Source organism: Pinus tabuliformis, chromosome 6 (genome assembly GCF_031772625.1).
Source record: "Pinus tabuliformis cultivar Carrire ecotype Pingquan chromosome 6, CPIR1, whole genome shotgun sequence".
Classification (NCBI taxonomy): domain Eukaryota; kingdom Viridiplantae; phylum Streptophyta; class Pinopsida; order Pinales; family Pinaceae; genus Pinus; species Pinus tabuliformis.
Window position 1 is genome coordinate 495837815 of NC_142292.1, and position 144179 is coordinate 495981993.

Below are 144179 nucleotides of genomic sequence, written 5' to 3' on the forward strand. Positions count from 1 at the left end.
CTGAGCTTCTGCTTCACTCCTGTTCTCCTGCTTCTCCTACCTCTCCTGCCTCTGCCTGAACTTTGGCTTCCTCTCGCTCTGATTATCCACACACCTTTCCTTGTTTTTTCCTGTTTTATGTATTCCTGATGCCTCTGACTGTTCGTTTCCGCTTTCCATTGGCTCTTCAGCTTCTTCAACGCTCGCTTCAGCTTCCTCTGCACTGGCTTGTCCTTTGGCTTCCCTCTTCTTCATTGCTTTGGCTTTTCGGTTTCCTCTGCGCTGGCTTACCCTTCAACTTCCTGGCTTTTCGGTCGCTGTAGCTTCCTCTGTCTCTTCATGCTCACCAACACTCCTAGGACACGTTGATTCAACGGCGAGGACCAAATACATAGAGAAAAATTGTTACATGTTAAAACTGTAATAGAGCCCCTTTTTTTTCAATGATAATAGGCATACACAGGACTTTATTGTTTAACGGAGAGATTGTACCAATCAGGACGGACCCACATGCCACATCCCAATCACAATCACAATCGGCTTTCGTTCAGGCCTCCTGAACTATCGGGAGCGTTTCTTATGCATTTTGGCCTTCAAACCCCGCGCAATACAAATATTCAAATACACAGGAATATATGAAAAACAACTGGCCGAAACGTTAAAGGGCGGACTTCAAATTTATTACACCCACATCTATACCTGCATCGGGTCTGCAGTGTAATCACAATCGACAGTCGCAGCTTATCGCACCATCCCTTTATAACTTGCAATGGATCACTTCCGACATGGCAGACGCGATATAGCATTAAGTCAATTGTAATGTTGCATCGGGTCCGCAACATATATCGCAATCAGCGCTTTCAGGGTGGCAAGGCCTTAAGCACTTGCGATATGTCGGATGTGACATAACAATAGACCAAACTACAATGTTGCATCGGGTCCGCAACATTCATCGCAATCGGCACTTGCAGGAGTGACAGCCCTTTGTGCATTGCGATATGCGAGTACTGATAGGGCGGATGCGATATAACATTAAGTCATATTGCAGTGTCTCAGCGGGTCCGCATGCTTTATTGCAATTATATAATATATATGTATATATGTTGCAAATTCGCAAGTTTTAATGCGCCAAGGCTTAGAGCCCGAAAATCTGAAATACACTAAAAAGCATGCTTCAGAACACTTTTGGCGGACTTCACCTGTTTATACACCCGAACACATATGTTTCGTCGGGTCCGCACATATATATCGTTGTCGGGGGTTTTGGGGTGATGGCACATAACCGAACCTGCCAATTACAATATCATCGATCTATACATATTTCTCTACTCCGATAGTGTATTCCTCTATATGTACATGTTTTTGCCTTCGATAGTGTATATAGCCTATATATATGTGTGTGTGTGTGTGTGTGTGTGTGTGTGTGTGTGTGTGTGTGTGTGTGTGTGTGTGTGTGTGTTTTTGCCTCCTATAGTGTATATAGCCTATATACATGATTTCTGCCTCTTTTAACTCTTCCACCTCCTATAGTGTATTTGCATGCATATAACTCTTTTGTGGCATATATTGCCCCCAATAGTGCATTCTTTGACATACTCTGCTCTGATAGCTCCCGATAGTGTATTCTTTGGCATCCATTGCTCTGATGGCTCTATTTGCTTTCTTCGATGGCTCTGTTTTGCTCCCTCGATGGCTCTGTTTGCTTCCTCTGGCTCCTCGAATATTGCCATATTGACATCAATGACAATCTATGTCATTGATGTCAATATGGACTCAGGCTGAGTCTTGTCTGATATGACTCAGGCTGCATGGAGTTATATATTATTCATGATTGTACACATGTTTCTATTATACAGATGGTTGTGACCATACCGTGGGACTTTACATTTATGATGATCCTTCTATATCAGATGGCTACGACCATACCTTGGATCTTAGATTCACAGATGATCCTTCTCATTTGGATGGTTGTGCCCATACCATGGATCCTTTCATATAGTCCTTATCATCTGGATGGTTGTGTCCATACCGTGGATTCATGTTTTGATATCATATATGTATATGTATATGCATCCTTGATTTGCAGGTCTCCTGACAGTGTTTGTCCTCGTCCTTGCAAAAGCTCATAAAGCATCTCAACCATCACTCCTCGTTCTACCTTCATGCTTTAGGGGGAATCTGTTAGACAATTATTTTTCACACCTCCTGCACTTCCACGTGACATACTACGAAGTGCCCGAAACATGACCATCATGCAATGTACTCATTCAAATATGCAGTTCATATCCTTCCTAAGACTTTGATTGGAAAATTCCTTGAGCTTCCCCTAAAGCAAATAGCTATAAAACCCTAATTTGAGAATCGTCGCCCTTATGAGACTAAAAACAACGATGATTGTTTGTTGCATTGTACTTGACCCGTGATTTCATCACTCTTCTCACTTGTATACCCACGATGATCCCAGAAAGGCAATTTTCCCAAAGAGGATGAGAAGCTTTGTGATCTAGAAGCTTCCAGAGCGGCGAGTTGGAGGTTGTTCGGCATAGATGAGGTCGAATTCTCCCAACTTGGTCTCTTGGTCTTATCCCTATGAGCTACCTCTTTGAGATAAGGGTCTACTCCTATCTTTGGAGAGATCCTAACTCCCTTTCCCAACCTATATATTCATCCTCTCCCATTCCCAAATGGTTGGTCTATGTTTATTAGCACCCTTATGCTCAGATTATGCCTATATGCTACTCATTTGGCTTGGAGAAGGAGTGCTTGGAGAGCTTAGCTTAGACTTGGACATTCATTCAAGGAGAGCCTATCAACATCAAGGCTTGGTTGTATGCTTCCCCTTCTTTTCTATTAATATACAATTGCTAGTTCATTTTCCATTGATGTGTATGCTTATGTATCATCTATCTTAACATTCCTTGATCAGTTAAGTAGGTTGGTTTTGGATATGCTATTGGTATTTGCATGCCTTGTTGTATCTTGATCTCTTATGCAGGTGCACAAACACTACAAGCAGTAGGAACGAGCCCGTGATGCAAGTGATTCAAGATCTTCAACAAAGGACGACTTTATAGCATCATAATGAGGTAAGCCATCTTCTTCGTCTCTCTTTTCAGTTGTAACTTAGGAAAGTGTCTAATAGATTGTCGTGTAGGTTGCTAGTCCCACTCATTGGGCTAAAGGGATTGTCTCTGTCCGCGGAGAGGATTTACCTAGACAACATGCTCCACTACATGTTGCTAAAGATTGTCTCTAGTCGGCTTGCTAGTAATGACACTAAAAGATAATTCCTTAGCTTTAGTAGCTCATCTAGTTATTTGTTTACTTTTTCATTTGTCTTGGCTTTTCCATGGGATTTTGAGCTTGTTTGATGTTATCTTTTAGAGAGCATGAAAGGATGTCAACCCAGTTATAGATTTTTCCCTCAATTATCGTAGTGTATATTAATGGAACCCATGCTTCAAGGAAAGTCTCAACATTAGACCAACCATACAACCTGCACAACATGGAAACTACAAGCTAAAGGGAGCTTTTAGCATATTTACATGATATTCCTTATTTGTCTACGAATTGAATGTTACTTTATTGGTCCACCATGTCTTCAATAACTCTCTAGGAAGAATTATGGAATAAGTTAGCTAGTCTTCATCTACGATCACCTCTTCCTTAATAAACTTATAATACAGTTCAATCTCTGAGGCACTAATCGAAGCAATGGGCTTCCTTTGGCTATCCTTGATCATGTCTTCCTCATCATCAACGTGCTTCACCAGCCACAAAACTACCTCTGGACATGGAAAGATAGGGGGATGAGTTGACACTTTGTGTAATCGAGACCTTCTAACAACCTTGTAAATTTAAGTAATCTAGAGGCAGATTTTCTCTTTGAAACCATCGATACACTTTTGACTATGTATATGTTGTGTATTTGTTAATGAAGCAGAGAGAATCCCAAAACTTAGGACCAAGTGAATTGTTAGGTTCCTATTCATATGAGGTGTCGAACATTGGGGCTTTCCAAACCCTTTTCTTTGACACGTACATGACCCTCCTACATTTCTAGTAAAAACAACATGAACACATTATGCATATTAGCCCAATATGTTAGACGTAGAGAGCTAAGTATTTTTTTTAAGGCTAGTTGTGCATGTCTACTAGTTCATTTCATAGATTTTAAAATCAACAAAAATGTAACATGTTCTTATGGTGAAGAGAAAGTGAGGCTGTCAAGTTTAACCTGGGGCAACACTCTAAATGTCAATACAACTAAAAAGCTCACAAGCTTGACCAAGATAGCTTAGTATTACTCCATAGAGATGTGTTACTAAGATACAAAGACTAAGCCTAGGGTCTTTGGGCAAGAAATACATGTATTCATGCACCCAACGCTGGAAAATAAAAAATGGTAAACGTTTAACCGAAAAAGTTGAACTAGGTGCAAGGATGTTGCCTTAGACATGAAACCCTAGGTGACTTTGTGAGTTCAACCCTAGAAAGTGAAGAGAAAAATATCAAGGTATTACCAGGTGAGAGAAGGTGAAATCCAAGGGTTTAACTATCATGGTGAGTCAAACCAGGGGCCAAAATGCTAACTCATGACTGCTAGGGTGAAATTATGAGGTTAAATCAAGGTAAAACATCACAATACTAGCCAATGGGTCAAGAATGATTTTCCCTTATGTTGAGGGTGTTATCTAAGGCTAAAGTGCATTAAGTTCTTAATGAATGTCATTTCACTTCAATTTCGCCAATAGATGAGCCAACAATACACTAAAAAAAGCTAAGATTTAATGTGTCATGTGAGAGAGAGGCCCATAAAATATGCCATATTACTATCTTGACCATCAAGGACGTGATATAATACTAGTTGGATGCTCATAGGGAGTGTTATGTCACTAGATTGAGCAACAATGCTCATTTTTGTCATTGTCCTAAGCAATAATTCGCGTTTGTGTCGCTAGCTTGAGCAACAATGCTCCTTTGTGTTGCTGGAATGAGAAACATTGCTCCTTTATGTCACTAGCATGAGCAATATTGCTCCTCGGTATCGCCGAATTGAGCAACAATGCTCCTTTGTGTCATTGGCTTGAGCAACATTGCTCCTCTATGTCACTAGGTTGAGGAACAATGCTGCATCATGCTTAAAATCTCTATTAAGTGGCCTTAGGGGCCGAAAAAAGTTGATCTTATCTTGAGAAAGGTAAATCAAGTTTTGTAGGGTGGATTAGGAGCATTTTGGTTAGGTGGGACACTCATATTCCTCTAGGTTACAAGAGACTAGGAGGAATTGAGGGAGGGTTGTTATAGTCACTACAATATGTCCCTTTATTAAAATCCATGATATGATTTATGTAGGTGGATGTGACTCATGTAGTGATCAATATATCTACAACACAATTAATAGATATTCTTGAAGCAAATTGTCTTGACAAGAATAAGATGAATAAAATACCGAGGAATGTAGTCTAAATTTGTCTATATGGAATAGAAGAGAGGTTGTTTTCACTATGAAGTGAGGATTTGTTGTTTTCTAGGTAGTCTGCCAAAATAAGTACTTAAACCAATGTTTTTATCTATCTCCAAATAACTAAATCATTGAGTTAAGATATTGTTGGGCTTGAGTATTAAGTTGTCAAATTTATGAGTTTGAGAGGTGAGTAATTTTTTTCTTGCATGTGAATTTTTTCTTGCCCAATGAATTGATGTTAAGTTACGAAGATAAAATCATGCAAGAAAAAACAATAAATTATAGCATGGCGGTGAAAGATACTCCCAATATATATATATATATATATATATATATATATATATATATATATATTGCTTTTGTTATTCTAAGACAGAATTCTCCCTTACTTCTTAAAAATGCATAGGAAATTCTTTCTTTTATCAATAAACAAACTATATGCATGATGCCACAAACAAAATTAAGACACACTAAGAACAAAAGAAGGTTATTAGATTTACCTTTGTTTGAAAAATAATGTCACTGTTACAATCCATTCAAAAACTCTAAGAGGCAATGTTGTAATCAAGCTATCAAGGATTAAACAAAAATATTTTGACAAAGGCTTCTTACTTAAGAGGCACTCTAGAGCCATCAACTTATCACATCATAAAGTGCTCAAGGGTACATATTTTAAGATATATGTTTGAGAATTCAATCCAAAGCCAAAATTGGAGCCATTAGGTCATAAACAATTGATTGAAATTCAAGCCTTCAATGCTTAAGTAGTGTATTGGGGTACCATGAGTTCTTTACTAACCAAGGCTTACCCATTCATTGGTCACCTTTGTATATTTGTGAGAGAGTTTATACAGAAAATATCTATGTGCATAGAGCAAAACTAAGGAGAAACATAAAGCATGACTATACTCTTATGACATAATTCTTCAACACTCAATCACAAACAATCAATAAACTAGGATGAGGAGTGAACCAATCATTGATTATTCAACCAATATAAGCAACTTCATGAAAGAGTTAAGATCAAACAAGTGAACAAGTGTTAGTCATCTCAACATGTCTAAGGAAGCAAACCAATACTATTAAAACCACACACAAATTGCTTAGCAACCAAAGAAATCTCAAATTGGAGACATGCTAATCATGGAATTCAATGAAATAGTGAGACCAAAGAAGGGGTACCACCATCATGAACTACCCAATCAAGTTAAGATATTTAGAGAAGTTAAAAAAACCCTATTTTTTTTTTTAAATTTTATTTTTGTCTTATCTCCTTATGGGTTCACTCAAAGTCAAGTGTAGGCACCCCTCATCATGAACTACTTATGCAAATCAATATATATAGAAAAGTTAACAATAAATTGCTTTTTCTTTCATGTGTGGCTTTACTCAAAAGTCTACAAAGTGGGTACATGTTGGATGTGTAATTAAATTTTGCTTCCAACTAGTACCTACACTTGACATTTAAGTAAACCTATAAGAAGATAAGCCAAAAATACAATTTAAACAAAAATAATTCTCTTCTTTTGCCTCCAAAAATATTTACCCCTGGGGAATGACTTCATAATCTTGAATATTATTGGTTCTTTTAAAGTTGCTTTTGTTAGTAGATTTTTTTGTTTTGAGTCTCATTTTTCACCTCAAGTTCCCCTATTGAAGCAAATAACTAGTTAGAGTCATTTATGAGATGACATTAAAACCATATTCAACGATTTATTAGTCATAACTAAAGCAACCCAACATTCATCTAGACTTATTGTAATACAGTCAATCAACTAGACCTACAAAGAACCCGGAATCATACTTGAGCATTAATCACATCACAAGCATAAATTATGATAGGTAACAAAGTATGGTTTGTGAGGTTTGATTTGATTTATTACTATATATATTTTTAAATAATTATGGGGGGCTAGGCCCTATAGCTTGGATATAGTTGAGGGTCTCAACAAATGGTGACATACTAGATACAACTGGCTAAATTTGATAGGTATCACTAAGTTATGAACTCGAAACCAAGATAGATTCATCAAATTTTCATGGAAATTTTAGAATTGACACATAAGTGGGATTGTTGAAGGCCTTCGTTGACATGGAATTAAGGATCACTCTCATGAATCAACTTGAAAAATTAACATTTATATTGAAAAAGAGAATTCATGATACTCATTAACCTTAACATTAATAGATGATTTGGGCTACAATCATGTTCACAAGACTTATTTAGATTTGGGTTGAATTTTTTTCCACATGCACATATAAGAATATTATTATGGACTTATTTTCCCTTTTCCTTCTGCGAGTTGTGTCTCTATATTGATTTAAGGGGGTATCGCTATCATTATGGTCCATCCAGACTTCAACACTTGAAATGGGGAAAAATGTAGTGTATGTATTTTGTTCTTTGTAATAACAATACATGTATCCCCTCAAATCTCTTTGTGCATAGTTTACATAATGTATTAACTATATCAGTCCCACCTTGGGATGACATGAAGGCCCATCATCTCTTTCTCACTAGAAATGACATATGTTGAAGTTCTCCTTTTAGTGTCCCTTCTAGAGATTAAGTGTGTTAGTTTGGCCTTTCATTTGATGGTTGGTACCACGGAAGGATCCCCAAACCTAAAACTTGGTCTTTTCACCCCTTGGTTAAATATTTAGGCCTAGTTGGCACTTTGGTTCTCATGTTTTCCCTCTTTTTTTTATTAAGTTGTTCATGAGTTTTGTGCAATGAACATAGTTCAAGTTAGGGAGAATGCCATTTGGGTACCCATATGTTTCAAATCCATTAGGGAATGTATATTTAGGTGTTTACTTATATACACTCCCCTTTTTCTTGGGTGTTTTAGGCAAACACTCTTAGTCATGGATTTTCTTATCTATATCACACTTATGGATTACAATTTACTCATTCTTGCAAAATAAGTGATGTTATTCTTTATTAATGCCAATGATTTAGCCCATATTTATAGAATCCATCAATCAACACTTGTTCTTTGACCATTACAATGATAATGTCACTTCCATAATGAGTATAACAACTAGCTATGCCAATAAGTTTTTATGAAAAATCACACTTTTGTTTTATGTTTAGGGACTTTAACCTTGTTTTTATGCTTTGAAACTTCGAAGGTTTGAAAGCTCTCTTGTGATTCCACCTTCAGCACTTCTAAGATTTCTTGGATTTCCACATCCATTAACCTTTATATCGTTAAAGGTTGTTATAGCTGATGTCTCCTCCTTGCTTATTTAGATCTTCCCCCCTTAGATTGGTTGATTGCATCTTGTGGTGCCTTAGCTTTATTCCTATTTGATCATCCTTCATCCCTACCTCAAAGGGACCTTTGACATAAGCCTATGAAAGAGGAGGTAACATTCTTCACTCAGTGTATTGTAGGTCACATAGTTGCACTTTATAGTTAAATCTTTTGTGTATGTGGTTTGTTTCTTTTGATTTAATTGCTTTGGAGATAAATTATCCCTCCTCGTTTCTAAAAGGAGGAGAAAAATGTCACTTTTAGTATATAGAATAGATTCCAATCTCCTTCTCCATCACACATTGCTTGTTCTCTTCTCCAAGCTAAAGTAAATGCCTTGTGTTATTAGTTTAGAATAGGCTAGTTTACAATTCAAATCTAGCAAAGGTTTTTAGCTCACATAAGAGGAAACCAAATTAGTACTCTTCACAACTTGTGTGACCATTAAAGTAATTTCGTGGTAAACTCAATGTTTGATGTGAGTTGCTTACATTTGGTTTAAAGGAGAGTTAGAAACATTGCACATACTCTCATTTTCCTTCAATTTAAATATGAACTTTATTTTTGTACATTAAGTGATTACACAAGGAAAATAGGTGAAACACCATAGTTTACTCACACATTTATTTTAATTTATTTTGTATAATTATTTGATATATCATTGCTACTATAATCGACCCAATCTGCCACACATATTGGTGCAATAGCAACTTGGTATGTCGTTAATAGCATTAATCCCTTAATTAAATTAATGACCTATCCTCCCGCTCTCCTACCTTCCCTAATGCCTCCCAAAGACACAGTGACAATTCCAATCCATTGATTCTACCCTTCTTAGCTTGACAAGCCATAGTTTGGTAAGATGTTGCCTCCCCCCTGGGTTTAGGTCCCATCCTCCTTTTCTTAGGATCATTGATCTATCAATTGAAACATGATCATCTCAACTCTTCTTTTTGATATTAATGTCTGGGACACTCTCACACCTTACAATATTGATAAACATTTTCCTTTAAGAAAAAATGAAATGTAGTAATGAGAAGTAGTTAATTAACTTTTGGACCATCAAAACTTCTACGGAATGGGAATTTTGCATGGTAAAAAGCTATATGAAGGTTTTTAGAATCATCATTAAACCAAGTATTACAATGATTAATTTGTTAGAGGAATTTGATAGAGAATAATGAACATGATAAAGATAGGTGTTTAACATGGTTATCCATTACATAAACATTGAAGAAAATTATAACAACCTTTGCAATAGAAAAGGACAATATAAGAGAGTGACCAATGGTCAAATAGGGCATATACATAAAGTGTGTAACAAAGTCTTAATTTAAAGGTGAAAGTGATGTGATAATATGAAGAAGAGAGAGGTGTTATTGATATTAAATAGTAATTTAAAAATAAAATTGCATATCAATTAAAAAAAAACTATTTAATATTTTTTTAAACAAAAAAGAGTAATATTAGGTAAAATCTGCGATCGTTCGTAGCAAAAGTACTTGGGGATTACATCTTCTGAATTCACATCTGACTGAGTGTCATAAGCATCAAAGGCCCACTACTCATAAAGACAGACTAACCCAACAAGACAGACTAAGATCACACTCTGATCATAATTACAAGGTTACATATAGAGAACCAAACACTTGCATATAACTAATTGTTATACGAACACAATATACACAGACGCAATATACATATGACCATATCAGTTCATTGATTGAAGCACTATAGATATTTACATCACAAAACACAAAACATAAAATACCCAACAAAGATTGTTGAAGGAGTTAATTGATGACTGGGGTCGGCTTGTTCAAATCAATGTCGTGACCTTCCATAGTATCCTCATGTTTTTTTGGTACCACTAATGCATCTTTGATCAATTTGAGTTCCATTACAATACCTCTGATGGCATCCACTTCACCCAACAGATGAGAGAACTGGAATTCGAGGGACATAAGCTTGTCAGAGAGATCGATTTTAGAATGAGACATCTGGCAAAATTTAACCTGCATATCATAATCAGCTTTGTGAAGAGCATCATGAGTGGGAAGACAATGGAAGCAAGGGTTGTCTAACGCCGAAAAGTATGAATCCGAGTCAAAGTTCATTTTTTTGTTATGAACATGAGTAAGGCTCAAATCGGGGACAGAGGGAGATGACCTTAGACAATTATCAAAGCAGTCCCAAGGGATGATATAGGGTTGCAAGTAGATGAAATTGTTAGAAAATTATATATTACGGAGCAATGGAACACATAAAATATTGCAGAAATATAAACACAGAAAACGCACAAAACAAGAGAGACACAGATATACGTGGTTCACCCAGTTTGGGCTATGTCCACCCCGAACAGCTAGTCCTTCCTTTCTATTATCCAGCAAAATGAAGAGACACAACCTACAGCAAATCCGCTGTAATATCCTCTGTTTTCTCTCACAGTCTCACCTCTCTGTTTCTCGCTCACAGAATACACATCTATATCTCAGCCTCAAATACAATGCCCTCATACAAAGAGAGGGGTTTCCTTCTAGGGCAAAAAACCCTAAACTAAACATAAGTTCTACCGTCAGATCATCTGCCTAATGAACGGCCCAGATTGACTAGAAATTACTATACTTTTACAAGGCAATTTTACATTTGTTTTTAGCTTCGGGGGCGCTGCCCCCGAGCCCTCGCCGGGGGACCACTGGCCCCCAGACCCCCCAGCCGGGGGGATCGGCCCCCCTGGACCCCCGCGGGGGGGACAAGTCCCCCCCGCACCCCCCCGCGTGGAGGGGTGTACAAACTTCCTGGGGTATACATCCGACTGAAACAAAGACCTCTGAACAATCATGCTCCACACACAACAGAAATTTTGAAGCAGAATAGCATGCACCCTTAAAATCAACCGATTTCCAAATAGAATTGCAAGGGTTACCCAATGTCTAAAGTGTTGCTTAATTCCCTTTCCATTTACGACTCTGCAATTCAAAGGAGGGCCTATCTTTGGGGAATTTCCCACCAAACACTAATAATCAGAGCAAGATAATTGGAAATTTATTGTACCTCCCAAATAAGTCAAATTGACTAGCTCTGAGAAATAGCGCCCTAGAATCCTTGAGTTTAATTTTGAGCCAACAAGCCCCGAGCACCAGGTAGTCCATGTACAAGGATGTTTAAGCCACCCTGCTTCCTACCATAAATTTGAAGAATCCTAGCTTGGGGCTCTTTGTAGTGCTTCCAAGGAGGGATCTGCCTAATCATTAGAGTTGAGATAGAGAACTAAACCAGAGGCGAAATTAAAGCCAATTGAGAAGAGATCACTTTTAAGGAAAGGATTATTGAGCGGAATGAATCTAAAAGGGCGTACCTCATCAATTTAACTCTCCCCCTCCTACCATTCCACATGAATTCTACCTCCCAAACATTAATCCATATTTATTTTTTGTGAAACCTAATTCAAATGCTTAGGCGGATGAGCGATGATAGCTCAAGCATGTGAAATTGGGCATAAGGACTTTGCATGACGTTGGATGAAATTAATCGACCGTTACTTGTAGAGAGAATGCAAGTAGAAAATCACAAAGCGATCGACCTTAGCTCCATTTCATCATTACTTAGAGTTGCATAAAATTTGTGAGGGATAATCATAGGACAGGGGACTTCATAATATAACTTGGTCCATCAAGGAATTAAGCACATGGACTTATGCCCATTTATTTCGAGTTTAGACTATGCCATAGAGAAAGCCTGGTTTGCCTTCACATCAACCTCGATATTGTTACTTTTGGGAATGTGAAAAGAATCCTAGAATGAAACGTAATTAAAATAATTATAATTATCTGGAGTAACCTACCGAAAGTGTTGTCTTTTGGATTCCTTCCATTATTGAGATACTTAATCAAGAGTAGGGAGTCACCTAGGATAATAATATCCACCGCATCTTTATTTTTGAAAATGAGTAAACCCTGAAATAGCTCATACATTTCGACTTGATTGTTTGATCTGCTTCCTAAACCCCAAGCAAATTTGATTTCAATGATTCCATTGGGATTAATTATAATCCCTCCCCCTCCTGCCACTCCTAGGTTTCTTTTGGAAGCCCCATCAAAATGAAGAATCCATTTTTTCTACTGCAACTTCCAGCTGGGACACAAAGGATTTAAGGGAGGAAACTCGGCAAAAGAGGATTCAAAGGAAAGGGAACAAACCCATTTGCATTTGAGGGGATAAAAGGAAGCTTCTCTACTAAGAGGATTACCCTCCAAGTAGAAGGATACAGACTTCAAAGCAACAAACTTAGGTAACCAAAATGAATCTTTGAACATTCAAGAGTTTCTTGCTAGCTAGATTTTCCAACATAGATACTTGGAAAAAGAAATCCAGAAGGATTTAAAAGAGGGTTTAGATCGAAGAGAACCTGAATATTGTTTGTTCCACGCAAAAAAGAATTCATGAACCCCACTTGGCCACCTAACTTTTGAAAAGAGAGGGGTAAGGGGAAAAGACTAGACTTATTGAGAAAAGGTGCAATCGATGGAGAGGTGAAGAATAGATTCTTCTTGGACACTACACAAAAGACATCTTGATGGGACCTAAATTCCCATTTTTCTTAAATTCTCCGAAGTAAGGATCTTGTTATGAAACAACAACCAACAAAAGATATTAACTTTAGGTAAAGAATTAGGTAAAGATTGTAAGAGAAGTTCAGAATATCCTTCTTTGACAGTGTAAGTTGAGGATTTACACCTTATATTGTCCTGAAGATGATGACTGATCAAAGCTATTCCTGACAATTTATTTTCCAGAATTTCTCCAAGAGCCTTGATATGCTCAAGATGTTCTCCCATATTCCAACTGTTCCATAATCCTTCCTCGTTCCACTCGGAAATTTGAGAAAGGGTTGTTTTATCATCTTCTTGAGTGTATTCTCTTAACATCCTCAATTTCTTGCATTGATCTAATGTATCTTACTAAAGATTTGAGTCCTCCTAGAGTATGATAAAATCTCCATTTCCTGGGATACAATTGAGGTGTGAACTGATCAGGAAAGACGCCAAAGAAAAAAACTTCGAGATGGGGGAGATTTGTCTGATCATACCAATATATGTTGGTCGATGATGTTTTGCTTTGAGAATTTGGGCCCACCATGCATCATGATGAACTCGAAGATTTCAGTTCAGTTTTGTGCCAAAGGCTAGGTTCGTCAAAGAAGGATCCCTTATGCCCAGGCCTCCATGTTGTTTGGGAGATCTAACCGTGGCCCATTTGATGAGGTGGAACATTTTTGTGGAGGATTTCCCTCCTTCCCATAAATATTTCTTAATGAGGCTTCTAAGTTTCTAAAGAACCCTCATGGGAGCTAGAATAGCATAACATTGAAATAAGGGAACTATTGTTAACAAAACATTTGAGAGAACCACTCGACCTCTGAGAATTAGCCATCGTGCACCCCAATTCTCCATTTTGCCTTTGATTTTGTCCAGAATAGTATTCCAAGTTTGAGAGGAGGATTTGTTCAAGGTTATTGGCATCCCCAAATACTTGAAGTCAGTGCAGTTAGTAAGAACTTTAAATCCCATAGCCTCTTTAGTTTTATTTTGGGGGAGAAGACTTATATTCTGGGAAAATATTTGGGTTTTGATCTCATTTATTGACATACCAAAGGCATCTAGAAATTTGTCCAGAATCCTTCCATAACTTTTTGAAATTAGAATTGAAGCTCCTCCTAATAGAATCATGTCGTCAAAGAATTGATCGTGGTTAATGCTCTTGATTCCCTCTTGAAAGCGAATTCCTGGGAGGCGATCATTGGTTCTCCCAGCTTCCAGTCTTCTATTTAAAGAATCAACCATAATGATATATAGGAATGGAGAAAGGGGGAAACCTTGCCTGAGCCCCCTTGAGGCTTTAAAAAAATAATATCCCTTACCAATAATTAAGGGCTCAATCCAGGGGGATCCAATGCACAAGGCCATGCATTGAATGAAAGTTCCATGAAAACCCATCTTCTGCATGACTTTGTAAATAAAAGAGTGTTTAACCCTGTCAAAGGCATTTTCCATGTCAAGCTTGACCACCATACTCTGATCTCCCTTTCTCGAACCATAGTTTATGACCTCTTCTATCATTATGATGTTGTCAACAATTTGTCGACCAGGAAAAAAACAACCTTGGTTTTTTGATATGATGCAGGGAAGATTTTTCCTAATCCTTAGTGCTAATATCTTAGAAATGATTTTATATGAAACATTACATAAGGAAATAGGCCTAAATATGGTAAAGAAAATGGATTCCTTTCTTTAGGGATCAATGCCAAAACTGGTCTGAACTCATGCAGGAACACAAAAAAATATAGATATAAATATAAACACAAAGATGCAGCAAAAATAAAACTTCATTTCATTAATATTAAAGAATTGAAATATGCTTACATACAGAATGGAAATAAACTAGCTCAGGCAATGGTCGCTTATCTCTGAGAAGAGATGTGGCGGATACATGCCTCTAAACTATGATACAATGGTAGTGAATTAGGCAAGCCCCCCTTCCTTGCCCTCCTATTCTTCTCTGATCTTCTTTGTTTCATGTAATCCCAGCTAAAGTGATTGGGCCAGCTAAAGTGATTTGATCGATATAGATCAATACGTTACGCCTTGATAGATCGAGATAGATCTAGCCTATCACTTCTATCTTGTCCGCTACGAAGTTGGCTTGAAGGCCTATTTATTATTGAGAAACAATGGAAAACCCTAAACATCCAAAAACCTAACCCTAGGAGATGAAGCACCAAAACTATGGCCCTCATTTGGGTAAATTGGTACATCAACTTCCCAGGGTCGTAACTTTGGCATACAATCTTTGTTTGACACGCACAATACCTCGTTAGAAAGATCTATCCGGGGAATACAACTTTCAAAAGAAAACATCAATTAAAGTCTCATGTTTACCTTTTTTCCCCCAAAAAAATGTCATTTAGGGCCTCAAAACAGATCTGGAAGTTCAGGACCTGAAAAACTACAAAATATAGTAAATTGTGCTACAATTAAGGAAACTGAAAAACTGAAAGAGACAGTGGTGGAGGTCCAAGTGGAATAGGCGAGTGGTGACCAATATCCACCTGGATTAGTCCTCCCCCCTTAGGAATCAATGGTCCCCATTGTGTTGAGTGCCTTCATGAGATGCGGAAACTTCCGCTGAACTTGGTCCCTTGTGAATCACTTGCCTTGGTGAAGGAGTTGGCCAACTTTGACAACCTGATATATTTGGATCTTTTGTTGGTGAGTGTTCTTGATCTCTGTGTCCATGATCCGATCAGTTGTGGCCTGTTCCATGCAGTCTTAGTTTAAATTTTTTGGTGTGAGTTGTTCTGCAATGTCTGATGTGTCCAGTAGTGGTGGAAATTACGGTCGAAGGCAGTCCACATAAAACATTGGGTGCAGGCCAAAGAATGGGGGAATGCTAAGCTCAAAAGCATTGTCTCCCATAGTCTTGGTAATGATGTAAGGCCCATATCAGAGTGGTCTGAGCTTCCGATGGGCTCTGGTAAGCCTTTCTTTTTGTAAATGCAACCAAACTTTGTCGCCCACCTGAAACTTGTGTGGCACTTGATGTTGATCATGTCGCTACTTGTACTTGGCATTCGACTTCTCCAAGAAGTCATGAACCTATTGGCAGATGTGTTGGATGCGTTCAATACATCTAATTTCTTTATCAACCTCAAACAATACATGTGTGGCTTATGTCTATGTAGTCGCATGAGGCATGGCAACATCAATCAGACACAATGGTTGAAATCCTAGACCCACTTGAAAAGGACTACGACCAGTCAAGCTATGGAGAGCTATGTTATAATTGTGTTGCACATAGGGAAGACTCTCATCCCAGGTTCGTGGATGCTTGGAGTTGTACATGCGGAGTATGTGCACTATCATCCTATTGACGACCTCTATTTGGCCATCAGTCTGGGGATGGAATGTAGATGACTTGGTGAGCTTGGTGTCCAATAGTGTATAGAGGCTTGACGAGAATGTGCTAAGGAACCTACTATCCCAATATGATATAATCGTCTGCGAGATCCAAAAATGTACCCACACTTGTTCAAAGAAGAGTTTGGCAGTGTCCTCTGCTATAATACTCTTCTTGTAGGCCATCAATATAGCCATCTTAGAAAAAAATTCCATAAACACACAATCATTACCATGCTTGGTAGAAGGGAATCCAAACATATAGTCCAGGGAGATGGATTCCCAGGATCGTCTAGGAGTAGATAGAGGAGTGTACATTCCTATCTTCTTAAAGGTTGGCTTGGTGATGGTGCAGGCAGCACAGGATCTGATATATTTCCCAACATCCAACCGAAATTTTGGCTAATAAAATTAATTTTGTAGTACAACCACAGTTTTATCCACACCAAAGTGTCCTGCAACCTTATTGTAGTGCGCCTCCCAAATCAGCTTGGTACATTCGCTTGAAGGAACACAAAGGTGGTTCAGTTAGCATAATAATGCATCCTGGAAGTGGAAATCAGGAACTTGCTTGCCATCTACTAGAATCTGGTATGTGGAGTCGAAATCTGGATCATTTTTGTATAGTTGCAGCCATCCATAGGTCTCGTGGCCACAAGAGTTGAGAAAAGTAGTCAGTGCTGCAGCTAGGTGTCGACTGAGGCAGTCTGCAACATGATTGGTGCTGCCCTTTTTCTATTTAATGTTCAAGTGGATTTGTTGTAGATATGGCGACCACTTCTGATGGCGATTGTTCTGCAACTTCCCTTGTGGATGTATAAACTAAAGATGTCACAATGGAATACATCTCTATATCATAAGTGGGGTACTTCTGAATTGTATCAGAAAGTGTCTCAATATGATAAGCCACTGTATGCCCGTGTTGGGTGAGGACTGCACCAATAGCATAGATGGAGGCATCTATCTCAATTTCAAATGGTTGGTGCAGGTCTAGAAATGTGAGTATCGGTGCAAAGCAGAGGTGACACTTCAACTCAATGAATGCCCTTTTGTTGGGACTCAGACCAGGAAAACTTTGCTTTTGCTCCACCCTTGGTAATCTGACTCAACGACCAAGTGATATGGGAGAATCCCAACACGAACCTCCAATAAAAAGTTGGAAGGCCCAAAAAGCTACGAAGCTCTATTAGAGTGGTCAGGTTGGCCAATCCCGAATGACTTGGATCTTAGTCGGATCCACATGCACGCCATGCTCATCTATGATATAACCCAGATATTGGACCTGGATCATTCCAAAGGTGCATTTCTCCAAGTTGGCGCATATTTTTTGTTGCCGAAGGGTTTGAAGGACCTCCAAAATGTGTTGCAAGTGTTCTTCCCAACTCTTGTTGAAGATGAGGATGTCGTCCAGATAAACAACCATGAATGAGTTGGTGAAGGATCACAAGATGTCATCCATTAGCCTCATAAAAGTAGTAGGGGCATTTGTTAACCCGAAGGGCATAACCAACAATTAAAAAAGGCCTTCCTTGGATTTGAAGGTGGTCTTCCATACATCTATGGGCTTTATTAGAACCTAGTGATAGCTAGACTTTAGATCGATCTTGCTGAAATACTTTGCCCCTTTGAGTTGTTCTAGAAGGTCATCAATCCATGGGATTAGATACCTATTCCTGACAGTGATTTTGTTTAGTGCCCGATAATCAATGTAGAGCCTCCAGGTCCCATCCTTCTTCTTTACAAGTACAGTTGGGCTCCCACAAGGCGAGGAACATGTTCAAGTGTGCCCTTTTTGCAGCAACTCCTGGATTTTCCACTTGATCCCTTCATTTTCCAGAATGGAGCGACAATATATTGGCTCGTTGGTAGAGGTGCTCCGAGAGTCAGATCGATCGAATGCTTGACTTGACAGTGCAAGGGTTACCCTGTGGGTGAGGAGAAGATGTCCATGTATTCTTCCATGATCGTATTCACCTGCTTTTGCTGCGTGGAGGAACCCTTCCCCGGGGCCCTGGATGTGGCTACGATCTTCCCCTTACTTTGAGAGAAAATAAGAAAGAAAACAAATTTCCCAGTCTGGGAGATGATCTTACTCTGTTGCTTAGCAAAGATCAAAGAGATGGCGATAGGTGAGGCTACCTCCGATATCTTGTATAACTTATTACCCAAATAAATAATAACAATGTGAGGCCTCGACTCACATACAACATGACGCTTCCACAAGTATGGTTGGCCTAATAATACATCACAAACTTCACGAGGAGCAACATCACACAATACCTCATCTGTGAAGGGATTGATGTTGTATGGAACTACTGGCTAATGCAAAGATCTCGTCCTTGGTGAAGCCACCTGATGATGTATGGTTGTAAGTGTGGTGTGGTCGGTAGGCCCAACCACTTCATGACCTCTGCTGAAATGAGGTTCTTTTGGCTCCTGTCGTCAACAATGAATTGCAACGGCGAACCCTTCACCCACATTTGTGAGTGGAAGAGATGCTCTCCCTCCTTTGGATATTCGGGCTCAATCTTCTGGATCTTGGTGGTGGCAACAGTGGCGCTGGGCTTCCCATCAATAATCTGCTTCCCTTTGTCATTCCCCTTGTCGAGTTCTGACTCAGAGTTAGAACATGCATCTAATTCTGAAACCTTCAGCTCGACCACTAGTGACTGCTTGGCTCAACACTCACTTGTGTTGTGAGTGGGGCTCTTATGGAACTCACATCACTTCCCTGTGTCCTTCTTCATCTTCATGGTGTTTTTCTTTGCTTGTGTCTTCGACAGGTTGTCCTGGGTCACCCCGCCTTGGCTTTCTCCTTTGTTCTGCAGTTTGGGGGCACCTTTCCCTTGCTTCAGATTCGTAGATCCAAAGTCTCGCTTCTTCTGTTTTAACTTTTGCTCGATCTTAGCAGCGTATCGGTAGGCACCTCCAAGCGAGGAGATGTTTAGGAACTCCATCTCGTCTTCGATGTATTTGTGCAGACAACCATGGTACGTGAGTATCAGATGCTGCTCAGAATCCTTGATACCCAACTTCCTACGAAGGGTATGAAAAATATTTGTGAACTCCGGCATGTCTTGTTCCCTTCCTTGTCGTAGTGTGGTCCACTTTATGTACTTATCTTCATAGCTCCCAACAGGGCAATACTACTCCTTGATGGCGTCTCAAAAAGAGTTCCAATTGGGTGCGTTGAAAACAATGAGGATTCCCTCTCGTGCTTTTGCTCACAATAGGTTTCCCACCAGTCCTTGCCATGGGGGCCAACTTCAAGGAGTGCAAAAGTAATCTTTTCCCTACTGGAAAAATCATGAACCGAAAAATACCATTCCAATAGATTTAACCATCTATCTACGATGTCTACATCTATATTGCCTTCAAATATGGGAATATCAAAGTTGATTTGTACCTTGAATAAAGTGGTGCCTCTAGAGTGGCTTTTGGATGAAGATGTTTCGCATGTGGGCATATGCCGAAGGATCTGGGCAAAGTTGTCCATCATCGTGTTCCTCTGTCGCTCAAGGGCTTCTTCGAACAATATTTTGAAGGGATCTCATGCTCCCTCATCTTTCTTTTCTTCCGCCATGGGAGGTCGTCGAGGTTTACGAGGCTGGTCTTACAAAGGTTCAACCAGTTCGAGCCTTAACTCCTTATACCTTGACCTCGTTGGGGACATGCAAAGAAAAAAAGAGAAAGAGCAGAACGCTTTGATACCACTGATCCAAACTTATGCAGAAATGAAATAGAATACAAATATAAACATAAACACAAAGATGCAGCATAAATAAAACTTCATTTCATTAATATCAAAGAACTGAAATATGCTTACATACATAATGGAAATAAACTAGCTCGGACGATGGTAGCTTATCTCTGAGAAGAGATGTGGCGGCTACATGCCTCTTAACTGTGTTAAATTGAGGCTTAAAGGCATATTTATTATTGAGAAACAATGGAAAACCCTAAACTTCCAAAAACCTAACCCTAGGAGATGAAGCGCCAAAACTATGGGCCCCGTTTGGGTAAATTGGTACATCAACTTCATGGGGTTGTAACTTTGGTATACGATCTCCGTTTAACGCGCATATTACCTAGTTAGAAAGATCTATCCAACGAATACAACTTTTGAGTGCAATCATCAATCAAACACTCATGTTTGCCCATTTTTCACCAAAAACATCATTTAGGGCCTTAAAACGACTATGGAAGTTCAAGACCCAAAAAAACTGCCAAAAATAGTAAAGTGTGCTACAATTAAGGAATTTGAAAAACTGAAAGAGACAATGGTGGGTGTCCAAGTGGAATTATCCAATCATTCTCACCAAATCTTTACGAATTAACTCCCATAACTATTGATAAAAGAGAGCTGGAAAGCCATCAGGACCCAAAGCCTTGTCGGGATGGAAGGAGAACACAACTTGTTGAATTTCTTCCGCAGATGGATGAATAATAAGTTGAACATTCATTTTTTTTGTCACCATAACCGAAAGATTTTCTAACATAAATTTTTTGGCTTCTTCACTTTTTTGCACCGAGTCAGTATATAGATTGTGATATTGATCAAAAGAAACTTCTTGGATTAATTGGAAGTTATCAATTTTTTTCCCCTAAACTTGAATCTCTAAGATGGTATTTTTTCACTCTCTATTCTTGGCTTGCTCATGGAATAACTTTGTCTTTCTATCTCCCGACTTCAAACAAACACTTCTTGATTTTAATCTCCATAATTCTTCTTCCTGTTTTAATTTGGTGTGGTAAGATTGGAATGTTTGTAACTTTTGGAGAGGAAGATCTTCTATCACGACCTCAAACTTCATTTGAGATTAGATCTGCTCTACTTGCTTTTCAAGGGAGATAAGGGAAGTTTAATTATTCGATTTTCCTTTCTTTATCCACTATTTAATGTCTTGTTAATTCTTTTGATTTTATATTCCCATATGGAAATGGGACTGCCTTCCACCCATTGATTCCAAGAGGAAGTCACAATTTCAACAAACCCAAGGAATTGAAGCCACGGGGATAAGAACCTGAACGAGCTAAGAGTGTAATTCTAAGATGGAGTCATTGATAATTTAATCGGTCGATGGTCGAATCCGCTCCATGGGAGGTGATGAGCCCTGATATTGCAACTCCTAGGGTTACCAACTTAAATTATTAACCTGGGGTTCGTACAAACTTAAAAGGTGTTGACACTATATGTGCAGCATGAAATATGTCCTTCTTTGATTGATTTGATGCAATGGAGTGAATATAATGAATTACGGAAATGGAAATGCTTGAAATTTAAACCTTAACCTCTAAAAGACAAGGAAATCAAACAATATTCTAATTGCATAAAATAAAGAGCAGGAACCAACTCTAAAGACTAACTAACTACAATTGCATGAAGGTAAAAGACTGTACTAATTGCATTGATGAAATATGTTAGCTTACTTGCAGATGCAAATCAAGATTCTACTTGCGGAATGTAAATCATTACTCTACTTGCAAAATGGGAAAAATGAAACTTGATCTAAAGCGTATGACTGGAAAATCTAAGAGCATAACTTCAAAAACTAGGTCTAATATATTTGCATTAAAGAGTTTCCCTTCTCATAATCGAGTTCAAGATAATTTAGCTTTAGTAACAGAGTCCTTACACATTGCATAAGAGAACAATCTTTGTGATGCAAATGTAGAAATCTGTCTACTAATTTAATTGTTGTTTTGTACTTGCAGTGAAAGAAGGATGAGTCTAAAGTGGTCCTTGGTCCTCCCCAACCATAGATTCAAAGTCTGGAGATCATTATTCAATCCCAAGGTACAAAAATCAAGTTCTTAAAGCAAATCTGGCATATTTGGACTAAGGACCACTTTAGACCCATCCTTTCACTGCAATTACAAAACAACAATTAAATTAGTAGACGGATTGCCGCATTTGCATCACAAAGATTGTTCTCTTATGCAATGTGTAAGGACTCTAATACTAAAGCTAAATTATCTTGAACTTGGTTATGAGAAGGGAAACTCTTTAATGCAAATAGATTAGACCTAATTTTTGAAGTTATGTTCTTAGATTTTCCAGTCATACGCTTTAGATCAAGTTTCCTTTTTCAAGCATCTTTCACATTATGCAAGTAGAGTAACGATTTACATTCCACAAGTAGAATCTTGATTTGCATCTACAAGTAGGCTAACATATTTCATCTATGCAATTAGTACAATATTTTACCTTCGTGCAATTGTAGTTGCTTATTCTTTAGAGTTGGTTCATGCTCTTTACTTTATGCAATTAGAATATTGTTTGATTTCCTTGTCTTTCATAGTTTAAGGTTTAAATTTCAAGCATTTCCATTTTTGCAATTCATTATATTCACTCCAAATATGGTCAAGTTTAGACAATGCTACAAGATGTTATAGGATTGCCCTGTTTTGCTACCAGATTGGATCCGTGAGAAGTTTGAGGGTGGAAAAGTTTATCTAAATGTGGGAAAGGGTAGTGGAAGGTAGGATAATGTTGTATGTTTCCCTTTCCAAGCTTAGTACCCTTCAGGGGCCCATCTTGCACAAGGAACAATGCACACGGTGGCCTTCAACAAACTAGAAATGTACTCTCGATGAACAATGTTTTGGAGGAGTTGTTGAGGTATAAAGAAGGATTTGGTGGCAGAATAAGGAGTTTTAATGACAATGCTAACCCTACAAATCCACATTAGCACTTGCACACCACAAAAAGATTATGATTTTTACTTGAAAAGACTAAATACATTGTTTGCCAGCTAGTCTGTCCTCTAAGTTATCTCACCAATGACCAAGAAAATTGAATGCAAATGAGATGGGGTGAATTTTGTATTAAGTAGGTTTTCCTAGAAATCTAATCCAAGTGAATCACTCAAAACCACCATTTTTAACATGTGCTAAAAAATAGCAGAAAATTACTACTCCAAAAACTATAAATTCAAGAATCAATGAGCTAGTTAACCTACCAAATGCCTAACATAATCAAGTGAAAATGCTATGGGGTAAATTTTGTTATTAACTTGAATGTTTTTAGGACTCAATCCAAGTGGAATAAACTCAAAATAGCCTCGTTAACATGTGCTAAAAAATAGCAGAAAATTACTACTATTTTGCTACAAGAGACTTCTAGAAATTCTAGATTTGTGAACTAGTAAACCAATCCAAGTAGCTCAATGATGAATATGAATTTTCAAAGTTGTTCTAAGGATGAATCATGCTTTTGACTCTGTAAATAACCTACAAAACAACTCACTTCAATCATTTAACCAATATGACCTACAACAAAAGAAGCATGAATAGTAAATGCAGAAATAAGAGATGCCGGTTAAAAAGACATTCAAGGAAAATAAATAAATTGTACAATAGGGCTCTGGGGCTCCTGAGATGGCGAAGCACATGCGTACTCAGAGTCCTATGAAGGAATCCAAGCTTTAGAAGCTAAAAGTGGCACCAAAATTCATTATTTGAATCAATCTAAGTACATATCTGCTAGAAATGAAAGTGGAGCTGCTAAATAACAAGTTTTTTCCACAAGAAGACTAAGAAATTTATGCCCCTAGAGGAAAATTCAAATTGGTACTTATACAAAGTAATGAGGAAGCATTCTCCTTGAAAGGAGGCATATTTACCCTCTAAAATCCCTCAAAAAGTGGATCTACTTCCCAACACTGGGAATTTGCATTAAATGACAGGGAGCACATTCCTAGATTTTCTCAATCATTAGAGCTCCAAAATTTGTTCAATAATTTCATAATATCTTGTTCATTTATTATCCAATCTTGGTCCATCCTGTAGCAGGGATAAAGTCCCTAGATTATCTCATCCTCCAAGTCTTCATAATCTTCCCAATATTCTCACAATATTCTACAAAAATAAATAATATTAGGCACATAATATGCAATTATCTCTAAACCTTCCTAATGAACATATTAAAGTCAAAAAGATGTCATCCAATGAAAAAAGAGAGGTTTAATGTGCTGAAGGATGGTCAAATGGGCCTTAAATTGTATCTAATTTGGAGGCCCATCATACCCCTCTACTGAAAGTGTTGCTCATCCTTTGAGCAACTTAGTGACCTAGTTGTGCCTCATTCATGGCTCTGGTGGCCTCACTGATTTGTCATGTTGTTGTCCAACACTTTCTTGTAGCGATGTTTTGTCTTCCCACGACAACTTTCTGCCTTCCTGTAGCATCTATGTTTTCTCCTGTAGCAACTCTGTTTTCTCCTGTAGCAGGGTAGTTTGTGCCTTGAGCTGCTTGGTTGTGACTACTCTAGTGGTAGGCCTTCTCATGGGTGTCAAAAGTTTCTTCCCCTTTGCTTTAAGGGAGGTGACCTCCTCAATTTTCCTTTCACCCTATACCGAATCCATTACCTAGTGGCTAGCTGATTCCTCAATTGTAATTGGGACTGTTGAGGGAGGTTGAGGCTTCCCTTGCTTGATCTTAGTGCTCTTTCTCCTTTTAAAGTACAAGGGGCCTTGCTTGGGCTATTTTCAATGGGCTTGATAGGTGTGCTAAGTGTGGCCAAGGTGGAAACCACTTCTTTCTTTGTGTTTCCTGGTGAGAGGATTATTTGTTTCACATGTTTTCCTGTCTTTTTAAATCCAAAGGGCTCTCCATGGGTCCCTTATTTTGCTTTTTGTGTTCCTTCTTCTTCTTCTTCTTCTTGCCTACCTTCAACACTAGATTTTGGTGTCTGTTCTTGATGTGTTGTGATAAGGGTTTGTGTATCAATGAAGGCCTCCTTTTAGTCAAATAAAGAGAAGAATTATATCGCTTGCTTCAAGGAAAACTACCTCTACTCCCACTCCGCCTTTCTTATGTAAAAATACAAAATTTTTTTAAAGTAATTTAACTCTACAGGGGTTTGCTACAGGATCCCTGTAGTAGGCATAATTTTACTCATAATTTCATGGAGAATGAGGAGAAAAGATACAACTTACCCCTCTAGGGATGAATTATTTATGTTTGAGGGGGTTTAGAGGAAAGTTCTCGATGGTTTTGACCCTTTTTCACCTCTCGCTCCAATCCTGTAGCATCTCCCTTACGATCCTGTAGCATCTCCGTTGTGATCCTATAGCAGTTCTTATATTCTTGTAGCAACTATGCCTGATCCTATAGACCTTCAAATGAACTCTGTATCTCTTTTGTAGCACCCTAGGTAGCCCCTAAAAGCATCTAACTCGGCCTTTGATGCCTTAATGAGACTCTCTAACTATTTTTGGAATCAACATCGGTACAAATGAAGTTGAGCCTTGTCCTTTTATTTCTTTTTGTGGTAGTGGACTCGGTGTGCTTGGTGATATGGCCTCTACATGTATTTCCTTTTTTAGTCATTGTGCACACTCCTCGTAATTATCACTTCCCCACTTTGACTTTTCCACGTTTCATGGGTGGCAACAACACCAAAAAGTGATGAGCCCTTGTATTGCAACAAGAATGCTGCAACTCCTAGAGTTACCAACTTAAATTATCAACCCAGTGTTTGTACAAACTTAAGAGGTGTCATCACTATATGTGAAGCATGCAATATGTCCTTCTTTCGTTGATCCGATGCAATTGAGTGAATATCATTAATTGTAGAAAAGAAAATGCTTGAAATGGAAACCTTAACCTATAAAAGACAAGGAAATCAAACATTATTCTAATTGCACAAAGCATTGAGCATGAACCAACTCTAAAGACTAATTAATTACAATTGTAGGAAGGTAAAAGACTGTACTAATTGCATAGATGAAATATGCCAGCCTACTTGTAGATGCAAATCAAGTTTCTACTTGCAAAATGTAAATCATTACTCTACTTGCAGAATGTGAAAATTTGCTTGAAAAAAGAAACTTGATCTAAATCTTATGACCGGAAAATCTAAGAACATAACTTCATAAACTAGGTCTAATCTATTTGAATTAAAGAGTTTCCCTTCTTATCACTAAGTTCAAGATAATTTAGCTTTAGCAGTAGAGTCCTTACACATTGCATAAGAGAATAATCTTTGTGATGCAAATGTGGAAATCTGTCTACTAATTTTAATTGTTGTTATCTACTTGCAGTGAAGGAAGGATGGGTCTAAAGTGGTCCTTGGTACTCTCCAACTAAGGATTCAAAGTACGGAGGTCATTATTCGATCCCAAGATACAAAAATCAAGCTCTTAAAGCAAATCTGGTCAAGTTTAGACAATGTTATAGGATGCTACAAGACTGCTACGAGATTGCTACAGGATTGGATCCGTGAGAATTATAAGGGTGGAAACGGTTATCTAAAGGTGGGAAAGGGAAGTGGAAGGAAGGAGAAGGTTATATGTTGCCCTTTCCAAGATTAGTACCCTTCAGGGGCCCATTTTGCACAAGGAACAATGCACACGGTGGCCTTCAACAAATCAGAATTGTACTCTTGGTGAACAATGTTTTAGAAGAGTTGTTGAGGTAGAAAGGAGGAGTTGGTGGTAGAATAAGGAGTGTTAATGACAGTGCTAACCCTGGAAATCCAGAGGAGCACCTTCACACCACAAAAAGATTCTGATTTTTATACTTTAAAAGACTAAATACATAGTCTGCCAGTTAGTCTATCCTCTGAGTTATCTCACAAATGAAAATGATACGAGGTAAATTTTGTTATTAAGTAAGATGTCCTAAGACTCCAATCCAAGTGAAATCACTCAAAAATACCCTTTTAACATGCTAAAAAATAACAGAAAATTACTACAAAAACTATAAATTCAAGAATTAGTTAGCTAGTTAACCTACCAAATTCCTAACCTAATCAAGTGCAAATGCTATGGGGTGATTTTGGTTATTAAATTGAATGTTTTTAGGACTCAATCCAAGTGGAATCAACTCAAGATAGCCTCATTAAAGTGTGCTAAAACATAGCATAAGATGACTACTATTTTGCTACAAGAGACTTCCAGAAATTCTAGAGTTGTGAACTAGTAAACCAATCTAAGTAGTTCAATGATGAATATGAATTTTCAAAGTTGTTATAAGGATGTATCTTCTTGTGACTCTATAAATAACCTGCAAAACAACTCACTTCAATAATTTAACCAATATGATCTACACCAAAAGAAGCATGAATAGTAAATGCAGAAATAAGAGATGCAAGTTAAAAATACATTCAAGGAAAATAAATAAATTGTACAACAGGGCTCCGGGGCTCTTGGGATGGCCAAGCCCAAGGATACTCAGAGTCCTATGAAGGAAACCAAGCTTTAGAAGCTAAAAGTGGCACCAAACTCCATGTTTTGAATCAATCCAACTACATCTTTGCTAGAAATGAAAGTGGAGCTAGTAAGTAACAAGTTTTCTCCACAAAAAGACTAATAAATACATGCCATTAGAGGCAAATTAGAATTGGTACTTATACAAAGTGATGAGGAAGAATTATCCTTGAAAGGAGGCAACTTTCCCCTCCAAAATCCCTCAAAAAGTAGATCTAGTCCTCAACACTAGGAATTTGCATTAAATTTTTCTCAATTATTGGAGCTCTATAATATGTTCAATAATTTCATAATATCTTGTTCATTTATTATCCAATCGTGGTCCATCCTATAGCAAGGAGAAAGTCCCTAGATTATCTCATCCTCCAAGTCTTCATAATCTACTCAATACTCTCACAATATTCTACAAAAAGAAATAATATTAGGCACATAATATGCAATTATCTCTAAACCTTCCTGATGAACATATTAAAGTAAAAAATATGTCTTCCAATGCAAAAAGAGAGGTTTAATGTGCTGAAGGATGGTTAGATAGGCCTTAAATTGTATCTAATTTTTATCAGGAGGATAAAAGATTGAAGCTGAATATTTGCAGAAAGAAAAAGATCAGAGACCAAGAACCAATCTAACCTTGTTGCGATATGACCAGGACCAACTCTTTCGTTATTCCAAGTAAAACACTGCCTCGAGGGTTTAATGTCTAGAAGTTGAAGAGATGAAATCAAATCTTCTATGGTTTCTTGAAAATGATCCCTTATCATCGACTCATCTCTCTTCTCTTTTTGGAGAAGGGTGGTATTGAAATCTCCTCCAATATTATAGTTTTCCCCAAATTTAGTATCCTTGAGTTCCATAAGAGAATGCCAACATTCTTGCTTTTATCTAAAATAAATTGGCATGTAAATATTTATGATAGAGCATACTTGGTTTGTTGCAATAATTTGAAAGGTAGAAACATCTAGTGTTGTGACTTTCTACTATTCAATAGCTTAAATTGATCCAGACCCCAAAAAGTGCCCAAGCTACCAGATGCTCTTCGAGAGTTGACTGATAACAGGAGGTTCTTATTCCAAATTTCATTCTGAATAGGTGAAAGGGCATTCTTATCCAATTTTGTCTCCTGGAAAAGGGAAACAAATGTTTTCTCTATTAAAATTAACAACTTTGCTTCTAATATCTTTTCCTTGAACCAAAGCCCCTTCAATTCCAGGAGATAATATTCATTATCTACCTTTGGGATTAAAAGCCCCTTTTGAGGGGCCTGTTGCTACTCCCTTTTTCCCTTCTTTGTGCCTGTGATTTGCTAACTGGCGAGGAATGGTATTTTGGAAACCCAACCCTTTTTTTTTTGCTCCATTTTTTTCTTTTCTTATTTCTCTGTTGGTTTTTCATCTTTTTCATCTAATTTCCTGATCCATTTCCTTAGATTTTTCTGCTTCATATTTCTCGTCTACCAAGCTTGCCACGGGGATCTGACTTGTAACTTTTTTCAAGGAAATTTAAGCCTGCTCCTCATCTTCTGATGGTTCCCCCAAGGACTCCTGAGAGTCTTTAGGAGCTTGCGTCTCCTTTATCAAAGATTTCTCATCTTCTTGTCTAACATGCTCCTACACTTCTTGAGATGGGTTGTCTTCGTTATTTAGATTTTCTAGGGCATCAAATTTATTTCTTGAGCCCTTTTAGATACTCGATTGACTTGTGTTTCTTTGCTTGAATTATAGGTGTTATTGTTTCTTGATGTTTTGGAATGCAGGGGTGCTTTTCCTTGTTGAGGGGCCTGCTACTTGTTGAATCCTTTTCTTCTCTTTGATTTCTACCATTGATCTCCCTGTTCTCCTTGATTTTCGTTTGTTGCAAGGGCTTTAGACCAACTCTTGGCAAAATGACGATATTCATGGAAAATCCTGCATTTAAAGGGAAGCTAATCATAATCGACTTCCTGAATATGAGTCCAATCATCCATACAAAGATTGATAAGTATCAGGAGCCCTTTCTCTATATCAAATTCTATGCAGATTCTCACACAAGCGAATAAACCCTCTATAGGCTCTGCACAATCGAAATACTTCCCCAAAAAATTTCCTATTAATCTAAAAGTGGCATTGTTCCAGCAATGTAGAGGAAGATATGGGAGTTTGACCCAAAATGGGATGATAGTGGGGATGTGACAATCAGGGTTAAAATTAGATTTCCACTGATCCAGATATAGCCCTTAAGGACCCATGAAATATGGACTGATTCTAAAGATCAGATCCTGATCCTCCTTGAATTCAAAGTAAAGAGTGAAGAAATCATTGACAACAAAAGAAAAAACAACATCCCCCTTCATATTTTGTTTCCGGTTTGTCTCAATCTATGTTTTGACAGATCTAGGGGAAGGCTAAATGCATGTAAATTGCCCAATCAACCCAAGTTCTGTAAGTTGCAAAGCCCTAGTCCGAGCTTGAGGAGCCGAGATCACGATATTTTGAATTTCATTGATCTTTTTGACAAACTTGGAAGGAGGGGGCTTTTGAAACTTAGGGTTGTTAGCCACTAAGTTGTTAAAGGAAACGACCTCCTTGGAGAGCTGAGAGTCATGGGTCGGATTAGCCATTCTGACTGCTTGGCCAAAAAATCCTAAAGGGTAGCGCAAATAAAAAATCAAGGACTAACTCCTGAACGGATGAGCACTTAGATCTTGTTGTTGAGCCATAACCTACAAAGAAATCAACCCTGGCCGAAATCGAGACAACGAACCAAATCCAAAAGAAAATTAGAGAAATCGCGGCCTAGGGCCGTAGGCCTAAGACACAAGCCCTTGGGTGACTGCAAACAAAAATTCCCAAAACAAATGCAATTGACAAACACACTAGGTTGACATTGAGACATCCATTCTTCATTTAATATTTTTTATTGGAGAACATAGAAATTACAATTTATTTTAAAATGAAAAAATATAAAACCAAAATTTCATAACATGTCTAATATAATTTAAGAAAGTTTGAGTCAACGGAACAAATGATATACTATAACACAAGAGAAAGAGGATAGATAGGTGTTTTTGTTTTTAAACTATTTAAAAGGAATTATATTTCTTAGTATGTTTTTAACATTTAATTCCATGTCATATATTAAGAAATTCACATGTTAAGAAAATCTAATCCCTTTTTGTACTCGATACATCTAGATTCTAAATTTAAGAAATATTTAACTATTTTAGATGTGATTACTTAGTCTTATATATATATATATATATATATATATATATATATATATATATATATATATATATATATATATATATACTTTCTACGTGGTTCACGAACCCCATAGATCGGTGACTGCTATGTCCACATGATCTGAATTGGATCATTATATTGTTTGTCATCCATCTCGATGCATTTGGAATGGAAAAAGTGGAGGAATTAGCTCACGGGACCGGTTTTACCGGCCGAACCCAGTTTGGCGAAACGAGGTCCAAAACCTTTCGGGAGCATTTTGAGGCATCAAATGACGTTTTTTGGGGGGTAAAACATTGCCGCTAAAGCGCAACACTTTTTTATGCTATTCTACACACAGAAATCTTTCCAACAACGCAAGAATCACATCAATCAGAGTCCGTATGCAAAAGTTATGCCACTCAGAAGTTGACCTTCCTATTTTCACACCTATAGTTCAGGAGGATGTCACGTCAGCCCCCATTATTCATGGAAAAGGGGATAGCCACATGTTTGTGATGTAAAAGACTCTAGAAGAGTCTATTTTGTAACTCTAGTTAAGAGTTGATGTAGTCAAACTTAACCACTAGTAGGTTATCGAGTTGTGTTATAATAGGGCCACTAGGAGGAAGAGGCATTCCATTCTTTCGAGAGCATTTTGTTTCATAGCTGAGCAAATATAGCCAAGAGAGATAGGAGGTAGAGCACACATAGAGGATTTGTGCACTGTTGCAGTCCACATGCCACATACATTACTTCTTTGTATATGCATCCATATTTCTAGACAGAGAAAGAGAGCGAAGCGACCTCACCTTCGAGCTGGGTTTTCTCCCAAAAGGGTTTTTCAGAGAGCATATCTTGTGTATTATGTGTCTGTGAGATTATTTTGTCGTTCTCTACTTTTATGCTTGATTTACTTTTACATGCATTCAGTGATTACAATTAATTTTACATATCTAGAAATTAAATAAATTTGTAATAGTGTAGAATCTCATATTTTAAATATAATATTATTAGATATGTTGTGAGGAGCTGTCTAGTGGAATATCCACGACAGTTTACGATCACCACAAAATTTTTGTATGAGGAAAATCCATCCAAAAGGATCACTTCCTGCCAACTCAACCATGGAGCCTAACATCAAGAGTGTCGAGATAAATGAACCCGTTACCTCTCAATAACAAATGTTCTTTAATGACGAAGACTTGACCAATTAAACATAACCTTCAAAGCTACTTACTATATATATATATATTGTAAGCTTAGTAGGACCTTTCATTCATTCATTTGCAAAAAGCAGGTTACATCATGAAAGACGTTCCGTGGTCTCAACCTGCCTAGTGGGAAACCAGGTCTGTTGGCCATCGTAATGCATTATAAGCCATCCAAAATCTAAGGTTCTTAAGTCTGTCATACAAAGCCTTGTATGACTGGATGTCTATAAACGAATTCACCCTTAACATGCTAACGTAAGTACTACTAACCGACATATACATCATCAAAATAAACAAAAAGGAAACTGCATGCTACTATTCATCAGAGGACTCCACCGGAGCTTTGTCCTCATCGCTGGAACTATAGAAATTTTGAATAATATGACACTTATTCACAGAGATTATCCCGATTATACACTATTGCGGAATACATGCATAATACATAACCTCCTCTACGTTGATCATCAATTTTGCAGAATTAAAAACAATGAAACATTAATCGCATGCACACATTAACACAGTATGTAACCCGGGGAAAGCATACAGTTGAAAACCCCACACTATCTGTATATTATAATGATTCATAACATGTAACAATACATAGTACAATACTCCTCACAAGTACTCAGTACTATCTCCACCTGTTACACACAAAACTAGCTCAGATCTGAATCAATCACAGGTTCAAATCTCTTCCACTGTCTACCTACCTCCACTACGCAATCCTCCATGAGAATAGATGAGAATGGCTGAAGCAAACTTGTATTTCCTTGGCTGAACCACGCAATCCTCATTGGCAATACTCAATCCATTAATTGTGCAAATCTCATGCACAACTATAGTCACAACTGATAGCAATCTCAACCTCTAACACTTGTCTCCACTGAACTGTCCATGCACTGAGTTAACTGATGTATTCTTTAGTTGCTTTATGAGTTAATAATTAGTGAATTAATTAATAATTAATTCACATCACTCATCACTAGTGTATTCTGCAGTTAGACTAAATACAACTAGTTCAACCAAGTCAAACTGAACACAACTCCATCAACTCCTCAATCAACTCCACCAAACTCAATCACTCGAGTTCTAACTGAAGTCCACCATGCAATAACTCAACTGACTAATAAGAAAAGCGCATTTCCTTCTGACAGCTGCATGTGCCACATCTGTAGCTCAAACTGAAGTGCTCCAAGAGGATAAGATAATGTTTATAGTCCAAATATTATTATGAGCTAATAATATTTGACTGTTCTATTTTTAGCTTGGCAGTCTAAAAATAGAAACCGCCCATATGTCTAAAAATAGAAGTCCATCTATTTTTACCAACATGACCAATCATCCACAAATAGCATCCTGCAACTCATAGACCATGATCCATATGTCTAAAAATAGACTTTGCGCCAAAAATAACCTGTGGGCCCACTTAGTGAAGGCGACTTCTTTTCACTAAGCTCCATCATCTTGTTGCATTCTCAACAGGAACCTAGTAATTTTGATTGAGGAAGGCACGTAATGTGCTTCTCAATACAACCAAGACGGACATTCTGCTGCTGAATTTGAAATTGGACAAGTTGGAATTCTTTCTGAATTTCTTGGAACCCGGGCCAGATTTAATGGAACTTGTAGAGTTCATAATAGCTCGAGCTACTATACTTTTCATCAATGAATACAGATGCATTGTCTGTTTATACTGTGTGAGCTTGCCTCGCATATGGCCTGGGTTAGGGACCAGTAAACGCCAATCCTCCATTTGCACTTCATGCTCAACCCACTGGTTGAGGTCTGCCTCTTAAGGTGCAATCAACTGCCTCACCTGCACAAGACTACCTATAGTATATGCTTGAGCCGCTGCATTGATATGATGGGCATCCATTTTTCGACCACTCCACCTCGACGGTTGTGACGAGGAGGATCCTCGGCCACCCTGAGGTCCAACCTTTCTATTGCACCCCCGACCCCTTGTTCTGACGGACCAACACTCGGAGATGGCCAAACCATATCTTGCAACCACCACTTCACCACAGTGTACTTGTCCACCCAAACCACCAATTAAACCAAGACCAACGACGTGCAGGCTTAGCGAGATTCCAAATTAATTAGACCTGTCACATATACATATGACAAGAGTAGGAAGCAAATGACATTATGCCCGGCATATAAGAGCATAACAGGTCGAGAGGGAAAACCACGAATGTCGCTTTTTCCCAATCACCAGCACCTTGTGCTCAGACACCTCTCGTGACAGAAAGAAACCAAGGATGGTCTGTCTCCACAGAAGGGAGGAGCTACAAATCGACTCCTCAAGCCAATTCCCATATATAAACACACCAGAACAATATAAAACCAGAAATGACGAGATAAAGGAGATTTTCAAAAGCCATTCTATCCAATCACAGAAACAACCATTCCCATCGGACGAGTATTCCTTCCAGAAAAGACAAGTAACCCAAATTGTTCCACACATTCCCATTCGAAACAATAAGATACCATATAAGATGGACACCGACATAGAAACATCAGATGCAAGATAAAATTTAGCCACACAAACATGCTCGCCTATCGAACATGCAATTCTAGGTCGCACAATCATCCAATTGAAGGAGGGGTCAACTACCTTGCATGCAACATTTGCAATTATAATTTGTCACGGCCGGGTAGGGGTGAAAGAAATAGAACATACCCGGTTACCAATGCCATGAACTCGAAGCCGTTGTCCTCCCACAAATGGAGCCTCCCTGTCGAGCTTGCCACTAGAAAATAGAAATCTAGATACCTTTGCTTGACACTTGAAACCACACAATACCACAGAGCAAGTGCATGGAATGGGTTGCATGCCTTCACCACCTGGAGGTTAAACGCGTGACGACGAATTACTCCTGCCTTAAACTCTCCCACGCGACCTACCTCCTCACCTCCCTATTCACACATATGATGTACTGGCAAGAGCCACCCTTCCGCGCTGCCTCCCATCTTGTCACCTTTAACGAGAGTCCCAAGAGGAATTGTGAGCTGACACACAACCCGATCCGGGAATATGAAATATAATGTTATATAAGAACATTTCTCCATATTAAATTATGAAGTATTTCACTACTTTTGATATGTAATATTCTAAAATAAAATTATATTTTATTAAGATAATTAAATAAACTTAAAAAAATTATAGCCCCGAGTGTTAGCTCAATTGGTCGAGTCCTCGTCGTTGACAGCACCTCGCTAATGGGAGGTCACGGGGTCAATTCCCCTCGACGCCCTCGGGGTTAGGCTATGCTAATAGGCCGATAGGATGTGATCCATTTGGGTGGATCTGCCCGAATATTTCAATGCATTCAAGCCCCGAGGGTTAACTCAATTGGTCCAGTTCTCATTGCTAAAGCACCTCGCTAATGGGAGGTAACAAGGTCAATTCTATTCAACGCCCTCAAGATTAGGCTTTGCTAATAAGCTTGCAAGATGACTAATACAGTGGCAAGAAGTGATCCCTTTAAATAGATATACGTGAATATTTCTTGAAGAAAAAATATATATTAATATAATAAAATATTTTTCCTTCCCAATTAAATAAAACTAACATATATTTCATATATTCAAAATCAACACCTATAATATATTAATAAAAATCAACACGTGTAAATATATAGGTTGTGAACAAAGCAAGATGGATTAGCTCTTAACTCGGAAACATCCAATTTAAATTAACACTAATAAGATACTTTATCCTTAGACACGGGGACTATTGATAATCTTTCCTGGATGGGTGGAAGTTTTGGAAACAACATAAAATACTTGTAATATGTCCTCTATCAGATCAGCTTGTATAAACATGTATCGCGACGTCATAAACCTCCCTAAAACCCTAGCAGATAAAATCCCTTGAGACCGATTCGATATTGAATCTGAAGTAACAACAATGGCACAACGTTGTGGATCTCTAACGAGATCAATCTGTGCCAAAGCCAGATCTGCTCTCAATGTCAAGGTCAGCGAAGGTAGCAGGGCCGCCGCTTCCTCTAGATTTTCTGCTCGCATTGCTCAAGATACTGCAGCACCCCCCCGTCGATCTACCTCTGTATCATGGTATGTTAATCATAATCAATGTTTTATTCTTCACGAGTCGACTTTGTTTTCCTTCAGCTTCAATATGTTCCACACATGGGTTGTTAGGTAAGCTCCATACCAAATGGGCTATTGGGAACACTGTTCATAAATCAGATTTCAGTAATACTTAAACAAACACGTCATTCCGGCATCTATTTTATGAATTCCATTAAACTAAATATATCAATCACTGCAACAGATTAATGTCATAGGACCCAATTCCTGATTTTTGAGTTTAACATATAATGGATCCCAGCGACAGAATGCCACAGATGATAGCCAGCTTAATTTTAATGGTTTTGAGTTCAACATAAGCAGTTATAGGCACCGACTTTTCTTATTTCTTGTAATGGAGAATACCATTTAGAGTGAACTCTTATGATTTTGTGTTTTCATTTGTTAGTCTGTTTGCAGAGATGGCTTGTGCTCAGTCATTGGTCCCTCTACACAGTGCAGTTGCAGCTGCCAGGCTCACATCATGTCTGAGTGTCAATTCTCGGAGTTCTCGAGCGCTGTCTCAGGGTACCCTCTGCTGCACCTCTCCAGAACGCTAATGTTTATTTTGTGAGTTTGCGACCTACTTGATGTTCCCCACATGGATTGTTACTCCACACACACGTGTGCTAGCACCTACCCATCTAAGTAATTGACTTGCTATAGTACATATTGACAAATGTATTACAAATCCTTGCCTGATTTTCAAATCCACTAGAACCTTTGAAACCTGCACCTCGTGGTCCTAGAGGGGTCATATTGTGTAGACTACTGTTGTTTAATGCATAAAGTATAGTCGGTTGGGTGAGTTGTTAAATACAAAGTAAAACTAATAGGTAGTAAGAAATACTAATATGTTACCATACAACGTGTCTAAAGTCATATGTCTTTAGTCAACTACTATTATAATCTGTGTATAGTCAACAGAAGCTAAGGAAATGTATATGATTTTGTATACATATGGAAGAATAGACCTACCTTATCTTAGCCCTCAACATCTCTATGATCTTGTTTCCCTTCATGTGTCTCTTTATCTATGGTATTCAATTGTTTGTCCATTTCATTGTTGGAAAACATAATTGGAAATCCGGTTGCACTGGGGACAAAAGAGCATGGGAAACACAAGTGAGGGCTTATAACTTAGTGCAGGCAGAACTGAAGACAAGCTAGTCAAACGCACTTGAGTCTTCTGGGTGTGCAGATATCAAGGAGCTGTAATGTGAAGTCGAGCACAAATATGCAGGTGTGCAGAAGCTGATGTAGCTTAGTATTGAGAGTTGGTATCTAATGTCGAGCTAGCATGGATTGATGACATGGAGATGATCAAGTGAAATTTCATAATTCAGTTAATCGTGGAGTACCTTGATTTAATCGAGAAAACCTGAAATATTTGGTCAAAGTTGATCATTGACAAAGTCTATCTTGATCATCCATCAGATGACTATATATGTTACAACCTCGCTATTTGAGGATGATCAGTAGATTATATCAGTTCATTAGGTGAGTGTTTAATCAGAGTTGTTGGCTAGTTGTGCCACACATTCTGAGATCTTATGTTGTTGAAGGCACACTTATACTCTATGTAATTCTGCTCTTGCAGTTTTTGTAGTTAACACAGTAAGCTTTTCTTCAATCTATGAGTCCATCTATATTTATTTGATCCTTCTCGTGTATGAAATGTTCATGATAACTATCTTTTTAAAGAAAAAAACCTTATATTTGATATTTACAAGAAAGAAATCAAATTATACATTGTTCTGTTCTGGAGTGGTTGGAGACTGTTCCATATACAGCTTATGCACTTTTATTCAAAAAGAAACTATGTCTATTTATTACAGGCCTTCACAATATTCAATCGTTCTTATGTATCGAAAAACATTAAAGGCTTATTCTGGTAGAGAACCAGAATATTTACACACAAACTAGAAGATCTGAAACCTTAGCGCTCATCTCAAGAAAATAATTAATACAGAGATTCTCAGCTTCTGAAATGAGAGTACCTCGTCTGTACTCAAGTACAACTAGGGTACTCTCATATAGGTTCAAAGCTTCTTTAGACAAAGTATCTACTTGTGAGTTTCAGTTAACTTTTCGTGATAATTTGTGGGGGATCTTGAATGTTTATTGGAAATAATTTTAATTTAAAGGACAGATATCTGTTGATGTTGAAGTTGCAACTAGCTACGTTAGGAAGCTGTGCAGTGTTAACATTTGGGCACTGATGAAACCATGAGTGTGCTTTGCCGTAATCAACATTTAGCAGTGGTTTACACGGGTGCTTGAGTCTTGAAATTCTCAAGTGGTATCAAAGATGCTATAAGTTGGGTGTGTTTATCAGAGTGTGCATCACACGGCTAAGCTTTTGCCCTTGAAATTTTAAGGCATCGGTGCTAACTTCTAAGTGTTCGAGTGCTGAAATTTCTCACATGGTATTAGAGCCATGTTCAATTATGGAACATTGATTGATGAGATTGGAGCCAACTAAATTTGAATCTAGTCTTTTGTAGTTGATACAACGCAAAGGATTACTGGAGTGGGAGCTGGTACCAAGTTAGATGGTCAGAACTATCCCATTTGGAAATTTCAAATTTATAATATTTTAGTGAAGCAAAGTTTGTCAAAGCTTTTAGAGGGAAAAGAAGATTTACCTATTTGTGCAATTGAGTTAACAAAGTACCAATCAAGAGATGAAGATGCACAATACATCTTGAACTTGACTGTGTTGAATCACATCATTCCTCATATCCGGAGTGCTAAAAGCAAGAACAAGCTTTGGGCCATGTTGTAGAATCTCTATGAGATGTCCAATAGGGCATATATATTATATGTACCAGTGTTTTACGACTTCGACTCGGACTCCGACTCGGCCGAGGATCGACTCCGACTCCGACTCCGACTCGGTAATGACTCGGCCTAGTCGATTTCAATGACTCGGTCGTTGTAAAAAATACATTAAATATTTATTTTTTTTATAAAAAAACATAATTTTAAATATTTTAAACATAATTTTAAAGATTTTCATTCATGTTTCCAAACACATAGCATTATAATATAGATGGAAGACAACATATGATCAAAGTAGGCTCATGAACCAATCCATTATATCAAAATGGTACCCAATGGCTACATAGTCAACTGTCATACATGATCAAAGTGAAAGACTCAAAACAAAATACAAATAACCAAGGAGGCTAGAAATGGCCTCTACAACAAAAGTAAACTGTGATGCTGACCAGACTCCAATACTAGTACTACTGGCTACTGCCAGAGGAGCCAAGATCATCTCGACCAATCTTTGGATCAGACTCATCATCATCATCAGAGTCAGACAAGGGGCCCCATGCCTCCTCCTCATCATCATCGTCTCCAACTGCAACTGTAGAAGTGGTGCCAGTACCACTAGCAGATGCAAGCTGAGATAGAGTAGATATGCGGCTGCGCTTCTGTCGTGGCTGAGCAGAGGAAGCACCTACAACTGGAGTCCTACTCCTCGGAGTCCTTGCTAGCTGTGAGACTGAGGCTGGTGGATCGGGATCTGCATTCAACTGAACAGGCTGAAGTGGATGTTCCAGTTCAAGTTCATCAAGATCCTCATCAGGATCAAACTCTGGTGCACGAATCTCCACTACCCAATCTGATGTTGGATCAATGTCTTCCAACACAATGGGATCTGAATCAGGTCTTTTGTTCAGCAATTGGTTCCGTCTGAGCCGAAGGTTGTATTGGACAAAAACTAGATCATTCAACCGTTTTTGCTCCAAACGGTTTCTCTTCTTTGTGTGAATCCTCTCAAAGACAGACCAATTGCGTTCACACCCAGATGCACTGCAAGTTTGACTCAAAATACGAATTGCAAACTTTTGCAATTGAGGGCACTGGCCACCAAAGGCCTCCCACCATTGTGCTGCAAAAAACATAGGAGTGTAATGAATTATGAGTTAGATGAAGGCTGAAGCTCAACAAAATTACAAATTATATCTAACTTTCAAATTATAAATGATTTAACAAACTTTAGTCTTTAATAAAAAAAGTAAAACTGTAAAACCATTAAGAAATTGAAAATTGAAATTTTTGTTTACCTGGCTCATCTGCTTCTCTTGCAATCTTTGCTAGGTTCTTCCCAAAGGTACCTGTTGCATTGCTGAAGGATGTGACCTGTTGATGTATCTGCAGCTGATCAGACTCCGATGGGATCATGCGTTCAATGCAATCAACCAGTCCATCTCTGACCTCCCCCCTCAAAGCTCCTGACTCCTTAGCTCTATAATGATACCGTGGGTTCAAAAAATACCCAGCTGCATGTATAGGGCGATGGAGTTGATTGTTCCATCTTTCATCAATGATTGCCCAAATGGGCCCATACTTTGCCACTCTATCCTTGTATGCTGTCTTTATTTGCTCCTTTGCTTGATCCATAGCCTCATAAATGAAGCCCATAGCCAACCTTTCCCCATCCACCAACCGCAACACCTTAACCAGTGGCTCAGCAAGCTTCACAATCTCTACTGCCTTTCTCCAAAAAGTTTCATCATGGACTTTCCTTTTCAATTCTTTGCCTTCTGGTTTGTTAGACCAATTGGTTTGATTCCATTCATCACTGGAAAACATCTTTTGCAAGTTTCTATGTTGGGAAAGCATAGATTGCAATGTCAAAAAATGTGTAGCAAATCTAGTGATGGCAGGCCTAATAATATCCTTGCCTCCAGTGTGTTTCCTCATGAGACTCAAAACCAGTGTATGATTGTAGATAAATTTTGTTATGCTTTTGGCATTATCTACAGTGTTTCTGACCCAATCTAATTTTCCAATATCCTCAAGCATGAGGTCAATGCAATGTGCAGCGCATGGGGTCCAAAAGATGGTCTTGTGTTTTTCCTCTAACAGTTTACCAGCAAGAACATAGTTAGAGGCATTGTCTGTGATGATTTGAACAACATTAGCCACCCCCACATCCTCAATAACCTCATCCAATAGCTGAAACAACAAGTGGCCATCTTTTACCTTATCAGATGCATCAACTGATTTTAAAAACATGGTTCCCTGTGGGCAGAAGACAAGAAAGTTTATGATGGTATGGTTTCTTTGATCAGTCCATCCATCTGACATGATGGTACACCCTGTTCTTGCCCATGAGTCCCTGAACTCTTGCAAATACTCATTAATGGATTGAATTTCTTTCTGCAAACGAAACCCCCTTAGCTCTTGCATACTAGGGCCTTTGAAGCCTTTTCCAGCAGCATGTATGGCATCAAACATAGGCTCATAATATGGTGAACGAGCAGCGTTAAAGGGGATATCAGCATCATACCACCATCTAGCTATGTAGTCACAAGCAGTCTCCCTCAATTCTTTCTTCCAATGGTCATCTAAAGTGGGCTGAATATGACCTTTACTAACTTCAGGACCATGTGCATCTGATGGAGAGGAGGTAGTGAAATAACTTTTGATAGTCACATCACCCTTCATTCTACCCTTTCCCTTATCTTGAACAGAACCAAAAGAGGGAGGAACATAACGGAAAGGGTTGGATGCCTCAGTTTGAGGGATAGAGGAAGAACCCTCAAAATCATAGTGGGGGTTGGTAGCCATCATTCTTTGTATCTCCCTCTTCCTCCCAATTTCATCCTGTATCTCTTTTTGCCTAGCCTTATCTTCTTTAAATTTTTCAAAGCTTTCCACCAAATTCTTTCTAATCTCCCCAATTTCATCAGAGGGACATGCAGTAATTTGGCCTTTAATCCCTGCCAAGTGTTGTTTCAGCCTATTAATCCCCCCAGGACCTGCCTTAATTTTCTTATGGCAAAACTTGCAACACATCTGACTATCAACCATTTCAACATATGCCCAAGCAGGATCTTTTGCTCTAGGTGCCATTTTTTGACTAGGAAAACAATCTGAAAATGAAAAAAAAATAAAAAAAATTGATTCAATGTTCATTTATTTGACAAAAAACACTCTTTAAGCTTTCTTGATATGCACCTAAAATTTACTAAGCAAAAACAGATTTGTAAGGGTGGAAAAAAATACCTCCAGGCACAAACTGCCTCCTCAAGCTTGCTCCAAAAATCATCTCCTCATTGCTGCTCCAAATGGCTGCCCAAGAAGCTCCTTACTCCAGCTACAATGCTCCTCCAAGACTCCTCACTGCTGCTTTAAAACAAGCTCAAGAACTGCTCACTAATTCTCAAAGAAGACTCTCACTCAAATGCATAAGACTGCTGTGAGTGAATGAGAGCATTTGGCTGTCTTAAATAGGGTTTGGGAGGGGGAAATGGACCCCAAAAGCACTTAACAATTTACCTAAACCCTTTGGAATCCATAAACTGATTTTAACTTTACCACAAATCCAAAAAAAAGTGAAAAAAAATCATGATTTACGCTGCCCAGCCGGTTTTCATTGACTCGGCCTGGTCAATACGGACTCGGTCTGGTTGACCGAGTCAACTATGACTCGGCCTGGTCATTGGATGACTAGGCCGAGTCATAGTTGACTCGGTCAACCGAGCCAGTTTGCTGGCCTGGTCGCAAATTTTTTTAATGGCTCGGTTTGCCCCGGCCGTTTCCGAGTTGACTCGGCCTGGTTGTAAAACAATGATATGTACACATCCAGCTATATGCTTTCAAGATGAGTGATAAGTGAGAATGCTACAAACTATAAGACATGCATTCAGGATGTTTGTGATCAATTTATTGCAGTTGATATTGAATAGGAGCACCAAGGATGTAATCTATTATTATTGCAACAAGAAAGGACATCATGCATGCCACTGTTACAGGTTCAATTGTGAACAAACAAAAGAGAAGAGGCACTAGGAATTGTTGTATAAAAGAAGAATCATGGAGAAGACCAAGGAGATAGGTGCACTCATAATCTATGTAGCAATTATTGAAATTGTCAATTTTGTTTAGCATATTGACTTAGACGCAACTAAGCACATGATTGCGAGGAGAGATTGGTTCAAGAATTTTAAACTTCCAGAGCTTGAAAATATCAAATTTGATGATGATAGAACACAAGAGATTGAAGGTAAAGGTGATGTACATGTTCTTTTGAGAACATGGGATACTTGTGATGTGAAGGAGGTCTTCTATGTTCTTAGTTTATAAAAGAATTTACCCTTTGTGAATTAGATGAATAAATTGAATTTGATGATGACAAATGCTTTATCAAGGACAATCTAAGCAACTATGCAATCATAGTAATAGGCTATGAGGAGGATGTTGAAAAATGTAACTAGGTTCAGTCTTCATTTAATGTATTTGAGTCATCTTGTAATGTACTTGTCAAAAGAATAAAGAAAATAATAATAATTATTATTATTATTTTGACCTATTAAAGCATGGGTTTCATGCTTGGGTCATCATGTTTTAGGTCAAAGTCCCCATTGAGGACTTCTAGGATTTATGGTGAGTCAATAGAGTCATTGTACTTTTAAAGAGACCCTTCTTAGGCTTCTGAATCATGTAGAAAGGTTTAGTATTGAGTCAAATGTAATTTATGTATCCTCCACACCAAGTCGGCCTAAGGACATCAATTTGACCTCCCTTGAAGCTTATAAATAGAAGTAAGTCGAATTCATTTGGAGTATCTCATCTGAATCTAGTTCGATATCTCTAAGGACACCGAAGAAGTGTGAAGTGGGTCTAAAGAAGCCAAAGGAAGTGTGAGTTGGGTGGAGTCTAAGGAGAAGAAGAAAAACGAAATTTTGGTGCCTCTCTCTCTCTCTTTGTTTCGTGCCCTAGTTTGGGAGATCGAAGTCTTCCAAGTTTCGCTGATGCCGGAAGCTGCTACATAGTTGAAGTTGTTGGAAAAGAGGTCTAAGGTCTGGGAGGCTGACTTGGTGTAGAGGGAAGGTTTGGTCTTTGTCTAGGGTGAAGAGTCTCAAAGAATACTATTGAAAGGAAGAGAATTTTGACTGGGATTTCCCGTCGAAGGGGGTTTTGCCCTGACCTAGTGCCTATATCTGGTGTTCGTTGTTTTATGTTCTTTCGCTTTGGTAATTGCTGGATGAACTAAATAAAGAAGATATAAAGATAACTTAATAAGAAGTCAAGAACATCACAAGTAATTATCAAGTATAATAAAATCTTTCTGCCTTTCTAATTTTCTAACATGGTATCAGAGCTTTGGTGAAGAAAGAAGAAAAAGGCAGTCTCAAGCACTTAATCAAGGAATCATTCAAAAGGGTTATTCAAGGAAAGAAGTCTACCATCTTCAAAGACAATGTCTAATACAATTAAGGGAGAAAGCAAACTTGAAGGAGCCTCTAACTATAGGTCTTGGAAAAAGAGGATTGACCTCATCCTTGAAAAGAACAAGGTTCTAGACTTGGTCAAAGGAAAAGTAAAGAAGCCTACAAAAGACTCCAGTGATGCTGACAAAGTAAAGTTCAGGGAACTAGAATTGGTGGCCATGACTCTAATGGTAGAAGGAATAAAGGACAACCTTGTGCTGTTCATAGCCAACATCGATCATGCTCAGGAAATGTATGAAGCCCTGTCAAAGTTATTCACTATTAAGAACATTGGTCAAGTAGCAAGTTTGAAGAATGAGCCAAGGACCACAAAAATGACTAAAGAAGACACAGTGGCCTCCTTCTTTATGAAGATAGCAAGAATCAGAGATGATCTTTTGGCCATTGATGAAATTGTTCCAGACAAAGAACTCGTGATCACTGCTCTATTAGGATTGCCACCTACTTGGGGTGCATTTGCTGCAGGACTTAACAGTTGGAAGGAAGCTCCCACTTTTGAAGAACTATGGATTGCATGCAGTCAGGAAGAATTAAGGATCTCATTAGTTGCTAATTCTGAAGTTTGTCAAGAAACAAAGGTATGCCTTAAACTACAAAACATTAATTTCATTATAATAAATGTTTATTCATTATTTATTACTAACATTGTTATGTCTAGCTATATTGAATCATAGTGATTCTTGTTTTGGGTGATTCATCACTTGATAAATCTACCCCACTCATATTCTTAACTGATTTTATAGAACCCTAGACAGGTTCTCTGGAAAACCCTAACCTAAGGGTATGCTAATGTGAATGACTGAAACCCTAAAATTGCTTAGGGTTATTGAGAAATGATATTTGAAGTCTTAATTGATGATGTCATGTTTGGGATTTTTGTTATGATCAAGAAAACCTAACTTAGGGTTGAATGATAAAGTCTAAAATCCCGAACCTTTGAAGTTTTGGTAATTTTGGGTTTGCTATGTTCTTATATTGAAACCCTAACTCATTAGGGTTTGGTGGAATGTGTAAGCAAGACCCTTATAATGTCTTAGAAATGATTTCCTTGGAATGTGTGTTTGTCTGATCAATCCATAGTCCAATCAAGTTTGTTTGTTGAACTCTTGTTGATACTTGGGAAGTTGGGTCTGACTAACACATGACATGAAATGCCTATGCATGATGATGAAGTCCTAGATGTATGAGTTTGACCTGTTTATCGGTGATCATGAATCCTAGGGTTTGGAACTAAGCCCTAGTCAATGTTTGTTTCTCTAGGATGATAGTATTTGTGAAATTCTAGGGTTTTGGAGTTAAACCTTAGTAGAAGTAAAAATCTCTGATGCAATTTGATAATTTGAGATTTTTGTAAGATCGTTGAAATATGAGTTTTAGTTGTGATTAATATCTGATTGAAAAATCTAGGGTTTGCAACTAATCTTAGTGGACGCTAGTCATGTTGATAACTAAGTTGTGAATGGCTTTGATTGATTAACTCCCATGTATGAAATCTAGGATTTGTGTGAAACCCTAGTAAGGAGTCTAACATATGAATTCTGAAAGTTGTTAGATGCTTTGATGATCTATATTTGTTTGAATTGTTTCTAGGGTTTGCTATGAGGAAAGGTATGTCATACCTTTGGAAGAAACATTGAAACCCTAGATGTAATGAAAGTTGTTATGAAGTAGTCTAGGGTTTATGACTAAGTCCCTAGTAAGATGTTGAAAGAGTATGTGTCTCTTGTTTGTTTTGGTATTTGATATATAAGGTTGAAATGCTTCCGTAATTCTGATATGGCTAACTTCATGCTTCTATAGATTTGGTTGTACTTGCTATCTAAGTTGTGCAGGTACACAATCTTCAATATGGTGAAGATGTTCGTTGATAAGCATGATGTGGATGATGACAACTCTGATGAAATGGTTGGAAGCCACAAAAGATTCTTTGATGTCGAAGTAAAGAAGTTGATCTCCCTAGATTAAGAGGGAGCCTGGATAAAGGAAAGCTCCCTAGTTGAGAGGGAGGGCATAACATAGTTTTGATTGGAGAATGAAGGATATGTTGCTGCATGTGAAGTAGGAAAGGAAAGTGTATGATTAAGGAATCTTCTGTCAAAGATTTAGTTGATAGTCCTACTGTGTTGAGAAGCAACATCTGTTGTCTGAAAGACCCCGAAGGTTTGTATTTGATTATGTACATGTGAAAGTATATTATTGATTGGGGTTGTGTTTGTATAGGTGAATCTCTCGAAGGTTTTTGATAGCATGTTAGTTATTGATCAGTTTGATCGGGAGAGATTTGTGGTCCTTGACTTGCTGGATCAAGGGGTGTTGAGGCTTTGTGAGTGAAGCATTGCTTGGGAGGACATCTAGTTGACACTTTGTGTTGATGTCTAGGTCTCGAAGTTGGAAAGGTGGCGTTGGTCATTGAGCTCTGACATGCACTTGGATTTCTGGGTTGATGGTTAGCAAGTAAGCTTGATGGTACCTAGAGAGGCTGAAAGCTTGAGTCCATCTTATTCCCATCCGAATAGATTGCCATGGTCAAGAATCTAGTCCGTGGCATTGCGGTGCCTAAATTGTTGAGAGACCAATGGATAGATTGCCCTGGTCAGGAATCTAGTCCGTGGCATTGCGGTGCCTAAATTGATGAGAGACCAATGGATAGATTGCCCTGGTCAGGAATCTAGTCCATGGCATTGTGGTGCCTAAAGTTCTTCATTGTTCATATAGTTTGAGATCTTCCATTATATTTGTATATTATGAATACCTCCCTAGTTAAGAGGGAGTGTTGAAAAATGTAACTAGGTTCGGTCTTCATTTAATGTATTTGAGTCATCTTGTAATGTACTTGTAAAAAAAATAAAGAAAAGAATTATTATTATTATGACTTATTAAAGCATGGGTTTCATGCTTGGGTCATCATGTTTTAGGTCAAAGTCCCCATTGAGGACTTCTAGGATTTATTCTGAGTCAATAGAGTCATTGTACTTTTAAAGAGACCCTTCTTGGGCTTTTGAATCATGTAAAAAGGTTTAGTATTGAGTCAAATGTAATTTATGTATCCTCCACACTAATTCAGCCTAGAAGAGATCAAGTCGGCCTAAGGACATCAATTCGACTTCCCTTGAAGCCTATAAATAGAAGTCAGTCCAATTCATTTGGAGTATCTCATCTCAAGCTAGTTCGATATCTCTAAGGAAGCCGAAGAAGCGTGAAGTGGTCTAAGGAAGCCAAAGGAAGTGTGAGTTGGGTGGAGTCTAAGGAGAAGAAGAAGAGCAAAATTTTGGTGCCTCTCTCTCTCTGTTTCGTGCCCTAGTTTGGGAGATCAAAGTCTTCCAAGTTTCACTGATGTCGGAAGCTACTACATAGTCGGAGTTGTTGGAAAAGAGGCCGAAGATCTGGGAGGTTGACTTGGTGTGGAGGGAAGGTTTGGTCTTTATCTCGGGTGAAGAGTCTCAAAGAATACTATTGAAAGGAAGAGAATTTTTACTGGGTTTTCCCCTCGAAGGGGGTTTTTCTCTGACATAGTGCCTATATCTGGTGTCCACTGTTTTATGTGCTTTTGCTTTGGCAAGAAGAAATAAAGATAACTTAATAAGAAGTCAAGAACATCACAAGTAATTATCAAGTATAAGAAAATCTTTTTGCCTTTTTGATTTTCTAACAGAGGATGGCATGTTCAGATTACATGCAACGATGTATGGAGAATGTGAGATGGAAACAATCATCAATTATAGCGTATTGTAACACTTGAGGTATGGTCATCTTAATTTTTAGAGTTTGCAGGTGCAACATAAACTAAATATGGCTCATGGCTTTCCACAGACACGAAATCCTTCTATGCTCTATGAAGCTTGTATCTTGGGCAAGCAAACATCTAAATTGTTCTAAAAAGGAAAAGCAATCAATTCTAGAGTTCATGCTTACTAACTTATGTGGATTGGTGAGTCGGTTGTCAATGAATGGTGAGCTATATTTAATTGCTTCTATAGATGACTATAATCAAAAGGTTGGATCTATTTCTTGGCACAAAAGTTTGATGCCGTTGAATGTTTTCTTAGAATTTAAAGCTGTAGTTGAGAAATGGAGCAGGAAATCATTAAAGACACTCATATTTGATAATAGGGAGATTTGAGAATGCAAATCCAATGAGTTCTAAAGTTATTGTAGGGAGCATGGCATTCTCAAGTACGTCACTACTATTTATACTTGAGCCAAATTGAGTTATAGAGTGAATTAATTCTCATGTGGTACATGGTGCATTATATGATCTATGTTACTTGGGAGCGGGAGCGGAAGCGGGGAGCGGGAGTGGAAACGGGAGGGGGAGCGACCATTTTCAGAAGCTCTCGGTTTGGGAGCGAATCCCAGAGCGATTTTTAAAAAATATAATATTTTTTATATTTTTTAATTTTTGATACATATATGTCAACAAAAACATGTAGAATGATGAATTAGACATAAAAAACATAAAAAACCATAGATTGATCATTGATCATTGAACCATATCACATCAATGATCAATCATCTAGAAATTATAATATTCATCAACCATGTCCACAAGTTAGTAAAATACATATTACAACTGCAACATATTGAGTCTCGTGAATCATGATTCATCAAATTCAATCTTAAAGTTTCAACTTCAAGCTTTCAAAATTGAAAATTCAATATATAACATTTATCATCATTGATCACCAAAGTTGTACTTGCAAGCTAAGTTTAACCATTACAAGAAGTAATATCTTAGATATTTCTAAGTCCTAACTTCTAACTGTTAACATGAAATGAAATGTTATAAAATGAAACATGAATAATGAAATGAAATGAAACAACTTTAGTCTTTCACGAAGCATCATATTCATAATTCACAATCATTACCAATGAGTTATAATTGCCAACTTCAAACTTCAAATTTTCATTGTCACAGTCATATATTGTTTACAAAAAATATCATTATGATATGAAAGAGTCAAGAGTCAAGAGTCAAGGACTCAAAACTCAACAGTTATGAAAACTAAAGTCTAATAGAAACTAGAAAAGACAAGTAAACTGTAAATCTACATGTGGCCCTTGCCACGAGAGTCTCCAGGAGTATAAGCAGGTCGTGGTGGTCTTCTAGGAGTCTCCCGCACAGACTGACGACCAGAACTAGAAGGCACATGTCCTCCACGTGAGGGTGTAGATGGAGGTGGCGACAACAAAGGAACAAGACTCGGACCTCGAGCACTGCTACTGGATGGTGGAGGTGGAGGTGGCATGGCTGCTGCAGCTGCTTCATCTTCATCCCTTATAAGTTCCTCTTCCAGTTCTTCAAGATGTACAATGCCATCCTCCAAATTGTCATCCTCTGGGTGATTGTCCCAAATTTTATATGTGGGATCCTCATAAGCCCGATCACAGTAATGACTCAACAACCTCAAGTTGTAGTGCACATAAACCAAGCTTTCTGCTCGGTTTTCATTGAGTCTGTTTCTTTTCACATTATGTATGTAGTTGTAGGTGCTCCAACACCTCTCTGCAGAAGAAGTATTTACAACCTGTGAAAGAACTTTTTTGCCAATTTTGGCAAAAGTCTGTGGCCGCCATATGTTTCCCACCATGTGAGAGAATCAAATCTATCTCTGTCGTCCATTGCATGGAAGTTACCATACAAACTAGTGCCACTGAAGTATTTGCCTATTTCAAGGCGCACAGCTGCACATTCCTCCCTGTCAGGTATCAACTTTTCTAATGCTTGCAAATATCCACTAGTTACCTCTGGATCTAAATGGGGTTTGGTCCTAATCCCACCCCCTGGTGCAGGTTGGCCCAACCAAGATGTAGAGTAGTATTTTGGCGTAAGGATATACGCCAAGCAATGTAGTGGAAGATTAAGTCTATTCCACCGTTTACACACACAATCATGAATCAGTTTGTACAAGTTGGGATCTCTGTTATGAACAATATCTTTTATTTGCCCCAACATGGTATCCATTTGCTCATACACCTCGCCATTCACTGGTTTGTTTGTATCTGCAAACTGAATCGTGTGATAAATGGGCTTGGTGAAATCCAATACTTGCCTCACACTTGTCCAAAACTGACCATCAAGAGCGGCCTCCTCCACCAGTTCAAAACCTTCCCTGTCAGCTGCATTTGTAACCCTTTCCTTTAATACCTGCCAATTTGGACTTGATACCATGCTAGCCAATGACTCTCTTACCTTCAAAAGGCGCCTGAAGGTGAGGTAATAGCTACCAAATCTGGTCTTCGCAATCTTCAACAACTCCAATCTCGAGTGATTGCGGAAAAGGCCATGGGTATTGCTATGATTTGTAATAAATTTTATCATTTGTTTGCCTTTCTTGTACAAATCACCAATCCATTGGTATTGTGCATTTTTGTTCTTGACAACATCATGCATTAGAAGGTTCAATGTGTGAACCAAACATCCAGACCAAAATATGTTGGGGTATTTATCATCAATAATTGCTCCCACTGCCTTACAATTAGCAACATTATCAGTGATGACTTGGATGACATTGTATGGCCCAATACGGTCAATTGTTTCAAGTAATGCTTCTGCAATGTTGATGGCGGTCCTGAACTTGTCTGAGTAATCATGTGCAGTTAGAAAGATGGCACCACTAACAGACACAGCAAGAACATTTATCAATGGCTTGCCTTTTACATTTGTCCATCCATCAGATACAATGGACCTATGTTACTTGGGAGCGGGAGCGACCATTTTCAGAAGCTCCCGGTTTGGGAGCGAATCCCGGAGCGATTTTTAAAAAATATATATATTTTTTAATTTTTGATACATATATGTCAACAAAAACATGTAGAATGATGAATTAGACATAAACAACATAAAAAAAAAACATAGATTGATCATTGATCATTGAACCATACTACATCAATGATCAATCATATAGAGATTATAATCTTCATCAACCATGTCCACAAGTTAGTAAAATACATATTACAATTGCAACATATTGAGTCTCGTGAATCATGATTCATCAAATTCAATCTTAAAGTTTCAACTTCAAGCTTTCAAAATTGAAAATTCAATATATAACATTTATCATCATTGATCACCAAAGTTGTACTTACAAGCTAAGTTTAACCGTTATAAGAAGTAATATCTTAGATATTTCTAAGTCCTAACTTCTAACTGTTAACATGAAATGAAATGTTATAAAATGAAACATGAATAATGAAATGAAATGAAACAACTTTAGTCTTTCACGAAGCATCATATTCATAATTCACAATCATTACCAATGAGTTATAATTGCCAACTTCAAACTTCAAATTTTCATTGTCACAGTCATATATTGTTTACAAAAAATATCATTATGATATGAAAGAGTCAAGAGTCAAGGACTCAAAACTCAACAGTTATGAAAACTAAAGTCTAATAGAAACTAGAAAAGACAAGTAAACTGTAAATCTACATGTGGCCCTTGCCACGAGAGTCTCCAGGAGTATAAGCAGGTCGTGGTGGTCTTCTAGGAGTCTCCCGCACAGATCGACGACCAGAACTAGAAGGCACATGCCCTCCACGTGAGGGTGTAGATGGAGGTGGCGACAGCAAAGGAACAAGACTCGGACCTCGAGCACTGCTACTGGATGGTGGAGGTGGAGGTGGCATGGCTGCTGCAGCTGCTTCATCTTCATCCCTTATAAGTTCCTCTTCCAGTTCTTCAAGATGTACAATGCCATCCTCCAAATTGTCATCCTCTGGGTGATTGTCCCAAATTTTATATGTGGGATCCTCATAAGCCCGATCACAGTAATGACTCAACAACCTCAAGTTGTAGTGCACATAAACCAAGCTTTCTGCTCGGTTTTCATTGAGTCTGTTTCTTTTCACATTATGTATGTAGCTGTAGGTGCTCCAACACCTCTCTGCAGAAGAAGTATTTACAACTTGTGAAAGAACTTTTTTTGCCAATTTTGGCAAAAGTCCGTGGCCGCCATATGTTTCCCACCATGTGAGAGAATCAAATCTATCTCCGTCGTCCACTGCATGGAAGTTACCATACAAACCAGTGCCACTGAAGTATTTGCCTATTTCAAGGCGCACAACTGCACATTCCTCCCTATCAGGTATCAACTTTTCTAATGCTTGCAAATATCCACTAGTTACCTCTAGATCTAAATGGGGTTTGGTCCTAATCCCACCCCTTGGTGCAGGTTGGTCCAACCAAGATGTAGAGTAGTATTTTGGCGTAAGGATATATGCCAAGCAATGTAGTGGAAGATTAAGTCTATTCCACCGTTTACACACACAATCATGAATCAGTTTGTACAAGTTGGGATCTCTGTTATGAACAATATCTTTTATTTGCCCCAACATGGTATCCATTTGCTCATACACCTCGCCAATCACTGGTTTGTCTGTATCTGCAAATCGAATCGTGTGATAAATGGGCTTGGTGAAATCCAATACTTGCCTCACACTTGTCCAAAACTGACCATCAAGAGCGGCCTCCTCCACCAGTTCAAAACCTTCCCTGTCAGCTGCATTTGTAGCCCTTTCCTTTAATACCTGCCAATGTGGACTTGATACCATGCTAGCCAATGACTCTCTTACCTTCAAAAGGCGCCTGAAGGTGAGGTAATAGCTACCAAATCTGGTCTTCGCAATCTTCAACAACTCCAATCTCGAGTGATTGCGGAAAAGGCCATGGGTATTGCTATGATTTGTAATAAATTTTATCATTTGTTTGCCTTTCTTGTACAAATCACCAATCCATTGGTATTGTGCATTTTTGTTCTTGACAACATCATGCATCAGAAGGTTCAACGTGTGAACCAAACATCTAGACCAAAATATGTTGGGGTATTTATCCTCAATAATTGCTCCCGCTGCCTTACAATTAGCAGCATTATCAGTGATGACTTGGATGACATTGTATGGCCTAATACGATCAATTGTTTCAAGTAATGCTTCTGCAATGTTAATGGCAGTCCTGAACTTGTCTGAGTAATCATGTGCAATTAGAAAGGTGGCACCACTAACAGACACAGCAAGAACATTTATCAATGGCTTGCCTTTTACATTTGTCCATCAATCAAATACAATGGACACCCCATGGTCATTCCAAGCACTTGTCATTCTATTCAAAGAATGTGATATTTTTGTTTTTTCATGATCAAGTCCAACGGTTCTTGCCTTGTCATACCCAGGGCTCTTGTATCCTTTAGGCGCATCATTTATGGCAGAAACCATTTTGTGCTAATAAGGTGAGCGAAGAACATTGAATGGTATCCCACATGCATAGAGAAACTTGTAAACCTTTGAATCCACATCATTCCTACACCCCTCATCAAGGAAACCTGATATGGTTCTACGCCTTAAAGATGATGACCCTGTGCCTCCATATCCACTGCCTTGGGAGGATGCTGAAGGAGTTCTTTGTGCTTGTGGTTGTGAGCTTGGTTCAAAGAAACCCCTTGATTTTTTTGATTTGTATTGGGCTTCCTCCTCTTCCCTTATGTATTTGGCTCTATCCGCTGCTGACACCATTGGACAAGTTTTGATTCCTATTTGTTTGTCTCCATCCCATGGCCTTTTCTCGTAGAGGTGTTTTCTGGCACGGGTGTATGAACTTGTGTAATCATTGTTGCAATGGGGGTAATGAAATTTAGTGGTTCCACCCCCTCTCCCTATTTCAACCCTGTTAACATATTTTCACAATGGGGTTTGGTCTTGTTTAGTTTTTTGAGAGTCATGTTCACCCTCCTCCAGCTCCTCCTCACCAGGGTTTTCATCAATTCGACTTTCTCCAGCTTCTTCATCCCCCTCTTCATTTTGGCCCCTCCGTTTCCTACTCTCTAGCACCATAATAACCATAAAAGGGACCAAGAAGAGGAAAATGCCAAGAAATATAGCCAGGTCCATGGTGTTTGATATTTGTAGGCTTTTGAATCTGCAAATTAATTTAATTTATTTAGATTAATTAATTTAATTTAGATTCATGATTTTTAAACTAAATAAAATTAATAAACTAAATAAACTAGATTAAACTAACTAAATTACAACCTAACTAAATTAAACTAACTAAATTACAACCTAACTAAATTAAACTAACTAAACTAACTAAATTAGTAAGTTATTTACCTCTTTGCAGGCTTTCTCCTTGCTCCTCGCTCTCCTCGCTCTTGCTCTCCAGCTCTAACTCAACTCATTCAAGTGATAATGAAATATTTTTAGCCCCATTGGGCTTTTAAAACAATTTTATTTATTTATTTATTTTTTGTAAATCTGATGATTTTTTTTTTTTTTTTGGTTGTTGTTGTTGTTGTATCGCCGGATCGCTCCCGGCGCCGCGCGATTCACTCCCGGATCGAAAAATTATAATTCGGGAGCAGTCGGGAGTGATCGCTCACCGATCGCTCCCGGGCTGTAATTTTCGCTCCGGGAGCGACGCTCCTGACAACGATTCCTAAATTGGCAGGGAGTGAAATTTTTTTATTTGGGAGCGCGCTCTCGAGCCGCTCCCGCCCGGAGTGCGGATTGGGAGCGGGTTCAAAGGGGGGGGGCGCTCCTTCGCAACATAGCAACAGATGCAAGCTAGATTAGAAGCAGTGGAAATGGGAAATCAAGGAGATGCAGGTGCTGGAGATGTCAGTGAGCCTGAAGTTGAAGCTGCAGAAGAAGAGGAACCTGTAGAAGTTACTCCTGAAATGAGATTCTTTAAATCAGTGTTGGGATCCACATCTAAACCCAGACTTGAGGGTTCAGTTTATACAGGAGGTTTAAACCCTGAGGAGTTGATAGACTGGATTAATGACATGGATAAATTATTTGATTATGAAGAAATGGAAGAAGGAAAGAGAGTGAAATTTGCTGTCACAAAATTGAAAGGACATGCAACACTTTGGTGGGATGGAGTGCAGGCAGAAAGAAGGAGACTTGGTAAGCAGCCAATTAAAAATTGGAACAGGATGGTGGCAAAGTTGAGAGGTAAGTTTTTGCCAAGTGATTATCAACAGTCATTATTTAGACAGATGCAGAATCTTAGACAGAGGTCTTTAATACACAGGAATTTTACAAAGTGAGCATAAGAGTTGGACAAATTCAAGATACAGACGAGAAGGTTGCAAGATATATAAATGGTCTCAGAATGGAGATCCAAGATGAGATAAGTGTGCTGTCTCCTAAAACAGTAGAAGAGGCTTATCAGATGGTATTGAAGGCTAAAGAAAAACTCATGAGGAAGCAATTTGCCAGAAGTAGAGGTACTTTCCAAAGAAGAGGAAGTCAAGGTGGTAGAGGAAGATCTACAACACCTAGAGATGGAGCTAGCAGCAACTCGAGTCAGCATACACCCACAGAAGGTGATGCAAGTGGCAGAAGGAGTTTTTCCAGAGGAAGAGGAGGCAGAGGCAGAGGAAGAGAAATCAGATGTTACAGATGTAACAAGCTGGGACACAGAGCCTATGAGTGCCCAGAAAACGTAGGAACAAATCAGAGAAATGTAATTGTTGCTCAGACTGAAGAGGAAGTAGCAAAGGTGCCAGAAGAAGAAAATGTACTAGAGAAAGGGGAATCTTTGGTAGTTAACAAAGTTTTGTTAAAGCCAACAAAGGAAGTTGTTGAACCAACACAGAGAAAGACTTTGTTCAAGACTGTGTGCAAGGTTCAAGGAAAATGCTGTCAAATGGTAATTGATAGTGGCAGCACTGATAATTTGGTCTCTATAGAAGTGGTGGAGAATTTGAAATTAAAGGCAAAGAAACATCCAACACCTTACAAGGTGTCATGGCTTTAAAAAGGACATCAGTTGTTAGTGAAGGAACAATGTGAAGTTGAGTTGCAGTTGGGAAGATACAAAGACAAAATTCTGTGTGATGTGATGCCTATGGATGTATGTCACATATTGCTGGGAAGACCTTGGCAGTATGACAGAGGAGCTATGCATGATGGGAAAAAGAACACATACAAATTTGGTAAAGATGGTATTAATCATACATTGTTTCCTATGGAAGAAGAGGATGCATCAAGAAAATCTGATCCAAAGACTTTATTGTTGAGTGGAAAAGAATATTTGCAGCAGATTGAAGAGGATGAGGTAAATTTTGCATTGATTTGCAAACCCAAGGTAATAATTACTTCCACTAAAATTTTTGATTTGCCAATTGAAATTCAAGAGATGCTGGAAAATTATTGTGATATCATTGTAGATGATTTGCCTAATGAGTTACCACCCATTAGAAAAACCAGTCATCATATAGATTTGATTCCAGGGGCAAATCGGCCAAGTAAAGCAGCTTACAGGATGACTCCCACAGAAAATGAAGAAATTAGAAAACAAGTTCAGGAATTGTTAGATAAAGGACTGATTAGAGAGAGTTTGAGTCCTTCTGCAGTGCCAACAGTGTTGAGTCCAAAGAAAGATGGACGTTGGAGTATGTGCACTGATTCAAAAGCAATCAACAAAACAACAATCAGGTACAGATTTCCTTTACCTAGAATGATTCCAGGGGCAAATCGGCCAAATAAAGCAGCTTACAGGATGACTCCCACAAAAAATGAAGAAATCAGAAAACAGGTTCAGGAATTGTTAGATAAAGGACTGATTAGAGAGAGTTTGAGTCCTTGTGCAGTGCCAACAGTGTTGAGTCCAAAGAAAGATGGAGGCTGGAGAATGTGCACTGATTCAAGAGCAATCAACAAAATAACAATCAGGTACAGATTTCCTTTACCTAGAATTGAATATCTGATGGATTGTTTAGCAAGATATTTTACAAAGCTGGATTTAAAAAGTGGGCACCATCAAATAAGGATTAGAGAAGGAGTTGAATGGGAAACTGCTTTTAAAACAAATGAAGGACTGTATGAATGGATGGTAATGCCTTTTGGTTTATCAAATGCTCCTAGTACAGTTATGAGGCTTATGAATGAAGTGCTAAAAGAATTTATTGGTAAATTTGTAATAGTATATTTGGATGATATTTTAGTTTACAGCAGATCTAAAGAGGAACATATGAGACATTTGAATTATGTCCTACAGAAGCTGCAACAAGAAAATTTATTGCTAAATTTAAAGAAATGTTCATTCATGAAGGAAGAGTTGGTATATTTGGGCTTTGTTGTTTCTGCTGATGGATTAAAGATGGATCCAGAGAAGATAAAGGCAATCATAGAGTGGCCTTCACCGAAAAGTGTTTTTGAGGTAAGAAGTTTTCATGGTCTTGCTAGTTTTTATAGAAAATTCATAAGGAATTTTAGTAAGATCAATGCTTCTATTATTGACACTATAAAGAAGGATAAACAACCATTTAAATGGATTGTTGAAGCAGAAAAGAACTTCCAGCTGTTGAAAAGAAAGATCACTGAAAAACCTATTTTAATTTTGCCTGATTTTAATAAACCTTTTCAAGTGAAATGTGATGCTAGTGGAGAAGCTATTGGCGTTGTTTTAAGTCAGGAGGACAGACCTGTAGCTTATTTCAGTGAAAAACTGAATGAGTCAAAGAAGAAATATTCTTCTTATGATAAGGAATTTTATGCAGTTGTGCAGTCATTGAAAAAGTGGAGACATTACTTGATGTCTAAGGAGTTTATACTTTATTCAGACAATCATGCATTGCAGTACATTATGCAACAACCAAAGCTTAGTCAGAAACATGCAAAATGGGTAGAATATCTTCAAAGTTTTAATTTTGTATTGAAGCATATAAATGGCCAATCAAACAAAGTAGCAGATGCCTTAAGCAGAAAAAGTATCCTAGTTCAGGAAAGTCAAATTCAAGTGTTGGGTTTTGATTTTCTTAAAGAATTATATGAGAAAGATTTAGATTTTAAAGAGGCATTTGAAGCCTGTAAAAATCCTGTTTTGTTAGACAGAAGTAAGTGGCTGGATTTTTTCTTGCAAGAAGGATTGTTGTTTAAAAGAAATCAGCTGTGCATACCAAGTTGCTCTATGAGAGAAACTTTAATCAAGGAGAAACATAGTGGTGGACTTGGAGGACATTTTGGTGTAGACAAGACTTATGAGCAGTTGAATCGGTTTTATTTCTGGCCGAAGATGAGATCTGAAGTGGAGAAGTATGTTAAAAATTGTAAAGTCTGTCAGTATACGAAGGGAAGGAGCCAAAACACAGGTTTGTATGTTCTATTACCTATTCCAGATAGACCTTGGGGTATGGTAAGTATGGATTTTGTTTTGGGATTACCAAAAACTCAAAAAGGAATTGATTCAATTTATGTTGTGGTGGACAAATTTTCTAAAATGACACATTTTATTCCATGTTATAAAACCAGTGATGCTACTCACGTTGCTAATCTGTTTTTTAAGGATATTGTAAGGTTGCATGGGTTACCTAAGAGCATTGTTTCAGACAGAGACACCAGATTTGTTGGTCATTTCTGGAGGACCTTGTGGAAGAAACTTGGTACTAAACTGAGTTTCAGTTCAGCTTATCATCCTCAGACTGATGGACAGATTGAAGTTGTAAACAGAAGTTTGGGAAATCTTCTGAGGAGTCTTGCAGGTGAACATCCAAAACAGTGGGATCAAATTTTGGCATAGGCTGAATATGCTTATAATGATTCTCCTAACAGGAGTACAGGGCAGAGTCCATTCCATATAGTTTATGGAATGCACCCAAGAGGAGTGTCTGAATTAAGAGACTTGGGAAAAGCTGAAATGAGAAGTGCTAAAGGAGAAGATTTTGCTTCAGAGATTCAAGCAATACATGAACAGGTAAAACAACAGTTACAGGATAGCAACATAAAGTACAAGAGCAGAGCAAACTTGAAGAAGAGAGAAGTTAATTTTGAGGTTGGAGATTTGGTTTTAACACATCTGAGGAAGGAAAGATTTCCAAAAAGGGAGTATAACAGGTTAAAATTTAAGAAATTTGGACCATGCAAAGTCTTGAGGAAATTTTCTGCAAATGCATATGAAATTGAATTACCCTCTGACATTGGAATATCTCCAATTTTCAATGTTGCTGATTTGTACAGGTATGAAAATATAAATGCAGATGATACAACAAAAGATAAAGAAGAGCAAGAGGTTGATTGGGTAAAACAGTTACCTACAACAAAGGCATTGTATCCAGAAAAGATTTTAGATAAGAGATTGTTTAAAAAGACAAGAGGACGGGAGTATTTTCAGTATTTGATCAAGTGGAAGGATCAACCAATTGCTGATGCTACCTGGATGACAGATGCCATGCTACAGAAGTTAGGCAGTTCTATAGAAGAGCTCATGGACAGGAGCCCATGACAGATTTTGTCCTCAGGAGTTTGATGCAGGAGCATGAGGCTTGAAGACAAAAGACTTCAAATTTTATTCCAAAAATACAAAAAAAGTTTACAAGCAAAGGAGTGGGATCCTTTAGCTGTCACTTTACAAAGCTTTCTAGATAGGATTTGAGCTAGAATTCAGGGATTTGAATTATCTTGTAATTAATTCAAGTATTTAGGCTTAGTTGAGATTCTTGAGGAGAATATCATGCAGATTAGTTATTATCTAGGATTAGGCAGTTTTGATCCATTGATTTAGGATCTGGTTGTTGTATGTACATGTATTTATGTAAGTTTTGAATTAGTGTAATGGGATTTGGCTGTGGAGGATTGGATTGTAAAATTTGGAATCTCTCTGTCTCTGTGTATTCTGTGCATGAATGGTCAATCCCGGAGGTTTTAATTTCCTTCGAAATATTTCTGAGTTTTGTTGATTTCCAGTTTGAACCTCTAGAATTAGAGTTTTGTATAATCTTGTGTTATCGCATCTAAATCTTCATTCACTGTGCATTGAAATAACCTGGATATATTCGAAATCACAGAGTTAGTTAGCGATATCCTGAATATGATAGATAAGAACTAAACTTGGCGGAAGTGCTAAATCTTGGCGGAACGAGGAAAACCTGATAAATTTGCGAGAAACCCAGGAAAATATCTGAATCGTCCGATCGATAGATCCAACAGATCTAATGGTCATCGCGTGCCAACAAGCGCATGCGTTAGTCAAAATAGAAAAGTGGTCTTCATAGGTGTAAGCTGTATCTCGCGCGGTCTCAAGGTGGTAAGTGGTATTTTGAAAATTCACGCGATTAGCCTTAACGACCGACACGTAGCACGAGAAAACCACTTTTCTCATGTGCTCTCGGCTTGTTATACATCGTGCAAGATTCCACGCGAGATTATGCGATAGCCGTTGGATCAAGCGGGATTGATCAATGGTGGAGATCGGCTAAGCTAGTTGGCGAGCAGGTGAAGCGATAACCGTCGGATTGAGGAATGAGATCGACGGCGGAGATTTAACGCGCTAAAGGTTTGGAATGGCGGACACGATGAGGTTATGAACCAAGGTTTTAATTCCTTTTGATTCCGTGGAAAATCTGAAGGTTTGCCAAATAACGGGTAAAATAAACAATTCTGCTATTTTAGCAGAATAACTAAAATTGGAGGTTGATGACTGATACTCCAAAGGAAACCCGAGAAGAAGTTCCACCCGAGCTTGAAGAAATCGTTTCTGGTTTTGAACGATTATCCTTAACACCTGCAACCAACCCACCAAGATGGAGGAGGAGGAGCTAACACCATCTAGGATGGGCAGCAGTAAAGGACAAAGACCACCTCCTTTCTTGCTTCTAGAGGAAGACATAGTCCATTTGTAGCCTAAGGGGCAGGGCCTTCTTCCTCTAGAGGAAAAGGTGAAGCCATTCCCGATTCTCGTAAAAGGGGCAGAGGATCTCAGTCACTGATTACTTTATGACATGTAGATGACTCATGATGATGAATCATGATATACATTTATTATATTTTTTGTTGATATTTTGACTCTTGAGAGTTGAGACGGAGTCGGGACTCGAGATTTAGGACTCAGGATTCAGGACTTGATTCACTATTTTGATATGTGATGTAGCATCAGCAATGTTGCGAAAATTGTTATTGGAATAATATCGGCGAGCAGAAAAAATCGGAAAAAATCGTAAAAATTGGGAAATAATCGGGAAAAAATTGTAAAATACAAAAATATTCATTTTTTTAATATCTAAAGCATCTACAACATAAAATAAATACATTGACACATAAATATGATAAAAGAACTAATATATAAGATGTGTAATATCATTTCTAGTGCTACATCACACATAATAGTGAATCATGTCCTGAATAGTCAGCCCTGACTCTTGAGTCTCAATTCAGCCTCAAAATATCAACAAAAAAAATATAATAATGTATCTCATATCATGAGTCATAATGTCATATGCAATGAAATGAACCAAATAACTAATACTACTGATTTCCTCTGCCCCTCTTGCGAGAAAATGCAATAGCTTTCCCTCTAGATGTAGATGTCGGTGGAGTTGGCAGTGGACTTTGTTGTGCTCTAGAAGTTGAAGAACTAGGAACTACAGGAGGTAGACCACGTCCTCTATTGGTGACAGGGGTAGCCTGGGTAGGTTGTGTCACCTCCTCCTCATAAAAAAATTGGCAAAAAAAAAAAAATAATTCAAGATTTTTTGGGAAAAATCGTGATTTTTTGAAAAAATCGCTGAATTAATCGCGCGATATTATCAGGAAAATGAAAAAATCGCGATTTTTTTGATGTTATCGCAATAAAATCACGATTTTCGCAACACTAAGCATTAGACTTCTTATACATATTATATATTAACATTCTTTTCATATTTATGTGGCAATGCATTCATTTGATGTTGTGGATACATTAGATGCTATATATATATATTTTAAATGAATATTTCTGTATTTTTTAAATTTTGCCGAGTTTTTGCTGATTTTTTCAAAAACCTCCCAACTTTAACGACTTTTTCAATTTTCGTAACCTTGTCGATTTATTCCCGAGGTCGACTTTTTCCACATTGATTTTAATAGTGTGCCTACCCATGCTTAGCAGAAACATAAGTAAGAATGAGATCCCACGTCCCTTGTGAAGGAATGTACGTACCATGTTCCAACTCATGGCTGATTTGTGAAGTAAAATATTGAAGCCTACCCATGCTTAGCAGAAACATAAGTAAGAATGAGATCCCACGTCCCTTGTGAAGGAATGTACATACCATGTTCCAACTCATGGCTGATTTGTGAAGTAAAATATTGAAGCGGTTCCCATTGGATGTCAGTTCCACTGGATTGACCATTGTAAATCAACTAGCTCATCTTTACATGATTGTTATAATTTGTGTGTTATCCTCCTCAGTACATGCTTTTATTTGGCTCACAGGATAGTTGCAAGAAAATGTTACCTCTTGGCTGGGAATGGCTAAAGGGACGGTTCGTAGTATGGTCATATGACCACCCCCAACCCCCCTTTTCTGAATAAGTAACCCTCGTTTTGTAGTAGGAATTGGTTGCAATGTTCAAACAACTTTGTGGGAATCTTTGGATGCATGCCCATGACTATGCACTCATTTTATAATGTAAAGAGCAGAGTGTAGAACTGTACCTTTAGGTGGTCCATAAGTCACCTCCATCAAACACCTATATGTGCCACTTCAAGTCCGTGGGTGTATGCCACAGAGGAGTGAATGTAGAGGGCAACCCATTATTCCCATCGTGGCATGCAATTGGCTCCATTTCATACAATGTATAAAGGTGGGTTAATGATTCAAGTTTATGTATGGCATTAGCTTCCCATACGACGTAGCCCACGACTTCATATGTATCTAAGTCGCCGACGATATAAAGGAAAATGAAGGTTGGCCATCGAACATTGTATGTGTCCAATGTGTCATTGCACAGAGTTCAAGCTATTTTTTAATGGATGAAGGTATCAATCCACTTGAAAAAATGATATTAAAGTGGTGGCCATACTTTTTCTTTTTACCATGTTATGAGATTAAAGAAGGTGGTCCATTAAAATAATATGATTATCTTCATAATTTTAAATTTCTAAATTTTATAGTCTCTCAAACTTAATGTCGAATTTTATTACCTAATTATTCATTGTCGAATTTTTGTGGAACTTCAACGTCACCGAACTCGTACTCAACCTCGAATTGGGTGACTTAGGCTCATGGTAATGTTGTTAGCACCCAAAAGATTTAATGAATGGATGTAGGGGGTGGCTCATTAGCATATAAAATAATAAATCACATCCAAATGTGTCATTGAGGGTATACTCCACAAAGATTTTGTACCATGGTAATAGAAGTGAATATCCCTAGCAAAACCCACCATAAGCCAAAGTCACCAGAAAAGGAGACCAAGGGAAACCATAATGACATCTACCAAGGATATACCATAGGGTGCCTCATCAACAACCAAAGCATCGTATAAGTAAACTTCAAAGTTTCACACAACCATGTAGAGAGAAAGAATTAGGTACCACCACATAATTAGTACACACAACACTTAGAAGTGGGACCTTGTCAACCAAACATCTCCATGGTGCACAGTTGAAGAAGCCTTCTACCAACATCCCAACCTTTTGGAAGCTAGGATCAAAATGTTGACTTGCAAAAATTTGATTCATGTGACAAAATATCACATGTACAATCGTCTTGCAATATAGGTGGTAACAATAGCTAAGTAAACCCTAGATTCTTCAAGGCACAAGGCCTAGTCAACAATTCATGGCTAGATCATATATAGCTCATCAATAATTGACTTGTTAAGAGCAAACATGTCACCAAGTGGGATTTGAACTTGGGTGGGGAGTTAACAACTATTCCTCACAAGTACTTGAGCTATGCCCAAGTGTCACACTAAATCAAACATATATTCACACAATCACTCTAAATTTTTTCATAAATATTTTGATATCCATCAAACCATGATGATCTAAACAATGTTATTTGTTTGAATATTTGATCACTTTTGATTTCACTATGACCTCTTTCACGAAGACTCTGGATATCTTTTTCATATACAAGTCTTCATAATTGTAGCTTCTATGGTTAGGTACTCCTTATCCATCTATTAATGAACCATACCATAGGGTTTCAAGGAAGTAGAATCTCTCTGTCTCTGTCTCTCTCTGTCATTGTTGCTAGAACCTGGAGTAGAGCGAGAACGTTTTAGTGAGTGGGAGCATCATTTTCCAAAAATCATCAGGAGTGGAGCAACTCAGGAGCATCTGTTATATATGTTGAATTTTTGTAGCTACGGTCAATATTCATTTATTGTATGAGCCCTAAAATTAAAAAAAGAAGAAAAACATAAATTTGATTTTTAAGTCGACTCCAAATTAAAGAGGGAAAAGTCAAAATTTGAATTTTCAAATTGCCTCCAAAAGTCAAGTTAGCTCCAATTGCTTAAGTCGGCCCAACCCAAGGGACGTGCCTATTGGGGCACTCTAATCTACTATATATGCACCATTTGTCTTCCTCCTTAAGACACCAATTTGTATCTCTCACACATCTATTCTCTGTTGACACATGTGAAGGAAAGAGACCAACGAAGTTTCTAAGGCATAGTTTGACTAAGTTTGAGGTAGTTAACTGAGGATTCTCTATGTATTTCTGGGCAGCAAATCTAAGGCAACAATTCGAACTCTGAGGAAAGTGGAGGACAATCAAAATGTCAGGAGGCCAAAATTTCTCAGCTTGAGCAGGTTTGACCTAGGCTTGTTTGTTGGTCAGTTTGACTTTATTTTCACTGGAAATATCAAATTGTTTCTCTTGTTGAATTGGACAATTTCTCTAAGAAAAGGTTACTAGGTTTTTCCCTAGAATAGGGTTTCCCCAAGATAAAAATGTCTTGTGTCTTTGTGCATCATTGTTCTATTGTGATCTCTACTGTCCTAATGCATTTTATGGTTGAATTTCTAAAGTATAATTGCTTAATGATAATATGGAAATGCTAAGATAATATTCAATATCATTAGAAGTAATTATCAGTTTCAGAAATTGTGCTTGAATCTATTGCACTTGAAAAATATGTTGAAAATTGTAACTAGGTTCGGTCTTCATAATATCTTATGTATTCTTGATTTTATGTATTTGATGTAAAAGAGAAAGAAAAAAATATTATTGTTGTTTTTGTAGCATGGGTTTCATGCTCAAGGTCAATTTATTTTTAGATCAAAGCATCCATTGTGTGCTTCTAGGGTTTGTAATAGAGTCAACGAGTCATTGTTATATCATATATGTAATACACCCTATTGAGCATTTTGTATCAAGTCAAAAGAATTTATTTGAGTCATAATTGTGTCAAAAGTCCCTCCAAGACCAAGTCAGCCTACAAAAGAAGAAGTCAGCCTCATTAAGGGCAATTCACACTCCTAGGAGCCTATATATAAGAAGTAGTCGATATCATTTGAGAGAGAGCATCCAAGCAAGTTCGATCACAAGAAGAAGAAGTCTACAAGCAATTAAAGATCAAGAAAAAGGCTTGAAGACAACACATCTGAAGTTTTTGGGTCAATTTCTCTTACACGTGCGAGTTGCAACTAGGGTTTTTCAGTTACAAGATCACATTGAAGTTCTCCATTAAGAAGTCGAAATATTGTTGCTAGAAGATCAATTTTTTAAGGCCGAACACCAAAGCAAAGAAGATCAAGCCAAGTGAAGAAGAGAGAAGGCCTAATTTAGTCTCTATCACCCACACGTGCGAAGTTGCAGCTGCTATAGAAGGGCTGAAAATATGCAAACTTGAAACAATAGCCGAAATCTTGAAATACTGGCCGAAACATGAAGTTTGAAGTTGTTTGACTAGTGTTGACTTTTGTGAAAAGAAGGTCATCTAAAGAAAGGTTGACTTGGTCTTGGAGCGATCTCAATCTTGGGTCTAAAGGGTCTTGGAATTCGTCATTTGAAGTTTCTATAAGAAGAGAATAATTTCTTATGGGTTTTCCTCTCTAGGAGAGGTTTTGGCCCTGGCTAGTAGCCTACATCTTGTGTCCATTTGTTCTTTTGATCTTCATGTTTTGATAACTGTTTGATGACAAGAACACCATAATAATTAGGATAAGAAAAAGCAAATTATAAGTACATCAAGCTAAAGTAAAAGAACATCACAAGCAATCATCAAGTTTAGAGAAATCACTCCTAATCTAGTTGCCCTAGATTTCTCAACATGGTATCAGAGCTAAGGTGACAAGAAGGGCAGCCTGAAGATCACTCAATTGGAAAAAGGATAAACAAGGCCCGAATATAAGAGGAAGAGTATCAAGAAGATCTAGTCATCACGTCAAAGACCCTATCATCTTGAAGGAAGGACTCTTGGAAGAAGAATAAAAGACCTCAAGGACACTACCTCCATCTCAAAGTAAGGACTTCACATATTTGAAGCATCTTGGGAAGTCTCCCACATTCCACATCATCATCCAAAGGAAGCAAGAAAAACACTTCATCAAAGGAATCGAAGTGATCTACCTTATGTTGAAGAGAAGAAGCACCGTCATTTTGAAGAAGGAAGACCATCCCTCCTTATAAAGCTCATCAAGAAGGCATCTTCATTTATCAAGTGCGTGCTTTATATTCATGTCTCAACCTACAAATCGAATGACTACTTTTTGCAAGGAGAACAATGAACTTGTTGGTACATCAAACTACCTTGCATGGAAGAAGATAATAGATTTGATTCTCACAAAAAATGAAGTTTTTGAGTTTATATCAAGGGCTCCATCACAAAGCCTCCTCAAGAAAAATCTCAAGCATTGTCAAAGTTTATGAAAGGAGAAATAAGGGCTCAAAGAATCCCCATTGAATCTATCAAGGATTCTCTCATTCCCTTTGTAGCAAAATTGAAGACATCGAAAGAGATCTATGACAAGTTGGTAGAGTTGTACTTTGTAAGTACAACTGGGGAAATAATATCTTTAAGAACTGAATTATACAAAATGAAAGTATCAAAGGAAGAAGGGGTAGCTTCATATCTCATGAAGGTATCTCAAATTAGAGATCAACTACAAGAGCTAGGAGAAATAATGTCAGATCCGGAGATGACCACTTGTGTACTCAATGCACTACTAGATGAATGTGGAAAATTTGTATCAAGCATGTATGGAAAGAAGGAATCTACACCATTCAGTGATCTATGGGCATTATGTAAGATTGAAGAAACTAAATTAAAAGCAAAGAATGAGTTGGATCAAATAAGATTGAAGAAACTAGATTAAAAGCAAAGAATGACGTTGGATCAAATGAACAAACACAAGTATTCTCAACTATGACAAGGAAGAAAGGAAAGTTTGGAATATTTGAGTTTCGAAAGAAGTTTCAAAAGAAAATTGACATGTCTAAGATTCAGTCTTATGATTGTAATGAATATGGACACTTCAAGAGGAATTGTCCCAAACTCTAGAAGGGAAACAAGAAAAGGAAAGAAAGAAGTGAAGCCCATGTGACCGAAGAAGCAGAAGAACCAGAAGAGAAGAAATCTAAGGAAGAAGTGAAAGACCTCTACTACTAAAGGTCTCTCATATATTGAGTTTATTTTCAAGACAATAGTCATGGTAGGAAGCATTACAGTTATGATAAAATGCATTATAATAATTGAGATTGCATCATATTAGAAGCATAAAAGGATAGCCTAAGTAGCAATTTGTATGGCTGAAGCAAGTCATCTAGCAAGATAGGAAGATAAGATCTCATCTCACCTTATCATCATCTAGAAGAAGCATTTGCAGAAAAGGATCATTGTGATCCTCCATTAGAATCTTTGTTGGAAAGGTTCATCTCTACTTAAAGAAACAAGTGTTACATAGATAGTTTACATTCCACCTCGTATGGGATCCACAGTTTAGAAGGAAGAAGGTATGGTGTCATAGAAGTGCAACATGACAATTTAGTTGAAGCATTTTCATCTTCAAGCATGGAAAATGAAGCTGCTAAGGGAAGTTTAGATGACCACATGAAGGAAGAGGTATGCATATATTTGATAATTTTTAATAGATAGATAAAGTCATGTCATCACTTAGTTGCAAAATGATCTATCTCATGAGCATGATTGAAGAATAAAGAACTCTTCCATATGAAGAATACATGAAGGCATAAACTTGGCATACTACATAAAGACATGATGAAATCAACATATCATATGACCTCATGAAGAATATGAGGTGGTGGGAAACAATTGTTCCTATACAAGAGGGGCTATGTATAGAGATCTCGAGAAAGCAAAAGTTGAAAAAGAGAGCTCGTGAAGATGTGTCTACAACTACATAGATAGCATGGATAATCAACATCTGATGTTAAAAGGATTGGCTATGACATCTCCATAAGGAAATTATGAAGACCCTGATATGTATGATGAAGAAGGAAAACCTCGTTAATGGAAGCCTTGGAGATGGATTCGTATAGAAAAGGATGTTGATGTTGTAGAAGCAGATGATTTGACAAAAGGCCATGATAAAGAGGTAATTTTGGTTTGATGTTTACTTTTGATTTTTGAAAGGCAGCGTCTGGTTGGATTGGAACAGGGCTACCGACAAAAGATTGTAGGAAAGGAAAGTGTATGATTGAGGAATCTTCTGTCAAAGATTCGGTTGATAGTCCTACTGTGTTGAAAAGCAACATCAGTTGTCTGAAAGACCTTGAAGGTTTGAATTTGATTATGTACATGTGAAAGTATATTATTGATTGGGGTTGTGTTTGTACAGGTGAATCTCTTGAAGGTTTTGATAGTATGTTGGTTACCAATCAGTTTGATTGGGAGAGATTTGTTATCCTTGATCTGCTGGATCAAGGAGTGTTGAGGCTTTGTGAGTGAAGCTATTATGCTCTTGACTTGCGAGAAGATGCCAGAATACCAAATATACGAAGAAACACAACCCAGAACAAAGAACAAAATGAGAAATAACAACATGTATTTTATTATTCAGAGATGAAAGCAATGTTCACTTGCCTCTTCGAGGGGGCAACCTCCAATAGAGCAGGGTTCGATTTACAAAATAAGACACGACACTCCTCAATGGGGAGGCTCTATCCTTTATATAGGATTCATACATGCAATACCATGGGTTAGTACCATGGTTTTCTTAATACCATCTATCTAATACCATGGCCCATTTGCAACTAACTGTGGTCCCTTTCTTTAAATGCGGGTCAACCACTTACAATTATTAATATGGGCTTTATTGACTCTTTAACTAACTAGAACTATGACTCAACCCTATTACATAAATAAGGGGGTTAGGGTTGGACCCTAACATGCCCCCCCCCCCATAAAAACAACCTTGTCCTCAAGGCTGAAGCTGCAGAAATTGCTGAAGAATAGTGGCTGGTTCCCAGGTTGCATCTTCTAGAGAGGTGTCTTTCCACTTGACGAGGACTTCCTTGATCGTGCGGCTGCGTAGATGTCGTTCTCGCTTGTCAAGGACCTGTTCCGGTTGGAGCTAGATTGAACCTTCTTCATCCAATTCAGGTAGACTGGTTTGAATTCTACAATTGTTCCCCACCACTTTCTTGAGGCATGATACATGGAAGACGGGATGGATTTTTGTAGTGGGTGGCAAGGCTAGCTTGTAGGCTACTTTGCCAATGCGCTGAAGTATTTGATAAGGTCCGTAGAATTTTGGAGATAATTTCTGATGACCCTTGTCTTTGAGTGATGTTTGCTTGTATGGTTGCAGCCTCAAGAATACCTGATCCCCTTCTTGAAATGTGCGCTTCGAACGATGTTGGTCTGCCTGTTGCTTCATGCGATTCTGAGCTTGATGGAGATTATCTTTGAGACGAGCTAGCATGGTTGCATGGTTCTATAGGAGTTGATCCACTGCTTGCACCTTAGAGCATCCAGGGATATAAGAAGTAGGTGAAGGGGGGAGTTGACCATAAACTACTTCATATGGAGTCATCTTGGTGGCGGCATGATAGTTAGTATTATACCACCATTCAGCTAAAGGTAACCACTGTACCCATTGATGTTGCTTTTTTGAAGTAAAGCACCTGAGGTAGGTCTCCAGACATTTGTTGACGGCTTTAGTTTGACCATCCGTTTGGGGATGATAGGAAGTACTTAGTTGTAGTTGGGTGCCTTGTAGCTTGAAAAGTTCCTGCCAAAAGTTACTGGTGAAGATCGGGTCACGATCAGACACAATGGAAGTGGGCATGCCATGCAATTTGAAGATTTGGTCCATGAAAGATTGAGCCACCAAAGTGGGTGTAAAAGGGTGGGGTAGGGGGCAAAAATGAGCATACTTAGAAAGTCTATCCACAACCACCATGATGACTGATTTGTTGCCTGACTTCGGAAGACCAATAATGAAATCCATAGAAACATCCGTCTAGATTGAGGCAGGGATGGGCAATGGTTGTAAAGTGCCTACTGTTTCTCCTTTGTGGCGCTGACACACATCACATTCAGCTACAAAAGTAAGAATGTCCGTTGTCATGCCTGTCCAAAAGAAGGAACGACGAGTGCGAGCATAAGTCTTCTGAAAGCCTACATGGCCTGCAGTGGGAGATGAGTGCAACTCTGCCAAAATGCGCATTTTGAGGGTGGAAGTCGGTGATATCACTACTCAGTCCTTGTAGCGAAGAATCTCATCCTTCCAAGAGTAGCCCGCTGTGGAGTTAGAATTTGCTTGCAAGTTATTAATGATTTGGGAGAGAGAAGGATGTGAAAACCATTCCTTGCTAGCTTCTTCAATCCAATCCGGAATGGGCAGTGTTAATTTTAGGTATGTTCTATGCTAGAGCAATTTATTTCAATTTCTTTTCCACATTAGCAATCACATCAGCATAAAGTAAATTGCAGATAGAACATAAATATAAATCGCAGAAGACAAGCCAAGACAAGAGGGGACAAGATGTGGCGCTAGCCAGAGACAAACCCCACAATGTGGGGAAACCCTTGATCAATTCTTCTTTTATGTTCTTCAAAGTTCAACAGAGAAAGTGAGAGAGATAGTACACTTACAATAGAAGTCAATCACTTTGACTTTTGATATCGGCATGAGATTAGTTGAAGACATATTGCTTCCACTGATTCTCTAAGGTGACTCGTTCACCTATCATAGTGCTGCATCTCGTCTATTTGCTGCACATTACCGTGTGACACCTTGCTGTACTATCACGTGTTGAACCTTGATGACTGAGGTGCTCTCATCTTCATGCTGCTCATCATGCTGCATCTTCCATGGTATTATTCATCATCAAGCTGCCCATGCTCATGATTTCATTCATCATTATGCTGCCCATGCTCATATCATCATGCATCATTATGTTGCCCATGCTCATATCATCATGTTGCTTATTATGCTGCCCATGATCTCATACATCATGCTGCCCATACTCATATCATCATGCATCATTATGCTGCCCATGCTCATATCATCATGCTGCTTATTATGCTGCCCATGATCTCATACATCATGCTGCCTTCCTTCAGAGACAGATGCTCTGGCTGTTTCGGCACTTCCCGGTAGTTCCGGCTTTTCCGGCAATTTCGTCTTTTCTGGCAGTTTTGACAGTTTCGGCATTTCCGGCTTTTCCGGTAGTTCCAGATTTTCCGGTAGTTCCGGCTTTTCCGGCTGTTCTAGCTTTTCCGGCGTTTTTGGCTTTTCCGGCAGTGCCGGCTTTTCCGGCAGTTCCGTCTTTTCTGGCTTTTCCAGCAGTTCCAGCTTTTCGGGCGTTTCCTTAGGATCTCTCCTCCTACTAAAACCCAAAGACAAGTAGAGAGAGGAAGAGATCCAAGTATGTGTAGAAATGACTTGAAGTCCTCTTCTATTTATACTAAAACGTAGAGGTTCAATAGACATGACTGTTGGGCTTCTGAGCCTACATAAGTTGCTGGTCGACTTAACAATTTGTTCATAACATAAATAAATTCATAACTTCATAAATACTTATCAGAATCGAATGATCTTTAGATCACTCCTACACCTCTGGATGAGAGGGATCCAATAAAAATATCAGCTGCCATAAATAAGATGACCCACATGGAGTTTGGCCCTAGTTGCCAATTTTAACACTCCCTCTCAACTAGGGAGAACTCCATCCGCTGATCCATATGTCCAACCGTATTATCTCTGTCATCAGTGCCCTGCACTGCTCTGCTGGCTCTACTATGCTCTGCTCAGCTCTGCTGGCTCTGCTGGCTCTGCTCTACTCTGCTTAGCTCTACTGGCTCGGCTCTGCTCTGCTCAGCTCTGCTGGCTTTGCTCTGCTCTACTCAGCTCTGCTGGCTCTGCTCTGCTCAACTCTGCTGGCTCTGCTTTGCTCAACTTAGCTCTGCTGAACCATGAAGAAGAAGAATTGATCGAGAATGTGTCATACCATTCTCCACTGACCCGAAGTCAGTCTCAGAGTGTGTACCACTGGTCCTAGACCAGTCCTCAACCGACCCGAAGTCAGTGTCATAGTAGGTACAACTCCTACCATTGGTCCCAGACCAGTACTCTACTGACTCGAAGTCAGTCTCAAAGTATGTACCACTGGTCCCAGACCAGTCCTCAACCGACCCAAAGTCAGTGTCATAGTGGGTACAACTCCTACCACTGGTCCCAGACCAGTACTCTACTGACTCGAAGTTAGTCTCAGAGTATGTACCACTGGTCCCAGACCAGTCCTCAACCGACCCGAAGTCAGTGTCATAGTGGGTACAACTCCTACCACTGGTCCCAGACCAGTATCATTGATCCCAGATCAATGAAGGTCATCCTAGCATAGGGAGTACGGTAGATACAACGATGCATCCATCGGTACTACTATGGTCCCTATCCTCATTTCCTGCTCATTGATCAGATGAGAGGTACTTCCCATGAGTCCCAAACTGCATGGGTAGGATGCCTCGACATGAGAACTTAATCAATCCTGTCCTCATAGGAGAACTAATCATCCTGCTACACAATCGCCATGGAGAACACATCATCCAGGCCTCACAGGAGAACTAATCATCTTGCTACACAATCGTCATGGAGAACACATCATCCAGACCTCACAGGAGAACTAATCATCCTGCTACACAATCGTCATGGAGAACACATCATCCAGACCTCACAAGAGAATTAATCATCCTGCTACACAATCGTCATGGAGAACACATCATCCAGACCTCACAAGAGAATTAATCATCCTGCTACACAATCGTCATGGAGAACACATCATCCAGACCTCACAGGAGAATTAATCATCCTGCTACACAGGAGAGCGAATCATCCTGTCCCACAAGAGAGCGAATCATCTTGTCCCACAAGAGAGCGAATCATCTTGTTCACAGGAGAGCAAATCATCCTGTCCACAGGAGAGCGAATCATCCTGTCCCACAAGAGTGAATCATCTTGTCCCACAAGAGAGCGAATCATCTTGTCCACAGGAGAGCGAATCATCCTGTCCATAGGAGAGCGAATCATCCTATCCCAGTGCGCACCACCAGGGGAGGGTGAGTCACCCTGTGGTTGTATGTTGCTCTAGTAAGAACCGCAAGCCCCTAGAGCTCCTAGAGCTCAATGTATGCAACATGCAGGACCCTTTTACAAGGGTCTCTCAACGACTCCAAGTCGTTCGGGAAAATCACAAATTTGATCTTTCCCCGGGGCTCTGACAAAGTGTAGCGACTTGTACATCATCTCAGTGCGATGGAGCCTCCTTGCTCATCGACTTACCATATCCCAGATAAGGCAGTATCTGATGTCTATCTGCTGGAGCAATCATTGAATATGGGATTCCTCAATAATCAAATCCCACCTCTGGTTGTCACAGAGAATCACAGTGGTATTCATCATGTGTACTCACTGAAGAGTTTCCACAACCAGGCAACTTCATACGAGGTCATACTCGTAGTTATGTATCCGGTCTCGACGGTACTTATAACAACCGATTTCTGCTTCCTGCTCATCCATGATATCGAAGTAGAATCCAAAGAGAACCAACACTGAGAAGTGCTCTAGTGATCCTCCACACTGCCTGCCCAGTCAGCATTCGAATAATCATGCAGTTTTCATATTTCGGCAGTGTATCTCAATCCATGAGAGATTGTGCCCCGAAGATATCTCAAAGGATTCTTGGCACCAATCCAGTGAGGCTCAACCAAATATGAGCTCACCATGCTAACTGCAAAACATATGTCCGGACGGAAGTTCACCAAGAACATCAACGTGATTGAGTTTATGAAACTTAGAGGCATTTCCCAAATCTGGTTCGACATTACTACCATATAACTTCTGAAAGTTAATATCCTCGAGGTAGTCACAGGCTTGCAGTTTATCATTCCACATTCGGAATCCAACTCCCTCTTACTTCTGCAAATGAGAGGGTCTGCACCTGTCAGAAATAGGTCATCCTTCCAATATGAGAGGTCTATCATCCACAACCTTCGGGTAATGGTTTAGATCGGTTTCACTCCTAGTGAATCTCAACTTCATCAAACAGCTATCAATCCTCTCATACTACACCGGAGGTGTTTTGCTTCAAGCCATAGAGGGCTTTCTTCCACCTGTATACATGAGATTCCCGTTCATGAATCTCAAACTCCATGGGTTGTTCCAAACCTGTGGACCTGCTACATGAGGGGAATGGTCCCCTTGTAAGATTTTCCTTCGATACATCTCAAACATGTACCTTCATGCTCTTTTTGAATTCAGGCATCCCGATCACCATCTAACTCACAGACCTTCGGTGCTGAGTCAATGGACATGGTCCCCAGTGGACTTGATACAACCCTGAACTCTAAAACATCTTTGAAAAATCTATTTTCAAACACGTACCTTTCCATCGATGAGTGCCATCCTGAAACCTTAAACTTCCATTTTTGAGATGGACACTAGGTTCTTCTTGCGATCAGGTACATAAAAGAGATTCTGGGGTTCCTTGCTTTCTTTGAAGAGTCGACCATTTCCTTGATGACCTGCATTACTTATCATTCCTCTGATCATTGAAGATGTCCCTGGAATGATTGTTATCTTCATCAAGAGATGTGTCTCTGCTCTTTGCATGATGGCTGAACTTATTGCAACCAAGGCATCTGCCTTTCCTTCCACCCTTAGATTTGAACTTCCCAATGAAGTGATCTTCCGCTGTGCCATTCTGATAATATTCTCTGCTTCCACTTCACCCTTAGCGAACTTAGAAGAGAGATGTGGAACTCATTGATCCTTTTGTCTTGTCCCTATTGTCTTTGGTGATTGCTCTTTCACTCTTGCTTGGGCATTGTCTTCACCTCAACTTTGATACCATGTTAATTTTAGGTATGTTCTATGCTAGAGCAATTTATTTCGATTTCTTTTCCACATTACCAATCACATAAGCATAAAGTAAACTGCAGATAGAACATAAATATAAATTGCAGAAGACAAGCCAAGACAAGAGGACACAAGATGTGGCGCTAGCCAGGGACAAACCCCACAATGTGGGGAAACCCTTGATCATTTTTTTTTTTTTATGTTCTTCAGCGTTCAGCAGAGAAAGTGAGAGAGATAGTACATTTACAATAGAAGTCAATCACTTTGTCTTTTGATATCGGCATGAGATCAGTTGAAGACATATTGCTTCAACTGATTCTCTAAGGTGACTTGTTCACCTATCATAGTGCTGATCTCGTCTATTTGCTGCACATTACTGTGTGACACCTTGCTGTACTATCACATGTGTTGAACCTTGATGACTGAGGTGCTCTCATCTTCATGCTGCTCATCATGCTGCATCTTCCATGGTCTTATTCATCATCAAGCTGCCCATGCTCATGATCTCATTCATCATTATGTTGCCCATGCTCATATCATCATGCTGCTTATTATGCTGCCCATGATCTCATAAATCACGTTGCCCATGCTCATATCATCATGCATCATTATGTTGCCCATGCTCATATCATCATGCTTCTTATTATGCTGCCCATGATCTCATACATCATGCCGCCTTCCTTCGGAGACAGATGCTCCGGCTGTTTCGGCACTTCCCGATAGTTCCTGCTTTTCGGACAGTTCCGACATTTTTGGCTTTTCTGGCTTTTCTGACAATTCTGGCAGTTTCGGCAGTTCTGGCAGTTCCGGCTTTTCCGGCAGTTCCGACAGTTCCGGCTTTTCCGGCATTTCCGGCATTTCCGGTTTTTCCGGCAGTTCCGACAGTTCCGACAGTTTTGGTTTTTCCGGCAGTTCCAGCTTTTCTGGCAGTTCCGTCTTTTCCGGCTTTTCCGGCAGTTCCGACTTTTCCTTAGGATCTCTCCTCCTATTAAAACCCAAAGACAAGTAGAGAGAGCAAGAGATCCAAGTGTGTGTAGAAATGACTTCAAGTCCTCTTCTATTTATGCTAAAACGTAGAGGTTGAATAGACATCACTGTTGGGCTTCTGAGCCTACATAAGTTTCCGGTTGACTTAACAATTTGTTCATAACATAAATAAATTCATAACTTCATAAATACTTATCGGAATCGGATGATCTTTAGATCAATCCTACACCTCTCGATGAGAGGGATCCAATAAAAATATCAGCTGCCATAAATAAGATGACCCACATGGAGTTTGGCCCTAGTTGCCAATTTTAACATAGAGAGATTGCTAGTAGGGTGTTGTCCTCCTCAAATTGGTGTGATAAAGCATCCGCTACGACATTTTTGCGCCCTTTCTTGTAAATTATCTCATAATTATATACCAGCATTTTAGCTAGCCATTTATTTTGCTGTGGCGAGGATAGCCGTTGCTCCAAAAAATATTTAAGGCTTTGATGGTCAATGCAGATTTAGAAATGCCACCCCAATAAGTATGGTCGCCAGGTATCCATTGCATGTAGGATGGCTGTCATCTCCTTCTCATAGGTAGATTGTCCCAGATGTTTCCCGCTTAGTTGTTGGCTGGTGAAGGCCAAGGGTTGACCTTCCTGCATTAAGACAACCCCAATACCCTTACCTGAAGCATCACATTCAATCACAAAAGATTTGGTGAAGTCAGGTAGTGCCAATACGGGAGTGGAACACATGGCCTGTTTGAGAGCTATAAACGCCTGTTGTGCTTCATCAGTCCGGAGGAATGCATTTTTCTTGAGAAGGTGAGTGAGGGGTCTACCAATGCGACCATAATTGCTGACAAATTTGTGATAGTAGCCACTGATACCTAAGAATCCTCTCAAACTCTTCAAGGTCTTTGGTTGGGGCCAATCTTGCATTGCCTGGATCTTTTTGGGATCCACCCTGACACCTTCACGCCCCACAATGTGGCCCAAATACTCGACTTCTTTCATGCCAAAAGAGCACTTGGACAATTTGACAAATAATTTATGCTTCCGGAGCAGTTGCAAGAGCAGGTCTACATGCTGAAGATGTTTTTCCCAAGTGAGGCTGTAGATGAGAATGTCATCAAAGAAAACAAGGACAAATTTTCTGAGATATGGTTTGAGAAGGTGATTCATGAGGCTCTGAAAAGTGGATGGGGCATTACAGAGACCAAATGGCATGACCAGGAATTCATAATGGCCTTCATGAGTTCGGAAAGCAGTCTTCGGAATGTCTACTTCTTTCATGCGTATTTGGTGATAGCCCGAGCGAAGATCTAGCTTAGTAAAGAATTGAGCCCCATTTAGTTCATCCAGCAAATCATCAACAACCGGGATGGGGAATTTATCTTTGACCGTCAGCTTGTTGAGGGCCCTGAAGTCTGGACACATGCGCCATTCCCCATCTTTCTTGAGCACCATGACCACAGGCGATGAATAAGGACTGATGCTAGGACGAATGACACCGGCTTCCAGGAGTTCCTTGATGATTTTTTCAATTTCATTCTTTTGGGAAAACAGGTATCTATATGGGCGCACATTCGGTGGTTGTGCCCCTGGGACCAAAGTAATGCTATGATCATGTTCCCCTCTAGAGGGTGGAAGCTTGTGAGGTTTGTCAAAGACCTGCAGATCGCTGTTTAAGACCTGTTGCATCTCAGGATGAATATGTAGGGTAGTGGGCTACCACACGTAGCTTAGTCTCATCATCTCTGATGTGATTCAGAGTGAAATATTGGTCCATTTGTGATAGCCATATTGCCGGATTAGAGCCATCAAATTTGTACATGTCCAGCTTGGGTGGTCGAGGGTGGGAATGTTGGTGATTTCCATGGAAGTGAAGATGATGGCTAGATTCTCCTTCATGGTCTTCATTAAAACCATATGTCTCCAATTGTAACTCCGACTTGCCCTTTGTGAATGTGTCGTGTAATGTCTGGATCTGCCTCGTTAATTCCTCCAACCGTTTTTCAAGGGACTCCATCTTCTCATTGGCCATAGCTTGAGCTCTGGTTTCTACCATACACAGATCCGAGTCACTTGTCGTCACTGTGAAAAAAATTGGGACCACCCGAAAATTGAAGCTGACAAGTGAATGGTACCACCTCGCTCAGCTCGTCGTCCTGATTCTTATGGGCTAAGTCTCTTATAAGCGTCTCGGGAGGGCCTCAGACTTATTTTTATTTTTATTTTTTATTTTTTTTATACTCCGAAAGGAGTTTTACTCCCCGCTTATCAATACTGCAGTAGCCAATTTCCAGAAAAGTTAATCTTGCCCAATGTCCTGCGAGAATCGCCCCAGGGTATAGGAGCCACAAGCCTCCCTGCACAAATGGTCAGATCTGTTTGCGAAACCCTCAACTGCAGAATGTGAGTAGGACTGCGGCAATGACAGAACCCCAGCTGCTAGATCTAAATGGTATTGTGGCGGTAGACCCTGAACTAGTGGGTCTGATTGTTGCGGCGGCGACAGAACCCAACCTGCTAGATCTGATCTGGCAAAGAAGATGATGGGTGATCTTCAGAGAGACGAGGGAACTATGGTCTCAAGGAGTGTCAGGTGCTATAAATCGCAATATACATTAGGGTCCAACAGTAGTACTCGACCCAATCTTTCAGGGCACTAACTAAGGAGGATCAATCGTACCCTTAGCCGTACTACCCGACTACCATATCGTACGCGTGAGTAATCTCCTCGAGTGCTGTTCTCGGTGTACTGTAGCAGCAAGACGGCCGACGGTTTATCTACGGCAAGGTTTCAGGCCCCTAGGGGGCTTCCGATATACCCAGAGGGTACGTGGAAGACAATCTATGCACAGTTCTGTCTAATGCGCTACTACTTGAAGGGGTACCCACAGGGGTTACAAGGGAGTTCAACAAGCGTGACCACCTCTTGTATTTCCTGCATGCATGCCTCCCCAAATCCGCAGGTTTATGCGCTCAACGACAGATCTCGTGGTTTAAAGACGCCGGAACACGTCTCTAGCCAAAAAAATTTCTGCTAAAAATGGAGATACCATCGGCCCTGGAAAGCACTCTAATACCACTTGTTATGCTCTTGACCTGTGAGAAGATGCCAGAATACCAAATATACGAAGAAACACAACCCAAAACACAGAACAAAATGAGAAATAACAACATGTATTTTATTATTCAGAGATGAAAGCAATGTTCACTTGCCTCTTCGAGGGGGCAACCTCCAATAGAGCAGGGCTCGATTACAAAATAAGACACGACGCTCCTCAATGGGGAGTCTCTATCCTTTATATAGGATTCATACATGCAATACCATGGGTCAGTACCATGGTTCTCTTAATACCATCTATCTAATACCATGGCCCATTTGCAACTAACTGTGGTCCCTTTCTTTAAATGCGGGTCAACCACTTACAATTATTAATATGGGCTTTATTGACTCTTTAACTAACTATAACTATGACTCAACCCTATTACATAAATAAGGGGGTTAGGTTTGGACCCTAATAGAAGCATTGCCTGGGAGGACATCTAGCTGACACTTTGTGTTGATGTCTAGGACCCGAAGTTGGAAGGGTGGCGTTGGTCATTGAGCTCTGACACACACCTGGATCTTTGGGTTGATGGTTAGCTAGTAAGTCTGATGGTACCTAGAGAGGCTGAAAACTTGAGTCCATCTTAGTCCCACCCGGATAGATTGCCCTGGTCAGGAATCTAGTCCATGGCATTGCAGTGCCTAAATTGTTGAGAGACCAATGGATAGATTGCCCTGGTCAAGAATCTAGTCCATGGCATTGCGGTGCCTAAACTTCTTCGTATATGATGTGTTTTGAGATCTTCCATGTACCTCTTTGATTATATGTAAATATGAATACCTAGTTAAGAGGGAGTGTTGAAGAATGTAACTAGGTTCGGTCTTCATAATTGTACTTGAAGTCAAAATGTAATATATTTGTCAAAAGAAAGCAAAAAGAATTTTATTATTATTTTAATTGACTTGTTAAAGCATGGGTTTCATGCTTGGGTCAATTGTTATAGGTCAAGCCTCCATTGTAGGCTTTAGGATTATTTATTTGGGTCAAAGTCAATATGTTTGTTTGGTCAAAGACTCCTCCATCAAGTCTCCTTCAAGACGGCTTCAAATAGATAATCATTAAGTCGACTTCATTTAACAGAACTCAAGTCGACCTCAACATATGAAGACACAACTGTTCAACAAAGTCAGCCTATTACACATGGAGACAACTATATATACCAGCCTAAGGCCTTCGCTCAGATTATAAGTTCGGATAGGAATTTCAGAGGATAATTTTCGATGTCACTACAGGAGCTTGGATAGGGTACAGGGGATGATCTCGGTGCTGCCACAGAAGGTCAGATCTCAAAGACTATTGCGGATTACAGTGAATTGTTTGGATGATCTCGATGTTGCCACAAAAGGTCGGATCTCAGAGACTATTGCGGATTACAGTGAATTGTTTTCAGTGCTATTACACAGTAGAATAAGCTCGGATCTCTCTACCACAGATGGTGTTCTCTCAGTGCAAGCACATGATAAAGGTTCATTGCCAACACAATGAGAAGGGTTTGGTGCTATCACAGGGAGAAGGCTTTGGTGTCCTCACAATAAGAAAGTTTCGACGTCATCAAAGTGAGAAGGTCTCGGTGGAATCGCAGTGATGATATCTCGGTGCAAACTTGGTGGCAAGAATTTGGTGCTAATACAATGACATGGAAAGGAAGATGAAACAAGGATGACTTGATGGAGGTAGTCTCGAGTGTAAGTTGTAAGGGCCTTGGTCGTCTCATATTGAATCTACTGAAGAAAGAATTTTGACTGGGTTTTCCCCTAGAGTGGGGTTTTGCCCTGGCAGCGTGCCTACATCTTGTGTTCTCTTCTATTTGTTGCTTGGCATTAGTCTTGATGATAAGAAAAGATAATTCAAAAGATCAAATAATAATAATCAAAACATCACAAGATAATGTCATAATAAGAGAAATCATTTAACTGCCTCACTTTGGATTTCTCAACAGGTTATCCATGCTTAACAGTCCTGAAACATAAAAGTGTATTATAATATCATACATGTAACAAAATTATATTATGACTCATGAGATATACATTCATAGAAACTGCTTTTGTGAACTATATGGGACCACAAACCGTAGTTTAATCATATATTTTCATTGAGAAAACAACAAGAACGGATTTGTAATTTGTCTTAAAACTAGTAATCAAACAAACAAGCAAAAAAAATAGTTATAACTTAAAATCATCTGCATTGTTTTGGAAAATTTATGCCTTTTCAGCCGAAACTCTGGACAAACAGACAAACAGTTCTTTGCTGATATTTATAACATTGATCTGAAATAATTTGAAGTAGATTTGATCTGGGATTCATCCACGGAGAGAAGGAATGCCTCATTTAAGAGAAAATAATACCCTCATTCAAATTTCAAACGAGTACTTTGGTTCAAAGAAGTGAATGCTTCAATGGAGAGAACTTGGGATTTTCCTTCTTAAATAAGTTCTCTGTATCTCTTCATTAACCCTTGAAGTTTGTTTTTGATTTCTCGCTACTTGTCAATGTGTTTAAGTCTCCTTTTGACATTATGCATGTCCAAATGGCTAACAGAAGTCTAAAATTATTTGCGTTAGGTCCACACTCTTCTCTCATCCCCTCTAATAGACTTTAGGTTTTGGCTGGCCTGAAACTAGGTTGGATGCCTGGCACATTCTTATCAACAGCCTGGACACTAAAAGAATTTTTGATAAAGGGAACCAGCTTAGTTTCAAACAGTAGTGGAGTCCTTAACTTGAAAGAAAAGTTGAATCTGTGTTGAAGACTCAAATTCAGAAATGGAATCCTTATGTTAGAGACACAAATTCAAAGGGATCCAACAAAAGAAGTTTCTGCATTTATTGTTAGTGATCTGGCAGCTGAAGCTTCTCCTTTTGCATTAGCGATATGAAAAATGGAGTTTCTGCTCAATATAACGCTTTGGTCTTTGGTATTTTTGACACTAATCATGCCTCTCGATCATATTAAGTGGTTTGATTGAGCACATAGGGAAGACAATTCTTGATTTATCCATTTCATATGGGGGTTCACATGACTGGGTGAATATACTTTGTTTGTCATTTGGATTGCTTTTGCCATGACTGTAATATACTTTGTTTGTCATTTGGATTGCTTTTGCCATGACTGTAATATACATTGTTTGTCATTTGGATTGCTTTTGCCATGACTGTAACTATGTTTTTTGACTCATTTCTCTCCATTTCTTTTCTGTGTGCTGATACGATGCCATTGACCTTATTTGTTTACTAGAGCTTGGTCTTTCAGTACCACGATGACAGTTGAAGCAGACAACTACTGGTTACATGGGGCTTGAAATCTCATTACTTGCTCGAGCATAATTTTAATACTGTACAAACATTATTGATTTTGTAGTTTTGAGTATAGTTGCATGATGAAATAATGGATTATGGTTGGCAAAAATTTGTTCGGATGGTTTTGTCAAATGTGAGCTGCAGATGACATGTTCGTTATTGAACAGATGAAGCAAACATAAAGCCTGCTTTTTGGGGTGTTGTGGAAATAAAAGTATTACTAGAATTGTTATCTTTCTCAACTAGCAAATTTATTGACAATCTTCATTATTCTGAACAAAGTGTGAAAATGCATTGCCAAGATACTTTGTGGCCTGTATGTATGTTGTTAATGATAGATCGGCATTGTTAATTTTCATGTGATCTTAGCACAGGCCAAACTTTACAACTTTGTTCTATGAGAGATTTTGTCAGATCCTTGTGCCAATCTTTGTCCAAGTTGCAAATAACTCTGGCCTTGGAGGTTTTACTCTTAACTGAATGGAGCACATACACTAGCTTCTTTTACCCATTATGTTTTTATTAGCCAAACTCTATGGTAGCCAAAGATATCTAGATGAACATGTTCAAGTTGTCTGAAGGTAAGCATGGTTGTGCTAATAGTGGTGAAATAGTCTGAAGAGTATACTTCGCTAAAAATGTCAACTACCATAGACCCATGCATGGTAAATAATGATTGTCTATTCATAAAGTTTCACTTCCAACATAGTGACAGTAATCTGTTAAGTGGGAGCAATAATGGTTTGTTTGGCTTGTGTATTCTATACAAGTAATTGTCTGCTATGTACAATCTGCATGGGCGGGCATAGCCAAATGATTCTTATCATGATATACATCACTTGCTATAATTCCATCAATAATTAGAGTGCTTACAGAAATTCGAAAGGTCTAGTTGCCAATTAACATCTCTTTTTCTTGTTGAAACAATTACCCAAAATAAAGTTTCAGAAGATGTCGCACTCAATAACTGGTTTGGGATCCAACTTAATCTCTTCTTTTGCTGCAGGGACTTGAACATTCAAATTGGTTGACAGAAGTTATCTGGGTCATTTCAAGAGTAAATTTTTTGCAGCAATAATTTAATCTATATGGACAATGGTTTTGTTAAATCTAGGATAGACTTGCTGTTTCCTGAAAAAAATAACCATGAAATTGCCGAGGCATGACAAGCTTTGTGAACTGCTGTCGGCAAAACATTTTATGGGATTTGCTTTAGTATATTCATTTTCAAGGTCAGCTCTGTCAGAGACAAATATTTTAGACCTATGAAAGCTATGGCTTGTTGCAGCATTGAATGGTGTGTTTGTTATGTGTTTGATTTCCTGTTGGCACTAGACTTGGGTTATTCACATTTAATATTTTTCTGAGCCCATTATGAAATCCCACTGTGCTGTTTTACCTACCATTTCCTTGGTTTGACCTTGATTTCTTCATTAGCTTGTTTGCTAATTTTCATATGGTCCTATTTCACAATTCATGAAAGTTTCACATAGGTTTCCAATCTTTGAAACTAAGAAAGAAGGAATAAAACTTTATACAGCATTTTGGGTGAAATTCTTTAGTTCTTCACTTGCTTGGAGGACAAAAAAGGTTTTTTTACGGATGTCAATTTTCAGTAGTGAGTCCACACTGCTGAAAACTACTAGTGACTATAGCGGGAGCCTTGGTGTTGGCTTGGAGATGTATATGCTTGTTCATTTGGTTGGTAACCCTGGTAAGAATAATATCATACTTTTAGGAATTTGAATACAAGTATTTATCTGTCCAGTTGACAGCCATTATGTGCAGAAGTTTAAATTTGCAAGTTGAGTTGATCTTACTGAGCTAGATACTGGAAACCTTGTGAATCGATCCATTTGAAGTGTTTTAAGCCCGTTTACATGCATGCACATAAATCCCAAGATCCTTAGCATGTCATTTAGGCCTGTTGGGACATACTGGGTATGTGCTACCAGCTATGAATATATTGTGGACATTTGCTTGATTTGAGTTGTAACGCAAAAGTTTCTTTTACGTAGAAAATTGATTTGAATATTATTGACTTCTTTGAATATTATTGATGTTGAAGTTTTGCCAATTTGAGCCCAGTATTTGTGATTTTTGCTGTTTGAAAGCTAACTGTTATTTGATTGCTTGGGTGATGAGACTGATGAATCATGGTTCTTGATAATTTTTCTTTATACCACCTTTTGTTTTCCTGTTGTACAGTTTGTGTTCTGTAAAGTCAACTTATATTTCCTTATGCAATCAAGTGATAAATATGTTACCATGATTTGTTGGCATAATGGAAGTACTAAGAATGGGTGTTGGAACACTTAATGGTCTGTTAAGTTTTGATTTCTTGGATTTAAGTACCAGCATTGCTTCTTTTCCCAGATGACAAAGATGGCACGTGAATCATCCTTTTCTGCATCGGGATGTGCTATTACTGAAGGTGGACGCTCACATGTTATAACTTATCCATTATAATCACAAATTTGAGATTTTGATGTAGATAACAGTTGAATTCTGGACCGGGGACTGTATTTGCTTACTTTTGGCTCAACCCCATGTCGTATTTATCCCTGCGAATGATATATTTTCCAGCTTCTTGCCTATTGCCTGTTTATTTTGGTGAAGGAAAGCCTGGGGATTTTTTTTTTCCATTATTGATCCATAATTTATAAAGTGGAATTGATCTAGTGAAATCAGTTTAGAAATATATAGCCTTTTCCACAATAGTCTTGTTGGCCTTAATAATCAATTGTATCTATTATCTGGCAATCTGCACCAAGAAAAATTTTCAGTTCTTATTTTAGTGTTTTCTCAGTTTGACTGTGCTTGAATGAATATCTATTTAAAATTTTGGGCATTTTTATTTGAAATGCTTACCTGAATTCTGTTTGAAGTTATGATTTTTTTTCATTGACTTGGTCATTGTTTGGTGGGCTGATACAGTTGTATTTTGTGTTTGTCTGCTAGAATTTGGTCTGTCAGTTCCGAGGTGATGGGGGCCATAATTCACCAGCTACTTGGGTTTTAAATGATTTTATGCAATACCCACTGTACATGGTTTCTAAGGTAGTTTAGATTTTCATTTTGATGCGATAATCACAATTCCAAATTCAGGATACATTGTAATTGCTTCTTGAATGAGTAGCAACAAGGATATTTTTTTTTTTGGCTGTAGTCCTTGAGGTTGTGTTTACCCTCTTTTATCTTTGAATGGAAAATTCCCATGTACTTTCTTGGTCATGAATCTATTAATTTCTGGCCATGCCAATTTTAGAGTGCACAAACATTTCATTGTCATGTCGAGGCTCAAAACTGCTTTGGAAATAATTAATAATTGTTTTATGGTGTGCTTTTTATCCGAGTATGTGTAAGAATGAGTTGAACCACTGTTACATAACTCTTTGCGAGACCCAAATAAATGAGATTCTTAATCTTCTTAAAAAGAACTGAGCTCGGAGAAGTTTATGCCATATAGTATGCACGAGCCTTACGAAAGGACTAAATATCCCCCTAGAAGAGATTCCTTTTATTCTTTGTTCTCTGAAGACTACATAATTAAGGAACTAGCTATGTTTTTTGAGATTGCAATTTGTATGCATCAAAGTGGCTACTTGGTTGTAGGCAACTAACGTGTAGGCTTTATTTAAGTACCGTGGATTTTGATTCTTCACCTAGTAATTGTAATTGCCATTTACCACTTGGACAAATACCATTGTAATTGCCATTTACCATTGGACAAATACCTAAAGTGCAAGAGTGGAAATTGGTTCAACTGTGCAGAAGTTTTAGTTTTCCTATAGAATTGGTGCTAATCTATACAAAGAGTGAGGCTTGGGTTTTCTTCTGTATATTTGACAAATCAGTTGTTGGAAAGATTAAACTTGCCAAAAATATTTCATCAATTTCTTTCAGAATGCTGAAGTCACTTTTTTTAACTTAAGAACTTTTGCAAGTCTATGATATGTGGATCCACTATTGCATTTGTTAAACTTGTTTTATTTGGGAGAACGGAAACTAATGAAAAGAATGGTAATAGTTGGTGAATGCTCATCAATATGCTTTTATATGATCAACAAGATAGTGGATATTTTTCTCCGTTATATCTGCATTTTTTTGGGCATATTTTTTCCTTCATTTCGTCAATTTTTGTTTTGTTTTATTGGCATGATAAATTCCCTTGGATTATTGTTTATATACAAGTCTGCGCGATATCTATCGAGCAAATAACCTGGACAAATTTCCTGTTCAGTGATGGCAAATAACGGGGACAAGTTTTCTGTTCAGTGATTACACTCTAGCAGTTACATCAGGAAAGAATTCATGTTGATTTGCATTTCTTTTGGGCCATACCATACCATATTTGAGAAATGGTAAACCATAGTTGTTTTACTATACATTTGTACACAAAAATATTGAGCGGAGAGGTGCTCTCCAGATTAGTATGGTAAAAATGTTGTAATGTAATGTCCTGTATAACATTTTGATAGTCAAATTATATAAAAATAAAAGAAAAAAATAAAGTAATTAATAATTAGAATTATCAATAAAACATTTTGACTTGGTCAAATTACGTAAAACTAAATAAAATAAAATAAAAAACATAAAATTTGTAATTATATTTATAATTAATTAGTAATTAATAATTAAACCAATCTAGATCCATCTTAATTTTGGATCTACCAAGAGATGGATCAAATCTCTTGAGATGCAGACATCTTTTAGAGTGAAAAGAGATTTGATCGCTCTTGACGCTTGGTAGATCCAAAGTTCAAATGGATCTAGGTTGGTGCAGATAACATTCATTGCTATCCAAATCTCCCTGTGTAATTGTGAAACATGGACATCATATGGCCTTTATATTTTGTTTATTTTTTTCCATGAAAAGAAAATTATTTGAGATAAACAAAACTACAATATTCAAGGGCTCTAAGGACAATCCAAATAATATCATCTAGAGATGGATCTTTAAGAATATTTAATTACATCCATAAAGATCCACAACTTTCATAATATAACATATATTGTGTATCAAGTAATGGGAAGTATAAATAGACTTTAATAGTCCCATGTATTGACAACTTATAGGTTTAAAAGGATTTTAGAAATCATTAAAAGAAAATAGTTGTAAATAGATTGTTTGGTCAATTCGTATTCTCTCAAAGAACCATAAAGCTCAGTTTGATGAAGTCCTTCCTTTGAGAGCTGATTTGCAGTCTTGTTGTGACCTCTCTAAATATGAGTATAGTTGGACCAAAGAAATTATTTATATATTGCCTTTAATTTTTGTGCCAGTGGAACGAGATAATTATTTTGTATTTGGAGGTTTCCTTTCATCCAATTAATGACCATAGATGAATCACCGATGACTTAAATCTCATCAATCTTCTTGTCAAACACATATTTTAGTAAGTACAATAAAGCCTTGAATTCCGCTTGGTTATTTGTTCCTACTCCTATAATACCTTTGACCTAAATTCTCTGTGTATTTGGAATATATAGAATGAAGTCAATCCCCAAATAAAATATGGGCCTTGGGAAGCTCATCAAAATATTTCCACGCTAAAGATATGTCCACTTGTATCTTAAAATAGAGTTCTTTGTAGTTTAACTTTTGGAGTAACCTTATAACACGCAGGTAAAACATCAACCTAAGCAACTATTTGAAAAGTGGGAATCATCTTTTCTTCAAACAAAATAGAGTTTTTCACTATCAACATTCCACATAGAATTGAAAATGGGATTGCCTTGTAGCACTTTAGATCGTGTTGAGTAAACCAAACATTTAAACGTATCTATGGATTCACATTTCCAAAGGTTTTGTATTTCGAAAGACTTCTTAGCATCAACCCAAACTTTCTGAGAAAAATTACAATGCAAGAATACATGTGAAGTGTTTTCCTCATTGCACTTGCAAAGTAAATAAATGCTTGGACTTGCTATATTCCTTTTTTCTAGAGGGCTTCCCATGTTAAGACTCCACATAAACAACTTACACTTGGGAGGAGCTTCAAGTTTCCAAATTTTTGTCGCTACTATTTGTCATCACTTAGTTCTGGTTCGAAAACCGCTGAGTATTCAGGACTAACAATATAATTGCCCCTTGCTACATTCACAACCCAGAGTAATTCATCTATGAATTTTGTCAATCTTGTTGAGAAATAGATGCATGTAGTTAGGGTTTTGATTCCTTTTTTCTTGATAATTACTTGTGATATGCGTTGGATTCTTTACTTCTTTATTATGTCATCTTTCATCAAGCAATTACCAAATAAATAATACATGAAGATCACAAGAGCAAGAGACAAGATGTAGGCACTAAGACAGGGAAAAACCCAGTCAAATTCTTCTTCTCTAATAGAACCAAGTCAAAGTGATACAATCCAAGACCTTTTGACCAAGGCAAAAACCTCCTCCAATCGTCAAGTCAGCGCTCCTTTCAAGTAGACAAACTCTTCCAAAGTCAACAAGGGTCAACACCTTCAAAATCTGCTTAATTTGGAATTCGGTCCCCTACAACTGAAATTCAGAGCTGCAGTAGAATCCAAAATTTTGGCCTCTTGCAATTGCCTAGAAACCGTAGAAACACTTACACATGTGAGTGAGAGATGTCCAAAACTTGACTTTTTCTTTTCTCCCTGACTTCGTCTTCCTTCCTCTAGAATTTACTCTTCTTTTTGTCTTCTTTCCATTGCAGTTCGAACTTGATGTGAATTGATGCCAAGGAGGTCAAATTCTTTTTTTATATACACTGCTTCCATAGGGTCAAATAGCCCTAAACAGGGCCGACTTGGTGATGAGGCATAAAATGACTATTTTGACTTGAAATATTTTTTCTTTACATGATACAAAAGCCCAAGAAGGGTCAAATACATATGACAATGACTCCTATGACTCAAGAAAACCCTATAAGCCTTCAATGGAGGCTTTGACCTAATGAACACATGAAAAGAACATGAAACCCATGCTTCAAAATAATTTCCTTTTTCTTCTTTTTCAATTTTACAATAAATACATAATGATGAAGTACAATAGCAATTTTGAAGACTGAACATAGTTACATTTTCAACACTCCCTCTTAACTAGGGAGGTATTCATAATTGTACAAACAGGTACAAGGATGAACTCAAATTGACATGTTCTCAGAAGAGTATCAACATACACAATGCTAGGGATCTAGATACCATCTAGGCTAACTGCCAAGATATCAACCCAACAAGGACTAAGGTGTCATCAAGGCAACTTGCCACTATAGGTACCATCAAGCTACAACCAAGGTATCAATCCAACTAGATATAGATACCATCTAGGCCTCCATGCCAAGACACCAACCCTCACAGGGATCTAGGTATCATCTAGGTCAAGCTATAACTGAGATCTCAATACCATCTAGGCCAAGTTGTCCTCCCAAGTACCATCATACGAGCACACAACCTAAGGGACTTGTCTCTCCCTCTCAACCAAATTAGAGACATCCACCAATCCAAGCATGCTTCTAAAATATACAAACTTCTTGTTGGGGAGAGATTTTGTCAACACATCAGCTACTTGTTCATATGTCAGAATGTACCGTAGCTTCACGACTCCATCTTGTACCAAACTTCTAATGTAGTCATACTTATTATTAATATGCTTAGTCCTAGCATGGAACATGGGGTCCTTAGACATTTTGATGCTGCTTTGGTTATCACAATTTATAATTGTGGGATCCAAGAGTCCTCCAAACAAATATGACAAAAGCTTCCTTAGCTAAACCGCTTCTTTTCCAACTTGACAAGCAACAACATATTCAACCTCAACACTACTCAAAACATTAAGCCTTTTTTACGATTTGTCCAAGAAATCATTGCAGATCACAGACTAAAACAACCATTGGTAGTGCTTCTTCCAGTCATCTCACTGCCACCCCAATCAGAATCAGTGAAACCTATTAATCAAATTTCCTTTACATCATACTTTAGGCAATGATGAATAATCACACAAATACCTTAAGATGTGCTTGACAACTATCTAATGATCATGACACGACTCCAACTGAAATTGACTTAGAACATTTATGACATAACATATATCGGGTCTAGTATTCACCAAATACATCAACGAGCCAACCAACTGACGATAACATGTGGGATCAATGAGGCTAGAGTTTGAACTTCTCAACTTCTTTAAGTTAGTGATCATTGGAGTTGTCATGGGCTTGGAATCCATCATACCAAACTTTTGTAGAATCTTGATAATATATTTTCCTTAACCAAGATATATCTCTTTAGGTTTCTACCAAACTTCCAAGCCCAAATAATAATGCATAAGTCCTAGATCTTTCATTTCAAATTCAACTGCCAACATCTTCTTACATTCTTGAATTCTATGCTCCACACCTCTAATGAATAAATCATGCACATATAATAGAATAATGACTAGTTCATTCTTTACTACTTTGATGTAGAGGTTTGAGTCTACAGAGCTTCGACAAATCCAATCCTTAAAAGATAGGCATCCATTCTAGCATACCAAGCTCTAGGTGCATGTTTCAAGCCATATAGAGCTTTCTCCAATCCACAGACGCGAGATTCCCTACTATGTAGCTCAAAACCTTCCGGTTGTTCAATGTACACTTCTTCATCTATGGTTCAATTCAAGAACGCTGTTTTGACATCCATTTGGTTGATGTTCCATCCCATTGTAGTTGCTAAAGAAATCAAGGATCTAATGGCAGTGTACCTGGCTGTAGTGGTAGATGTTTCTTCGTAGTCCACACCTTCCTTTTGAGAGAAACCCCTTGCAACAAATCTTGCTTTGTATTTATCTATGCTCCCATCAACAACACGTTTGATTTTGTAGATCCATTTAGAGGTGACAACAACTTTGTCACTAGGTCTAGGAACAATTTCCTAAACCCCATTCTTCATGATTGATTGATATTCTTCTTGCATGGCTTTCTTCCATTCATCATGATTAGCGGCTCGATCAAATGTGATTGGTTCTACTTCAATTAGTTTTGTCATATATGCTGCATATCCAGAGTACATCTTTGGTTTCTTGCTTTGTTTGAAAGTACCTTTTGCTGCTCCATGTCCTTCGACATATTAAAGTATGGATTTTAACCAAGTTGGTCTCTTCTTTTCTTCGGGAATGATAGTAGGTTGAATGGGTTCATTGGTCCTTCTTCTTCTTGTTTTGTAGGTGCTTTGTCATGTTGCTCTTCTTCTTCAAAGAGTGGAATATCTTCTTCATCAGACTCAACGGGAGTATCTTTGGACTTTTTGTATGCAAAGATTTCATCAAATATGACATCTCTACTAACTACAATTTGACAATCTTCTTTTACGTAGATTCTATAAGCCTTTAATGAAAGGCCATAATCGACAAAGATACCCTTCATACTAGTAGAATCTATCTTCTTTCTCTTATCCTTAGGAATATTAATGTGGGTAGGGCATCCAAATATTCAGAGATGATCTACATTTGGCTTCTTCCTTGAAAATGCTTCTTTTGGTATCATGTTTTCAAGAATTCTATGAGGACTTCTATTTTGAATTTATACTGTTGTTATAGCTGCTTCTCACCATAAGAATTTGGAAGCTCTTGGTCATATATCATGATTATAATGCATTCTTCAATGGTCCTATTATTTCTCTCTGCTACTCCATTTTGTTGAGGATTATAACGAACTATGAGCTCCCTCTTAATACCTGCTTCCTTGCAAAGGGTTATGAGTTCCTTAGACGTATACTTGCCACCATTATCAGATCTAAGGGTCTTTATCTTCCTTTTTGTTAAGATCTCCACTTTTGATTTGAATTCTTTGAACTTTTGAAAGACTTAATCTTTAGATTTGAGAAGATAAATCGAAGTCTTCCGAGAGTAATCATCAATGAAGATTACATAATATAGATGGCCTCCAATATATTTATCTACCATTGGTCCACACACATCAAAATGAATGAGGTCTAATACTTGTTTAGACCTTGTGTCAATGCTTGTAAATGGCTTCTTTGTATTCTTTCCCAAGGCACATCCCTTACATACTCCTTCACAATATTCTTTCAAATTGGGGATGCCTTTCACCATTTAACTCAGAGAAGTCAATATTTTATAGTGAAGGTGTCCATACCTTCTATGCCATAGCTTAGAGGGACTAATATCCATGTGAATAAGAGCTTGAGGAGGGGGTGTTAGAAGACTATACAACCTCCCCTCATGAATCCCAATAACCTTTGCCTTTTCAATACAAGAATCCCTTCCCCAAAAAGAAATTTTCCATCTACAAAGGCAATTCTATCTCCTTTATCTTCTAGATAAGAAATAAAAAGTAAATTCTTTTTCAAACTTGGGGCATAAAGAATGTTGTTGAGCCACCATCTTCTAGTTTTAATGAAGTAGATCCAAGGCCTTTGACTACATAGGTCTTATTGTCTCCAAGTTCCATTGAATGAGATGATGATTCTTTTGATAAGGTTTGAAGTTGTCCACAGTCTCTTGTCATGTGTCTTGAGTCTGCACTATCAATGATCCAAACATTGTCATCATCAAATGTACCTATAAGTGTAGAAAAGTGTCCTCCATATTCTACTCCTTTTGATATATTGTAGATGACCTTGATACCAAAGCTTCTTGCTACTTCCAAGAGACCTTTAAGGGTCTTGAGTCCCACCTTCAAATAGATTTCCATTAATGAGGTATACTTTCTTTCAAGAGTGCTTTCCTTCAGATATTCCTTCCTTCAAAAGATAGCCAACAAAGTGATCTTCAAACAATCCTTTCTTCACTTTAGCTTTGATACCATGTTGAGAAATCAATGCATGTAGTTGTTAAGGTTTTGATTCCTCTTTTCTTGATAATTACTCGTGATATGTGTTGGATTATTTACTTCTTTAGTATGTTATCTTTTATCAAGCAATTACCAAATAACAAATACATGAAGATCACAAGAGCATGAGACACAAGATGTAGGCACTCAACCAGGGCAAAACCCCTCTCCTAGGTGAAAACTCACTTAAATTCTTCCTCTAATAGAACCAAGTCAAAGTGATACAATCCGAGACCTTTTGACAAAGACAAAAACCTCTTCCAATCACCAAGTAAACCCTCCTTTCAAGTAGACAAACTCTGCCAAAACCAACAAGGATCAACACCTTCAAAATCTTCTTAATTTGGAATTTTGGTCCCCTGCAACTCTGAAACTCTGACCTGTAGTAGAATCAGAAATTTCGGCCTCCTGCAATAGCCCAAAAACCCTAGAAAAACTCACACGTGAGAGAGAGAGAGAGAGAGAGAGAGAGATGTCCAAAACTTGACTTTTTCTCTTCTCCTTGACTTTGTCTTCCTTCCTATAGGCTTCACTCTTCTTTGTCTTCTTTCCACTGTAGGTCAAACTTGATATGAATTGATGCTTAGGAGATCAAATTCTCCTTCTATATATACTTCTTCCACAAGGTCGAATAGCCCCAAACAGGGTCAACTTGGCGAGGAAGTGTAAAATGACTATTTTGACTCAAAATAATTTTTCTTTACATGATACAAAATCCCAAGAAGGGTCAAATACATATGACAATGACTCTTATGACTCAAGAAAACCCTAGAAGCCTTTAATGGAGGCTGACTTAATGAACAAATGAAAAGAACATGAAACCCATGCTTCAAAATAATTTCCTTCTTCTTCTTTTTCAATTTTACAATAAATACATAATGATGAAGTACAATAGCAATTATGAAGATCGACCATAGTTACATTTTCAACAAATCTTATATGTGACTTCTCGAGGTCTACTAAAAAATGATTCCATCTTTTAGCCAAATTTCCTAATAGGCCAAGATTCACTACGTTTTTCTAGCGTTGAATCCATAGCGATGTGCCATTTGGGTTGTTAATCAAATTAATTGTACATTTTCCAATTACTAGTAAGTGTTATATGATTTCATTAGGAATATATCTCTACCACACCTCATTATTACTCTTGCCCCCACTCTTACTTACGATCCATCTTCTACTTGCCATGCTAAATTAGTGCCTATGACTGAGAAGGCTAGTGTTATTGCCTTCCATTGGTTGTATATATTCATTATACTCTTCCTTTATTTTCCAATCTAGTCCAAGAAAATGCTTGGAGCAATGTATTTCTATATAAGAATCATTTTGCATAGGCTCTCTTTTGTGATGACATTTCATACTGTATTTGTTAGTAGAGCTTTATCAAATAGATGTATGTTCTTCAACCCCCAACCCACCAAGGCTTTTGGAGATGCAATCCTCTGCCAGTTAACCAAATGATTCCCTTTATACTCATTGCGCCCTTGCCACATAAAATTAAAACAGTTTTTTTTGATTTTTTCAAGCTTACCTTTGGGTATGTGAGCTCGAGTGCCACTGGAATAACTTATAGCACTGAATTTATTAGAACCAATCTACCTCCCCTAGAGAGCCATCTATTGCATCAAAAAGAGATTCCATGCATTCAGAGAAAGACTAAGATGTGGTTGACACTTTTGGTATATGATATATATGGCTCTTATCACAATATCATATGTTCATGACATCAATTTTAGAATGAATACTTAAGTGCACCATCATGGAATGGTTTGAAAAAGACAAACATGAAAATAAATAATACTATATGTAAGATAGGGGAGGCATTAGTAAGCATGATAAGGTGTCCATGCATTAATGTGGGTTGATTGCTTTGAGACATATGAGAGATGAGGAGGCTTGTGATGTGACAAGTGGAGACAACCATTGCTTATTAATTTTACATCTTTAATGGTTGGTTACTATCTTTCATGATCCTTACATGTGACATGATCACCAATACATGTTACTTGTACATGCCTTTTGAGGTTGACTACCATTTTCCATTCGCCTTATGCTTGGCATGACTAGCCATGCTCATTGAATTGCACATGACATCAAGGGTTGGCTATCTCTTCCCTTGTATCTCTGCTTGACAAACCTACCTACCTACCTATATATGTGTGTGTGTGTGGGGTGTCTAGAATTGTATGCTTGTGTTGTTCATTGGGGTTTTCATATTTTGGCTTACTCTTGAGTTCTTTGATGCCAACATATTGTGCATCTAATGAGGTTTAAATTGTAAGATTTTTTTGGCTTTTGGTTTAGGGACGGGGTGTTTCGTGAGTCCATGAAGAGAAGACATTTTAATGTGGTAGATTGTTTTCATAGAGTGTGCTAACAACCATACAAGGGTAGGGCACAAGCATACAAGGGTAGGGCACACCCAATATTGTAGGTTGGAGGGTTGTTGGTGATTGTGTACGGCAAATTTCACTCCATGTTGATCATTGTGCCCTAGAAAGTGTTGGGATATTTCATGACATAGATTCTTCAAAATAAAACATGGGTTTATTTATTTGGTAAAGTAAAAATGGTCAAAATTTGGTAATATTTCCCAATTTTTGGGTAAATTTGGTTTCCTCATAAGCAAAATGAAGAATTTTGGTTAGACCATGAAGGGGTTAGAATAAATAGAAAGGTTGTAGCTAAAATGTTTAAAATGGACCTAGAAATGACATACATTATAGTGTTGCAACAAATCAAAATTAATATGTTTGAAAAAAGAGTCTATTTTAGCACCTATTTACAATGAAGCTAAAATTGTCACTAATGAACATGAAGGCAACAAGAAAATGCCATTTCTAGTCTCCAAGGGGTTTTTCCTATCTTCTTGTTTGGCTTCCCCTCACATCATGTATAGAGTGTTGAAAGGAAATGTTTTGGGATGATAAATATCCCTGCCTTAATTTTATATTTAGTTAGGAAACAATTGTAGACATGTATTACTCATCATTTAACCACTATGTGATTTTAACTTAATAGAGTGCCCCTTGAATAAAAAAGAAGGTTTAGACCCTCTAAGAAGGTGACGAAAAAATATTAGCAATAGATTAAAGGGGAACCATTGCTAATTAAAAACATTCTCTCTAAGAGGATCTATTACATTGGAAACAATTATATGAAAGACATGGACACAAATTATTCTAGACAACAAAGTCTTGTCAATTTAAACAATTTTATTATTGGAAAATTTGGGCTTGCATATTTAATAAATGTAATTCCTACTTTCTTTGGTCATCATCCAATAATAATGGACTTCTTCCTTAAAAAAGGATTTGTTCTAGTCCTCACTTTAAATGATTCTCTATGTGCTAAAAAATAAAATGTTTAATTAGATAATTAAATTAAGTATTTAAGATGATTGCATAGAAGTCATATAATATCTATGATTTTTTATAAGAATCTCCAAATAAATGATGGAAAATAGGAGGCTAAAGGGAAATGATTGTGTGTGTGTGTGAGACATGAGTACATATCTCTATGTATGTGCCTTCTTCAATGATTGAAGTTCTTGAATACCTTCTCAGATTGATGTAGTGAGAATCTATAAATTTAAGATTATATAGGTCTCTAAGAAAGTTTCGTGTGTGTGTGTGTGTGAGACATGAGTACATAGAAGTATCTTTATGTATGTGCCTTCTTCAATGATTGAAACTCTTGAATACCTTCTTAGATTGATGTAGTGAGAATCTATGAATTGAAGATTATACAAGTCTCCAAGAAAGTTTCTTTTTGCACTATCTCTTCATAAGGATCTTCTCATGTCTCTCTTGTTGGTGCTTCTTTCATAATGCCATTATTAGTGAATTTTAACTTACTCTTATCAACTCTTCCCATATATAAAGTGCCTTGAGCTATTATGTTAGAGGTCTCTTTACGATACATAAATCTATGATTTGTCTAACAAGACATCATGATTTATGCACTATAATGCATCTATAGTAGAGTCTTCATTAAACTCTCAAATATGTCTATTAGGTTCCATCTCTTTGTCTAATTCCACTATCAAGTGGATCGCTTGTCCATTGTTTGGATTAGACGCTGAATTAGAATGCTCAATGCTTAATCAATAGTTTGATCCACCAAATCTCTCAATGAACATTATCTTAAATTTTTATTAGGTTGCTCAATCTCATGTCATTGAGTGTAAATAGATTGTAAGTAGTAGCAAGCCCCATGAAGTAGGCTTCTTTGATAGCCAATTTATCTGTGCAAACTTAGGAATTGAAATTGAATATTCCTCACCCAATCAACTTCCCATTTCAATCCTTGAGTTTCATCCCCTATCATATGTTGCATAAGTCCTACATAAACTACCAACCCTCATGCAATAATACATGTTATTTTATAATTTTTTTGAACGAAGAAGGCTAAATATTCTAAGATTTTGAATTTTTCCTAGTTTGCTCCCCTAATCTAGCCAATGAATTGTTGTCAAAATTGCAATTTTAGATTGATGAAATTGTTGTTTTAATGTAAAAATAGAATTGTCACTCTTGAATACTCCTAGTACATTTGGATTGTGTAATATTAACATCTAAATCCTACAACTCTATCAATACAAAATGATTCTTCTCACATTTAGGGCCAAAAATGTTGGTTTCCCTTCCCTTTGTTTTGAGCAAGTAAGACAAAGATAATTCATAACACATTTAGACTATTTTTTTTTTTTTTAAATAATAACTAAATAAACACAAAATATGGTGCCATCCCATACTTGAATCTAAAATTGCTAATTGTAAACCTCAAATTAATAATATAATTTTCAATCTTCAAAACTTCTTTCAAATTTTTGATTTTGGTTTTTTCTTACTTGATGTCTTTTTAAAAACTCATTGAAAATCAATTGAAATAAAACTTTAATTTTTTTTCTAATCAGTTTTTTTTTTTTTTATAAGTTGGTACAAATTATTATATTAAAATGAATTTTCTCAAAATGAATTTTTTTTTTAGAATTTTTGAAATTTAAAATCTTATTTTTTGATTAGTTTAAATTATTGAATAAACAATTATTATAGGTTTTTTCCTTCTATTTATCAAACAAAAAAATTATATATAAAATATAAATTTCACAAAAATAATTAAATTGACATCTGTACCATATTAAATGTCCTAATTAATTGGTACCATAATTTAATTAATTAATAACATATATTATATTATTTTATTTCCATCTATTCTTATTACAAAATCTGATTTTCTTGGCTCTCTATATTAAATGTCCTAATTAACTAATACCATAATTTAATTAATTAATAACTTATATTATATTATTTTATTTCCATCCATTCTTGTTCCAAAATCTGATTTTCTTGGCTCTCTATATTAAATATCCTAATTAAGTAATACCATAATTTAATTAATTAATAACTTATATTATATTATATTATATTATTTCCATCTATACTTATTCCAAAATCTAGTTTCTCTGGCTCTCCAACAATTGACTGTGTTTTTGGCAAGCCTTATTTATCATACTATCGATCCATAAATGGCGCGCGACAATATATGCTCACTAGTGATCGAATTTGAAGGGTTGGTCTTAATTTTATTTGGAAGGGCATATATTTATCTAACCCTTCAAAGATGAAAAGTTATAAAAAAAATTGTACTTCTATTAACAAGTGTATATTAAATAAATTCTTTATAAAAAAAAATGCCAAAATGAAATGGTGTCCTTCTAAATCTTTAAAATTTAAAAAGTGGCTACATTAAAACACTTTAAAATCTCAATAGAATTTAGTATATAGGCAAACATTTTTCTCAAATTCTATTTAAAAAATTAAACATATGTTTCTTCTGTTCATTAGATAATCTTCAAAAGTATTTGAATTTACTTTTTTTTGCTTAAGCAAGAGTCGGTCCTTCTATTCAAAAGAATCGGTAAAAACAGATTACATAAATTACAATAAACCCAAAAAAGATGTGGGCCCTAGAGTTAACTAGCCGCCCAAAGTTTTGGGTACCGAGCCTAAGCTCCAAACCGAGCCAAGGGCCCACCAACAAAACAACTAGTCCTTCAGATTATTAACAATTGCCAAAACCGTACCATCCTCCTTCAGCGATCTGACGGACATGGCTTCATCTCGGAACGGAAACAAGCACCCTCTATAATTCAGGAAACGGACCCGATGAGAAAATATAGACCACCATAGAAGGATTTCGGGTCCGCCAGGGGGGATAACCCTCGTGCAGGAAGTTCGCCCGAAATCTACCAGATCCATGCTTGAAGCAAGAACAACACGGAAGATAACAATGCCATCGTACTTGAAATGAAATAACACCGTCATATAACTAACGATCGGGTCCCACAAAATAGCCCGATCAATCCTGATCATTGATCCAAACCCCGAGATCCGACGGATGCTGGTTATGTCGCACCGCTTTATGGAGACGATCTTTAGCATGCGATGTGGGCGATTTACCATACCGGCCCCCCACCACGTGTCAGAAGCAGTATGGGATCGCTCCCACATCGTGAAATCCACTTCCCGCTTGAGAGGAGAGCGATCAAGCAAATACCCCTCAATGAGAGGTTTTGTCTTCTGAAGAGTGGAAAAAGGAATACTGCTGCCACCGGAAAAGCCCTGATCCCCTTCCTTCGTCAACAAGCTCAGGTTCCTGAACTCGAAACTTAACCTGTACTTAACACCCAATAACCTGAGAATTCCTTCCACGATACACCAGGGAATTTTGAAGATGGAATTACTCGTGTTGCTGAGACCATTCGATGCCTGCCTCTTACCAGAGATCTGCTCGACCAAAATTAGGGAAACATGCAGAGGCCAAATCATAGCTATCTTGCTTCTGTAGTTTTGTTTCTATACACTTCTCTATCCTCTTCCGCTTGAGTGTGACAGAGAATTTTCAGACTACCCTGAGGCACTACTTGCCATCCCATTGAAACAGAGCGTTCCTTACAATTTACCCCTTGGTTTGCCAGTATATCCGCTAGCTTGTTGGCCTTTCTGCATACGTGGTTGAATTTTACCGTACGTAGTCCCTGAAGGTGACCCTGAATTCTTTGAAAGACTTGGATTAATCTCCAGTGATTAGAGACTTTCTCCGGCTCTGTTCCACAACTGATTCTTTTGACCGAGTTAATGACTAACTCAGAATCCGCTTCTATCACCACATTTAAGCAATTGTCTTGTTGTAGATAATCTAAACATTGCTCCAGAGCCATTAGTTCCACCATATTATTGGTAGCTTTTCCTAAATGACCATGGAAGAGAGATAAAATACTCCCATCTTCATCTCGCAGAACCCCTCCAAAACCTGCAGATCCCGGATTACCTTTTGAAGCTCCATCTATATTGTATTTCAAAAAACCTCTCGGGGGAGGATGCCAGAACTCCTTTTCAGTTTCCTTTAGGAAAACTTTCCTATTCAGGCTTTGTGGGATGATCCTTTGCATATCCAACTGCTTGAGAATTTTCTTATCAGCCTCTGAGGGAGGATTATTGGGAAGATTTCTCATTGTGGTGCCAACCGTTTCCTTAAGCTGTTTTAAGATTTGCTCAAACAGGCTAAGAGAAGGATTCTTTTCATTTTTGAAAATTCTCTTGTTTCTTTCCTTCCAGACATTCCATATGATGAAGCTTGGCATGAGAGCCCAAGCATAGTTAAGAACTTCATTGTATGAAAAACTTCTTCTCCAATTGCTCAGGGTATTGATTATACTCTCTTTGTCCTTATTCGTTTCTTGGAAAATGGTGGCAAATGTGTCCCATAACCTAGAAGTGAAAGTGCAACTGTTGAGAAGATGTTCCATGGTTTCCTCTTCGGCTTCACAGAGTTGGCATTTGGAAGGCCCCAGGAAACCCCTTTTTCGGATGTTGTCCCAAGTCAAGATGTTTTTGTGATACACTAGCCACATGAAGAGTTTGATCTTCATCCACTCTTGATGTCTCCATAGGTTCAGCCAAATTCTGTCCTGAGCCTGGGACTCCAGCTCCAGAAGAATACTTTTAGCCTCTTTGATATTAAAGATGCCTTTTTTATTGTTGCCCCACCTTAGCTGGTCCTGCCCCTTAGTAACAAGAATCATCCTTTGTTCTAGTATTCTCATGAGTGCCTCTGCTTTTATTTTCATGGGTCCATCGTCTCTGCAATCTATGTTTCTCCAAGTTCTCCATTTTCCTGACTTGTTAGTGTGATCCCAAAAATATTTTACTTTTGTTAATACTTGGTTATCTGTTTCATGCTTAAGGTCCAAAAATTCTTCTTTTAGCAATGTTGGTTCTTGTTGCCATTTATCCTCCCAGAATAGTGCCAGATCCCCTTCTCTGATTTCCCAAAAACTATTTCTTTGAACTAAGCTTCTATTCTCCCAGGCCTTGTTCCAAATGGACGAGCCCCTAATATTTCCAGACATCCTTATGAGATCAGTATGATGCCAGGCACTGGCATATTTTTCTTTCCAAATACTTGCCCATTGGGCTTTTGGATCTTTAACCAAACGCCACCAAAGTTTGGCCTGCTAGAACGTTGTTGAGTATCTCCTGATCATCTAAGCCTAGGCCTCCCTGGTTCTTGGGTTTACAAATCTTTTCCCAAGAGACTAATGCCCATTTCTTTCTATTCTCCTCCTTGCCCCAGAGAAAATCCCTTTGGATGTTTCTGAATTGTTGCAGAACTCCTTTTGGAGCTGGGAGTGCTGAAAGCATAAAAACTGGGAAAGATTGGAGCACCGATTTTGCCAGCACCAATCTCCCCGCCAGATTTAAAGATTTGATGGTCTAGTTTCGGACTTTGTCCTGCATCTTATTGATCAACGGTTCCTAGATGATTTTATGCAAAGGTTTTACAGTTAGAGGCTCCCAGATACTTGGAAGGGAGGGAATCCCTTTGAAAGCCTAGAATTCTTGAGATGTTTCTCTGAATAGCAATATTGGTATTAAAGAAAAATATTTTTGATTTGGAAAGATTAACTTCCATACCTGTAGCCATGGCAAAGTCATTTAGAATTTGTTTGTATGCTAACGCCTCCTTGACTATGGGGATACCTTGTAACAAGGTGTCATCTACAAATTGTTGATGAGTCAAAACCTATCCATTCTTCGTTAGTTGAATTCCCTGTATTTTGCCCATAATTCTAGCATGCTTGATCGATCGACCTAGTCCTTCCATCATGAGGATGAAGAGAAAGGGTGAGAGTGGATCTCCTTGTCTAAGGCCTCTTGAAGGAAGAAAAATCTCAGAGGGAGAGCCATTAACTAGAATTGAAAAGCTAGAAGACTTTACAAGGGCCATGATCCATCTAAACCAGTTATGATCAAAACCAAACACAATTAGTACTTTCCTGATGTAAGCCCAGTTCACTTTATCATATGCTTTGGCTATGTCTAGTTGCATGATCATTCCAGCTTTCTTCTTGCTAGTTAAGGAGTGAACCACCTCATGAGCTTGAATGATGTTGTCTAGAATCTGTCTGCCTTCTACATATCCAATCTGTTCCCCCGATACTAGAGAAGGAAGCATAGGTTTGAGTCTGTTGGCCACAATCTTGGATATAATCTTGTAGACTAAATTACATAAAGCAATGGGTCTATACCTTTCTGGAGTTTTAGCATTGTCCTGTTTGGGTATCAAGAAGATGAAGGATGTATTGAGCACCTTCAAGATAGTTTTGTTCAAACTGGAATCCTCCACAACCCTCCAAATGTCTTGTTTTACAATATTCCAGCAGGATTTAAAGAAATCCACAGTGAAGCCATGTAGGCCCGGTGCTTTACCCTTCTTCATTTCTTTGAGGACTTCACTGACCTCCTTTTCATTCACTGATCTGTTAAGGTTGAAATTTTCCTCTCTAGACACCAGCTTAGGAATATGGCTGGTCAAGTCCCTAATGTAATGATCTCTTTCTAGGTTGTTTTCCTGAGCTATGCCTCGGAAGTGCTGGACTAACACAGCTTCTATATCCTTGTGTGATTGCTGAATCTGTCCATTCTCATTCTTGATTGACGAGATTCTGTTGTGAGTTTTGTTGGCCATAATGGATTTGTGGAAAAATTTGGTATTGCGTTCTCCATCTTTTAGCCATTGAACTCTGGATTTTTGTCTCCAAAATATTTCCTCTTGTTTACACAAATTATCCCATTCTTGATGATGTTTCTTGACTTGATCATTTTTGTCTTTGTCAAAGCCCTCCTTGAGCATGACTTGGTTGATTTTCTGCATTTTGTTTTCAACAGATTTCTTTTCAACAAAAATGTTTCCAAAGTCATTCTTGTTCCATTCTTTTAGTTTCACTTGATGTGCTTTAATTTTTTGTGCAGAAGGAACATTCTTGTTCCCTGAATCTGCAAATCTTCCATCCACCATTTTTCAATATTGCTCATAAATTCTGGGTGTGAGAGCCATATATTTTCAAATTTGAAAGGTCTATTCCGGGGAGTCCCTATGCTCTGAATCTCCATTTGGATTGGCCAGTGATAAGATCCTCCAAATGGAAGAACCCTTGTTATTATTTCATTATCTGTTAGCATAAGATCCTCCTAAATTATGAATCTGTCTAACTTGGAGGCTACATGAGACTTTCCTCCTATTTTATTATTCCATGTAAAGTAGCCATTGTTTGTCTCCATATCCACTAGCTTCATACTATCTGTGAAGGTTTGAAAGGCCAAAGAGTATTTATTTAGAGCTCTTGTTCCCCCTTTTTCTCTAAAAGAGATTTAATCATATTAAAGTCCCCTCCTATAATCCAAGGTATCCCTGAATGTCTGTCCTTGAGATCCACCAGGGATTCTATGAACCGGAGTTTTTCATCTATTCTTTGAGGGCCATAAACATTCGTGACAAGATATGTTTCCCTATCTCCAATAGGTTGAATGATCACTGATAAATAATTCCTAGATGCCTCAGCATCTATTATGCTTAATCTTTGAGGATTCCACAGGGAGAGAATACCTCCTGCAGAATTCTCTGCCTTTACTTCTAGAAACTCAAATCTGCTGAGCCATTTGCTATGTATTTGTCTTAACTTTTGGATGGAGCATTTCGTTTCCTGGATAAAGATTATATCCGGAGCCTCATGTTTCATTCTATTACTAAGCATTCTTTGTTTCCTTTTACTGCCTAGACCTCTAATATTCCAAGATGTGAACTTCATATTTAAAGATTAGTAAAGGAATAGCTTGCTAGATCTTTCATCTTACCTGAGTCTATCATGAGTTTGCCACATTCCATCAGTAGCTCATTGTGTTTTTTCCTTCCTCTTTTCTTTCCTGGGTTTCTAGGTGCTAATCCTGAAGTCATTTTTATTGCTTTAACGCCTTCATTGCTCTGCCTGCCAATGTTTTTTGCCCCCTCCAAACCCTTAGCTTGAGTTCTCCATAAATACAGTTGCTGTATTCTACTTAACTCTTCTTGAGGTAACGATTCTACCCCCTCGGTTGTTCCCTGATTTAAGAACCCCTCCAGATCTAGGTGTTCTCTATCAAGAATCTCCTGCAGCTCATGGTCCTCCAGATCCATCTCACTTTGGGTCATTTCTTGATCCATCTCCGTCTCTGTATCACTCATCATGACCTCTTTCTGTTTTTCATTTTCCTGTGTTTTTTCCCTGTTTTCTTCCTTCTCCTTTTCCTCAGGACTTCTTTCCCTTGCTTGCTTTTCTGCTATTAATTCTTCATCCTCTTCAAGAACGTGGAACTGGTTCTGGTTAACTTTTTATCCTTCTTTTTGTTGTTGTTTCACCCCTTTTTTTCCGCCTTTTCCTTTGTGTACCACGTTGTGAAAATTATCAACATCTTTTATTGCATTAGATTTGCTCTTGTTGTCTGCTTTGCTAAGAGGGAAATCTCTGAGAGGGTGCCCATGTTCATGGCATCTATGGCACCTGAACGGAATATGCTCGTAGTCTCCTGCTTGAACCCATTCCTCGTCAAAGACCTCCAGAATTACCTCGTCCGGAAGAGCTCTTGATAAATCCATCTCCACACAAATCCTTGCAAAGGAGGGGTATTTTCCCTTTCTTGTGGCTTCAGAAGCTTTAACAAATTTACCTAATTTGTTGCCTATGGCCGCCAACGATTCAGTTTGCCAGTAATCAAGAGGTAGAGAATAAAGTCTTACCCAGATCGGGACCGAAGTAAAAGTTTCCTGCTCCGGAACGAAGTTCATCTTCCATGGCCTCATATAAAGACCTGCTGCTGCGTAGAAGTAGGGCCCTCCTTCAAACACTCTATCTTTATCTTCAATGTTTGTAAACACCACCGTAAAGAAACCCTTTGACCCAAGATGTAGATCAATGCTCCCTTTGGGTTTCCAGTGGTATTTGATCCACGTTTGCAAAGCTTTTTCTGTGGGCCATAATCCCATGAATTTACAGATGATTGCATAGGTGCCCATGTGTTCCCTGTGCGCCTGCAGCGCTGGATCATTTAAAACTACTCTGGGAGTAACTTCAGCTTTGGGTTTACAAGAACCCTTTTGTCTTTTGTTCCTTGTTTTTTGTCAGCTTCCTCCTTGTTTTTAGTGCTGTTATTCTCCTTTAGTTTGGTACCTTCTGTCTCTTCTGCCATGTTCCTTCTTCCTTCTTCAACGGTTTCTTTGCCTTTATCTAGAACCTTCTTGCCCTTCTTGGCCACAACTTCCTTGTAGGAGGGAGTGGAGCTCCCTCCTCTGCGATTTTCCATGGAAAAACCTCAGCTGTAACCTAAAACCCTAGCTGTTCACAATTCTCGCTTCCTACACACTAGTCGGGTTGGGGGATGTATCATTAGTGTGTAGTCTCACTCTCGAATCAAAAGTATTTGAATTCACATCATTGAAAATATAAATCTATTTGGACAATGGAATTTTTTTTTTAGTTTTCATTTGTTTCTAATTTATACTATATCTTTTGTTCAGCTTGAAACAATTTAAATAAAACCAAAAAAACAAATATATACCTTCAACAACCAAGGGAATTGAACTTCTCTTTACATTGCTCAATCAAAGAACACTACCAACTATCAATAGACTTTTATCTCCATTAAAAACTTCAAGATCTATAGATTCAAAAATTTATGTAATTAAAAGGAACGTTTTCCATATCTAATAGGGAAATATTGTAATATGTAATACACATCTACAGTGTTGTTGTTGTATTGATTGGTTGATCATTTTTTTGTTGTTTAAGAATGGTTTTCAAATTTGGTCCTTACAATGAATTCAAGTTTGGTTGATATCTTTTTCTAATAATGCGGTTTATTTTCGTTGATGTATTTTCCTAATAATATGGTTTCTTTTCATTAACAATGTTTTTTTTTTTTTTTAATGATTTCAACATCTCCTTAAAAACCCCTTCATAGCAGCAGCTACATGGACACCCACATGCACAACTTATTTCCTAGACTCCGAATGGAGAAAATGAAGCGGGAGAGACAATAGTAGTTGTATGGATAACTATTGGCATTCTATATCTTTTGGGAACACTCACCGGAAAAAGAAAATTAAGTTGTAGCCCTATAGGCAGACCAATCTTTGGTTGTGTGGTTGTTAATAGAGCCTTGGAGATTCATTTTAACACTCCTCCTTGGTTCAAATCTCTACATAATTTTATGGGAAGCACACTTATTATTTCTCAATTTTTTTATAGCATTAATTTCTATGTTTTCAAAAACTAGAGAGTTAATAAAGAAAAAGGCTTTTTAAGATAAGAGAAGAAATACAGGGTTTTAAATGAAGTTTGATTTTACAAATGTTAGGCTTAATAGTAAGTAGGCTTAATAGTAAGCTTGATTATAGTAAGTTCAAATGGCAGCAATGCTAGGCTTTTGTAAGAATTATGGTTGTCAGTCATGGAATCATCTAAAATAGAAAAGAGAGGGTAGTAGTTATTTACCACCATCTAATGGGGTAATTTCATAATTGAACAATCTTGTATGAATGGTTGTCAAAATTGAACAATCTTGTCTCAATGGTTGGTTGACAAGAAAGAAAGAAAATTTTGCAAATTAGGAAAGAAAATGAAGATACAACAGAAAATATGGTTATGATGTAAAAATATCAATATTATCACTTTAATCTATTTTTAAACACGATAATATTACATCTTTAACTAATTTATTTCATTTATTACTATAAAATGAAAAATTATTCATTTATTACTATAAAATGAGAATGTATTCATTTATTACTATAAAATAAGAATTCAAATTAATAAAGAGATTACTCTATATACCGATGTTCGCTAAAAAAAAAACCCTAAAGAAGGAACCCTATCAGTCTCATTATGCTATCTCAAGATTTCCATGTCGAACAGAGTTTCAAAGTAATGATGTTTTCATGGAAAATGTAAGGAACCATACCGGCCTTATTATACTATGTCAAGATATCTATGTGGAACATCAAAGTAATGTCATGAATATGTCTGCATAAAAGTAGGATGGAAGATGTTTTCATAACCGTAGGATGATCAATGTTTGAATATATTCGGCATTGTCGAAGATGTAGTAGATGGTAGTAGTTATTTACAAGATGGCAAATAAAAGTTTGTGAATCAGTAAGCATAGTTATCACTATCTAATGGGGTAATCTCATAATTCAACAATCTTGTGTTAATGGTGGGTTGACAAGAAAGAATAAAATTTTACAAATTAAGGAAAATGGAGATACCACAGAAAATGCAGTATGTGGTTATGATGTAAAAATGTCAATACTGTCACTTTAATCTATTTTTAAATGTTGGACAAATATGCAAAATATTGTTTTAAATACTGAATTTCATATCTGTTGAAGGCCATTGATTAGGACTTTGAAATCGCTTGCCTTTATCGACGCTTCAGAAGCTTCATAAGTCCCCTTCCAATCCCCTGGAAAATCAAATATATGAAAAATATGAAGTGAAATACTTCAACAGATTGATTTTTAGAGTTGATCAGAGCAAGATGTAATTACAAGCAAAAGTAAATAGAAGGAGACACAAATCCACATCAAACCCTCTGGTTGAATGGAAAGATTAAGAGATTTTACTTGATACAGAGTGTAACCTTGATGGTTCTCATTCCGCAACTATTTCATCGTTTCCTCCTTAGGAAGGGCAAAAACTCGTCCACTTTGCTCAAAGACTTAGTCCAAAAAATCTTCATCGATGACATTATGGACGATATAAAAAAAATCTAGAGCCTACACATGACTATATAAAGATCAATAAACCATTCCAGACATAATAATTTTAATCAGTTCTGCTGAATGAAAGTACAGGGAAATGAATGTTGAAAATTAAAACTGAGAGTTAAAAATACCTTGCGAACTTGTAGTGCACTCATCCTAAGATTGGGATTGGAAAAATCAATGCAAGCAAGATTCACAGGCTTAGAATAATCTACCTCAGTGATCGTTAATTATGTCTTTTGTCATTTGTTTCTTCTAAATCTTCGATACCTTTAAAATATGCCCGGTTCATGGATACCAATACATAGCTACTTATCCTTTGTTATTAATGAATGTGAAAAGAAACCTATGTTATCAACGAATGCGAACATAAACCTCATATCATGACTGCTAACTCTATTAGTGCTGCCATTATGACTAATGGCCTTGGAATGTCCTACCTTCATATGACATTTTATAATATTATTTAAAATTTTTAAAAAACCTTTAAAAATCAAGATTTAAATTTCTTTTAACGAGCAAATTTCGCTGAGCACTTTTGTGACGTACTAGAAGGCTTTCGAAAAGTTGTGATGTGTTCAAATTTGAACATTGATACCGACCCTAAATCGAAATATATAATATAAATTAATTAATTTTTAAAATACAATGTCATTAACCCAAACTAACTCAAACTAACCTGGCAGTGGTGCATCTGAAACTGTTGGTTCAGCATAAAATGCAAACGGGCGTCCCTCCTCAAACAGTTGTGACACACCATCCAGTACATCACCATCTTGAACCTTCAACATTATAAACTCATTCTAAACCTTATAAATCCAACAACACAGTTTTTATGAAAGGATCTTTATGTTTTCTAATTTATTATATAAAAAATATTTTCAATATTATATTTTAATCAATAATTTTATTTTTTAATTCAGATCATGTAATTAATTTTAAGTGAGTTATTTTTATTTAAAAGATTTTAATAATTTTTTTTTTTTTTTTCTTCAGATCATAGCCGAATTGGGATCTTAAAATTCCAAAATGCTTGATCACGTCTAGAAATATCATGGCGCCTGGCACAACCTAAAAAGATTTAAATAACAATAACATGATCTCCAAAAACTGAACTAAAGAAAAAAATGACAAGCTTTTTCCAGCCGGGTTAAAAGTAATCCCATAATTTATCAAATGCTCATGCTCTTTAAAACGCAGTTTGGTATCCAACCTAAAAACCAACTTTACAACATGACCCATACATATCAAATGCTCATGCTCTTTAAAACACAGTTTGGTATCCAACCTAAAAACCAACTTTACAGCATGACCCATACATAGATGCTTGTAGCTAAAAGCAAAAATAAGGATTATAATTTTCATTATTTATTATTTATTTACATAGATGCTTGTATCTAAAAGCCAAAATAAGGATTAGAATTTTCATTATTTATTATTTATTTAATAAAATATAAGGATTAGAATTTTCATTATTTATTATTTATTTACATAGATGCTTGTAGCTAAAAGTCAAAATAAGGATTAGAATTTTCATTGTTAAGATAATCTTCACCAATCTTTTGTCGACGCGTTTCGAACCAACCAGTGTGGTTCATCGTCAGGACAAGTTGAAGATCAAATCAGGCTTAGCTCGATTAATCATTTTTAATCATAAGTTTTTTAAGATGGTGTATGTAACCTACTATATGATCACATTAATGATCATTTATGGACATGCCAAAATGTTGATGGCTAGAATAGTCAAATTTTTAGTGTCTTGGTCCATTAACAAGGGGTGCCTTGGGCACTCCTTGCTCATAAATTATGTTCAAAATAGGCATTAGAGCTCACAGTAGTTGGATGCATCGAGAAAAGCTTAGAATGGAAATTGGAAAAGACAGGGAAAAGGGGTTGCTTAATTACTTTTTGTATAAGAGATAGGTATTAATTACATGGTAATGTTTTTTTTTATTATTAGAAGTGTATGCGCCGAAATTATTGTTTTACTTTAATTTAAATATCTACTACTTTTTGCATAAGATAGAGATACTAAGCAGCAACACTACATATTACACTTGTAAAACTTGAATCAATAACTTAAAATTGAACTTGAATGTGATATTACACTCAAACAAATTTGACGAGATTCTCTTAGCTTTTGTGTATACACATTTTAATGATCAAATTTAACTATCACATAACCAACTTCCTTGAAATTGAACTAAAACACTCTACAAAAAATTGGCTATTGCACTAGACTTATGTAAGCAAAATGCAACTTCCATTTCCAAATAGCTAAAACACTCTACTTTTCCTTAGACTAACTACAACATTCTCATGGTCTTTTATGGCTAACTATGATCATCCTACTATAAAATGTAACTCCATCAAGTATGAGTCTAAGTCCTCATTAGTCTTATCTTGGATGATATGTAATTTATAATGTATATGAATCACTGATCTAAATTTTAGAGATGAAAGATGGTCAACTTTGTTTTAGTAGTTGGCAGTCTTAGATTGATTGGCGTTTACTAATTAATTAATATAATGAGTTTGTTTAAATTTGAAATTTAGTTTATAGATAATTATGTTAAGCTCAAAAGTATAATGACAGTTCCATTAAATCTATCCCATTTTTTTTAAAATAAGTGACAAATCTACCTGTTCACCTTATTAAAAAAAGATCTAATAATCATGAAAGACATTTGAATAAACTTGCCGAGGTGCTCGTTGCGTTTCCACCCACGACAGAGTCCACTCTAAGGGTTTGGAGGAGATAACTGAAGCAAAGGACGAGCTCAGAAAGGAGGAACAAATGGAATCGAGATAGGAATTGCAGATATGGTATGTAAGACCAGACTCGAACTTTACTAGGTGTGTTTACTGGGGCAATAGGACTGGTGTATTGTTATCTTGATGGACTACATCGATGTGATAGTTTAGTTTTTGGTATTCTCCGAGCTCTTGTTTTGGCACAGAGGTGTCTCTGGGGCAGTTTTGGTCTCCGAGTTTTTGATCCTGCTGTGCCGATCAGTTTTGCATATACGTCGAAATTGGAAAGGCTCTAGGAATACATAACTGTATTATGGGTGGTTGGATGGAAAGTATCGTGGTACATGTTTTTGTTACTGGGCTCAGTTCCAGTTGCCATTTTTGCACAACTAACTATCGAAATGATACATTTTATATAGTCAGAGATCTTGCACATTGTGATTATCTTTATCATTGCAGTCTATATCTTACTCTGTATGATTCAAGATCAATTTTCCCGAAACCACAGGAGGCCACATGCCTATTTGCGCTGATATTGTAGAACTTGCCTGCCCAACTCGAACCTAGGAGGAAGGTTCTTGTCTGGAGTTTACTAATTACACTACCCTTTGGCATAGGTGGGTGGATGCTTTTATAATCTCCATACCATGCAAAGAATTTGGTTTTAGATTTTGTAACAGGTGGTGGACATGTTTAGGATGGTGTTGCTGTTGTTGCTGTGAGGGATAATGATACTTCTATGTTGTACTGGTTGGAATGTGGTGCTCTCTAATACTTTCACTTTCACTGCTTCGACCTGGGTTTCATAGGGTTTTAGGGTGGCTGGTTTCAAATTCTAAATGGACGTGCATGATGACCTCGAATCCACATCTCTAGGACGAGTCTTTTCTATTTATTCTTAATCACTGACACTATATAGGCAACTGTACACTGACTGTCTTGACTGGGGTACCAAATTGGCCTTTGGATCGGGCAAATATCTACATTTACTCTATATACATTTATTTTTCCATTTCGGGCTATGCACCGACGACAAAGTTCTGGGTAAGTGGGCATGCAGGTGGGATGTGGAATGAGGTCTTTGTGTTGATGGGGATGGTTGTGGCATTTTATATTCGCTGACCACACGGACCGAGATGTATTCAATGGATGCTGACCTACTATATTATTATCCACATTTACTGGTGGGGCGCACTACCTTCCTACCACAGATTGGTATGAGGACCGGGCTTAATATACTATGCTAACCCCTATCACCCGTCTTATCATGGCATACTCAGACCGTCTTGCATCAGACACATCGACCCATGAGGCATATATCAGAGCCATGATGGAGGATGAATGGACTCATTCTGGTGGCCGTGTAGATGGTATGGGCGGTGGGCCATCTAGGAGGGACACAAGGAATGTGATCGGCTTAACTAGAAATACTCCTGGTGGCACACATGCAATACCTCGATCCCTTGTTGATCAACGTGGTATTCCCAGGGGCTCACGACATAGGCGGAATAGATGTGCAATTGATATCACCACCCCGACGCCTTTTCTGAGTTTTGGTCACGATGTTGTGATCGACCGCGTTTGTTAGGTCCCTATAACACTAGTGATTATCTCATTGCTATTGTAGTTGTATCCCTTATTAATATTGTTGTGCCCCTATTGTCCCCATATTGTTATTAATGTGCCCCATAGAATCCCTCTATTGTTATTTTTGTGCCTTTATATTATTATTGTTAGGTCAGCTGGGTTATATTGTGACTCCTTAGACTTCTATATATAGAAAGGAGGTTTTTTCATTTGAAACATGAAAGAATCATTCATTTGTGTAATGTAAAGGAGGTTCCCCCCTCAAAGACGCTGAATTCTAAGGCATTGATCTATCTTTTCTATCTTTTTGTGAGCTGGTTTCATAACATTTGGAATCAGAGCTTTCAGGTTGCTTACTAGGTGTTTGCATTTTCTTTCCTCGGGGTTTCAGTTACCGCACCAGTCTTAGCTACACCAGACTTAAAAAAAAACCTTTATTGTGGAATGTGATGCTTCAGGGAATGGAATTGGTGCTGTTTTAATGCAAGATGAAAGACCCATTGCTTTTGAAAGTCGTCCAATCAAGGGAAAGTTTTTACACAAAGCTATTTATGAGAAGGAAATGTTGGAAATACTACATGCACTTAAGAAATGGCGACCCTACCTAATGGGAAGACACTTCAAGGTAAAAATGGATCATGGTAGCCTTAAATACTTTTTAGAACAAAGATTATCCTCTGAAGAGCAACACAAGTGGGTCACAAAGATGATGGGTTATGACTTTGAAATCGTCTACAAAAAGGGAAGCAAAATGTCGTGGTGGATGCACTCTCAAGAAAGGATGAGGATGTGGAAGCATTGTTGTGCGCCATTTCTATTATCCAACCAGATTGGATAAACGAAGCAAGGGAGGAATGGAAGAATGATGAAGAAGTGTGGGCACTTATTCGAAAGTTACAACAAGATTCCAGTACATCTGATACATTTAGCTGGCAAAATGATTCGTTATGGTACAAAGATTTCTTATACCTCTGTAAGAATTCCCAACTCAAACAAAAGATTCTTATGGAATTGCACACTTCTCCCTTAGGAGGGCACTTAGGATTTTTAAAAACTTACCACAGGGTTAAGAAGGAATTTTTTTGGGATGGCCTTAAATCGGATATTCAAAAGTTTGTGGTGGAATGTTTTGTTTGCCAACAAAATAAAGTTGAAACAATTAAGACCCCGGGTCTATTACAACCTTTATCCATTCCAAGCCAACGTTGGGAGGAGGTTTCAATGGATTTTATCATAGGTTTACCCAAGTCTGAGGGAAAGAGTGTCATCATGGTGGTAGTTGACAGACTTACCAAGTATGCACACTTTTGTGCATTATGACATCCATTTAAAGCCAGTATAGTTTCTACTGCATTTATGGAAACAATTCAAAAGCTAGATGGAAACCCAAAGATTATTGTAAGTGACAGAGATCCCATTTTCACAGGAAATTTTTGGATAGAATTATTTTCTTGTCTCGGTACTCAGTTAGTTCATAACTCATCTTATCATCCTCAATCTGATGGGAAAACTGAGATAGTAAACAAATGTTTGGAAGGATATGTTCGTTGCTTTGTATCTGATAAACAAACACAATGGGTCAAATGGTTTCCTCTAGCGGAATGGTGGTATAACACTTCCTTCCATACAACAACAAAAATGACCCCATTTATGGCACTTTATGGATATCAGCCACCATCCATCACATCATATTTAAGAGAAAATTCTAAGGTTCAAGCAGTGGAACATCACATCGAGCATCAACAACAAGTCCTCCAACTCTTAAAGGATAACCTTGTGTTGGCGCAGAATAGAATGAAACAACAAGCAGATCAATATCGCAGCGAAAGAAGTTTTGATGTAGGTGATTGGGTATTCCTACGACTACAACCATATAAACAAATGTCCCTCAAGTAAGCTAAGAAGGATAATAAATTATCACCAAAGTATTATGGTCCGTACAAGGTGTTGCAAAAGATTGGTACTATGGCATACAAATTGGAGATTCTTGCAGCTTCTTGAGTGCACCCAGTTTTCCATGTTTCATGTTTAAAGAAGGTTATAGGCGACAAGCTCCTAGTTCAAACAATATTGCTAGAACTTGACGAGGAAGGAAAAATTATATTGGAACCGGAAGCTGTCACAAAAAAAAGAACTCGACAGCTACGGAATCGATCAATTTCAGAGTATCTCATCAAGTGGAAGAACTTATCCGCTGAAGATTCCACATGGGAGGATGAGAATTTTATACAGAAGCATCCAGAACTACTCAAGAGTGAGGACAACACTTTTTTGAAGGACAGGGGCATGTTAGGTCCGTATAATACTAGTGATTACCCCATTACTATTGTAGTTGTATCCCTTATTAATATTGTTGTGCCCCTATTGTCCCCATATTGTTATTACTGTGCCCCATAGAATCCATCTATTGTTATTTTTGTGCCTTTATATTATTATTGTTAGGTCGGCTGGGTTATATTGTGACTCCTTAGACTCCTATATATAGAAAGGAGGTTTTTTCATTTGAATCATGAAAGAATCATTCATTTGTGTAATGTAAAGGAGGTTGCCCCCTCGAAGAGGCTGAATTCTAAGGTGTTGATCTATCTTTTCTATCTTTTTGTGAGCTGGTTTCATAACATCGTTCATAGTTTACATAAACGGGCACAAATCTAGTGGCATCTGTGCTTGTTTTGGCCTAGTGATCTCGTAATATTATTAAGAAAAAACCTCTACTCCATAGTTTTCATTCTTTGAAAAATCAATGTTAGCTAGACTCACTCTTGCTGGTAGATGGCACTTTTATGAACTTATGGAGGATGAGATGCGTATCTGGGTAGAAACTAAGTGGAAATCTCTTATGGGATACATACCCACAGTGGTTATACTGATGAATGGTTGGTATAGTTTTCACTTCCTGTGTCAGGAATATTTGGAAAAGATCAGGAGTTTAGCGTGGATTTGGGGTCAGGGTTTTTGGCTTTACACCCATGGTATATTGGTTTCAACCTGCTGAAGGAAACACCCAGGAGCATATTGATCTGGGTCAAGCTTCCCAGAATGTAGATTGAATTCTGGACGAGGCAGGTCTTTATTGATATTGTAAATTCTATTGATAAATTTGTTTATGTTGATCCTCAGTGCTTGGGGGCAAGGGATAAGTGAATTGCATGGATTTTGATAGAGAAAGAGTATATGGGTGGTTTCCCAGACCACATTGAGCTGAATTGGGAGAATACACATTTATTGCAGCGATTGGATTTTTGGGGCTTTCCCTTCATATGCCTTATATGTTATCGCACTGGCCATCTTATGGCCCAATGTTCGTAGACTTGGGGGTCGTAAACACTCCCATAGGAGAGTGCTTCATGGGTCAACGGGTATTGTGGCGAGACATAATGATTTGGTTGATTGCAAAAAGGCGGTTGGTTTGGAAGTGAGTTTGAAGCATAATCCTACAGGTATTCCTCCTTGTCATTTCACTTACCTTTTCTTTGATAATAATCATGAAAATCCGATTATTAATTCTCTTGTTGAGGTTCCTTCCTCCCATGGACGTCCAATGAGACCGTTTCCCCTATTATCAGAGACATGAACCTCTCATCCTATGATATGGGCAATTTGCCTCCTTGCAGTGACCCACCCTACTCTGGGCCAACTTTTGGCTTATATGGGCCTAACCTAGGTTCGGAAGAATTATTTAGCCAAGCAAATCCCGCAGCTACCGGCCCTTTTGGCAACATCCCACAAAGCACGGACTGAGGTCTCACCCGAGGTAGCAGGTGAGGGTGTTGGAACCACGTTTCCGCACCCTTGGGATGTCTAGATGTGGTCTGAGAGGTTCGCACGCCAACCTGCAGCTTCGCGCAGATCTCGATAATCTTAGCTAGATCTAATTTATTCAATTAAGTATTATAACCTAGATCTACTTAGAGAGGTCTTTAGGCAAACATTTATTACTTTCATTTAGTTCGCATATTAAGATTAAACCTGATTCACAAGTACTCAATGAACATATGCACATAGATCAACACAGTGTCATAAGCCATAAAAGAACAGAGTTACGATAGTTCAAAATTAACACAGAATTTAGAAGAAACTTATCTTTAATTCCACTTATCACCCTTACATCCAGATCTTCCCTGCGCACTTAGCTGCAGGGGTCTGCGCACACAGTTGCGGACTCTTCTAGGCCTCTACACACACAGCTGCAGAGCCTCTATCCTCTACTCAAACCCCTGACTCGGACTTACAGATGCTCTTAGAATACTCTTCTCAGATACCCATTACATTTTAGATTCCAAAATCATACCAAAAACTTAGCTGCTCTACCCATAGAGCCTCGCTCTATTTATACCTTTCTATGGACTGCGATCCATAGGCGGGCTGACTCAACTTACATTATTTTTGGGCGGACTACCCTTTTGACTTTGACTTATTACACATCGCGCTGCGCATACTTGGAGCTTTTACAATAGTTTAATCCTAATTTCTAGGCTTTCTGTCCCAAAACCGTTACGCGGGACCTTCGCTACCCAACAATTCCCCAACACAATTATCGTGACTCGTCCCGAGTCACTCGTTGGTGCGGCGCAACGCACTGCCATGGCTTCATGGTTCACCTCCCTCTGAGTGATGCTTTTCGTCCTACTGCTTCTTCGTTGTCTCCTGCAACGATTCGTTCGTCTCTTGCTTCAGTGTTTGTACTACTTCTTCCAATTGATGATGCTCATTCTACTCTACTCAGGTAACACAGAACACCCCCTGATACAATTTTAGTTGGAGCGGGGAAGCCTCAGATAGGACCTCCTTGTACCTCCGCAGCCACTTCCAACCTTTGTATCTTCTTGTCGCATTGTCTGCTGCAGCTTGTGTTACAATTTTGCAAGACCGTTGCTGCTGTTCGTGAGATCCCACTGCTTATAGTTTTTCAGAGACGCCTTAGTAACTTCGTTCTGACCCGTGGTCTCTGTTTTCCCATCTTTTCGCTAAATTTTTGTAGTTTTCTGACCCGCCCCTAGACGAGGCGACGGCATCCGGGCCACTTTTGCTTCGTGTCTTCTCTTTTCCAATACATCCCCTATTGTTGAGTCTGCATTCGGCGGGACGCTCGCGGCTTTCAACACCATGCTCCTGAGATAGTACGGCTACCCTCTTGACCATATTACCACCTGTGGGCTGACTCCTTGTGTAGAGATAATAAACAACGCCATGTCCAGACTCAGCATATGTGTTGTGGAAGTGTAAGTTGCCTGGTAGTTATTCCTCAGTGTTTTATAAGCGAGTCAAATTTCAAATTCCTGGATTGCCGCCTATTCCAGCGTCCCCGTGTAAATTCTGCAGCAGCTCATGCCATATCTGGCTCGTACTCCTTCCCTTAATTGCCCGCCGCCCGCTCCCTTTTGCCATAATGCAGACATCGTGTCATGAATAGTGACCTGAACGGTCACCTTTGCTCGGAGCAACGCAACAACGTACTTTTGACCATGTGGCTGCGATCTTGATGATGGGCCCGATTGACGCGTATCCTGGCACTCACGCCTCTTTCTCCTAGACTACTTTATCGTCTCGCGCTCTCTTTCAACTAGCTGGAGCAGTGAGACTGTCCCTCGAATGGTTAGTCAGGCGGCCGACCCGCCCGTATAGAGCTTCAGGCGACTACCATTTACTCAGCCTGGAAAGGGGTCCCCATTGAGTTTGGCAAGCTGAATCGCACCCCCCATCGGTAACTTCTTTGACGAAGTAAGGTCCCAACCAATGCATTCGGAGTTTTCCAGGGAACTTCTCGAATTTAATGTCGTATAGAAATACTAGATCATTCTCTTTGAAGGTGCGCACCTTGATATGGCGATCATGCCATGCTTTTTCCCGCTGTTTTTGCACTTGCTGATGGACTCCAGCCAAAAATCTTTCCTCCTCCATTTCTTCGAGCTGTACGAGCCGTTTCTCCAAAGCCCCGTTGTCTGCCATACCTGTGATTGCCGCGATTCGTAGACTAGGCATAATATATTCCATAGGCATGACAGCTTCCTTGCCATAGACTAGTCGAAAAGGTGTTTGACCCATCAATTTCTTGCATGTGGTTCGATATGCCCATAGCACAGCAGGGATGCACAAGTCCCAGTCATTTCGTCACGCATTACAGGCCTTGGCCAATGCAGTCTCCATGATTTCGTTGAATGCTTCCACGGTCCCATTTGCTTACGGGTGGTATGGCGTACTCTGTTGTTGATATATTTGGAATTCCTTAGTGAGTTCGCTGATGGTTTCATTCAGAAAATGCGTTCCCCGATTGCTCACGAGAATTTTGGGACAGCGAAACCTTGTCAGTACATTCTCAAACAAAAACTTCGTAGCTGTTGCAGCCGTGCAATCATTAACCGGTTGTGCCTCAGCCCATTGTGTTAAATAATCTGTTGCGGTGATGATATAGCACGTGCTCGTTTTTCCTCGCGGTTCAATAGGTCCTACGAAGTCGATTGCCCACTTCTCGAAGGGCTGTAGCGTCATCTGCGGTTGGAGTGGTATTTCATCTCTCCGCGATGGTTTCCCCGTACATTGACAGACATCGTAGGCTCAACAGTGAGCTTTCAAATATTGATGCAGAGTGGGCCACCATAATCCTGCGCGAAGTATCTTCTGGGCTGTGGCGCGACCTGCATAGTGTTCGCTAGCAACCCCCTCATGGGCTTCAGCTAGGATCTGTCCTCGCTTGAACTTTGGGACATACCGATGCAGAATCTCATCGTTGCCCATTTTGTAGAGGTGTCCTGCAATCACGATGAAGTCTGCTGTGTGTATCACCAATTCCTTCTTCTGTTGAACGAAGTATTCCTGCAGCGTGGTTCCTGTAGTTAAGAAATGGATTATATCTTCAAAATGACCATCCGCTACGCACACCGCATATAACTGAGCATCTGGAAGTCCATCTTCTAGATTTGTGGGTTCTTTGCCGGTCTCAATTTGGGACAGGTGATCTGGGCCTGCATTTAGACGTCCCGGCTTGATGACGACCTCAAAGTCATACTCCTGGAATAACAACAACCATCAACAGATACGCCCCCCCAACATAGGCTTATTCACGAGGTATTTTAACGTCGAGTGATCGGTATACATCTTAAAGTGACCTCCCAGTAGATAATGGCAGAATTTTTGAAGCACGTATACCATCGCTAATCCCTCGCGCTCAGTAGTGGAATAGTTCTTCTTAGCTTTTGACAACCGGCGACTTGCGAATGCAATCAGGTGGTCAATTCCCTCCACTCCTGGTTGTGTAAGTACTGCCCCTAAGGTGATACATGACGCGTCGACATGCACATGAAATTCGACGTCCCATTTTGGAAAGACCAATATAGGGGCTGATGCCATCTTTTCCTTAAGCGTCTCTAGACTTTTGTTACATTCCTCGTTCCAGCAATAAGTAGCGTCCTTCTTCAGCAACTGTTCCATCGGAGCCGTGATCTGAGTGTAGCTTTTGATGAACTTTCGATAGTAGCCTGTGTGCCCTAGTGTGGCGCGTAATTGCTTGACACTGCGCGGCGCTTGCAGATTGAGTATGACGACAATCTTTGCTGGATCCACCATCAGGCCTTGCTTACAGACCACGTGGCCCAGTAGGTTTTCGAATGGAACCAGGAAAGTACACTTCTTCAGGTTGAGCGCAATCTGATGACGGTGGCAAGTATCCAACATCAACCATAAGCTCGCTACGTGCTTCTTAACCAGTCCAAACATGGTCCAATCATCCAAGTAGACTTCCAAGAACTTGTGAATAAATTCTTTGAATGTAGCGACTACTATTCGTGAAAAAATGGCCGGCGCGTTCTTCAGTCTGAAAGGCATTACTGTGTACTGAAAACAACCCCATTCAATAGCAAACGTTGTCTTACTCCTATCCTCTGGCGCAATCTTGATCTGGTGGTATCCTGAGAACCCATCCGTGAAAGAGTAGGCTTCCTGTCCCCCCACGTTTTCCAGTACCTCATCTGTAAACGGTGTTGGAAACGGGTTGTTGACGCAGGCATCATTGAGCTTCCTGAGATCGACGCAGATGCGAATCTCGCCCTTCTGTTTCTTCTCCTGCACAACCATCAGACTTACCCAGTCGGACTCCTTGACTGGTTCAATGATTCCTGCTGTCAGCATTTTGTCCAACTCTTTGCGGACCTTTACTTTATATTTTGGATTTAATCGGTAGGGTTGCTATTTCACCGGTTTCGCGTCTGGCTTTAACGTGATCTTCATCACTCCTAGTTCTCCTAGGATTCCTTTTAGCTCCATGATCTTTGTTGGGAACAAGTCTCGATATTCCTGAAGCAACTCGATGACCTTCTCTACTATGGCATTGTCCCAGTAGTCCCCAAGCGTTGCATACTTCGGCTCTTCTTCGGTTCCAATGTTAACTTGTTTCATTTTCAATGGTGTCGTGATATCTGGATCTTCAATTTTGGGTCTGCGCACCTCCCAGCTCCCCTCTGATTCCAGAATATTGACGTTTCGCAGATCATCCTCATCATCTTCTACCTGGACATTATAGCATTCAAGGGCCTGACTCAGCTGCCGTGACCAGTTAAGCTACACAGTTTCCTCTGGCTCTAACAATGTCTTGAATATGGCGGCCTTTACTAGTTGTAACGCTTCGTCGACATGATCCATCCATTGGTCTTCGAACATGAATGTCGAAAAAAAACCTGCGCGCAAGATATCCCACTCGCCTGTGTTGTGCCGAAGCTATGCTTCCGTGTACCAGTTTCTGGGAATGATGTCTAGGGTGTGATAGAATAAGTGCACCCATTCTGGCTGCAGTTCCTCGCCATATGCTTTGATCCACCTAGTCAGGTGCATGCGTGGATCATCCTGTCCATCGTATTTCTCCGCTATGCATAGTTTTAGCTTCCCAAATCTGATCTTCATCATACGCCTGCAGGCGCGCCAATCTTCGAACGTTCCTTCATGTGTGCCCCACCACCGTGCAGGCGTCGTGCACAATGCTCATTTCATCGTGTCAAACCGTTGGTGCTCGGGTACCGCGATTTCAAATTTGGTCAAAAATTCATCTATCATTGTTAGTCCATCATATTTTGGAAATTCGTGATCCTGGCCTTTATGCAGTACAACGATTTCGTCACCATGTTGTAGTGTAGTGTGGTTACTCCGCTCAACCAGTTGCGCCGCCGCTTGTCTTCCTCGTCTGGATAACCAGCGCAGGATTCTCCATCTCCTCGTGATATTCTTCTATCCTCTAATGTCTTGATCCATCCTTGCTCCTAGGTAGTCATTCTGTCATCATCGCTGTGCATCGGTTCGATGTAGCGTGGTCCTTTAGTCGGATCTAGTGGAATGATGACGCGGAGTGCCTTTGTTTCAAATATCATTATCCTCTTCTTTAGATTAATAAATCCATTCATGTTGGTGGCCCAATCTATTCCTAACAACGTAGGTTAGGGAATAATTTCATCCATGAGCTCAATAACTTCAAAATTCATGCGGGTACTTACGCCGTCAAGGTCTACTATAACCCCTTGCAGCCTTCCCATGGGTAGCACCTTCTGTTGATTTGCCATTCGTAAATGGATAGGGGACCATTGTAGTGTAGGCTTACCCATGTGTTCCCATGTCTTTTTCGGAAATATGTTGGCATCTGAGCCCAGATCCAAAATGACCTGCTCTATCTCATAATCGCCGATCTGCGCTGTTAAAAACATTTCTCTTCCGGTCCGTGATGCATGTCTTCCCAACTTTCGAATGACGTGAGGCTCACACCACCCTGCGCATCTATTTATCAACTCTTGTAAGCCTTTAACCGCCCTGTTGTCACGAAGCAATTTTATAGATGTCTCTAAAAAAGTGGTTATCATCGAGGGATCCTTGACCGTCTTGGGCTGATCCCTAATACCTGGGGTAGAGACCTTCGCGAAGCTCCCGCGAGCTTCCCTATATGGCCCCTTATCGCCGCCTAAATTTTGTCCATCCGCTCCTGTGGTTGTGCCATTCCTCAGCACCATGTTGACCTTGGGATCTTCATTGCGGAGTTCAGACCTCATCATCTGCATATTCTGGGTCGTTGTTGGTTGCGTTGCCCTCTTTTCCCGAATCTGCGATATCAACGAAGGACAGTGTAGCAATTCATGATCGAATTGCTCATAATAGCTACACGAAATTCTGGTTGGGTTGGTACAATCTTGCACGTAGTGTCCTGGTCCTCCACAGTTGTAACAGATTAGCTGCCCGCGACCCCTTCTTGGTCCCATTCCGCCCCGTCCTCGACCGCACCCTTGGAACCCACCGCGCGCAATCGCCACGGCTGGATCCTGACTTCGTGCCTCTGTCTGCATTCTATAGGTAGATGACTGATCCATCAACATTTGATAGCTACAACAATCCCTTTCTTCGTGGCCCACTGATCTACAAAAGTTGCAAAAGAGCTGTTGGGGGGTCTGGTTGTATTTTGGTAATAGATGACAATTATCAGTGTTGTGCTTTCCTCCCACCTGACAGATTGCACACTAGAGCGGGGTGGTTGTGCTCAGCCCTGCCTATGCCTCTGGTTGCAATGGTGTTGGTCCCCCTGTTACCACAAAATTCACCGAGACCGGACAATGATCTTTATCGTGTCCCTGGCTCTTACACCTTACACACCATACTTCCTCCTGGACTTTTGAGCACGGTGTCTGTTCTTGTTTTAACTTCTGCATTTCCAAGCATAAATTTTGGACCTGCACTTGAATTTGCTGAACTCCCAACCCTGGGTCTGGTATCGGGGTTTCGTGCAGCCGCATTGCTGCCTCCAGCGCTTCAGCTTGGGTTGAGATCTTTTGTTGTAACAGAGCTGACTTCAGATATGGCATTAATGATGCGATGAACCAAGCACAGTGCTGCTCATCTGTCAGTGTCATATTGGCCTCGCGGATAACGCTTTTCAACCTCTGATCCAAATCCCACGGAGTTTCACCCGGCATCATTACAATCTCTTTGAACCCTACGAATCATTGCTTTCCTAACTTCGGCCGGCTAAATTCCTTTTTTAATTCAGTTTGGATTTCCACTACCCCTGTTGTTGGGTTACCACTTGAATACTTCATGTACCATGTCAGTGCTTGGTCTTGCAGTGCGCTGGCTAAGGTAGCTTTCCTGATATTATCATCCATGATTTGTTGCGCGTTCCATACTGATGTTAAAACAAACCAGAATTGCTCTGGGTCTTCGCCTCCTGCTCCCTTGAATACCGGCAACTGAATCACGCTTGCCATAGTTACCCTTGATCTATTACTGTCCTTGATCCCTTCGATCCTTCAACCAATAGACACCCCTTAGGCAGATCACGGTCCCGGCAACGGAACCATTTGTTGGCTTATATGGGCATGACCCAAGTTTGGAAGAATTATTTAGCCAAGCAAATCCCATAGCTACCGGCCCTTTCAGCAACAGCCCGCGAAGCGCGGACTGAGGTCTCACCTGAGGTAGCAGGGGAGGGTGTTGGAATCAGGTTTCCGCACCCTTGGGATGTCTAGTTGTGGTCTGAGAGGTTCGCGCGCCATCCTGCAGCTTCGCACTGTGCTAGATCCATGCAGATCTCAATAATCTTAGCTAGATCTAATTTATTCAATTAAGTATTATAACCCAGATCTACTTAGAGAGGTCTTTAGGCAAACATTTATTACTTTCATTTAGTTCACATATTAAGATTAAACTCGATTCACAAGTACTCAATAAGCATATGCGCGCAGATCAACACAATTTCATAAACCATAAAAGAACAGAGTTGCGATAGTTCAGAATTAACACAAAATTCAGAAGAAACTTATCTTTATTTCCACTTATCACTCTTACATCCAGATTTGCCTTGCACACTTAGTTGTAGGTGTTCGCACACACAGTTGTGGACTCTTCCGAGCCTCTGGGCACATAACTGCAGAGCCTTTATCCTCTACCCAAACGCCCGACTCGAACTTATAGACGCTCTCAGAATACTCTTCTCAGACACCCATTACATTTCAGATTCCAAAATCATACCAAAAACTTAGCTGCTCTACCCATAGAGCCTCGCTCTATTTATACCTTTCTATGGACCGTGATCCATAGGCGGGTCGACTCAACTTACATTATTTTTGGGCGGACTACCCTTTTGACTTTGACTAATTACACATTGCGCTCCACATACTTCAGAGTTTTTACAATAGTTTAATCCTAATTTCTAGGCTTTTTGTCCCAAAACCGTTACACAGGACTTCTGCTACCCAATACCAACCTTATTCTCGACTATGGTGCAATTTGATGCTAATAATCCTACTCATATTACCTATCATCCTCCCCCCCCACTACATTCCCATGCATCTCCCACTACGGGCGCTCCCTCACAACCGTTGAAATAACCTGTATTCTCTCCCAGGAACTCAGTTGACAACGATATTGACTACTTGCTCCATAAAAATACATTGGATCTTCGTACCCTTACTATCCACAAACCTTGTCCATCTTCATTGCCCCGTACTAGTCCCACCTTGGCTGGAAATATCACGGTATGTCACACACATGGATGAGATAGCCGACATTTTCGAGGTAGACCTAAAACTCTCCCTTTCTCCCCTTCCGACTCCCATTCACTTATTGACATTCTGATTGCGTCTTCTTCCAAACCGAGGGCACTTAGAGAAAATGAGCCCTTTCTGGGGGCGTCATGAATCTTGTCCTTTCTCTGAATATTCACGGATTGGGGGCTGCTCACAAATTTCTTTCCCTCAAAGAGATTTTTTTCTCGTTCAAACCTTATATTATACTTCTCCAAGAATCTATGCATCCTGCTCAACAGGTGGTGACATATTTTAGGAAAATGCTTCTTGAATGGCACATTGCAGCTACGGACTCCTATGAACTATTCGAGGCTTTAGTTGCACTATGGAACCCGATATGGGCAAATTTTAAGGCTTACTCTTGTTTTGCTGGTATTTTATTAGCAGGAAAGATTAGAGGACTCCCGGGGCGTATCCACATTCTCAACATTTATGCCCCATATCGAGACAAGTCCTGTTTTTGGGATAAATTAGTGGATACGAGAATCTTTGGCCTAGACTCTCTCTTGATGGTGGGGGATCTCAATTTCACTATTGGGCTGGATGAAATATGGGGGAGGACGTGCAGATTGGATCCTATAGTAGACCGCCTGAAAGATATCATTAGTGACCATAACCTTGTGGATATTCGCCCTCCCAAACTAGCGCCTACATGGGATAATGGTAGGTCAGGTGACCAACATGTTGCAAAGAGGCTGGATAGATTTCTATTACACTAGAATTTAATTGATAGGTTGGGTTTGATTCACTCGAGGATCATCAACTCTTTTATATTTGACCACTGACCCATTTTCTTAAAATGGAATAGGGATGACCTCAAAACGAGAGTGCCATTTAAATTCAATCGGGTGTGGCTAGAGGACCCAAAATTTAACACACTTGTAAGGGATATTTGGTCACAATATTCAGAAAAGGAGGCATCTCTTATGGAGGTGATTATTGAGAAGCTATATGTTCTTAAATCGATGGTGAAAAGATGGGATCGAAAGAAGAAAAATGTAATGCGTAAAGACCTCAAGGATATCTCAGACGAATTGGACATATTGGGTCTGAAATTTCAAAAGGGGCACCCTACTCGGGATCCGTTGTCTTCCATTAGGTTGCTGGAAGAAAAGAAACAAAAATTGTTGCACATCCAGGAGGTTACGTGGCGCTTAAAAAGAAAGGCACTATGGATTCAGGAGGGGGATAGGAATACAAATTTTTTCCATAGATATGCTAGCCACATAAGGAAGATTAACACCATTTGGGAAATGAAGGACTCTAGCGGGAACCTGGTTCAGAATCTCCAAGACATACAATGGGAGGCTGTCACTTTCTTTGAAATGGCATACAAGAGCAGGGAGGTGGATTGCATTGAGGATCAGATCTTGGGAGTGAGATTATATCCTACTATGTTTGATGAGGACTCAAACGATGCACTATACAAGTGTGTCACAAAGGAAGAAGTACATGAGGTAATTAAATAATTTAAAAGGGACAAATGTCTGGGTTTGGATGGGTGGACTGTGGAGCTATTTATACAATTTTTCGATGTCATGTATGGTGATATGCTGGCAATGGTCTAGGAATCTCGACTACATGGATATATACACCCGCACATCAATTCCACCTATATCTCTCTCATTCCCAAGAGGCAGCTTACTGGGTATTTTCTTGACTATAGACCCATATCTTTGTGCAATCTGATATATAAGTTAATTTCCAAGATTATTGCTCTCCAGGTCAAGCATATTTTGTCAAAGTATATATCACCCGAGCAATTTGGTTTTCTGCAAGATAGGCAAATACATGATGCAGTGGCTACCGCACAAGAGTGCCTTCACTCCATCCATTCCAAAAAGTTAAATGCGACAGTCATGAAGGTTGACTTGCAGAAGGCATATGACTGTCTCGACTGGGGCTACCTGCAGTTGGTCTTGCATAAAATTGGGCTACATCCCAGAAACACAGAATGGATCATGGCCTGTGTTTCCAATGTAAGATATGTTGTTATCATTAATGGTTATCCCACTCAGTATTTTGGGGCGGGCCGAGGTTTGAGATAGGGGTGTTCTCTATCTCCTTTGTTATTTATCTTGGCCATGGATGGACTCAGTCTGCACATTAAACAGATTGCTGGGACGAGATAATTTCAGGCCCTCAAACTGGGGCGGAACATTAAGATCTCACACAGTTTTTTTGTGGACCATGTTCTAATCATGGGCATGATTACAAGGTTTGTGTGGCTTGCATTTTACCATATTTTCTTCAAGTTTGGGAATGCTACGGGACTTTATATGAACCAACAGAAATCCATATTTATTTATGGCCAGGGTGTCCGTATACATGAAATCCTTCTTTGGAGTGGATTATAAAAGTATTGAGGGGGAAAAGAAATATTTGGGTTTTCATATCAAACCAAACAATTACAGGGTTAATGATTGGATGTGGCCGGTGGATTGTTTCTACAACAAGATTTCGGGGTGGGAGCATAGATGTCTTACTTTGGGTGGCGCCTCACTCTCACACAGTCTATCATTACCTAGTTGGCGGTTTACTGGGCACATCTCTACTGTCTACCGAGCACTATCATCATGAAACTTAATAGAATCATGGCCAATTTCATTTAGTCTGGTTCAGGAACCAGGAATAAATATCATTTGACTAGACTAGATTCAATCACTTCTCCCAAAAGCATGGGGGGATGGGGCATTCTTGATCTGCGATGTTTCGGATGGGCTCTGCTGATCAAAACATTATGGCACGACATCTTCGGGAATGGTATCTGGGCAGACATTATTAGAATTAAATATCTCAAGGGAATTTTTTTCATATTGGATGCGCAGGGAGCTTGTTGGTGTTCAAATGGGATCGACCATATGGCTCAGCCTGAACAAAATCCGGCACTGGTTCCTGTGGGGGATTTGCTGGTCTTTTGGACTTGGCAATGAGATTCTCATTGGTTCGGATCACATATTGGGAGTGAGACCGGAATTTCACATTTCAGACAGGCTCATTCATTGTATAAATAACTCGGGATATTTTTTTTGGATCCAGGCCATTAGAACTTGGAATGGGAATATCCCAATCTGGAAGGAGGCAGGGGAGATGGGCCTTAGGGTCCCCGAAGCATTGGAATGGGAACATATCAGAAGAGACATGCGCCTGTCCGACATATGTAGGGGGGGGAAGGGAGACCAGATGGGATGGTATAAGGAGATGAAGCGTGGGGATATATTGGTTGCTGACTACTACAAAACCATATGCCACTACTATCACAATACAAATGAGGTATGATGGTTCATTAAGTTCTGGAAAATTAAGATTCCAATCAAAATCATATTATTTGTTTGGCTAGTTTGGAAAAACAAAAATTTAACATGGGATAATTTACAAAAGAGGAATTGGCAGGGACCTAGTATATGTGTTTTGTGCAGGAAGGAGGCGGAAGATAATTTTCATTTATTTCTTAAATGCCCTATTTCATATCAGATCTGGACGGAGTTATCTCGCCGGTTAAGTTTCACTTTGGTCCCTTTTGACACTATCTTTGATTGTCTGTCTTGGTGGAGTCGCAAACCTCCCCAGTGGCGTGTCATACCCCTCACTTAATTTTGGGAAATCTGGAGATGGCAGAATCATATTATTTTTGAAGGATCGATGAGGGACATGACACCGGTGGTTAACCGGATTCTGGGGTGGACAACTCCTATCCTCTCTACTCCACTTAGACCTAATTGGTCTTCTCTCCTGGCGGCTAGACCCTGGATAAACTATTTGGCCGCATATTTTGATGGTGCCACACAAGGGGGCATGTGTGAATGTGGTTTCTGGATCGTTCTCTCATTAGAACAACAATACTGGGTACACTGGGGGGGCCGAAAAAGGTACAAACATGAAAGCGAAGGCTATGGCACTGTGGGGGCTCCTTTGGTTTGTTTCTCTCCTGTGCATTCCCTCCATCCACATATATGGGGATTCACACTCTATAATCAACCATGTCTGTGGCATCACGTGTCTCAAGCATCCGCATCTGCAAGGCTGGCTCAAACAAATCATGCTCATTTGGGAGGACTTTCAGGCATATCTCCATTCAACACATTGGAAGGGAGTTCAACCAAAATGCAAACAAGATGTCCAAAATGGGAATACATGCTCAACATGATGGATGCATATTGAGATACTGGTGGGAGGCACCACCCTAGACGCTGGCTTTCTTCCTTTTCCCGGATATAGTTAATTGGATGATGAACTCTTTAGTATTATCACTTTCCTGTTTTTCATGTAAGTGATTGTCTTTTTGCATATACTGTGGACAATTTATTTTTGCTCAGAATGTGTTATGATGGAAGGTATTATATCTTAGATTACTTCATACTCCTGGTGATGCTTTGGGATTTATATTTAGACTAAATGTGTTTAATTTTTTGGACTAAAACATATCTGGTGGATGCTTTTTGCATCGGTTTTGATGGTATATATACTGGTATTTAACTACAATACAAATCTCAGTGTTCTCTTACTGAAAAAATCATGAACGACCTTCCAAATTTCTATTGAAAAATGTAATCTGAATATGATAAAAATTCCACTAATAATTGAAGTATTATCAATGCAAAGATTTCAAATGTACTCAAACAATAATAGTAGTTGGTCGCACTCCCATCCCTTTCACCTATCCGTCCTTCAGTGGAAGCGTCTCAAGTTTGTCGTTGCTCATTTCATCTAGTCGCCTGTCATGTCCAGTCGGCTGTTTGATGACTCTTTCCGTCGGTGGGGTCAATATTTTTTTGGCGGTTTGACAAAAAATCCATCAGCATTAAAGTAAATCGATTGTGCATTCTGGTTATCCCACATGCATAACCAAAATGTTATAATGATATATGAACCTAAAATTTCCTTTTTTCATTCCTCTCCTTCACAGTTCTAGGCAGTCGGTAGTCTCATCGTGGCTTTGACTGTAATATTCGATCCAACTACAGCCAGTTTTTCACCCATTTTCCCGTCTGTTCTTTCTTGTCTGAATGTAGCAATCAACTTTTGTCAAATTTGTACATGAAATATCTAGAGTTTGTAAATTTGAAATACCTCGAATTTATGAACTTTGTTCACACATCCAATCTGGAATGTTGAAAATACTTCAAAAACTATTCCTTTTGTAGCTGCATATAGATTAAAATAAATATCAAAATTCCCTGATTTTAGTCTGTAAGGAGCGATTTCTTTTCCTTTAAATTCCCCTGTTATTAGAGCGAATGTTCTGCCGTGATTATCGCGGTATTCAAATGAACCCAGAAATTTCCGTGGACAATCTTCGTTTCAGCTGTAGATACACGTGCATCCTCGTTACGCACTTCCTAAAGTGTCGTCCACTGTTTGGAAGCTTCATGATTGATTGATAGTCGGTACTCGGTACGAATTAATATATTTATTAATTAACACTTCAACCCGTTGCGTGTAAAACGGATTTCAAACTCTAACCCTAATTCTGTATTATCTATTTGACAGATACTTTAACTCTGATTCTGTATAATCCATTTTACATATCACAGTTTCACCAAAACCATCCTCAGCCTCTCACTCCCTGTTGGTGCACTTTCCCTGTAGTCTCTTGCTGTCGGTGTACTTCTTCCATGTGCTGCACCTTCCATCGATGCGATTTTCCTGTCGGTAGCGCAAATCAGAATATTTGTCAATCTTTAAATGAGGGAGTATGTCCATCTTGTCGCCATATCTTCTCTGAAAACTCAAGACAGACTAGCTCCCAATGGGTCCATCGTTTCTAAATATTTGAAAGAAAATCTCATTCCAGAACGTTGAGAATCACAGTCAAAGTTGACAGCTTCAGCTTTATAACTTGTGTCAACTCTCTTTTGTGCTTTGTTTTTCTGGACGACGACTCGGTGTGTCATGTCCATTCTTTAATATTTGAACTCTTTTGACATATGGCATATTTTGACATTTGTTACAAAATTAAGGTACAGAACTTCTGGCACATCAAGCATATCGGGTTCTCTGTAGTTGATGATACTCGTCACAATCGGACAGCAGAACCTTTGAGATATCAAGTATAGCATGCAGAACCTTTGAGATATCAAGTATAGCATGTTCATGGTAGGTAGTTGATGGCACGGGTTGTCACAATTTCTATCCGTGCATTGTTTAAGAGGTTGAAAAGCCAAGTCTACCAATATCTTTTGATCACGTGGAGCAAGGTTCAATTATGGATCATCGTTTAGTTTACTGGCAAAACCAGATTTAAATATCGTTGACATACGCTTATAGGGAATAAAGAGAATGGTGGAAGGTGCATGTGACACCTTTTACAGCGATTAGAGTGACAGAAGAAAAGGGTTTACACGAGTCATGAAGATTGCAACCGACCCTTCCTTTTGTGTGCAAGTTGCAGTGCATGTACATTGTTCAATTGATTACAACATACCATGATATCGCGTGGAATAGTATAGCGTGTAGTTTAAATTGGTTATAATTTTATTTGGGAAACAACAGAAATTCTAATATGATTTTGAAAAAAATTGGTAGAAATTTTAAAAAGTTTGGGTTACAGTGGTAAGTTTTAGGATTTTGGGTGTCTTAGAGGTTTTTGATGGTGCTGAATTTATTTTTGCCATCAAAAAACAATTTAAACACTCCCACAGGACTTCTTGAATTTTTTTGGTTAGATTCTTGCGAGAAATTCACTCTCTGGGCAAAATCGTGGCCTCCATAGGCAACTCTAGTATAGGGGTCATGAAGGATTCAATATTGTTGATAATTTGTATTGATTTTTGCTAATTTTTTTAATTGTCAAATTAAATCCTAAAAAATAAAATTTATTATTATTAAATTCACAAGCCAATCATTTATGGAGAAATATCACTTTCCACAACACTAAATGAGGGAGCCAAGTCATATGACCCTTTAAAAACTTTCACATTGGAAAATTGTCATGGATCGCACAAAAGCCATGCTATGAGTTTGCATTTATGAATCAAACCCCACTTTATATAGTTTTCCAACTAATTTTAGGCTATCGGTTAATTTCCATGGGTGATCTTTGTCTTATTATGTTATGAAATTTTCAATGATCATCTATGTAGATTTGCCATTGATTTTTGGGTAATAACAATTTCCCCTTGATGTGTGAGGTTAGGAGCATATGTATAGCCAAAATACATTGTAATTTTCTATACTCAATATTAATGACCCAATACTTGAGAGAGAGAGATAGGCCAAAGAATGGAGGATCATTGATGAGAAGGAGAAGAAGCACCCACATGCATAACACACAACCTGGATATTTTTATTTGTTTTATACAATTGTGGCGGTTATGTCCCATGCTCATCATAATGGTCAAAATGATGATTACAATATGTGACAATATGGTGGATAATGTTTTCTAAGATTACCACGTGCATTGTAGAAGGTGAATATGTGGAGAATAAATCTGCATCGCCCTCAGGGGCACGGATAATAGTAAAAGGTTTCTCTGAGGAGAACATTCCTTGGAACTAATGTGAACACGAGTGTTAAAAATTTATGTCTATGGAAGGTGTATGAAGTCTAGGGGTCTTTCATTAAAAATGGAAAATGGATTTTTCACAAGGTAAGACCTACCTAAATGTGAGAAGATGCTAGCATCGAACGTCAAGAGGCCCAATGAAATCAAGGAGAAATGGTTATTTTCCTTATTCCATATGGGGTTCATCATTTTGATGAGTAATGAGAACCAGGATACCATTACATTCCCAGAAACAAGAGCTTTGGAAATAAATTGAAGATGAACTACATATCAAACTAAAATGGTTGGAGATTTTGATCATGACAGGTGATGTAAAAAAAGATATAGGAGGAAATTAGAGACTTCCCTTGGGTGGAGCATAATGGATGCCTAATATATAGTGAAAATAAAAAGTCATATAATATGGGTTTGGGTACCAATGAGATGTGGTAACTTACTAATTGAATTGCAACTAAGGATGTTAGGACAATAGAGATATAGGAAAATATGGATATCTGTGAGGGGTATTAGGATATGTCGAGGGTGGCTATTATTGGATATCAAGTAAGCATAAGTGAGATAATGTATATGTTTCGACCAAGGATGACTAGGACTACCACTGGGTGGAAAGTAAACATCTATAGGTGTGGGGATGAGATAATTGTGTACTTCCCATAACAAATTACTTTGTACACTTGCCAAATTTATGAAAAAATATTGGGCTTGCATGTACAAACATGATGACAAGTTCCCTAATGATGGAATGGATCGCCTTATTGTTGGGTATGTCTTGTATTATTTGTACGATTATTCCCACATGCTATAAAAATATTGGCGTAGTAGGCGGGTAACAAGGTGGGAGACATCCTCCCTTGTTTGGGGGGTTTATAGGGGGTGTAAGCCCCCTGGATGGGGATTCAAGGTCAATGTGCACAAAATTATTTTTTTGGTGGTATTTTTGTGTCATTTTTTGGTGTTTTTTGGTACATGGTTTTTGCTAAAAGAATTTTTATGGCACATGGTGATTTTTCCCATGATTTTGTAGTTTTAGTTAAGGTTTTATAATTGTATTCTAATTAGGGTAAATGGATTGGTGGTATATATATATATATATATATAGTCATACTGTGCATAAAAAAGCATATTGTAAAATCTTGCTGGTTTTCTTGGTTTTGGGTTTCTAGGATAAAATCTCTATGTTAATATGTGTGTTTGCCTTTACATTTTTTTTTTTTAATTAAGAACCTATTTGAAAGAATTAATTATACATGGTTAAAACCTACATTTGGTATTAGCAATTTTGGCTCTAAGGGGATGTCTTTGTGGCCAAGGTGTTTGGATCAGACTTGTGGTAGAACTTATTACAGTGGGAGATTTGCAGAAGTGATGCTTGTGCTGAAAAGGAAATGGTGAGAAGTTCAAAGATAAAGATCGAAAAATTTAATGGGTAAATTTTCGAGTCATGGAAGCTCAAAATGGAATATTTCTTGGAGGAAAGATATCAATGGATCAATCCAGGTATTGGACCAATAGGGATGTCAATGTAAGACTGGACCAAGTTGGATCAAAAGACAAAGAGCACAATATGATTATGTCTCTCAGATTCAATATTATTGAATGTTTCAGGGGAAGCTAAAACAAAGACTTTGTGGGACAAGTTAGGGGATTTTTATCGGTCTAATTTATTGGTGAACAAATTGTTCCTATAGAAGAAAATATATAACCATAAGGATGAAGGATGGAGACTTAGCGATAGAGAATCTGCACACCTTCAACACTGTGGTAAGTCAAATATTATCCATCGAAATAAAGGTTTGATATGAAGATAAGTGCATCAATTTCTTATGTTATCTACGAGACTTTTGGGATAATCTGGTTGTTTCCATAAGTAGTAAGAAAACTAATTTAATGTTCGATGAAAAAGTCTCATCCTTGTTACTGGAGGAGATGATATGGAAGAGAATGGAAAGCTAGAACACAGATGCCTAGTGCTAGATATAGAAAGGACTTCGATTCCTTGGATACCTTGCAATGAATAAAATTATGAGTACTACCATAATCAATCAACACTATTACCTTTTTTTCTTGATATATCCTTCTATCTTGAGAGTTTGAGGAGTGACAATTCCTGCTAATGCACTACAAGATATGGTCATATTCATTTCTTCTTTCTCTAGGGTTGGTTCCTAGTGTATATCCTCTTCTTTTGATGTTTCTTGTTCCTTTTCTTCCTCCTCTTCACAATCTATATAAAATTTTCTTCTTAGCACACTTATGACCCTTAGTGTCTTTTCTATCAAAACTGTACAAATCCATTTTGCTTTTTTTTTTCCTCCAGTTGTTGTGGTGCCAACCTTGTAGGTGGTGGGAGCTTATGAGCATAAAACCTTCCATATTTACAGTTGTGAGTGGTAGACTTCCTTGTTTCCATAATTTTTATATCAAATTTGCTTGCCATCTTAAGTGCCTTCTCTAATGAATCACGTTCCTAAAGGCGACCCTCATGTTGGATGTTATCCTTTAAAGTCCCTATGAAGACATCAATCTTCTCTAGAATATCATTTACCTTGATATTCAATCTTTGGAAGTACTCAATGTGCTTCTCCATTAAACCCTTTTGTTTGAGATTTATTAATTGGCTAAAGAAGGTATTGCTCTTTGTATCCTCATAATGTGCTGCCAATTCTTCTGCAAAAATTGTCCAAGTGACAATTGATTTATGAGAACAAAGCCATCGATACCACACAAATTTATTTTGTTCAATGTGTAACTTTTGTGTGTGCGACAAATCATGTAGATAAAATAATTACTCCATTTGTAGTATCCATGTTGTTAGACCAAACAATGCGCAGTGAAAATAAAACATAAACATACATACATAGCACATACAAAATCACAAACCATAACACAAGGATTTTAACGTGGTTCACCCAACCAATCTGGACTACGTCCACCAGAACAGAGGCATCGACAATCTTATTATTCAACAGGAGATTACAACAATTTTAATTCTTCACACATACTCTTAGCTCACCCTATTTTCTCTACACTCACACAATCCTCTACGGGATTACATTTCTTATAGCTGGAGTATAAAACTGAATCATAAATTCCCTCACAACAAATAGGATGCATTAACTCCTCCTCAACAAATATTGGAGCTAATATAGCAACTAATCCTATTGTTGTCACATACATGAGATTTTTTCCAAAATTAATTAAAACAGAAAATCTCAACAATCTCCACCTTGACAACAATTAGCCTGATACCCTGTTCATTTATTATTTTTATCTTTTCTGCAAGCCAAGAGAAGCCAGACACCAATGTAGCTTCTCTAACGAAACTGGTTTCGTGAACATGTCTGCACATTTTTCCTTCCTATGCATTTTTTCAAGAGAAACACCCCTTTCAGTGATAACCTATCTTACAAAATGGTACTTGATAGGTATATGCTTAGATTTACTATGATAGGCTGGATTCTTAGCCAAATGAATTGCACTTTGAATATCACAAAATAACTTGATGTTGTCCTGTAACCTACCAAACTCACCAATCAAGCCTTTCAACCAAACCGCTTCTTTGCAAGCATGCGAAGCAGCTATGTATTCTGCTTCAGTAGTGGATAAAGCAACAATATTTTGTAGCTTTGACATCAAGCTAACAACTCCACCTTCAAGAGTAAAGAGATACCCTGAAGTTGACCTTCTCTTATCCAAATCACCTGCAAAATCTGAATCAACATATCCGCAAACCAATTCACTACTTCTGTTATAAGTGATACAATAATCACTTGTGCTTCTCAAATACCGAAGCACCCATTTCACTGCTGACCAGTGTTCTTTTCCTGGATTTTCCATATACCTGCTGACAACCCCAACTGCATGTGAAATATCTGGTCGAGTACAAACCATCGCATACATTAAACAACCTACTACATTGGCATATGGAATTTGAGACATATATTCCTTTTCTTCATTTGTATTAGGACATAAACTTGAAGAAAGCTTAAAATGGGAAGCTAAAGGGACTGAAACAGGCTTCACATTGTTCATACCAAACCTCAAGAGTATTTTCTCAACATACTTCTGTTGTGATAGCCACAACTTACCATTACTCCTGCCTCTGAAAATATCCATGCCCAAAATTTGTCTTGCAGCTCCTAGATCTTTCATAACAAATGTCCTAGCCATCTGAGCCTTTAACCTGTTGATCTCTGTTATGCTTTTGCTTGCTAAAAGCATATCGTAAACATATAACACTAAGATAATGAACATGCCATTACTTAATTTCTTAAAGTAAACACAATGATCATATTCACTTCTTATATAATTTTGACTCAACATGAAAAAATCAAATTTCTTGTACCATTGTTGAGGCGATTGCTTCAGACCATACAATGATTTCTTGAGCCTGCAGACAAATTTCTTGTTGCGATCTTGAACAAACCCTTCCGGTTGTTCCATGCAAATTTCCTCATCTAAATCTCCATGTAAAAATGCAGTTTTAACATCTAGTTGCTGTAATTCTAAATCAAGTAACTTGGCAATTAATGCTAATACAATTCGAATTGAAACAATTTTTACAATTGGTGAAAATATCTCATGAAAATCAATGCCTGATTTCTGAGAAAAACCTTTAACGACCAGCCTTGCTTTGTACCTGTCCTTTGAACCATCAACACCCCTTTTCAATTTGTACACCCATTTGCATCCCACAATTTTTCTATCTTTAGGAAGTTCTACTAGATCCCATGTGTCATTCTTGTCTAATGCCATCATCTCGTCCTTCATAGCTTCTTTCCACTTTTCACTTTTAGAACCTTCTACAGCTTCCTGATAGCACAAAGGTTCATCATCGTTAGCGGTTAAAGCAACTGAAGTAACATAATGATCATACCTTTTAGGAGGAAATTTGATTCTCGTGGAGCTCCTTAAAGATGTTTCTGGTACTTCCACAATTTGCTGATTATTATCTATAGGAACTTCTTCATGATCTGCATCTGAAACATGTTCATGATCTACATCTGAAACTTGTTCATGATCTACATCTGAAACTTGTTCATGACTAGCATTTGAACCATGTTCATCTTGATCATCATCAGTATTTGAACTGGTTTCAAACTGAATGTGTTGAAGTTTAGATACATTATCCTGTTTCAATTTATCATCTACATTTGAACTTTCAAGTGAGGATTCATTAAATTTAACATCTCTGTTAATGATGATCTTGTGAGTAGTAGGATCCCACAATCTGTATCCCTTAGTCCCATCACCATATCCAACAAAGATATATCTTTTTGATTTAGGATCTAATTTAGAACGCTGATGTTTTGGAACTAGAGCATATGCATCACAACCAAAAACTTTCACTTTAGAATAATCACAAGGATGACCTTTCCATACCTCTTGAGGAATTTTGCATCCTATTGCAGTTGATGGTGATCGATTGATCAAATAGCAAGCTATAGCAACTGCTTCTGTCCACAATTCCTTCTGCAAATTGGCGTTACTCAGCATACTTCTTGCTCTCTCTAAAAGAGTCTTGCTCATGCGTTCAACAACTCCATTTTGCTGAGGAGTATACACAGTGGTTTTATGTCTTTCGATCCCAGCTTCCTTGCAACAATTATCAAATTCCTTTGAAGTAAACTCACCACCATGTCAGTTCTTAGACATTTAATAGTTCTTCCAGTGATGTTTTCAACTAATGCTCTAAACTGTTTGAAAACTGTAAACACATCAGAATTCTTCTTTAACATGTAGACCCACACTTTTCTAGAGAAATCATTAATAAAAGATACAAAATATGACGAACCTCCATATAAGGTTGTAGGAGACGGACCCCAAACATCAGAATGGATATAATCAAGGATTCCCTTACTAGTATGTTTTCCAGTTTGAAACTTCTGCTTGCTTTGTTTCCCAAATAGACAATGTTTGCAGAAATCTAACTTAACAGACTTTATATTAGGAAGCAACTTACGATAAGATAAAATATTTAAACCTCTTTCGCTCATATGACCCAACCTTTGATGCCATAAACGAATAGAATTACTGTCATTTTCAGACACTGTAGAAACATGATCTGACTCTGTTCTTCCTTCTAACTGAAAAATATTTCCAATCTTCTTTTCTTTCATTACTAGTAAAATTCCTTTATAAACTTTCATTACTCCACCTTGAATAAAGGTTTTATATCCATTAGTGTCTAGTACTTCTAATGAAATGAGGTTTTTCCTTAGTTCAGGTACATGTCTTACATCAGTTAAAATTTTATTTGTCCCATCAAACATTTTAAGCTGAATGGTTCCAATTCCCACAATGTTACATGCGACATCATTTCCCATGTAAACTACTCCATCATTGATTGGTTTATAAGTTTTAAACCATTCCCTATGAATACACATGTGATTTGATGCACCAGAATCTAACAACCAATGTTGATCATGAATAGACAAATCAACTGATAACACTTCATCACTCATACCTGTCTTGGATGCTGATCCTGTATTTGTCATGTTTGCTTCTTTCTTCTCTGTTGAAGAGTCTTCTTTGGATGCTTGCTGTCTCTTCCAACAGTCCTTCTTCAAATGTCCCGATTTGCCACAAAACCAACACTTTACCTTACTCTTCTTCCCTTTCGATTTTGAACGCGAGTCGCTGTGCTTATCGAAGCATCTTTCTCTAGAACGACCTCTAGCCACCATTGCTTCTGATGTAGAGGTTTCAGAATTTGACCTCTTCCTTGTCTCTTTAGACAACAAAGCTCCAACAACATCATCAAATTCAAGGGTTTCTGATATACTTAGACTTATAGAAGTAACAAAATGATCCCATGACTCGGGCAACGAGCATAATAAAGTTATAGCTTTATCTTCTGATTCAAATTTTACTTCTATACTTTCTAATTGCACCATGAGAGTATTAAAGACATTCAAATGATCAGTAATAGCTGTACCTTCCTTCATGCGCAGACTGTACAATTTTCGCTTCAGAAGAATCCTATTGGTTAAGGATTTTGTCATGTACAACTTCTCAAGCTTTGTCCACAAACCAGCAACAGTTTTCTCTGGCACGATGTTAAACAAAACATCATCTACCAAACATAGTCTAATACCGCTCAGAGCTCTTCCATCCAATTCATTCCATTCATCATCTATCATGGTGTAAAGCTGTTTGGATTTTCCCAACAGCGCCTTCGCCACGCCTTGTTGCACAAGTAGATCATGCATCTTCACTTTCCATATTTCGAAGTTATTTTTGCCATTGAACTTCTCGATCTCAAAACGAGCACTTTGAGTTTTTGCCATGTTGTAACAAACAGAATCTCCAATTCCAAATTAAAAATGCCTTTTCTTTATACTATAAAATGCCTCTGTCATACCGTGTAATTACAATTTGAAAATAGAACAAAAAATTGCAGGTTTACCAAAAGGAAAAACTACCTGGCGCTCCTCGACAGCGGAAAACCCGCGCCTAAAACAAAATAAACTGCCTGGCGCTCCTCGACGGCGGAAGACCTGCACCTGAAACAAAATCCGTGCAAGGTAGGAAATTGGCGCGATTAACCCTTTCGTTTTCGCGCCAATAGCCCTTTCTGGCGCGTTGGCATGCTGGCGCGACTATTCCTGGACCTTCCGCGCCAATTGGCGTGACTATTACTGAATAAACCGCGCCAGCCCCTTCTTTAGCTCAAAATTGGCGTTGCTGTTCCAGCCAAAATCATGCCAACCAAAAAAGCTTCACTTTCCGCGGCTCTGTCACACGTACCAGCTCCACAACCAGAGACCTGTAGGTTATGGGCCCTCCACGCTTCCGCTGCGCCGCTCTGATACCAATTGTTAGACCAAACAATGCGTAGCGAAAATAAAACATAAACATACATACACAACACATACAAAATCACAAACCATAACACAAGGATTTTAACGTGGTTCACCCAACCAATCTGGGCTACGTCCACCAGAACAGAGGCATCGACAATCTTATTATTCAACAGGAGATTACAACAATTTTAATTCTTCACACATACTCTCAGCTCACCCTATTTTCTCTACACTCACACAATCCTCTACGGGATTACATTTCTTATAGCTAGAGTATAAAACTGAATCATAAATTCCCTCACAACAAATATAGGATGCATTAACTCCTCCTCAACAAATACTGGAGCTAATATAGCAACTAATCCTATTGTTGTCACATACATGAGATTTTTTTCCAAAATTAATTAAAACAGAAAATATCAACACATGTTACCAGATCCTTGCCATAAAAATTCCTCATATCTATCTTTGGAATGTGGTGGGTCTTAAACCCAACATTGAAGTCTCTAAAATCATAATTCATATTTATTTTGTCCTTATCATGATTTTCATGGATTACCTTGAAACCATTAGGAAGCCTTTCTTGCAGAAACTTTGTCAACCCTTCCAACTTGACATTCATCACATCCATGTCTACTTAAAAAATCCCACGTCTTCTTTTAAACCATCCATCTTATCTTCCAGTTCACTTTTGTTTACTTTTTGCAAAATAGAAAATTGTTGCACTTGATCTCATAATTTTGATATATCATGTTGCATTTCTTCCTCTTTTTCATGCGTCATAGTAGAGATTTTTGGTTGCTTACTAGGTGTATCCATTTTTTTTGTTTTGTTTTGTTTTGTTTCGAGGCATTTTGGAATCAAACAATGATATCTATGCTTCACTGTTCCCTATGAATTAATTCAAACTGATTTTTCAAAAAAAAGTTATGAAAAATTAAAAAATAACACAATTTTTTCATGCTTTTCGGAGCTCCATCTCAAAACTGTTGTATCTCTATAATTTTGGCCTCCCAAGGTCTGAAATTATGTCTTGTGGTAGCCCTTTGAGTTGTCTTTCCAATTCCACAAGTCAAACTAAGCTTTGATTCTGCAAGTTAAAGTTATTCCAAATCTCCCATGATGACCTGATTATGGACTGGTTCAGTAGAGTGAACTTGTACAAGATTCCACTTGTCACTTTTTAAGACTTCGGCCTTGAAATTGATATACAAGAAACTACAATCTGTTTTATTTTGGTCACTTCTAACAAAATTGAAATCTGATACTCGAAGGGGAAGCTATAACGATTTTCCCCTGGTCACCTATTTGAGACTGAATTCTGGAGCATGCAAAAACACTAACTTCTTCAGACAATATCTCAGAAAATATAGCGAACCAAGATCTGAAAATTTTACAAGAAGTTCAACAAGATTTCAGCTTTTGAAACCTTGGAAAAAAAAATTATAGCGAAAATACCAATATGACCTATTTGAAGTAGCGAAACCCTAGAATCCAAAGGTTCGAAACCAAGTTTTATGTAACTAGAGTGCAAAATAGAAGAAGAAATAGATCAATGACTTCAAAATAAGGCCATTTAAGGGGGAAACCTCCTTTTACATCACATAAATGAACAATTCTTAGATGATTCAAATGAGAAGACCTCCTTGGTATACATATGAGTCTAAGGGGTCACAATATATTCAAATCCTACATAATAAATGCATAGAGTTTGGACTAAACTTTCATGCAAAACTAGGCAAAGACAACCTAAAGTTAGCTTTAATGGGTGTGTATTGGTCAATGTAAAGAGCACAAAATGAGTGCATAACATGTTATTCTAAATAAGTACATACCAATGCACTAGTAATCACACATACTACCTCTATTCAATACGACCGGGAGATTCAAAAAAGGTGTTGGAGTGAAATTCTGTACATATGAAGTGAATGATCCTAAGTGAAAGTAGTAATGTAAAGATTAACAACAAATAAATACATTAATGATCCATACAATAAGTGCATGCACCCTTGTGCCGATGAAGGCAAAATACATAGTTTTGGGGGTGAATTTCGAGTGAGATGAATGAACCATGAGGTACATAGGATATGAGGCACTAATCCCAACAGTGCAAATGGTTCGAAAAAAAGGAGTCCCCTTAGGGCTCCCAAATGGAATCATGGAATCTTTAAGAAGGGACATATAAAAGGGGGTGGCCCCCACCACACTACCTCATTTGTACTTGTTATAAGGTGGAATTTTAGTAATGCAAAGCCCATGATCTATTTGAGACTATAGATTATGGTTTTTTCAATGCTGTGAGAGCCATGCAAGTATTCAAGGCTTAAACTTTTAGATTTTGGCATTTATCATAGGATGTATGGATCCTACGGGGACTATATGACCATTTTTAAAAGGGGTCCACTAAATCTATATGGTGATAAGTTGAAAGTCATGTTGATCCACATGAGGGTAAAGGGATTTGTCATGTGGAAGACCGTCTGACTATATCTAGGGTAGCTACATGGATTAATACATAGCTATAATTTGAAAAATTTGATATTTCTTTGCATGAATACAATGTTGATAGTTACATGGATGTTCAAATGATTGTGACTAAAACAATCATGTAAATCAACTTGGTGGTGATGTTGAGTCTATCTTTCTCTATTTCTCTCTCTTTGGGTGGGTCCTGACTTTGAGTTGTGATGTATTTTTAGGATTCTTTTGTTCATAATGTTGATTAGATGGATAGAGAAGGATTACAATGACATCTAAGATTTGCTAGAGAGTCATCCAACATCCTGGTAGGAATTATGTTAAAATTGACAACTAGGGAAAAATTCCACCTTAGGACAACTCATATGATGGAGATGATTATTGCATTGGATTCCTCTTTCGGAGAGGTACAATTTTGATATAAAGATCATCTCATTCTGACAAGCAGAAATGGAATTATGAATTTATTTCTCCTATGGACAAATTGTCTAGG

At 38.4% G+C, this 144179-nt stretch overlaps 1 protein-coding gene across 9 annotated transcripts; it reads left to right on the plus strand.

Moving 5' to 3' along the window:
* The first annotated feature begins 36052 nt into the window (after positions 1-36052).
* Positions 36053-86414, plus strand: LOC149259497 (protein NONRESPONDING TO OXYLIPINS 2, mitochondrial-like). 9 transcript variants are annotated; one of them, XR_016257589.1, is made up of 4 exons: positions 36053-36368; positions 36793-36953; positions 85441-85498; positions 86026-86414. XR_016257589.1 is itself a non-coding variant. In XM_089418499.1 (4 exons), exons 1-3 carry the CDS (start codon positions 36202-36204, stop codon positions 85458-85460), a joined length of 306 nt encoding a protein of 101 aa, XP_089274625.1. In that variant the 5' UTR covers positions 36053-36201; the 3' UTR covers positions 85461-85498; positions 86026-86414. The 9 variants fall into 9 exon arrangements, 8 of the variants coding, with proteins under 8 accessions (XP_089274625.1, XP_089274611.1, XP_089274623.1 ...); XM_089418499.1 differs by having other exon boundaries at positions 36793-36911; XM_089418485.1 differs by lacking the exon at positions 85441-85498.
* Positions 86415-144179: the final 57765 nt, after the last annotated feature.

Coding starts and splice junctions, on each gene's coding strand:
- LOC149259497 (XM_089418485.1), top strand. CDS start 36,202: ATGGCACAACGTTGTGGATCTCTAACGAGATCAATCTGTGCCAAAGCC. Junction 36,369..36,792: donor CGATCTACCTCTGTATCATG/GTATGTTAATCA, acceptor TTCATTTGTTAG/TCTGTTTGCAGAGATGGCTT.